General features: G+C 40.8%; 3 protein-coding genes and 2 non-coding genes across 5 annotated transcripts; 2 read left to right on the forward strand and 3 right to left on the reverse strand.

Annotated features, from left to right (window-relative positions):
* Nucleotides 1-16170: 16170 nt before the first annotated feature.
* Nucleotides 16171-27401, reverse strand: Ccdc32 (coiled-coil domain containing 32). Its single transcript, XM_041679024.1, has 4 exons — nucleotides 27334-27401; nucleotides 25209-25464; nucleotides 20252-20408; nucleotides 16171-17136 (listed from the first exon to the last, which is right to left on the reverse strand). Exons 2-4 carry the CDS (start codon nucleotides 25450-25452, stop codon nucleotides 16998-17000), a joined length of 540 nt encoding a protein of 179 aa, XP_041534958.1. The 5' UTR covers nucleotides 25453-25464; nucleotides 27334-27401; the 3' UTR covers nucleotides 16171-16997.
* An 8210-nt stretch (nucleotides 27402-35611) lies between these two features.
* Nucleotides 35612-39748, forward strand: Rpusd2 (RNA pseudouridine synthase domain containing 2). Its single transcript, XM_041679013.1, has 3 exons — nucleotides 35612-36267; nucleotides 37572-37868; nucleotides 38819-39748. Exons 1-3 carry the CDS (start codon nucleotides 35629-35631, stop codon nucleotides 39545-39547), a joined length of 1665 nt encoding a protein of 554 aa, XP_041534947.1. The 5' UTR covers nucleotides 35612-35628; the 3' UTR covers nucleotides 39548-39748.
* Nucleotides 39749-46590: 6842 nt separating this feature from the next.
* Nucleotides 46591-46672, reverse strand: Trnas-gcu. Its single transcript has one exon. It is a non-coding gene; the product is annotated as a tRNA-Ser (tRNA).
* A 341-nt stretch (nucleotides 46673-47013) lies between these two features.
* Knl1 (kinetochore scaffold 1) lies at nucleotides 47014-114876 on the forward strand. The gene is made up of 26 exons (XM_041678925.1): nucleotides 47014-47065; nucleotides 54367-54419; nucleotides 56359-56398; nucleotides 57501-57560; nucleotides 63520-63581; nucleotides 69695-69747; nucleotides 70655-70688; nucleotides 72780-72817; nucleotides 73940-73992; nucleotides 76126-79950; nucleotides 84391-84529; nucleotides 86159-86226; nucleotides 88526-88624; nucleotides 91323-91438; nucleotides 93266-93356; nucleotides 94751-94867; nucleotides 96761-96848; nucleotides 102638-102715; nucleotides 103003-103042; nucleotides 104734-104835; nucleotides 106576-106676; nucleotides 108571-108639; nucleotides 109391-109500; nucleotides 110591-110709; nucleotides 112911-113033; nucleotides 114740-114876. The coding sequence occupies exons 2-26, from the start codon at nucleotides 54385-54387 to the stop codon at nucleotides 114837-114839; spliced, it is 5760 nt and encodes a 1919-aa protein (XP_041534859.1). The 5' UTR covers nucleotides 47014-47065; nucleotides 54367-54384; the 3' UTR covers nucleotides 114840-114876.
* On the reverse strand, nucleotides 106195-106300 carry LOC121465903. The gene has a single exon (XR_005976695.1). It is a non-coding gene; the product is annotated as a U6 spliceosomal RNA (small nuclear RNA).
* Nucleotides 114877-118278: the final 3402 nt, after the last annotated feature.

The following is a 118278-nucleotide window of genomic DNA, read 5'->3' on the forward strand; positions in this document are numbered from 1 at the left end:
TCCGCCATTCAGAGCAGGTTGTAGCCAGTGACTGATGCTAAGATGCATCGGCCAGCCAAGTGGAGCCTACTGAGATGAGTTTAAACTAGGAACAGAAGTTAAAATTTAGAAAAAGAGCAGATAACAGATTGTCTGTAAAGAGGAGGTATAGACTCACACCTTTGAGTCCTAACAAAAACTACAGATTTTGGTTAGAAGTATGTGTATTTTTCTGCTGTCCAGTGAACCATGTATGGTAGCTGTGGAATGAGCTAACAAGTTGGCTATAGCTTTGTGGAAAAGTCTTGATACCTTTTGTTGTTAAACTGACATTATAATTGCCCTAGCCATTAATACTATCGGAGATCTCAGAAGGATAAATAAAGTGTATCTGAGTACAGACCAAATAGTTTCTGAATCTATCAAAAATGACAGGGACCAGAGAGTCCATATACAGTTAGTCATACCCAGGTCTCCATAGCATTGGAGGCAGAAATATCCAGAATAGCAGTCTTGCTGTCTAAGCCAGGCCCATAAGGTGAATTTTTTTCTTTTTCTGTGGAAGAGGAACATGGAAAAGACTAACCTTATTTTGTCTAGGCAAAAGTGGTGCAATCCATTCTCCAAGGTCCTGCTGTTTGTTCACAGTCTGGACCAGGTCCTGGCAGCAGGGGTTGCACTGGGGCATCTCGCCCAGGTGTCAGAATCATCATAATTCAGGTAGTGACATCATGGTGTCCCATAATTTTCTTTGGAGACCTTGGGTTACTGCTAGGATCTCGGAGTCTCTGTCTAAATAATAAGCTTTTAAATCATTATTTTAAATGCCACATTCTGCAGATCTCTGAAGTATGAGGGCTGCCTAGGTATGTCTGATTAGACAAACTTTGTTTCTCACTATTTGTTTTAAGTTTGGCTTTGAAAACATATACAGGAACTAAATAAGGCTTATTCCTGTAACTAATTATATCAGTACTTTAAGGATGACTGACTAACTTGTATTTCCTAACAGTCTATAATAAGTTAGCAGCTTTCACAAGACTAGAACTCCACACTCTGTAATAATTTTGAATTAAAGCGAATAAAGAAACTGAATTAATCATTCCGAGGGTAAACACAGAACAAGTTTTTTTTTAAATATTTATTTACTTATTATGTATGTATACAATATTCTGTCTGTGTGTATGCCTGCAGGCCAGAAGAGGGCACCAAACCCCATTACAGATGGTTGTAAGCCACCATGTGGTTGCTGGGAATTGAACTCAGGACCTCTGGAAGAGCAGGCAATGCTCTTAACCTCTGAGCCATCTCTCCAGCCCCAACACAGAACAAGTTTGTATCTAGCTGTTAATGCTGTCTCCTGCAAATGCAAGGAACAGATCCCAGGGTGAAATGGGAACGAGAAGGAGTCTAAGAGCTAGCATTGCCCTAGGGCAAACTGAGACTCAGGTCTATCTTCCTGCTGATCTATAGAACCCATCTTGGCAGGTGTGTACCAAGTTGCCCTGGGAAAGCTGCCCTGGGCCCTATATTTTTCCCCCTTCACAAGTACTGATGACAGGACTCAATCATGGGTCCTGCCTGTCCAGGGCTCAAGGGGGTGATAATGAAACCTCAAAACCATCAGTCAAACAGTATTGACCCATTCTCGAACAAAAGCTATCAAGTCTTTTAATACAGTTTTCCATGTTATAGTGATCCTCCCATTACAGAATTTTTCCCGTTGGTATTTTTTACAACTGCAGTTTTGCCTGTGTTGTGAATCTCAATTCAAGCATCTGCCATACAGGTGGTCCCAGATTGCCCCTGTACAACCTCCAAAAGACTGAGATTCAAAGGCTTGGACGCTGTTCCAAGTCCTCTATCAACCTGCTTAGGTCGTTGTCTTCTGCATCACAAGAAATAAACATTTCCGTTTTTGGTTAGCTTTTGGTGCTTATGGCTCTGATCCTAATTTTTAGTCTTTTAAGTTCAAATATTAACAATATAAAACATAAAACATTTTATAGCACAGATGTCTCACAGCCTTATAAATTTAATTTTTTTTCTAAAAAATTAAAATCTCTTAAAAATGTCTTCCTGCAATATCAAGAATATCAAAAATAAAGTACTTCTTTGGTCCCACCCTAGACAGCATATCCATAGCCTGTCTTTTAGATCTCAGCCTGCTCCATTTCACTGTAGCTGGTACTTCTGGTGACTATCACCTGGCACTGGCATTTCTAAAACTACTAAGGTCCATCCTTGCAACTGCACATTCTTTGGGACTCTAGTCCTGCCACACATTTGTAAACCTCAGCTGTTTCCTATGATCCCTTTATGTCTTTATAGCCATTATCCCCTGGGTGACTCTTAAATAAGTCTAGCTGGCAGAGCAAGGTATATTTGAGTATAAAAACATCGAGGTGCAGCTTTAATATTTAAATCTCACACACACACACACACACACATATATATATATATATATATATATATATATATATATATACACATTTTGGTTCCTTTAAAATTATCCATGCATAGATTTTAAGTAAATAAAACATGGGTCTAACAAAGGAAGAGCCATAATCCAGTTCTAGAGCCAGCTTTTTCTTTCTTTTTTTTCTTTTTTTTTGGTTTTTCGAGTCAGGGTTTCTCTGTAGCTTTGGAGCCTGTCCTGGAACTAACTCTTGTAGACCAGGCTGGCCTCGAACTCACAGAGATCCACCTGTCTCTGCCTCCCAAGTGCTGGGATTAAAGGCATGTGCCACCACTACCCTGCCTAGAGCCAGCTTTTCAATAAAAAAAAAAACAGCATATAGCAGTTTTAATATTATCTATACCAAAAAGTCATCTGAATTTAGTAATCAGAGCTCAGTGACAAATTTCTGAAGTCAGGCCCGTAAGTGAGGCCACAGCAGTGATGGGTGGCAGAGACAGCAAAAATAGTCAGACCGTTTCTGTTTCAGCTCCATGCTTGCAAGAAAACTTACATAGACAAACTTTTTAACAAAACATACAGTATCTGCATGTATGAGAAACCACAGCAAACATGGTTTACATCCCCTTTTGGCCTTTTATAACTTTTTATATGCCTTTAATCCATTTTCCTCTCTTCATTCTTTCAGTCTCCCGCTTTCTCCCTTGCTCTTCCAAAATCTCTCTTGCTTTTAAGACAACATAAAAACTTTTACCGAAGTCTTTCTGGTGGTTTCCCTCAGCGGTGTATGATATATTGTATGGCTACAATATTTTTTTTAAAGATTTATTTATTATGTATACAACATTCCTTCCATATATGCTTGCATGCCAGAAGAGGGCACTAGATCTCATTAAAGATGGCTGTGAGCCACCATGTGGTTGCTGGGAATTGAACTCAGGACCTCTGGAAAAACAGTCAGTGCTCTTAACCTCTGAGCCATCTCTCCAGCCCATGGCTACAATATTTTAAATAAGAACAGAAACATGTATATATTTTAACAAAAAAAATCTTTAAGTTTACATTACATAAAATCCTGTATCAGCGTGAAATATTTGAGACCAACAGTAGTTTTTTTTCATACATTAACCAATAATAATTTGTAAACAGCCCCTATAAATGATGACAGACACTTACAACACATTGGATCTTAATGAACAAAGCAGCTCTGGTGGGGGGAAGTTGTGCTATAGTGTCACAACATGGCCATTGCAGAAACACCTATAGCCAGAGTCCTTGACCCATGGAACCAAACCTCGGTCAGGTTTGACAAGAAGTTGAGGCACGCAGTTGCCAGGGCAGACGGAGAGAACTCATCCACCAGCACCAACCGGAGGGGGCAAGGAGGTATGCAGTATGGGGAAAAAGATTGTTAGCCTCTCCAAGCCATAGCAACTAACCCCAGATTCTCTGTTCAGTGTTTGAAATCTTATTGGGGTACATCCGCCCCGTACAACTGTGGCTGGCAGCCCTTGGTACATTGCAACAACAAGGCTGCATAGCCCAGCCACCATCCACCCAAGCATGCTGCCCCGCAGCCTCATACTTGGGGACAAGGCTGACTCCTTTTCATGAAATGTTTAAGACGGCGGGTAGAGGTTATTTGTCTCATCCCTTTTAGGGAAATATACCCTATGCTTATGGCCCTATCTCTAAAGTCCTGTAAGTGATCACAATATCAAAGTCAAAGAAGTCGTGATTTGAGTCTGTCTCCTATCATCAGCGTCAGTCTAAGTCAGGACAAAAACACAACACACAGACTCACAGGACATTGGCGCCAAACCAAATCAAAGACGGCAGCCTCAGGCTGTTTTGTGGGTGCGACCCGCCTGTCTATCAAACTGAGACCGCTACCCGCATGTCTCACCAGAGGGAACCACCCTCTGCAGAAGGACCCTAGGGACATCTCCTCCAGGCCCCCCGCCTGTGATCTTTGCGTGTCTGCCTAGATCGTAAACAGGCTCTTACGGTTCCTGGGCCCACTTACAGAAAGATATGAGACAGGAAACAAAACACAGAAAACTTACCGACCAGTTGAAGGCTCTATGGGGCGGTAGTCCCAGTGGACTTGGGGGTTCCTGGACAAGCCCCCAAACGTTATGCCCAGATCCATGAAGTCCCCCAAAAACCAACAAGGAGACCAAGTCCCATATGTAAAAACAAAGAGCCTTTATTTTATGCACACCCTTTGGAGACATTTTCCATTAGAACTGTAACAGGCTTTGGTATATTTCCATTATTGATTCCTAGAACCATAACCTATTAATTCATTTTATTATGGTTTTTCTTTTGTTTGTTTTTGGGATAGATTTTTCACTCTAGAGTCTTGCTGGACTGGAACTTGTTTGTACATCATCAGGCTGTGTGTGAACTCTCTCAGACTGCACCTGCCTTACAGCCTGTATGCTGGGACAAACAGATGCCACCACATCCACTTAGAACTGCCATTAAATTTTTTTTAGACTTATTTTATGTGTATAAGTGTTTTGCCTGCATGTATATAAGTGTACCCTGTGCAAACCTGGTGCCCTCAGAGGCCATAAGAGGGTGTTAGATCTCCTGGAACCAGACTTCAGATTGGTTATAAACTTTATGTTCTAGAAACCAAACCCAGGCCCCTTGCAAGAGCAGCAAGTACTCCTATCTGCTGTGCTGTCCCTCTAGCCCCAAAACTGTATTTTTTTTCTTTTTTCTTTTTTTTAAAGAAACGGTCTCACAGGGCTGGAGAGATGGCTCAGTGGTTAAGAATACATCCTCAAAGGAATAATAGCTGCTAAAAGACATTTGATTATAAATGCTGCTGGATCAATCCTACATATATATTTTGAAAATGCCTTGACTTCAAAATTTAAGTCAAAAGATATGTTACTTTGGAGAGGGGGTTTTGCTTTTGTTTCCACAGGAAACGAGAGGTTGTGGATTCATTCTGGGCTACGAAAAATCAGTTTTAATCCAGGAAGACGCCCCTGGGAAACCTTCGATGGGAGCAGATGATCCATATGCCTGAGTTCTACATCCAGAACAACCTCAAGACTGCTGGCTGAGATAAGCAAGCCTCACAGAATACTTCAGTCAGGACTTGATCATAATTCTCAATTTTCTTTAGGTCCCCATAAGATTATTAGCGCCCCCAATCAGCAAGAAGTAGCCTAGAAAACTGTGCCCACATTCCCAAAAAAATGGATTATGGGTGTTTGTCTTTGTTTAGAATGTTGGTTGCAAGTTGTTATGGATGATGGTCAGGAAAAAAGCTAAACAAAGGAGATTCGATTCAGAGTTCTTCTTTTGGAAAAAAAGAGCTGGGGGGGGGGTGCTGTGGGACAATGGTCTTATACCCTGTAAAGTTTTGTAGTTGTACTGGTTTAATAAAATGCTGATTGGCCAGTAGCCAGGCAGGAAGTATAGGCGGGGAAACCAGAACAGGAGAATTCTGGGAAGAGGAAAGGCTGAGTCTGCAGTTGTAACACAGAAGCAAGATGAGAGTGCCTCACTGATAAAAGGCACCAACCCACGTGGCTGACACAGACAAGAATATGGGTTAATGTAGGATGTAAGAGTTAATAAGAAGGGGCTGAAGAAGTGGCTCAGAGGTTAAGAGCACTGACTGTTCTTCCAGAGGTCCTGTGTTCAATTCCCAGGAACCACATGTAATGAAATCTGGTGCCCTCTACTGGCCTATAAGATATATGTAGGCAGAATACTGTATACATAATAAATAAATCTTTTTTTAAAAAGTTAATAAGAAGGTGCTAGAGAGATGGCTCAGCAGTTGGGAGCACTGGCTGTTCTTCCAGAGAACCCGGGTTCAATTCTCAGCATCCACTTGGCAGCTTACAGCTGTCTGTAACTCCAGTTTCAGGGGACCCCACACCCTTTCACAGATATAAATAAAGGCAAAACACCAATGTGCATAAATAAATAAATAAATAAATAAATAAATAAACAAAATAAATAAAAATAAATAAATAAAGAGTTAATAAGAAGCCTAAGCTAATAGGCCAACTAGTTTATGATTTAAAAAAAAAAAAAAGAGTACTTCCTCATAATCACCTGCAACTCCAGCTCAGGAGATCCCCCTCCCCCTTTCCCCTTTCTGGTCCCCATGGGCACCTGCACACACATGGCACATACTCACACAGGCACACACACACATACACATAATCTCAAACGAACCCAAAATACGAAGCTCTTCTTGGACCTCTGCATAGAGTTTTGATCCTAAATGAAGGTCTTTATGTTTATTTCTTTTAGGTTTCACCCTTGTCCTAGCACCCTGACTACAGCAAAAAAGTTACATTTCTGTTCTTAATCTAGTACCTAATCCTATGACTTTTGCTAGAGTGCTTTCAATTTACTTATCCAAATCATTCACCTCAATGTTGAGCTGCACAGAGGAAAGATATGAAGACTGTCGTTCTCATTTATAATCCCAGCACTTGAGAAGTGAGGCAGGAGGACTAGCAAGAGTTTAAGGCTAGTCTGGTTTATTTACAGAGTGAGTCTCAGGTCAGCCTGAATTAGAGTGAGAGCCTGCCTCAGTAAAGAGAAGAAAACGGCTGAATAATTGGCTCAGCAGTGAAGGGCACTTCCTGTTTATGCAGAAGACCTGGGTTTGATTCTCAGAACCACAGGGCAACTCACAACCACCTGTAACTCCAGTCCCAGATGATCTAATGCCATCTTCTGACCTCCGTGGACCCCAGGCACATATGGGGTACACAGACTCACATGCAAGCAACACACACACATAAAATACTAAGATAAACAAATATAAAAAAGAAAAGAAGAGGAAAAAGAAATGAGGGGTTGGAGAGATGACTCAGGGGCTAAAAGTACTTGTTCTTGCATTGGACTGGAGGTTGGTTTCCAGCACCCATGTCAGGTGGCTCACAAGCACTTGTTACTCCAGCCTCATGGGATCCTCTTTTGGCTTTTGAAGGCACCTGCAAGCCCATACACACACACACACACACACACACACACACACACACACACACACAAGTCTTTTTAAAGAAGAGAATAGCTGGTCTTTCTTCACCTTCTGGGGCTGACATTAAACAAATATTACCACTATTGTCCCTTGGAACAGCTCTTGGTACCTTGGTTGTTTGATTTTCATCCCAGTTTCTCTTCGTGTTCCAGTTCAGATGTGCCTGTTTGTTGTTGTTGTTGTTGTTGTTGTTTGAGACAGGGTTTCTCTCTGTATCCCTGAGTGTCCTGGAACTCGCTCTGTAGACCAGGCTGGCCTCTAACTCAGAGAGATCCGACTGTCTCTGCCTCCCGAGTGCTGGGATTAAAGACGTGCACCACCACCGTCTGGTCCAAATGTTTTTTAATTTACCTGTGTTCAAGATAAGCGGCTCTTTCCTCCACTCTGCCTGGCTACTAAGAACCCTGCTGGAGCACTGTGTCTTAGCATGCTTTTATTTGTAGCATTTCCATTTGACTGCACTCTCTATGTCTCTGCAGGATTCCCCATCTGCTCGTGTAAGTTGCTCACATTTTTCCACTAGACCTTTTAACAAATTAATCATAATTATTTGAAGCCCCTGTCTGGTAAGCCAACATCTGTGTTACCTGGGGGTCAGGGTCTATTGACTTATGTTTAAACAAATCCAAGTGGAGATTCTTTTCTTTCATGCCTTTTTGTGTTGTGGGTGGGTCTTTTGGGGGGAGTGTTTGTTTTTTGTTTTGCTTTTGTTTGTTTGTTTGTTTGTTTGTTTGTCTTTCAAGACAGTGTTTCTCAGTAGCTATGGAGCCATTCATGGAACTCATTCTGTAGTCCAGGCTGGCCTCGAACTCAGAGATCTTCCTGCCTCTGTCTCCCAAGTGCTGGGATTAAGGCGTGCACAACCACCACCCAGCTGTTTTGCCTTTTTTTTTTTTAACCGAATGTCCATAGTGTGTAGAATGGCAGAGATTGAGGTCAGTAGTAAATAGTGTGGATATGTCCCTGCCTGCAGACTGCGGGTAGAAGTCAGGCAGGTTTAGGCTTTACTGTTCTCATTAGCTCTCATGCACCCCAGGCTGTAAATTCCTCTCTGTGGGGCTGCTTAGACAGGCAGATGTCAGGGAATTTTGAGTCCTTGCACTAACCTCCAAGTACATTCAACTGTCCCCAGTCGCTGCCCTCCTGGCAGCCAGAGTCAGGTGTTACCTATTTGATGTTAGGTTCTTAGCCTCATGAAGGCAGGGTGGAGTCTGGGTCCCTGCTATGCTATCTTAGCTTCAGCCTTAACAATTAAAAAAAAAAGTGATTCAGTTTGTATGTATGTGTGTGCTTGAGTGTGTGTATGTGCATGCATGTGTGCAAGAGCTTGTGACTGTCAGAAAAGAGCATTGGGTACCCTGGAACTGTAGTTGTGAGTTGTCAGCTACCATGGAGGTGCTGGGAGTTGAACTCGGGTTTTCTGCAAGAGCAGTAAGTACTCTTGCCCACTGAGCCACCTCTCCAGCCCCAGCCTTCACAATTTTTAAAATCTCATTTGTGTGTGTTCTTCAACATATGTGCACCACAGAACACAAGTGGAGGTCTTTCACAGCACACAAAAGTGAATTTCAGCCTCGGCAGTAGGTGGCACAGGCCTTTAATCCCAGCACCAGGGAAGCAAAAACAGGTGGATCTCTAGAAGTTCAAGGCCAACCTGAACTACAAAGTGAGTTCCAGGACGCACACAAAGAAATCCTGTCTTGAAGAACAACAGCAACAGTAAAGACTTGCAAGAACTGGTTCTCTCCTACCATGTGGGTCCTGGTGATTGGACTCAGGTTATCAAATGTGGTGGCTATTCTTAGTTGTCAACTTGACTACCCCTGGGATTAATTAAAACTCAAGGGGTTGAGTACACTTGTGAGGGATTTTTTTCTTAATTAAATCATTCGAAGTGGGAAGTTCCACTTTATTTGAACCACACCTTCTGGTGACAGTCTATACAAAGGACATAGAAGGAAAAAAGCTCTCTCCTCTCTCCCTCCCTCCCCACTTATCTGTCCATCTGTCTGTCTGCCTGCTTACCCCTCCCCCCATGACAAGTGTAGTCCTTCACTGTCATGAGAGCCCACTTCTTCATGTCCTGGCATATACTGAAGAGCAGCTGAGACATTCAGCTTTGTGGACAGAGTAGCTACTGAATTATCGGACTTTCTGTTGGTAGAGAGTCATTGTTGGACTAGCTGGACCACAGCCTGTAAGGCACTCTCATAAATCCCCTTTCCATAGACAGATAGATTCATTCTATCAGCTCTGTTCCTCTAGAGAACCCTGACTAATAGATCAGGCACGGTGGCAATTGCCTTTCCCCATCTCACTTGCTCTCAGCTTCAGTCTTGAGCAGGTCCCATAAAGCTGAGCTTCAAGAGTTAGAGCCTAGGGCTGGAGAAATGGCTCAGTAGTTAAGAGCACTTTACTGCCCCAAGAGAGGACTTGGGTTCAGTTTCCCAAACGCACATCTGGCAGCTCTAACTCTCTGTCCCTGCCGTCCAAGGGATCCACTGCTGACTTCTTGGCATTAGCAGGATCCTGCACGCACGTGGTGCAGGTAAACTCAAGCAGGCACACACGCTTACACATAAATTTTTTTTTTAAAGATCTTAATATTAAACAGTAAGAGTTAGGGCTTTCTCAGTTTCTATTCCTCCTCCCCACGGCGACCAGACTCTGTCTTTTACCTGTACCTGATTATAGATGGCCAGGGCTGTTGTCCCCATTGCAACACAGTAGGCCTTTGCTGACTCTACAACCTACAATTTCTTGCTCCTGACCTTGGGCAGAGCTTTTCTTCCACTGCTTTTCCTCCTCCTCCTCCTCCTCCTCCTCCTCCTCCTCCTCCTCTACCTCCTCATTGTCTTCCTCCTCTCAGGGTCTGAGACCCAGAACTCACTCTTGTAGCTCAAACTCTATACCCTAGTCTTCTGGGTGCTGAGGTTACAGGCCTGAGCCACCATACCCAGCTCATCACTGGTGTGTGTGTGTGTGTGTGTGTGTGTGTGTGTGTGTGTGTGTGTGTGTTTGGTTTCTACTCTCTTCCTAAAAGCATTGAATCTTTGGCTATGTTTATTGAGTTTGTATTTGCTAAAAACAAATGGGTCTGTTTTTTTCCACTCCTGAAGCAAGAGGCTACTGTCTCTCTGCCTCTTTCCCCAATGACTTTTAAGGCTTTTACTTATAGAATATGATTGTGAAAACTGTTGAGGAATTTCTATTTTCCCTACAGCCACCACTTGGACAATTCCTGTGGACTGTACTTGCAAGGAGGAAGCTCTCTCCTGTCTCCTACTCCATTCCTACTTTCTCTCAGGATCCCAGGAGATGGGCCTCTTTTTTTTTTTTAAACCATTTCTTTTTTTCTTATTTTTTTTACTTATTTATTTATTATGTATATAACATTCCTTCCATGTATGCTTGTATGCCAGAAGAGGGAACCAGATCTCATGGTGGCTGTGAGCCACCATGTGGTTGCTGGGAATTGAACTCAGGACGTCTGGAAGAGCAGTCAGTGCTCTTAACCTCTGAGCCATCTCTCCAGCCTGAGATGTGCCTCTTGAAACAAGGCTGCTGGTGAGTGTGGATTTCCTGTGTCTGAAATGGTATCTCACAGCTTTCTTCTTTCCATTGAGGAGTATTCAACCCAGGGCCTCAGGTTCTCCACAACTGAGGTACATCCCTAGCCAATTTACACTGCTCCAAACGGATGTGATCATCCACCCACAGCCTTTACACATTGGTTAACATGTTTGCAGGCTTCTTCTTACCCACTGCATGACAACTACATCTTTGCCAGTTGCAGTAGTTCATGTAAGCAAACCTAGGGCTCCTGAGAGCAGCTTTACTTGACGGGCTTTGTGATCTCAGCTTTCTGATCAGTTTAAGAAAACCTAAGATTGAAGCTGGGGATATACCCTCCTTGGGAGAGACTTGTTTAATTCACAAGAGGAAGGCCCTTGGTTCAATCTCCAGCATCAAACACAAACACAAAAACCCATAAGCAACCTTTGCCGGCAAGGTAGTGCACACTTTTAATCCCAGCATTTGGAAGGTAGAGGCAGGCGGATCTCTGTGAGTTTGAGGCCAGCCTGATTTACATATTGAGTGTCTGAACAGCCAGAGCTACATAACAGAGAGTCCCTGTTGAGAGAGAGAGAGAGAGAGAGAGAGAGAGAGAGAGAAAGAGAGAGAGAGAGAGAAGAAAGGCTATAATTGAAGTGGCATACAAAAAAAAAAAGATCTAGTTACATAGGCTCTCTGGCTATTTCTCTTTCTTAGGCTACAGAAGACATTTTTCTTCCACTGTTCTACACCCTAAGTGGAAATAAAAGTCCTTAAGCCATTACCTTGTCTTTCTTAAACAAACGTGACTGTTTCAGACTGGACTCCCACCTCCATCCATCCTGTAGCCAGTGCATTAGAATTTTGTAATCATCAGAAACTAGAAAAGGGCCGGGCGATGGTGGCGCACGCCTTTAATCCCAGCACTCGGGAGGCAGAGGCAGGCGGATCTCTGTGAGTTTGAGACCAGCCTGGTCTACAGAGCTAGTTCCAGGATAGGCTCCAAAGCCACAGAGAAACCCTGTCTCGAAAAACCAAAAAAAAAAAAAAAAAAAAAAAAGAGAGAGACTAGAAAAGGTTATAGATAAAATAGTTGAAATTAGCTATCTGAAGCCTAAATCATGGCCATCCATCGACCATGGCCCAGTAACAAATCCATCCCCAGCTTGGTGATTTAAGCTGTAACATGTGGTCTGCCCATGAACTTCTTAGGGTTTGGCAGAGACCACGCATCTTAATTCCACTTAGTGTTAGGTGGGCCTGACTAAAGACTGGGAGTGGGGGAGGGAGTGAACAGTAATAGGGAGGGAGGGAGAAGCCGATGGAGAGCTTTGGTAACAGCCTCAGACTTCCATTACTCCATTATCGAGGCAGTGACATAAAGGTTAGCAAGTTCGAAGGGAGGCATACTGACCCGACATCTCAGTGGAGGAACGTACACATCACCCTGTACTGTGAGCATGCGAGATGAGATCTACTGAACCAGCCGTCACTGAAAAATACGATTCTACTTGTCGTGTAACAGAGGGAAGTAACTTAAAATAAATCCAATTAGAAAACAAAACAAAAGTCCTGCACTTGGTTCGTCTCATGGAGATACATTTCTCACTGCCAAAAGGGAACAACTTGTACACTTCCTATCAACTTAACTGGGTCATGGCCAGAGTAGCATAGCTATCTTTCTAGATGCAAAACTGATCTTGTCGCTGGCCCTCTTTAAGTGGTCCATCAGTGCCTCTTCCCCCACCATAAATTTCTGTTTCCTTGCCGCGGTTTTAAAGCCTTCACACATGGCCTTGCTCTGTTAACATTGCCTGTTATTGTTGCTTTCTTTGTTCTCTATGCTTCAGCCCCACTGAAGGACATTCTAACGGTCCTTCAAACACCTTGTGCCTTAGGTCTTTGCACACACTTAGGCCCCCATACTCTTGCCCTCAATTTCTCCATGCTCCCATTGGTCCTTCTGGACCAGCTACCCTAAGTGGCCTCTCTCACACCTGCCTCCAGCTGGCCTAGGGCTCTCATCTCTCCCTAGCAGGTGCTCCCAAAGTGCCCTAGATGAACACTTCCTTCTGTTGGGGTCTTATTTATCACCCCGGGACCCAGGGCTGGGAGCATAGCAGAGGCACGGCACACCTTGGCTAGATGAATGAATCTCTGCCTTAAATAGTTCACTGCTAGACTCAAGTAAACAGTGCTCTTATAAACTGTGATTATGATGACAGGGTCCTGTCTCGAACTTGTAGCTGAAGTAGAGCCAATACTAGACTGGACAGTCGCAAGAAAATGTTAGCAGTTTCATGTGGCTTGCGGAGGAAGGATCTAAGAAGTGGCTCAGGGCATCTTTTCTCACCCAGCTAGCAATCACCCAGTTAGGCAGGCTTGCCTAGAAGGGACACACCTTGGCAACAGTTGGTAGGGTACTTGTTTATGCTGTGCGAATGTGTCCAGAACCTATTTCTGGAGAAGGTACTGGATGCGAGCCTATGCCATTCCAGCACTGACCTTGCCAGGGCCTGGGTGATGAGTGCACGTGCCAGAACAAAACAGTGGTGGCAGTCACTTAGCTGACTTCCCCGGCTCCCACCCAACCTTCCCTGGCTATACCAGGTCATTACTGCCTTGTCCCTGACTGGTAATTACCATTGGCTGGCTGTGAGGGTGAGCACAGCCACTGCGTTTGTATTACCCTTTGATCTATTTCAGTAAGGACAGAGGCAAGGAAGGAAGTCGGGGTGATAAGGCTCACCCATTTGAGGAAGCTCTCCCTAGGGTTTCAGGGTGAGAGGAAACAGATCAGCATTTCAGGCCAATCTTATTTTTCCTATGGTTAGTCTAATCACTGAAAGGGAACTGGAACATAAAGAGGTCATTTGACTTATTCATGACCACACAGTAAGCCACAGGACAAAGATAGCACCCCAAACACTTGGTTTCAAATAGAGTGCCACTTTAAGAGCCTAGATAAATCTATATGAATATAGAGTTGCCTTTGGGAGCTCATATGAGATTTGGTATAGGTTAATGGGGCTTTGCCTTTTTAAAAGAATAATGACAGCTAAGAGCCCATGGCTAAAACTTACTGGAGTCCCTTTTATGGAGATTTGTCTCGGAATTAATTAAGGTGACTGGAGATCTGGAACCCTCCTCTCCTACTTCTGCCAGGGTTTCCTCCTTCTCATACCAAAATGTCTGGTGTGTGTGTGTGTGTGTGTGTGCGTATGTGTGTGTGTGCATATATGTGCATGCATGTGCACTTGTGTGTGCAGGTACCCTTAGACTCTAGGAGAGGATGTTGGATCCACTGGGGTTGAAATTATAGGCATGGTGAGCTATCTGGTGTGGGTGAATTGAGCAAGAGTAAGTGCTCTTAACTCGAGCCATTTCTCCAGCCCCCAAACTATCTATTTTTGAGGTAGAAAATAGGAGGTAGAGGTAAGAAAAGGCTAAGATTTTGCCTTTATTATAGAACGACTGCTTTCTGCTATAAAAGAACACTGTCTTCTATCCTAGGACCTCCTAGGACCAGCTGCTCTGCAGCACAGTTTCCCTGGGCCTTGCCACTTTTCTTCCTTGTTATTACTGAGGAGGAATGATTTTCTTTTATAATACAGGATGAAGAAAAATCTTAGCCTTTTTTTTTTTTTTAAATCCTCTCCCTCTAGCTGAAGCCATTAGCTGGCCCTGGAGGAATAGTGAGGTCTGCAATGTGACCCACAGACAGAGACAGCAGCTGACAGCTTGGTTCAATGCCGGATTCCATCATTGTTCAGGTGTTCCCCAGGTGCCACCGAAGGCCATCTTACATGTCGAATATATCCTACTGACCAATAGCAGTCGGAATAAAGCTAAAACCGGTAGCTGATGAAGAAAAGAGGCGCGAAGAGTATATCTGGAAATGATAAGGTATTTCTAGCATTAAGGAAGTATATGGGATAACCTATTTGGCACCTATCCTTTTCCTTTTCCACAAGGCAAATATTTGATTTAAAAATGAGTGAATGTGGCTGGGTGGTGGTGGCACGCGTCTTTACCATTCCCAGTACTCGGGAGGCAGAGGTAGGTAGATTTTTCCGAGTTTAAGGCCAGCCTGGTCTACAGAGAGAGTTCCAGGTCAGTCAGGGCTGTTATACAAAGAAACCCTGTCTCGATAAACAAAAAACAAAACAAAGAAACCAACAAAAAGAGTGTTCTCTGAGCGTTTTTAGTCACAGCCTCATTGTTAATGGGTTCCTGTTCCCCAGAAGCCACAACCCAGAACCGTCCCACAGAACCTTTCTGTTCAGACTGTCGGAGGCATGCACTAAAAACAAGAGAGCGGGGCTGGAGAGATGGACCAGCAGTTCAGAGCATTTATGACTCTTAAAGAGGACCTGGGTCCAGTTCCCAGCACCTACATGGCATCCTACAGCCACTTGTGACATTGGTTGCCAAGGATCTGACATCCTCTTCTGGTCACCAAGGGCTCTTGCTCATATGTGATGCATATAAGCTCACACAAGCAAACACACACAAACATAAATAAAACAAACAAGTAAAACAGTCTTGTAGGGCAGTGATGGTGTATGTCTTTTATCCCAGTCTTTTATCTCAGGAGGCAGAGGCAGGAGGATCTCTGTGAGTTGAGGCCAGCCTGGTCTACAGAGCGAGTTCCAGGACAGGCTCCAAAGCTACACAGAGAAACACTGTCTTGAAAAACTGGGGAAAAAAAAGAAAAGAAAAATATTTTCTTCTTCTTTTTTGAGATAGGATCTCACTATGTAGCCCTGGCCAGTCTCGAACTCACCCTGTAGACAGGCTGGCCTCACACTCACAGATTTTGAGTTAATGAACTGCCTCTGCCTTTCTAAATCCTGAGATTAAAAGCCTGTGCCACCATGCCTGGCCAAATAAGTAAGTCTTTTTGTTTTGTTTTTTGTTTGTTTTGTGAGACAGAGTTTCTCTGTATAGCCTTAGAGCCTGTCCTGGAACTCACTCTGTAGACCAGGCTGGCCTCGAACTCACTGAGATCTTCCTGCCTCTGCCTCTTGAGGACTGGGATTAAAGACTTACACCACCACAGCCCGGCGGTAAATCTTAGCAAACACACAAAAACAAGAGACTAGCAAAGGTTGCTAGTCCCCTTGTCATATCTGTCTTTACTTCCCTTCTTCTGGGAGTCCATATGACAGGGAATGGGTCAAAGCACCACCCACAGGACACAGTTTTGCTCCAAAGAGACAGTTTTATACGTTTTATACGGACAACTCGAACTTCACAGGAACAACAATACAAGAAACGAAGAGCAAATGCAAGCTCAGTCAGGAAAGTTGCCGCAGGGAGCAAGTTTGGAACTAATCAAGGGTTGTGTCAAACACGAAACCATATTTACAAGTCTAATTTGAAACTTGGTACAAAAAGAAGTTGGGGGAGAAGCCATGAAAAAGAAAATATATCGACACCTATATAAACACCCACGTTTTCACACTTCCTCCCCCTCCCCATTTTTGACACAAGGAACAAATCAAAAGGAAAAGCCTGTTTCTCTTGAGTCCTTCTGTTTACGATGAGTATGTGAGAAAGTCCCACAAGGGCTTGGACTCAAGGAGGCTGACTTCACTCTCCTTGGCTACACTTGCTCCTGACTACTTTGCTATGGAATGCTTGAGACACAGACGTGAAGACCTAGAAGTGGGGGAAAAAAATATGGCTCACTTAACTGATACGTTCTATACAAGAGCGCCAGTGTCTCCAAGAACTGCCCCGCCCTGCTCCTCACTGGATCCTTGCAAACCTCTAACCTGCAGCAACAGAGTTCAGTCAAGATTTCTGATCCAGCACACTCAGGGTCAGTTACTTCATCCAAGACAGTCACACAAGCCAGCCCCAAGCAGGTCCTGGGGGCCAGCAGCTGTTTGCTTTGTGAACTGGAAGCCTGGGCATTATCTCTCCCTATGTTTCTCCTTGCTGCCGCCGTCAAGCTCTCCACCGTTCCCTCCGGGCCCCACACAGCTGCCTGGCGTAGATGTGTGTAATTTATTGTTCTCCTGCCGCTGGCTTGAACTCGGCCTCTGGCTTCTCAGCCTGCGACTCTGGAGGGATGAGAAACTGGACCTCCTCTGTGCTGACGGCGACTTTATCCGGCTGAAGCCACCTTTTGAAATGTTCCAAGGTGCTGCAACAGAGCAGAAGGCAGGAGCGGCTAGGTCAGACCTCACTGGTTAATTACTTAATGATTAGCTCAGTTACTCAAATACTGCCTTCCCGCCCCGCCCACCACCAATTTCTTCCCTCCGCTTCCCCCAGCTAAAGCGAGGGGAGGACGGAGCTCCGGCTCTGACAGCTGCACGTCCTGGCGCTCAGCGGCGACATTTACCCCCTAGTGGGCACTTTGGCTCTCAGCAGCACCAGAGACCTCAAGGCAGGGCCTCCGAAGGCTTGATGAGAATAACTGGAGAGCTCGTGCCTCAGTTTTATCATTTTTTCCCCTCAAACTGAAAAGGAGAGAAATTGCAGAGGGCTTGAAACAAATAAATACCAAATCGTGGGTGAGACAGAAAAACTGAGATTCTTTCCTACCTAAGACAGTATGAGGCTCAATTACACTAATAAAGCTTATTTGTAAGAGCTGTAATTTGGGGGAGGGAGGATTAAGACCCCTGGATAAAGTTTTCTGAGCATCCAATGTTCCCGCCAAGGAATGGCCTCTATGCCGGAGGACTTCTTTCATTTGTCTGTGTGGGGGAGTAGTGCAGTTAATTGTCAGCTTTATGTCTCCCTCCCACCTCCCTTAAGGACCCAGGACCCTATATCTTATAGTTATTACACATTCACAGTAAACTATAAATAGATATAAAATGAGCGCCATGCTAGGCTCTTTAATGACAGGCAGCATCTAGGTATTCGTGGCTCACACCCACTGTTCTCAGCACTCAGGAGGCTGAGGCAGGAGGACTGTCACAAGTTCAAGGCCAGCCTGGATAAAGAATAAGACCAAGGTCGCTAACTAACCAACAAAAAGCACAAAGTCATAGGACTACGCGGGGGACAGCAGCAGCTCTCCCATGAGACTCTCCTACCTGGCCCGCATGGAACACAAAATCACCTGTTTAAAAAGCAAACGCTGAGTTTGAAAACAAATGTATAACTGCTGTTTCGCAGTAGTTTCCTATAACTACTGTTTTCCATTTTGTTCTGCAAAAGGACAGAAGCTCTCCCACGAATGTAGGTAAGAGGAACACAGCCCAGTGCCTGAGGTCAGAATAAGCAGAAGGTTGACCTCATGCCTACAGCTCAAGAGAACCAGGTGAAAGGGACCTTGACTCTTCATCTATCCCCACTTTCATATAAAAATATAATATAGGAAAGGAAAAGTCAAAACAAAAGTGGGAGCTCACTGAGTTCTGTGTGTGATTACATGGGCAGAGTAGTCTGACTTCAGAAAGAGGGAATTCTTTCTTGACTACACAAGAGAAAGTTTCGGCTTCTTGTTTTGTGTGTTTGGTTTTGGTTTTTCAAGACAGGGTTTCTGTGTAGCCCTGGCTTCCCTGGATCTTGCTCTGTAGTCCAGGCTGCCCCCCTCACCCCAAGTGCTGGGATTAAAGGCATGTGCCACCACTGCCCAGTTTCATGTTCTTAGAGTTGGAGTAGAGGGAGGTGTTTGGAAAGATAGGACAGTATGCCAAGTTATGAATGGGTCAGGAATCTATGTAGCTCTCCAAATTGCCTGTTTAGGGAAGTTTAAGACTCACATATATTAAGCCTTTATAGACAGAAAACAAATATTATCTTTTAATCCATCTGAGGGTAGGGGTTGACCTCAAAGATGATTAGACTGATTTCTGAAGGACCTGAGGGTACGCTGACTCAAACGGGAGAGAACGCAAGTGAAAGTGCTTTGTAAACTACCCGAAGTGTGACTGTGAGGTTTGATTCCAGCAGTAGCATCAGCACGTGACACAATGGGACTCTCAGAATCAACATTAACTGTGAGCTAAAGTCATACTCCCCTAATTTACTGAAAATTATAGTTGTTGTTCCTCCCACCAATTTTTTAAATTGTGTGTATGTGTGTATGCACGTGTGTAGGATATGTGTGTGCCGGTGCACAGGCCCTTGGGCGCACACGCAGAGGTGAAGAGAAGACATCTAATGTCTTACCCATCATTCCCTTTGAGACAGGGTCTCCCACTGGTCCTGGAGAAGGCCAGTGATTACAGAGGGTTGCAGTTAAGAGACTACCTTGGGTTTCAGAGACTTTAGTTTTTAAAACAGTGTTTAGATTAGAAGACCACAGGGACTTTAAAAGATGGACTAAAGGGATTTTGCATTATGATAGAGTCATGAGGGCCAGGGAGTGAAATGTGGTTTGAATGAAACATCTCTCATATATTCAGGCATTTGAACACCAGCTGCTGGCGCTATTTGGGGAAGATTAGGAGGCGTGGTCTTGACAGAGAACATAAACCACCGAGGGAGAACTTTGAGGTTCCTGTTTACTGTCTCTGCTTCCTGTTTATGGCTCAGTTTGTGAATCCTCAGCTTTCTGCTTCCATCTCCAGTTACCACGCCTGCCTGCTGCCACGCTTCCCCACAACGATGGACCTTCTCCTTCTGGAGCCGTGAGTCCCAAATAAACTCTTCCTCTAGAAGTGGCCTTGGTCACTGTGTCTTATCACAGCAATAGAAAAGTGACTAACCCACCATCCTCCAAATACCAAGCAGTGTCATCAAATAAAAGATGCTTAAAATATATACTTGTTGGATCCACACACTTTTTTTTTTTTCCAAGATAAATTTTCTTTGTGCGGCTCTGGTTATTCTGGAACTCGCTGTGTAAACCAGGCTGACCTCGAACTCAGAGATTCACTTGCTTCTGCTTCCCAAGTGCTGGGATTAAAATTGTGCACCACCACTGCCCGGTTGGTCCACACACATTTGTTGAGTGGCTCTAATAGGACAGAAGCTCTATGGCAACAAAGATTAGACAAAGACGAAAACGTGGTTCTACCTGTTGGTCCATTGCTTCCTTTTCCAGTGCACCACATACTTAATGAAGATAACGGTTCAACCTCAGCTCTACTAAATCTGTAGCCAAGATGCAGCTGTGAGTATTTGTTATTCTGAAAAATCTACTGTTGACCCAAGGGCAAACTGGACAGCCTTCCGAGGACTGACTGCAGCTCAAAGAGATATGAGTCTCAGTTGATACCAATCCTCTGATGTCACTGCACCCGAGTTCTTTACTGAATGAAATGTACCCCCAGCGTAACCCGCTGTCAATCAGTTACCTCTCATCAGAATCAAGTCCATCGACAAAAAACTCTGATGCTAACTTCTCTTGGAGGAATCGATCCCAGCACTCCTTCTTAGCTTGGGCCAGAGTCCGAAGCATGTCCTTGGAAGTCACTTCCTCGTTTAAACCCTTGATCCGTCTTAGTTTCTTCTCTGAAGAGGAAAAAAAAATGGAGCTTACCATAGAGAGTGTGAGCCAGCATCAGCTATATAGAAGTTCACGGCTTGTCCAGGCTACTGGAGACCTGATCTCAAATACCAACCAAATGGACTGAACAAAACCAAACAAACAAAACAAAAAGCGCTTTTACTGATGAACACAACCACAGTCCCTGTAAACAAGCAAACAAACAAAACCTCGCTTTTAGAGAAAAACTGACAGTTGACTGAATACGCTTCTTTTCTAATCCTGCACTGTATCGAGTAAATGTTTAACCCTGGAAGAAGGAAGTGTCATAGGCTCTCAGAAATGAACCAAATGAACCAACGCCATGTTGTTTTGAAGTCACAAAAGACCCATAAGGTGTCTCCCTAAGGAATGCTTGCTTTCCCTGGCTTGGCTCGTGTATTCCATCTCCTGCTTCCAACTCCTTGGAAGGAACGTCTCTGCGGAGTAAACAGCTTTTCTTCTAGTTACAAGGACATGAAGTGGTTTCCAACCCTCATGAGAAAGAATTAGAGAAAATGATGAGAGACCCGGCGCTTCACTAGATGCTAACATTGACTTGATGGGAATGCAATAATAGGAGACCTTTAGGATCTCTATGCGGGATTAAATTCTTGATTAAAAAAAATATCTTCCAACACTTTAAAAAGTTCCTCAATTTGTGGCCTGGACGCTGGAGCCTAAGAAAAGCAAATATCTTGTAATCCCTCGAGAGGCTCACAGGGCTTCCTGACGATGGATGGTTAATTACTCTTCTTGCATTTGAATTGCTGAGGAGACCTCTTTTGAAGCATACAAGAAATGACGTCATCATTACTTTCTGCTTTAATTTAGTCTGCAGCTATATAATTCAGCCACGTACAATGTAATGTTTGGATCGAGGACAAGCCCCATATGTCACAGTGACTTCATCACATGAGTGATGTCACACAAGTCTTGCTTTGAGGAAGCATACTCTACCATGTTCACTGATAAGAGCACCTGACATTCCATTTCTCAGACAATATCCCGATTGCTAGGCAGTGTGTGAGTCTGCCCAGATGTCACAGCAATAGAGCTGCCATCCTCAACCCAGTGTCTGCTTACAGGGAACCTCACTGCCCGCTGTCGGCATCCCTTAACCCAGCAGTCCTCAACCTTCCCAACGCCAAGCCCCTTTAACACAGTTCCTCATGTTGTGCTGACCCCCAACCATAAAATCATTTTTGTTGTTACTTCATAGCTGCAATTTTGCTACTGTTATGAATCATAATGTAAACATTTTTGGAGCTAGAGGCTTGCCAAAGGGGTCACAACTGACAGGTTGAGACCACTGCCTTAGAAGGAGGAGGTTATTGGGTCTTCACCTTCCTGTACTTCCCGCTATTCTGCCCTGCTTGCATGTGGGTAGCCTCCATCGGCGGGGAAGGTAGGCTGAGGGAACTCCATCTGTGTAGCTATTGGGAAGCCGTCATCCATGTTAGGTAATGTCTTTCAGGTTTCACTGCTTTGAGTCATCCATGCTGCTGTAAGGAGCCCTCACCTATGCTTTGTAAACAAGCCCGATAAACCATTTGGTTTCCCAGGGTGAACTTCGGCATTATAGTACTTAGTTTTGTGGTTGGGACCCCATAAGAAGGGGTAGACATTGTCTCCCCAGGAAAGGAATATTCAAAACAGAAAGTAGTTGATTGCTGTTTGAGGGCTGGGCAGTCATCTTAGAACCAATGGAAATTTTATAATATGCAGTTTGGTTTCCATTTCTAAAAACGTTCTATCAGCTCCCAGCCTCTGACCAAAACAGTAAACACCTTGTATATCTGTAAGTCACCAGCAAGGGCTCACCCATACAAAACACCTAAAGTTGATAAACGTTAATGTTTAAGGTTTTTTTCCCTTAAAGATATAAAAAGGATCATGTATATTTAACATTTATTTGACTGAATTTTTTATTGTTGCTCTTATCAATGGATTCTTTTTGACACAAGTTTATTTGGCAATAAAAACAATCTTCAAATTGTCTGGCCTTAGTTGTCATGGAGATAGGTACTCTTTGGGGCTAGAATAAGCTTCTGGTGTGCTAGGTTCGTAAGCAGGTGTGATTTTAACAGGCAGGCAGACCCAGGGACTGTGGTACACTCCAAACCTTCCTGCCATTACTACCTAGTCCTTCCTGGGCTGCTATCCTCGAGATAGGAAATTTTAACAACCAGTTAGTTTCTTACTGATTTTAGGAAAGCCCAGCAGGGTTTTAACTTTGCAGCCAATATTCACCAATCACATCATCATCATCATCATCATCATCATCATCATCATCATTATTTCTTCTTCTTCTTCTTCTTCTTCTTCTTCTTCTTCTTCTTCTTCTTCTTCTTCTTTTTGTTTGTTTTTCGAAACAGGGTTTCTATGTGTAGCCCTGGCTTTCCTGGAACTTGCTCTGTAGACCATATTAGCCTTGACCATATTGCCTCCAGAGTGCTGGGATCAAAAGCCCTGGTTGCATGATCCCTACCAGTCAAAGGATCTGGTTCTTTCCCAGCTGTGACCTCTGCGCACTGTGAAGCAGTTCTGTCTGCCACAAACAGGACTCTTAGGCCCTTTGCCATGACAACAGGCACTTCTTTTCTCTGCTGGCTCCCTGACGAATTTCACACAGACCCCACACCATGTCTTCCATCTTCCCAACTACATTTTTCTCATAACTTTTCCTCTAGTCATCACTAATGGAACTCCCTTTGTTCTCCCAAGATATTTGTTAGCAAACACCTAAGTTCTCAGCTGGCTCTTCTCTGTGTCCCTCTACATAGGGTGTCCTCCCTGTGTTCAGTAGCAAACTGATTGCTTAACAGAGGGCTTAGATTTGACTCATGCCACTGTAAAAATATTTATACTATTAATTTAATTTTTTTTTTTTTTTGGTTTTTCGAGACAGGGTTTCTCTGTGGCTTTGGAGCCTGTCCTGGAACTAGCTCTGTAGACCAGGCTGGTCTCGAACTCACAGAGATCCGCCTACCTCTGCCTCCCGAGTGCTGGGATTAAAGGCGTGCGCCACCATCGCCCGGCTTTATTAATTTAATATTTAAATTATTAACTTAATTTAAAAAGTTGGGGCTCGAGAGATGGCTCAACAGTTAAGAGTACTGGCTGCTCTTCCAGTGGTCCTGAGTTCAATTCCCAGCAACTACATGGTTTTTGAAACAGGGTTTCTATGTGTAGAAACCTATAATAGGATCTGATGCCCTCTTCTGGCCTGCAGGTGTACATGCATGCAGAGCACTCATGCATAAAATATAAATTAAAAACAAAACAAAACAAAATTTAATATTAAAAATATTTTAAAACTGCATGGATTTGAACTTCTTCAAATAGTAATTTCCAGATTTGGTTTTGGGACACATGGATCTTTACCATAATGAAAAACATTTAGGGAGATGTATTTGTCCTGATTTAAACAGTACACAACATATAGATGAACTGAAACATCATATGTCATTGATCAAAGCAATGAATACCTTGTGGTCCTTTAAGTTACCAGCAAACGCTCACCCATAAAACAAAACAAAAACCACTCTGCAGGTGATACAGGTTAATAGCTCAGGGATTTTCATTTTTCCTGAAGGAAGTAGAAGGAGTGATGAATAGCTAACATTTAACTAATTTCTGTCTTTTAGGAAAAAAAAGGTGCCGGGAAGTGGTGGCACACAGTTAATCCCATCATTCAGGAGGCAGAGGCAGGGGGATCTCTGTGAGTTCAAGGCCAGCCTACAAAGTGAATTCAGGGACAGCCTGAGCTGTTACACAGAGAAAGCTTGTCTGGAGGGTGAGGGTGCGGGGTGGGGGGGGGGTGGGGAGAGGGGCAAGATTGCTTAATACACAGCAAAAAGAGTAGTGGTCATGGCAGTAACTGTCAATCCTACTTTTCTGGTCAGTGGCACGGCAATAGGAAAGTAACTAAGACACTGCCCTTGCATGAAACAATTTTAATTTCTCATGCAAGGGAAAACTATTTTTAACTTTAAAATAAAACAATTCTAATTTTATTAACTCTCTCTCTATATATATATATGTATACACACATGCACACACACACACATACACACACACACACACATATATATATATATTTCAGCCACAATACAGGGCACTAGACATATATTCAGGAAATATTTTTAAAATGTCCAGCAGGGGCCGGGAGAGATGGCTATCAGTTAAAAACCCATACTGCTCTTTCAGAGAACTGGAGTTAGGTTCCCAGCACGGAAACTAGCTCAAAACTACCTGTAACTCATGATTTGACATCCTCTTCTGGCCTCTGAGGGCCATGTCTGCATATACACACATAAACATACAAATAAATAATATTTTTTTTAAATCACTAACAGAGACAGAATGACTCTTCTGGCAAGACACTCCCATTCCCACAATCAGTGAATTAATAAAATAATTTTTTAGCCAGGCAATGAAGGTGCACTTTAATCCCAGCATTCAGGAGGCAGAGGCAAGTGGATCTCTAAGAGTTTGAGGTCAGCTTGATGTACAGAGTGAGTTTCAGGACAGCCAGGGCTACATAATGAAACCCTGTCTGGAAAAAACAAACAAGAAAGAAAGAAAGAAAGAAAGAAAGAGAGAAAGGGCGGACGCCTCCTTTCCAGGAAAGAACCTGAGACATCCCCTAGAATTACATCTGGCCCACATGTGGCAAGGACAAAAAAATAGAAAATTAAAGATAATGTAACAGAACTTGCTGGGGTGAGGGGAGAAGAGAAGGAAGGGAGGGAGAGAGACACACAGACAGACAGAAAACTTACCTAGAGACGCTAAATACACTTCTGAATCATGCAAGGGAGCCCAGGGTTTTCCAGCTGGCTGGACAGCAGAGTCTGCTGCCTCCGTGTGGCCTTCACCTGCAGGCTGTGAATCCATAAAGGAATCCGAGAAGGCATTGTTGGCAACATCCTCTTGGGCAGGACTTGGCAGACAAGAGCAGATCTCAGCCCAGAGATCCCGGCCAGACTTTGTAGCTGAAGAGTCGAAGCTCTCAAACATTTTCATTTGGAGTCGGAGCTGAAAAACAGAAGCTCAAGTGAGTAAAGACTAGCTCCAAGACAGTAGGATGCTGGGGTTGGCACAGGTCTTTAGACTTGGGACTTGGGAGGCAGAGGCAGGCAGATCTCCGTGGGTTCCAGGACAGCCAGAAACATGAAGTGAGACTTTGTTTCAAAAGAAAGAAAGGGGGAGGGAGGGAGGGAGGGAGAGAGAGAGAGAGAGAGAGAGAGAGAGAGAGAGAATACAGTATAGGAGTCAGAGATGACTCAGTGATTCAGAGCACTTGCTCCTGCAGACAATGGAGTTTGGTCTTCAGCATCCATAGCAGCTCACAACCATCTTTAACTTCAGTTTCAGGGCATCCAATGCCCTCTTCTGGCTCTGTGGGTACCAGGCACGCATGTGGTGCACATACATACATGCAGGAGAAACACACATACAATAAAAATAAATAACTAAAAAAATACAGTATAACCAGGAGTGGTGGTACAAACACCTTTAATCCCAGCACTCCAGAAGCAGAGGTAATTGGATCTCTGTGAGTCTGAGGCTAGGCTGTCCTACATGGCAAGTGCCAGGTCAGGACTTCATAGTGAGACCCTGTGTCAAAAAAATTAAAACACACACACACACATACACACACACACATTCTCAGAGTCTGAGAAATGCATTAAAGAAGCCCAGGGCTGGACAGAAGAGTCTGCTCCTCCAGACGGCCTTCATCTACAGGATGAGAACCTGCATTTCATATAGTCAGTATACACAAGACTCTCTGCGATGTTGCCACTGCGCACAATGTCTGCTACAGATCCTCAACTACAGCTGTTCTAGCATCGGTCAGTTAAAAAGCCTGTCCTCTGTGGGGTACAGACTGACAGCCATACATAAGAAAACAGCAAAAGGGTCGCTTGGTGAAAAGCTGTCTGTCAGAGTCCTACCATAACGCAAGGGCATTCACCCACCACAGCAGCAGCTGGGCTCTAGACTTCAAGTTCCTCCACGCCCCCATTCGTTCTTTTTACCACTTAATGTTTTATTACTATTTTAGTTGCTCATATTTATGCGGTAAAGTGCTATAACTCAAGGCATGTATGCAAGGTGTCATCACCCTGATAATTAGCGCTGAATACAGACACCGAAGGAGAGGCATTTCCCTCGTTTACCAGACACCCTTAGCTGTGATGGCACACATCTGGGGCGTCTGCACTCAGAAGTCTGAGGCAGAGAGATTGTGAATTCCAGGAACTGCTGAGGAAGAAGGAAGAGGAGCAAGGAAAAGACAAGGAAGAAGCGGGAAGAAGAACTAACGAGATCAAATGAGTGGTTTGTTCAAAGCTGCATAGCTGGTATATAATGTTTTGCTTCTAAAATCCTTTTTTTTTTTTAAACCACTCCACCTGCTTGGGAAACACACTGAAAACCGCCCACGCTGAGATCGGTGAGAAGGGCTGTGCGCAGAGCCGAGGGATTTCCATTAACCATCTAAGTTTATAGAATAGGTCGACATCTTCCTGTAAGAGGGCTTTTAAAGATCAGGAAAGCTGACAAGGGCAAAGTCTGAAAAATTTCAGCGGACAGTCCAGACAGCGCGAGGGCCCAAATTAAGAGGAACAGATATGTCATGCAGTCCTTAGACTCTCCATCGACGTCCTTGGAACACACCCAAACCCCTGGTCTGCTCTCACTCGGGAGCCCGCGTGTCCCTGACCCCCGAATGTCAAGAATCCCAGAGGAAACCGTAGGTCCAGAGATCCCAGGCCTCGGTCATCCCGGCCTCAAGAACTGACTGGCCTTGATGGTCTGGTCCCTGATGCCCCCCAGTTGTGTTCCGGAGTCAGGCCATAGTAGGGGGATGCTAAACACTGGACACCGTGGCCCTCCACCTACCGCAATCACCTGCCCAGCAGTCTCCAAACGCTCTGGTCTGTCGCTGGCAGTCAGGAAGAAGCAGTGAGGGGCGGCGTCTCTGAATGACGGAACTCAGGAGTTGTCCAATTGACGCCTGGCTTTCTGGCATCCTGTGAGTTGATTGGTAGAATAGAGTTAGTGACGCCCAGAGGGCAGGCAGTCGGTGGGCGGAACTAGTAGTTGCCAGGGAACGGTGGAATCACTTCTCCAGAGTTCCAACTTTCCACCCAGCCATCCCCGACTCGGATAGGGAAACCAGTTTTCTAGATTTTTTTTTCTCGGTCCTCAGAGGTCTTAATTTCTAAAGCCCCACTGAAAGAAGGTACCTACCTGTCTTAAATACGTAGATGGTTCTTGAAGCCCCGAGACTCTGGGTGCAGTCCTTTATGCCTGTTCTTGTCTGGACTGTTTTCAATGTATTTCCCAACTTGGGTAAAAAAACAGATTTGGGGCGGTAAATAGTGTATCAATTATCTCCCAGACAATTCTGGGAGAATATTTGTGCTGCCTTTACTCTTTGGCTACCCTATGTTAGAGCATGTCAGTGACTCAAACATCAGGGCCTCATTGCCGATTTCTGAGACTTTCCTTTATTCATTTAACTGAAAAAATATCAAGCTCCTTCTCTGCTATAGGTATTGTGTGAATTCAGAACACACAAGACTGGCTATGGGCCCCAGAGATCCTTACAGCTTAGTGTGGGAGGTGATGCACCAGCGAGACAGGCAAATTCACAAATGGCATGAAAGAGTTATGGAAGATAAGGTAGGGTGGGGAAGGAGAGAGGAAGTGAGGAAGGGAGAGGGAGAGGGAGAAGGGGGAGAGGGAGAGAGGGGGAGGGGGGAAGAGAGAGAGGGAGAGAGAAACAACTTTTATAACACCTGCAATAGCCAGGTGTGTTGGCGCATGCCTGTAACCCCAGCATTCTAGAACTGAGGCAGGAGGCTGTGGAGTTCAAGGCCAGCAAAAGGTATGTAGTTAGTTCCAGGTTCAACCTGAACTACAAGAAAAGATCCTATTTAAAAATAAAAGTATCTTGGGGCTGGAGAGATGGCTCAGAGGTTAAGAGCATTGCCTGCTCTACCAAAGGTCCTGAGTTCAATTCCCAGCAACCACATGGTGGCTCACAACCATCTGTAATGGGGTCTGGTGTCCTCTTCTGGCCTGCAGGCATACACACAGACAGAATATTGTATACATAATAAATAAATAAATATTTAAAAAAAAATAAATAAAAGTATCTTACACAATCTCCAAAAGTTAATAACGTGTTCCTTTAGTTACTTCTTATTCCCAACAATTTTTTAAAAATTATTTATGTGGGGGGCTGGAGAGATGGCTCAGAGGTTAAGAGCACTAGCTGCTCTTCCAGAGGTCCTGAGTTCAAGTCCCAGCAACCACATGGTGGCTCACAACCATCTGTACTGAGATCTGGCCTCCTCTGGCATGCGGGCATACATCGAGGCAGAATGTTGTATACATAATAAATAAATAAAATCTTTAAAAAAAAGATCTTGCAAAAAAATTATTTATGTGTCTATCTTCCATTTGGTGTCTAAAGAAGTCAAAAAAGGGTGTCGGATGCCCCAGACCTGAAGTTACAAGTGGTTGTGAGACTTCTAATGGGGATGCTGGGAATTGAACCTGGTCCTTGGAAGAGCAGCAAGCACGCCTCACAGCTGAGCCCACTATTCCCAGTTTAAAGCGGGTAGCTGATCACAAAGAAAGATGTGATGAAGCACATCGACCAGTCATCAGCACAATAGCATGGCTGAAGATACTGTCTTGAGATGAGTCCAAATCCCATCACTATGGCAAAGGTAACAGCAAACTATTGTCATGTGCACGGGCCTCCACAGACCGTTCTGCCGCTCACATCTGTAAGCATCTGCACGGGCTTCCACAGACTGCTCCGCTGCTCACATCTGTAAGCATGCACGTGCCTCCATAGACTGCTGTGCTGCTCACAACTGTAAGCGTGCCCATGCATCCACAGACTGCTCCGCTGTTCACATCTGTAAAGATGCACGTGCCTCCACAGACTGCTGTGCTGCTCACATCTGTAAGCATTCTTAGACTATGAACTGAAGGAAGGGAAAATCCAAGAGACAAGAGAACAATAGAATAAGTAATAGGGAAAATTGTGGTAATGTTTACTTACAGAATAAAAGAAAGAAATCTGCAGTGCTAGTTCCAGGACAGGCCCAAAGCTACAGAAAAAGGAAAGAAAGAAAGAAGGAAGGAAATCTGGTGTTATCTGGTTCACAGAAAGGAATAGCGTTCACAGCGCACTAAGATACTCCAAGGCTTCATGAGCTACACACACTCTTTACACTGATCAAATGCTCACCAAGCACACTCTTTTTTATTTTTTCAAGACAGAGCTTCTCTGTGTAGCCCTGGGTGTCCTGTAACTCCCTCGGTAGACCAGGCTAGTCTTGAATTCAAAGGTCCATCTGCCTGGGCTTCCCAAGTGCTGGAATTAAAGGTGTATTCCCGGCTTCCAAACATTCTTGCTTACTAATTTGGTCTCTCAGATATCTGGATGCCAGGATGAGATACCTTTAAATAGTAGCTGTGAACAACCCAGTTTCTGGAAAAGTACACTTTCTTTATTATATATACAATATTCTGTCTGTGTGTATGTCTGCAGGCCAGAAGAGGGCACCAGACCTCATTACAGATCTTTGTGAGGCACCATGTGGTTGCCAGGAATTGAACTTAAAAAGTACACTTTCTGGGCTGGAGAGATGGCTCAGAGGTTGGGAGCGCTGGCTGATCTTCTGGGAGTCCTGAGTTCAGTTCCCAGCAATCACATGGTGGCTCACAACCATCTGTAATGAGATCTGGTGCCCTCTTCTGACCTGCAGGCATACAAGGGCGCTGAACACTGTGTACACAATAAATAAATAAATCTCTAAAAAAAAAAAGTAAATGGTTTATAAAAATATATAAAAAGCCTTTAAAGAGACAGAGTGCAGTCATAGATTAAAGGAGTAAAGATAATAAAATAAATATTTTAAAAAGTACACTTTCTTAAATTTACAATCAGACATTAGTAACTCTGAACGCTACCAACTCATTCAAGTCCTCCAAATGTGATGGAGGAAGGTCATTGGCTAATAAAGGCACTGCCCTGGCCCATTTTATTGGTTAGAGGATAGGTGGGAGGAGTAAACAGAACAGAATGCTGGCAGGAAGAGGAAGTGAGGTCAGAGACTCCACAGCTCTCTCGGGAGCAGACGCCTCAGAGAGAGACGCCATGCCCCGCTCCCGTGATGAAGCTCCGACCCAGGATGGACTAGGCTAGAATCTCCCCGGTAAGCGCACCTTGGGGTGCTACACACAGATGATTAGAAATGGGCTAAATTAATATGTGAGAATTAGCCTAGAAGAGAATGGGCCAAGCAGTGCTTGAATGAATACAGTTTGTGTGTTGTTATTTCGGAGCATAAGCTAGCCAAGCAGGCGGCCAGGGTGCTGGGAACGCAGCCCCGCCGCCCCTATTATTACACAAATGTGATTCAAGTGCTGGACCCTAGTGTCCATCGCTGATGATTCAGACTTCCTTCTTTTTCTATTTTTATTCCAGCCTGAGCAGGTGTGTCTTTCCCTCTGTTTCTGCACCACATATCACCTCCCCCCTAAATGCCCTCACTGACATACTCGAAAGTCTGCTAGACTAGTACAGCAGATTATTTCACAAGACGCCGGTTAGTAAAGACGAATCCCGGGCGTGTCTCCATTCAGTAAGGTCGGCAGTTGTAAGGAACCATCATCACCAGTTTGTGGCTTCTCCCTCTTGGAAGCAATAATGTAATGTCACAAATTTCTCTCCTCAAAAGAAGAGGACAGGCTGGGCCGTGGTGGCGCACGCCTTTAATCCCAGCACTAGGGACACAGAAGCAGGTGGGTCTCTGTGAATTCGAGGCCAGCCTGCTCTATGGAGTTCCAGGATAGCCAAAGAGAAACCCTGTCATGAAAAACCAAAAAAGTAGAGAGGGTCTGGGGGTATAGTGTAGTGGTAGAGCATTTGTTCAGTATGTGCAAGACCCTGGTTTGATCTCCAATACACAAAAAGTCAATTATATTTAAAATTTTAAATGTATTCAGCAGATGCTAGATATCCACAAAGTACAAAGAATGTTGGCATGTTCTGTATGAGTCCTTTTCAAGCCTTCCAGATAAACATGTGACGATCAGGCTGAAGGGCAGATTTCTGTTCAAAAGTCAAGAAGAGTGGGAGAATGAGATTTTGATCTTTTTTTTTAATCCAACAATTTTGCTAAGCACTATACTACGTGTTTTAATTGGATACATAACTGCTTTATCTAACCCAATATCAAGGGCATCAGGCATTGATTGTACTAGAGTTATAAAACTCCACGTATGATATAGTTTACTTACAATGTACTGGGAAACTATGCTGGGAAAGCCAAATGAAGCTGCTCAGAGACAATCGTGGTTATGACTCAAGATGACTGTGATCAGGTCAAGCTGAGTTTGGACAAACTCTACGAAACAGGAAGCTTGTTTATGTATAATTTTCTTTGGCTAAAATGTTACCCTCATTGTAAGTTTCTTTTCCTTTCCTCTTACTGTCTCGCTCTGTTTCTCTTCATCTGTGTGCCTGGCTTGTCTGGAACTCTCTATGTAGATGAAGGTGAACTCAAACAGATCCACCTGCCTCCTTAGTGCTGGGCTGAAAGGCGTGCACCACTATGCCCAGCTCTCATTGTAAATTTGTTTTTTTGTCTTTTCCATTTTCTTCTTTCTTTCTTTCTTTCTTTCTTTCTTTCTTTCTTTCTTTCTTTCTGTTTAATGTATGAGTGCTCTGCATGTTTGCCTGCATGCCAGAAGAGGGCATCAGATCCCATGTGAGCTACTGTTGTGAGCTACTGTGTGGTTGCTGGGAATCGAACTCAGGACTTCTAGGAGCAGCCAGTGCTTTTAACTGCTGAGCCTTCTCTCCAGCCTGTAAATTTCTTTCTAAGACCACTCATTCAATAGATAGTGTTTTCCTTTTGAAACAATTCTATTCTAAAGTACCCACACCTGGTGGAAAATTCAACCTCTTTTTTATTTTTTTTAACTTATTTATTTATTATGTATACAGCATTCTGTCTGCATGTATCTCTGCAGGCCAGAAGAGGACACCAGCTCTCATTACAGATGGTTGTGAGCCACCATGTGGTTGCCGGGAATCGAACTCAGGACCTTTGGAAGAGCAGGCAGTGCTCTTAACCTCTGAGCCATCTCTCCAGCCCTCAACCTCTTTTTTAAAAGCAGGTGATTAGAAATCTGGCATTTCAGCATAAGGATTTCCGTAGCTTCAGGTACTTCGGTCTGTTCTGGAGTAAGACTAACATTTTCAACCCTTTACTTGGATTAAAGAGACCTTTGTTTTGGTTAATTTTGAACTCACTATGTAGTCAAAGATGATTTAAAACTTCTGATCCTCCCTCGTTCACCTCCCAAGTGCTCGGGCTACAGACATTCACTGCAATGCTTGGCTTTGTGGAACTTTTGATATAAAGAAGAATTTACCTAAAAACCTTCTCTTGATCCTCTCCAGAATGCTAATACATAAGATAAGTATAGCCTAAGCCAACATTAATGAAAAAAAGTTCATGCTCACATTCTTGAATTGGACTAGACAGTTGTCCAACTTGTAGATGCTGGCATCCAAATGTCTACCTATTTGGAGGTATCTCACTATGAAAACTAAACAGGGTTATAGTCTATTTACAGGCACTCTGTAAATAAAGACAAACCTAGTCTCTTTTTGGCAGAAGGAAGGCTCCCTTGTAGGATTCTGGATCTTGAGATTGGAACATAAGGAGGCTGAGATACTTAGAGATTTTTCAAGAGACAATAGGGCCATGGGGCAGAAAGTCCTTCGGCACAACTGCACATTTCACAGCGACAGCATCCCAACTGGGTTTCTTCCCAGAGGCCTCTGCTTCCCTTGATTTGGTCTCTTTGCTGAATCTGAACTTTAGCTCTGGTATGAATCCTAAGAGGCATCAATATCCTTTCCGTTATTCCCTCTCTGATGAAGGTAGCCAACACAGATTTCAGCATTTTGCATTTAAGAACTGTAGCGGTCTGGGGAGATAGCTTAGTTGGTAGAGTACTTGCCATGCAATACAGACCTGAACTTGATTTCCAGAACTGACGTAAAAAAACTGGGCATTGAGCCGGGCGGTGGTGGCACACGCCTTTAATCCCAGCACTCGGGAGGCAGAGGCAGGCGGATCTCTGTGAGTTCGAGGCCAGCCTGGTCTACAAGAGCTAGTTCCAGGACAGGCTCCAAAACCACAGAGAAACCCTGTCTCAAAAAAACCAAAAAAAAAAAAAAAAAAAAAAACCACAAACTGGGCATTGGAATGCATGTTTGTAATTTCAGTGAGACATTGTGGTGGTTTGAAAGAAAATGGTCCCCAAAGGGAGTGCCACCATTAGGAGGTATGGCCTTGGTAGAGGAAGTATGTCACTGTGGGAGTAAGCTTTGAGGTCTCTTTTGCTCAAGCTTCCTTTAGTTGACAGTCAACTTCCTGAAACCTGCAAGATGTAGCACTCTCAGCTCCAGCACCACATCTGCCTGCACACCACCATGCTTCCTGTCCTGATAACAGACTGAACCTCTGACACTGTAAGTGAGCCACCCCAGTTAAATGTTTTCTTTGTAAGAGTTGTTGTGGTCATGGTGTCTCTTCACAGCAATAGAAAACCCTAACCAAGACACTGTCTCAAAAACAAAATGGGTAGAACCAGAGGAAGGACACCTGAAGTTCACCTCTTACCCTCAAACATACTCACATGTACAACTGCACGTACCCAGTACACACACATATACACACAGAATACCCTAACAATGCATTTTTAATCTATTTGCAGTTTTGTTTTGTTTTGTTTGTTTTGTTTGTTTTTGTTTTTTGGAGACAGGGTTTCTCTGTGGTTTTGGAGCCTGTCCTGGAACTAGCTCTTGTAGACCAGGCTGGTCTCGAACTCACAGAGATCCGCCTGCCTCTGCCTCCCGAGTGCTGGGATTAAAGGCGTGCGCCACCACTGCCCGGCTTCTATTTGCAGTTTTAATGTGCAAGTGGTTCTGGATAAGAGTGTCTGGAAGCCAAATGGGAAATCTCTAATTCTCTTGGTGCTGTTAGAAGGAAGGACAGATGTGAAAAGTATTGCACACACACATATATAATAGGTTTATATTATATATATATACACACACACACATAGCATGTATGTATTTAACATACTATAATGTGCATTCTTCTAAATTATTGTAGTAGTGACTTTAGCTAAATTGTAGAGTGCTTGAGACTCTAGGATTCCCCAACACTGCCACTTAAAAGAGTATAGTAGACAAAATAGTTCTTGGTACAGTCACAGTTGTAGCAACTTTCATTCTGTTTGGTCCTTTTTCCCTACTTGTTTGCTTTTTGTTTGTTTGTTTGTTTTTTTAAATCTTTTTTTTTTTTGAGACAGGGTTTCTTTATGTAGCCTGGCTGTTCTAGAACTCACTTTGTAGACCAGGTTGGCCTCCAACTCAAAGCGATTTACCTGCTTCTGACTCTCGAGTGCTGGGATTGAAGGTATGGACCACCACCACCCGACTTGTTTTTATTATTTTTTTTTTAATCTTTTAATTTGTTTTTTCAAGACAGGCTTTCTCTGTATAACAGCTCTCATTGCCCTGGAACCCGGCTGGCCTCAAACTCACAGAGATCCGGCTGCCTATACCTCCCAAGTGCTGAAATTAAAGTTGTGTCACCACTGCCCGGCTTGATTGTTTTAAAAATAATTTAATTATTATTATTTAGCTTGTTTGTTTTTATTTTGAGACACGCTCTTGGGTGACCCTAGAACTGAAACTAATGCTTCTGCCTCTAGATCTTGACGCCGAGAATGGAGGCGCGCGCTGCCTTGCCCGCTCCGCCTGCTCTAAGTAAACTTTTAACTGTTTTACAGACCCGGGGAAGGAGAGCTTATCTGTATGGAATGTGCACCGTCGTCTTCGTGGAGCACTCCCGAAGATTTCCTTTAGGAAATAATCTCTCTCTGATCTCTTCGATGAAGGAGTCTGTATACAGCCACTTTCTGCTTAAGGCACTAGAAAGGGAGGGGGCGGATAGAAAGACGCCCCCAGACCCCTAACTCTGCAAACTCCCTTCTTCGCCGCTTCTGTACTGTGTCTCTCTGATTGGTTGCTTCCCGATGACGCCATCAGATTGCGACCCCGGAGCTGTTGGCCGCGCTGTCATGCGGCGTGGTGTCCACGGCTGCCTACAGATCCTTGTGCAGTGGCGGGCGGCGTTCTGGTCTCACAGCTTTGCCAGGACTTGGGGTGGCTGTAAGGAGGCGATGGCTGAGGCACTGTCTACCCAGGCCGAGGCAGCGCGCGGTTTGAAGTTTCAGCAAAATGGAGACTCTGGTAGCAACGGCAGCGGAGAGCCGCTCCAGGAGGGCCTGGGGCCCGCGGCGGCGGGGGAGCAGGTCCCGGGGAGCGGGGAGCGGGCCCAGGGAGGCGAAGCGCAGGTCTCGGGGAACGGGGAGCAGGCTCCGGCTCCAGTCGCCGACTCAGGCAAGAGGAAGAAGCGGCGAGGCGCCACCGGGGAACGGGTCGTACCGCCCCCGAAGAAACGTCGGACCGGGGTCAGCTTCGGCGACGAGCACTTTGCAGAGACCACCTACTACTTCGAGGGCGGCCTGCGCAAGGTGCGCCCCTATTACTTCGACTTCCAGACCTACTGTAAAGGTCGCTGGGTGGGCCGCAGCTTGTTGCACGTCTTCAGCTCCGAGTTCCGATCCCAGCCACTGGAGTACTACGAGGCTGCAATCCGGGCGGGACGCCTGCATCTCAACGAGGAACCTGTTCAGGACCTCAGCATCGTGCTCAAGGTGGTGTCTGATGGGGCTGGCCAGAATCAGGCTTTGAGGAAAAGAGGAAAGGTTTTGTTTTGTTGTTGTTGTTTTCCAGATTCAGCCTATAAAAGTGCCGGAGTAAAATGATGGTAATTCAGAAACAATCTCGTTTTCCCGTGGGACTCGTTTAGTTCCCACCTCCTACATCAAGCAGACAGCCTTTCTATGCTCTAGAACTCAACCTGTTCGTCCTCCCCAGCAAGGCGGTTTTTTATTTTATTTTTTTAAAGAAACAGGAAAGGAAATTCTCATTTTCCTTTTTATATCTGCCTTGTGGCAAGGGGACTGCCCACTTTCTACCCTGCATGATAAATCTCGGTACAAATAATAATAGTAGGTACCTCACTCGTGTGTTCTTAACTGTATCAGGCACAAAGTTAAGCATTTTGTGTGCTCTGTCATGGAGTACGTATAAGCGACTCCATCTTGTGATGAAACTGAACCTCAAAGTAAGACAACGATGCAATTTACAAAGTGTGTGCTTATATTAATGCTTAAAGTAGTTGTCATGGATCCTGATGTTATAGAAGTAGGAATTCGGGAATAGATACTAGCCAGGTGGTCTGTCCAGTCGTCCCGGTCCCCCCCCCGCCCCCAGACCCCTGTCATTAACACTGACTCACTGTGATAATGAAAAAAGGGTAATTTCAGTATTTGGCATTAATCTCTCCCATACTGATTTTGAGAACCGCAGGTCTGTCATAACCTTCATACTCACAGGTAAGAAAACTGAGGCCCAGAGAGGTTAAAATGACTTGCCCAAGAACATGTAGTAAGCTTGTGTCAAATCTGACGTAGAGCCTAGAGCTGTGGCTTACAGCTTGGTGTTGTTTGTTGAAGGTTATACCGGTTCCCCCCACCTCCATTTAAAAGACATTTGCTTTCAAAATGCATTTGTGTCAAGGTGGTTAGGTGGCTCAGCAGGTTAAGGACCCTGCCACTAACCTCACAACCTCTTGCCTCTGCATGCGCCTTTATACATGCACGCACATAAATAAGTGTAATAAAGACTTTTTAAAATACAACTTTATTGTAAGGATTATACAAAAGCAAAACTAGAAAACACCCATAATCTCACCAAGTGATTTAACCAGTTGTGTATGTTTCAACAGTAGGTGTTTACCTCTGTGTATTTTTACAAAATGAGATCATGCTACAACCAATTCTTTTTCTACTTAAGACTTTTTTCTGTGACCATTCCTCCATGTCAGTAAGGAACGGAGGAAGCTCACTGTCTGTAGGCTGCTGTCCCAGGCTGACTGCTTACCTGTGTTTGACAGGACAATGACTTCTTGCGGAACACAGTGCACAGACATGAGCCACCAGTCACAGCAGAGCCCATCCGCCTTCTAGCTGAGAATGAAGATGTGGTCGTTATAGACAAGCCGTCCTCCATTCCTGTCCACCCCTGTGGCCGTTTCCGACACAACACAGTCATCTTCATCCTAGGCAAGGAGCATCACCTGAAGGAGCTCCACCCTCTTCACCGGCTTGATCGCCTCACCTCCGGAGTCCTCATGTTTGCCAAGACAGCCGCCTTCTCTGAGAAGATCCATGAGCAAGTTCGGGAGCGGCAGGTGAGCCAGGCTTCGTCTGCCGGAGACTGCTTCCTGGGCTCCCGTGTGCTTTGTGTTGGAAAGGGGTCATGGAGTTCTAGATTGAGGTTATCTACAGCCAGGCTATCCTGTACATTTCAGGTCTCTGGAGATGGCAGGTACTGCTTCTTGGTAGTTTGCTGTTCTGAAATCATAAAACATTTTTAAGATTTTGAGGAGAGCTCACGTAGTAGGAAGACTGGATAAAGTTGGAAGAGGTGTAAGTAAGATCATTGGCTGGTAGTTATGATCTTGAGACTTGAAATTCTACATCTGGATCATAATGCATTTATTGAACACATACCAGACTTAATCCCCAACACATCAGAGCCTAATTTACTAAATTCTTATAGCAGCCCTGTGAGGTAAATATTTTTCTCTCTTTCTTTCTTTCTTCTTTCTTTCTTTCTTTTTTTCTTAAATTTGTTTTTTCAAGGCAGGGTGGCCTCAAACTCACAGAGATCCACCTGCCTCCACCTCCCAAGTGCTGGGATTAAAGGTGTGCACCACCACCGCCTGGTGGTAAATGTTTTCTGATTTTATATTTTCCTTTTTTTAATTCATGTATTCATTTTATTTTATGTGGGTATTTTGCCTGCATGCATACATGTGCACCATGTTCATGCATGGTGCCTGCAGAGGTCAGAAGGGGAACAGATCTCCTGGAACTGGAGTTAGGGATGGTGGTGAACAACCATATGGGTGCTGGGAACTGAACCCAGGTCCTTCGCAAGAGCAGCAGGTGATCTTAACTGCAGAGCTATCTCCCCTGATTTCATATTTCCTAGATGAGGTGTGGGGATGCACAGAGTTTAGCTCACTCAGAATGGTGAAGCTGACAACACTGGCATTAGGGTTTGAATTACACTGCACTCTGTAGAGGCTTGGTGGTTTTGCTTTGGATTAACTTTTCCCGTCTTCCTCCTTTGTAGTTGGAGAAGGAGTATGTATGCCGGGTTGAAGGGGAGTTCCCTGACCAGGAGGTAATTTGCAAGGAACCCATCTTAGTGGTGTCTTACAAGGTAGGAGTGTGCCGTGTGGATCCCCAGGGCAAGCCCTGTGAGACTGTGTTCCAGAGGCTGAGCTACAATGGCCACTCCAGTGTGGTACGGTGCCGCCCGCTTACAGGCCGTACTCATCAGATCCGAGTCCACCTTCAGTTTCTGGGCCACCCCATTCTCAATGACCCCATCTACAATTCGCCTGCCTGGGGTCCTTCTCGAGGCCAGGGGGGCCACATTCCAAAGACAGATGAGGAACTTCTCCGGGACCTGGTTGCAGAGCATCAGGCCAAAGAAAGCCTGAATGTGCTAGATATCTGTGAGGGTGACCTGGTCCCAGGACTCATGGACTCTGCAGCCCCCTCTTCAGAGCTGGCCAAGAACAGCCTGCAGGAGTTGACCAGAGTAGCCCAGAAGACAGATGGAATAGCTGAGGCAGCCTCTCAGGGTCTGGACACACCAGAGAAGGCTAACGCAGCGAAAGCAGATGTTATGAATCAAGAGACAGACCCACTTTGTGCAGAGTGCCGGCTCTTGCGACAGGATCCCTTGCCCCAGGATCTTGTGATGTTCCTGCATGCCCTCCGCTATAAAGGTCCAGACTTTGAATATGTCTCACCCATGCCAGCCTGGGCACAAGATGACTGGCAGGAAGACTGAAGGATGTGGCCAATGGAAGAAAGACTTCTTGGGTTGGAACAAGGATGGGCCTTGGGGCAGGGACTGATCCCATTGGTTAGTACTCAGGGTTTGGGGAAGAGTGAAGGTTCAACTGTAAAGGAACCTGCTTGTTCTTGCTACCTCTTTCCTTCTAGCTCATCTGGAGACTTTCAGGTCTGTAAATATATTATTTTTTCCTAACACCTTGTGTATCTGTTTTTACTAGTTATCTTACAGCTCCTCCCGCCTCCCCCAATGCTAGGTCCATCACCAGGAAGGCAAGTGCTCTACAGCTAAACTCCATTCCTAGCCCCTTAGTCCTTCTGAGTTTCTCTTTTGTAGCTCAGGCTACCTACCTCTGCCTCCCGAGTCATGAAAGCACCGTGCCTTGCTTTTTTTTTTTTTTTTTTAATTGTGATAAAATTCACATAGCATAAGAGTAAGCAGTTTAAGATACACACTTCATTGGCATTTACTGTATCCTCAAACTTGAGCAACCTTAATCTCATGACTTCAAAACCTGTTCTCACCCCTAAAGCAAATCTGTTAAGCACTCATTCCCTTTTCTCTTCCTCAGCTTCTGGTAAGCTTAGTCTCTTCTTTATGAATTGTGTGTTTTAGGCATTTCATATAAATGACTATAACCTCTGTGTCTTTTTTTTTTTTTTTAAGATTTATTTATTTGGAACTGGAGAGATGGCTCAGAGGTTAAGAGCACTGACTGCTCTTCCAGAGATCCTGAGTTCAATTCTCAGGAACCACATGGTGGCTCACAGCCATCTATAATGAGATCTGGCGCCCTCTTCTGGCATGCAAGCATACATGGAAGGAATGTTGTATACATAATAAATAAATAAATCTTTTAAAAAAAAGATTTATTTATTTAATGTGCACTGGTGCTTTGCCATTTCAGATACCCTGGAACTGGAGTTAGTGTATTAACTTAGCATAATATTTCTAAGATTCAACTAATTATCGTATGCATATGTAGTTCATTCTTTTTTGTGAACAGTATCCCATTGCACAGGTATGCTACATTCTGCATAGTCACTCATCAGTTGCTACTTACAGTGCTGCCGTGAGCATCTGTGCAGTGCAAGATGTTTAAGTACCTGTTTATAGTCAGTTGAATGAATGGCAATTGCTTTTAACTTTTTAGTTAAAACACAAACCTTTTCCATGGAAACTGAACTGTTGTTGCCAGCACTGTACCGAGGGTCCCAGTTTCCTCACATTCTTGCCAACACTTATTTTTGTTTTCGAGACAGGGTTTCTCTGTAGCTTTGGAGCCTGTCCTGGAACTAGCTCTTGTAGACCAGGCTGGTCTCAAACTCACAGAGATCCACCCGCCTCTGCCTTCCGAGTGCTGAGATTAAAGGCGTGCGCCACCACCGCCCAGCCCCAACACTTATTCTTTTCTTTCTTTTTTTGTTTGTTTTGTTTTTGAGACAGGGATTTCCCTATGTAACTCTGACTTTCCCAGAACTCACTCTAGTCCAAGCTGGCTTCAAACTCACAAAGATCTGCCTGCCTCTGCCTCCTGGGTGCTGGGATTAAAGGTGTGTGCCACCACTTCCCGGGTACTTTATTCTTTTCTACATGTTCTATTGATCGTATCTCTCCTAGTGAGTGTGATGTAATAGCTCACAGTGAAAGTTAGGTTTTGACATGAATCTTTCTCAACAACAAAAGAATTAATAGCCTAATTCCAAAAATGAAAAGGCAAACATTCACTGCTCTGAGAGTGGCTCACAACCTGGACCTCCAGCATCAGGGGGTCTGATCCCCTCTTCTGGCCTCTGCCAGGGCTACATAGTGAGATTGTGTCTCAAAATAGCAACAAAGACATCAGCAGTGCAGCTTGAGGAAACTGACCAGGGTTTAGAATGGCATGTTCACTGGAGTCAGGACTGTTTCCCTATGTCGCTCACTCTGCTCAGAACCCCTTCCTTCCACAAAGTAAGCATTACACATGATTTTGACAATGCCCTTCCACTCCAAAATCATTAGTTCTCGTTTCACGGGAAGTTTGTTCATGTCTTCAAAACCACATTTTATCAGCTATTAGTCACAGCAAAAGAATTGGGTAATGTCTTTCTATTTTTTCATTCATTCATTCATTCATTCATTCTGTATACAGTGTTTGTCTCTATGTGTGCCTGCACTGCAAGCCAGAAGAGGGCAACAGATCTCATTATTGTGAGACACCATGTGGTTGCTGGGAATTGTACTCAGGACCTCAGGAAGCACAGCCAATCTCTAAACTGCTGAGCCGTTTCTCCAGCTCATCTTTCTATTTCTTGAGCTGTGTGAGAGTGTGTGTGTGTGTGTGTGTGTGTGTGTGTGTGTGTGTGTTTACAAACTGCCATACACATATATAAGCCTGAAACTCAAGTTTTCAGGCTCAGTGGCAGGCACCTTTAACTGATGAGACATCTTGAGTCATAAGATTCTTCAGTTTTTGTTTTTGTTTTTTGTTTTTTCGAGACAGGGTTTCTCTGTAGTTTTGGTGCCTGTCCCGGAACTAGCTCTTGTAGACCAGGCTGGCCTCGAACTCCCAGAGATCCGCCTGCCTCTGCCTCCCAAGTGCTAGGATTAAAGGCGTGCGCTACCACCGCCCGGCTGAGTCATAAGATTCTTAAAAACACTACAGTAATTCGATTAAAATATAAATGATATATCTGGTTAAATTTTTCTTCTTTTTCTTTTTTTTTTTTTGTTTAGTTTTTTTTTTGTTTGTTTTTGTTTTTTCGAGACAGGGTTTCTCTGTAGCTTTGGAGCCTGTTCTGGAACTAGCTCTTATAGGCCAGGCTGGCCTCAAACTCACAGAGATCTGCCTACCCCTGCCTCCCGAGTGCTAGGATTAAATTTTTCTTGCAAACATTCCATCATTTGACCAAGAAAAATGACTTTCAAGTGTTATGGTTCTAGAGAATGCCTGAATTTACCACTGATGGTAAGGAAGAGACCAAGCCCACGCCTATCTACCTACCTCTCAAACCAATCTTTACTGTATATAGTGAAGAACACTTTTGGACCCAGCACTTGGAATTAAAGGGTCTCTGAGATGTAGTCAAGCCTGGTCTACATACTGAGACAGTGTCTCAAACAAACAAACAAACAAAATAACAAACACACACGAAACCAATTTTTACACCCCCCGCCCCCCAGGGTTTCTCTGCAGCTTTGGAGCCTGTCCTGGAACTAGCTTTTATAAACCAGGCTAGCCTTGAACTCACAGAAATCTGCCGGCCTGTGCCTTCTGAGTGCTGGGATTGAAGTTGTGTGCCACCACTGTCCGGCTCAAAGCCAATTTTTTTTTTTTTAATGTCTTGAAGTCTGGGTTTTTCTCTCTCTCCCTTCCCTCTCTCTCCTCTTTCTTTCCTCCATCCTTCCTTTCCTAATCTCTCTCTCTTCTTCCTCTTTATTTTTCTTGAGTTTCTTGTTACATAGCCCCAGGATAACCCCTAAATTACTCATATTCCAGTTGGCCTCACACCCAGAACCTTCCTCCTTAGCTTTTCTACTGCTTGAGTTACAGACAACAATCTACAAGTTTAGTCCCAAATGCTGGAATTAAACTCATGCACCACCACTCCAGAAGATTTCTTATGTATTGTAAGACATAGTCTTTAGCAAGTGCACGCGCGCGCGCGCACACACACACACACACACACACTCAATTATCTACTGCATGTTCTTCAGAACTGAGTCATATAAGAGCTGTTGCTGTGTAATCACCCAGCACTGGGGAGCATCGCCAGCTAAACATAGTGCTTCCCTGGTAACTTCATGGTCAACAGAGGCAGGAGCCTCCCTGGAGCTGGATCCAGAGGATGACCCACGTCTTGGCACTCAGTAAGTGCTGTTATGCCTTAAGGATCAGTGCATCAGTCTTTCCTCATAGTTTTTCAGAGACTGGGGGTTGGAGTGTCCTGTAATAGTTCAGGACGGCAAGGAGTAACCCCAGTGTTGAGAAGAGGCCTGCTCATGGGATTTAAAAAGTAAAAAGTTGCCATCATTTTGTCGCCCAAATCTGGAAGTTGCAATTGATCCAGTAGATGGCGCCTCACACTCGCTTATCACTCCAATTTCTTTTGTTACTAACTCAAGCAATTTTTCCCTCGCAGGCTTTAAAATAATGTGGCATCGTTAATTGTTCTCACTCCCTTAGGAAAAAGGAGCCGAAGTACTGGTAGTTGTTGACCAGGAAGTCGACAGGCTAGGAAACCCTGGTGTTCTCATGGCGAGCCTTACTGTCGTTTCACATGAGAATAAGAACTAAACAGCCGGGCAAGGAACGAAGCAAGAAGCAAGGTAGTAAGGAGCTGGAGAGTGAGCCTCCTGGTAGGGGATGAGCGCATCACACCCGCCAGGCTCAGAGAACTTCTGGAGCAAAGGGGAAGAATTTTAGAGCGGAAAAGGAAGGTGCTTTAAAAAGTCTTCCAGGAATGCATGGCCATTGTTCTCAGGGCAGCTGTGGTACTGAGTCCATCAACATTTCAACGTGGCTGAAGGAGGGCCTCATGAAGGGCCATCCCTCCCTGCGGGCTACCGACAGTTAATGGTTGCTGGGGGAGGGAATGTTATTTGCTTCAGTGGTCTAACCACTGAAAAGTTGCTCCAGAAAATAACCTTACCCCCATGACCATTATAAGCAATCCTAATTTAACCCAGTGCATCAGTCATCAAAAAACACACATGACAGTAGGAAGGGACTTCTCGGAAAGAAAGAAGGGTTTTGGTAGAAGAGGAAGTGGGGATGAGAGAGGGTAATGAGGGAGACAATGGCTAAAATTTATTTAATACATGTAAGAAACTATCCAAGGATAAATATTATTATTATTATTATCATTATTATGTTTTTCAAGACAGGGTTTCTCTGTGTTGCTTGGAGTTTGTCTTGGAACCAGTTCTTGTAGACCAGGCTGGCCTTTTTTTTTTTTTTTTTTAATTTTTCGAGACAGGGTTTCTCTGTAGCTTTTGGTTCCTGTCCTGGCACTAGCTCTTTCTAGACCAGGCTGGCCTCGAACTCACAGAGATCCGACTGCCTCTGCCTCCCAAGTGCTGGGATTAAAGGTGTGCGCCACCACCGCCCGGCCCAGGCTGGCCTCGAACTCACAGAGATCCGACTGCCTCTGCCTCCTGAGTTCTGGGATTAAAGGTGTGTACCACCACCGCCTGGCCAATAAATATTTTTATAAAATGAGCTTCCGATTTATTTTTTCCATTCTTGATTTTAAAACCAATTAATCATTTATATTTTATATATGAGTGTTTGGCCTGAATTTATGAATGTGCACTGCATGAATGCCTGGTACCCGGGGAGTCCAGATCCCCTGGAACTGGAGGTACAGCCACCTGGTGTAAGCTGCCTTCTGGGTGCTGAGAACTGAACCCTGCTTCTCTGCTGAGAAAGTACGTGTTCTTAACTGCTGGGCCATCTCTCCAGTCCTAGATTTTTCCATTGTATTATAGTTTTCAAAACACCTGAAGCTTTTCCTTTATTGGAAATAACTCACCTGGAGCTGAGAGATGACTCAACAGCTAAGAATCCAGGCTGCTCTTCCAGAGGACCCAGGTTAGATTTCAGCACCTATATGATTTATCCCAACCATCTGTAACTTCAATTGGAGGGGATTCAGTACCATCTTCTGGCCTCAGTAGGTACCGAACACATGTTGTGCACAGGCAAAACACCCCTACATATAAAATACAAATAAAAAGCTTTTTATTTATGTGCTTTTGTTTTTGAGACAGGGCTGACTATGTAGCCCAGGCTAGCCTTAAGCTCACAACCTTCTGTTGGGATTGATTACAGATGTCTTCCCATAGCGAATTCCCTCATGGCCCCAACCTTTGGTGTGACTCCGATGCCTTTGACAGCCTGGTGAAGTTTAGGAGCTCTTCCAAATATCACTAAATTTATTTATTTTATGGGTCTGAGTGTTTTGCCTGTGTGTATGTAAATGTGCCCTGTGCACACCTGATGCTGAAGGAGTTCAGAAGATTGTACTGCATCCCCTGGAACTGGAACTGGAGTTATAGACAAAGCAGGGCCGACAAGTGGATGCTAGGAACCATTTCTCTAGCCCAGAAAACTGCTCTTCTCTCTCTGTCTCTCTGTCTCTCTCTCTGTCTCTCTCTCTGTCTCTCTCCCTCTCTCTGTCTCTCTCTCTCTCCTTTCTTTTTTCAGTGAGAGTCTCTCCCTTAAAACATAAGGTTGAGATTAATTAATCAAGAAAAATATCTCGGGGCTGGAGAGATGGCTCAGCGGTTAAGAGCATTGCCTGCTCTTCCAGAGGTCCTGAGTTCGATTCCCAGCAACCACATGGTGGCTCACAACCATCTGTAATGAGATCTGGTGCCCTCTTCTGGCCTGCAGACATACACACAGACAGAATATTGTATACATAATAAATAAATAAATATTTCTAAAAGAATTATTAAAAAAAAAAGAAAGAAAGAAAAATATCTCCGGGTCTTTCAGGATGAGGCACCTCAACATTATCGCAGATTCAGACGGGATTTCGTGACGGAACAACACCTAAACCCAAGAGGGCAGCTGCTACCGCATCCAGTTCATTTTGAGGATTTCAAGCAGTCGTAAAATAAATGTTCTGGTTTCAAAAACTTAAAACAACAGCAACAATCCCCGAATGAGAGCTTTTTAAATAACCGAAACTTACCTCAGATCTAGGTCACTTCATGTTTCAGACCACCCCGAACATGTGAGCTGTAGTTATAGTCTCTGTGCTGTTTTTTACTTTGTAAGAAATCCACTACATTTTCTGAGTCCTAGAAAACTCTTTTTTCTGCCTTTTCTTCATCTGTGATTCGAAAGTGCTTTTCAAATATTTCCTTTCATTCCCAGTACCATAAAGAAACACCCTTCCATGATGAGACTAATAGTGCTAGATAAAATCAGTAAATCCATCGAAATCAGATGAAATATTCAATCGTTTCCGTCCTGTAAATTATATCTTCACGTTACGTTAATTAGTGGAAACCCTACAGGGGGGATTAAAAAAATAAAAAGCTGCCGACGAGGATGGGATTCGAACCCACGCGTGCAGAGCACAATGGATTAGCAGTCCATCGCCTTAACCACTCGGCCACCTCGTCCCAGAAGCTTAGGTCTTCCTGGCAGCTATAGGGAGTAGTATCAGCGGGCTGTGACGCAATATCATGGAAGCCGCCGTTTTGTACGGAAGCCAACGGTCCGACTGTTTGCAGAGCAGACAATCGAAAGAAGGTGCCGTTTTCAGAATAAGAGGTCTATATTTGATAGAGGCGAAGAAAATTCTGTAGGAAGCGAGAAAAACTTGAGGAAACTTAAGTCGGCGCTGAGGATGACAGAAACATTTCGAGACGTCTTAGGGGCGGGGCCGTCCTGGTGTGCGGCAGTGCGCCTGCGCGTCGCTCTGGCGGTTAGATTTGAATACTTCCTGGAGCGGTGACGTCTGGTCCTGAAGGAACGCGCGGAGCTGGTCGAGGCGAGCAGACGGACTGCGGCGGGTAAGAAAGCTCCGTGGCTGTGTCCCGGGCTCCTTCCTGAGCGGGCTTGGGTTGTGTCTGAGCGCTGAGGGTCGCTCCGTCAGCCCGTGCCCCGCGGGGAACGCGCGAGCCCCAACGGCCGGCCCCTCCATCGCCGGGACCGCCCCGCCGCGTTCCCGGTCCCCCGCCCTAACGCCGCAGCCTCCCGCGGGTTCCTAGTCCGGGCCCGCCCCACCCGCCATGTTCGTCAGGGTTCCTTCTTCTCCTACCCCTGCCTCTCCTCCTCCGCGGTCTTCTTGTGCTGTGTGTTTCTGACCGAAATTCCCCACGTTCCCGGCTGCAGTGCTTTGAAGGCAGTGAGTGAATTTTAAGTTGTAAGCTTGTCTGAGCCCAATAGTAGAGTTCCGGGTTTCTGCGGGTCCAACATTAAAAAAGTCAATATTCGTGTGGCACAAATTAGATTATAACACTACCTTTCCATCCTCAGGCTCTGGATTTAAGCCCCTTGGGTGTGGAAAATTGCCGACTGGACTTTTAAAAATGTATTGACGAGTTCGAGTCCAGCCTGGTCTACAAGAGCTAGTTCCAGGACAGACTCCAAAGCTACGGAGAAACCCTGTCTCGAAAAACAACAAAACAAAAAAAACAAAAGTATTAACATTGTGTTTTCTTTTTTTGTTTTTTTTTTGTTTTTTTTTTTAAATTTATTTATTATATTATGTGTATAGCATTCCTTCCACGTGTGCCTGCAAGCCAGAAGGGGGCACCAGGTCTCATTATAGATGGTTGTAAGCCACCATGTGGTTGCTGGGAATTGAACTCAGGACCTCTGGAAAAGCAGTCAGTGCTCTTAACCTCTGAGCCATCTCTCCAGCCCCCCTAACATTGTGTTTTCAATAAGGATGGCCACCATAGGATCATATATTCAAATGTCTAGTCACTAGAGAGTGGCACTAATGGAAAGGATTGGGGAAAATGAGGACATGTGGCTGACTTGGAGGAGGTGTGCCATTGGCTTTGAGCTTTCAAAAGCTCATGCCAAGCCTACGCTCTCAGCTCCTTTTCCAGCACCGTGTGTCTGCTGTCATGTTCCACTATGTAAGTCTATGAAACGGTAAGCCAGCCCTCTATTAAATGCCTCTTTTTAAAAGAGTTGCTGTGGTCATGGTGTCTTCACAGCACTAGAACAGTGGCCAAGACAGAAGTTAACAGAAGTAAAGGGTAAAGGTTGTGGCTAAAAACCCGAAGCAGCGTTTATTTTAGACACTAAAGGTTGAAGTTAGTTTTCACTTCCGTTGAATGGTTTAGTTCAGTTTCTTCTGTGTTCAATGACTAAAGTAGACTTCATGGAGATGGCATTTCATTGTTTGGTCATATTGTTGGAATGGATGTTAGAGATATGAAAGGGAAATAGGTTGTAAGATTTTGGTCATTAAGGGTTAGGTTCAAGCAATGTACTTCTTGCCTATGTGAATGGCCGGAAAGCTTTATAAGACGATAAAGACGTGTAAAAGGAGTAAAAATGTAGCTGTGGAGATAGACATGATGTGTTTGATGCCGAGAGAACAAGAAAAGGCACTCTAGATACTGGATGGGATGAGCCTTTCCAGTAGAATTTTCTGTGATGATGGTGATGTTTTATATATGCACTGTCCAGCATGCTACCCATTAGCAACCATTTTTTGAACACTTAAAGTGTAGTTATGGTTACAAAGAAATGTAGCTGTGGTTACCAAAAATGCTTCTTTTTAATTTCAGTATAGATAACTATTTGACAGCATAGATCTAGGATCCATCAATGAAGATTGTGGAAAATATTTACTGTAGATTTTGGTTGTATCAATTTAGGAGTGAACAAGGAGCCAGATAGTATTTTAGGCTTTGCTGGCTGTGGGTCACTGTGATATTCTCTGCCACATAATGTTTTGTTGTTGTTTATTTTCTTCAATTAAAAAAATTCCTTCAAGACTGTTTTGAGGGGGCTGGAGAGATGGCTCAGAGGTTAAGAGCATTGCCTGCTCTTCCAAAGGTCCTGAGTTCAATTCCCAGCAACCACATGGTGGCTCACAACCATCTTTAATGAGGTCTGGTGCCCTCTTCTGGCCTTCAGGCATACACACAGACAGAATATTGTATACATAATAAATAAATATTTAAAAAAAAAAAGACTGTTTTGAATGTGTTTGCAGATTCCTGAATTATTTAGACTAGTGATTCTCAAACATTTTGGTTCAAACAGTCCAAAAGAAATACCAAACAGTTCCATTTATTATATAGCTGGGTTCAATAAACTTAATGAGTATATCTTAACAACTTAGTAGCCATTTGATAAATATAAATTGAAGTTAAAGAATTATAAATTGAAGTTAAATAATTTTTTCTTAATTAGTCAAATTGCTAATTATATAAGTTTGCCTCTTGAACATGTACCACTTTGATTAAAACAAAAAACCCTAGCTTTTATTCATACCAGTTGCTGAAACTTCACAATGATGTGTTATTATAATTGACAGTAATGTAGCTAGGTCCTTGTAGGAGCCTGCTCCTGCGATCAGCTAGGGTTCCTGGAGAGGGGATCCTCAAGGCCAAAGGAAGGTCAGATGAAAGAAGCACAGGATAGATTCGGGAGGTCTGGCAGCCGGTTGGTCAAACCAAACAGCCCAGAGTTTATTTCAGAACTTGCTTATATACAAAAGCAGAACAAAGCACAGCACAGTTGGTCAGTCTCTAACCACAAGACCATTCCTGTCCTTGAGTGAGCAGCCTCCTCTCCAACAGGCACTTGCTGATCGAAGCAGCCTTGCTTTCTATCTTGATGTTCCTGGGGTTTGGCATCAGCAGTATACTGTCTACTAGATAGAGTGTTCTTTTCTCGTGGGCTTAAATCAGAAGGCTCTCACAGTCCTCAAAGTTATTGGAAAAAGCAGAGCAAGCAAACTTGAACTCAAATGACTTATAAAGTCAGAATGGACTCCACATGGAAACTGAATCACACATGGGCTCCCACAGGTACTATTTTGAATGAGTAGTTCACACAGTGCCTGATAGATTTCAAGAACGGCTGTCTAAAAAACAAATAATATCCAAACCCCTCTGTAAGTAAACCCCTAAATGCCAAATGCAGTTTTGGAACCAATCACCAATCGGTATGAATGTGATCAAAAAGCATTTTATATGTGAACCTTATTGCAATAGGCTTGGCCTATTTCTGTTAAGGGTGTAGCATATGGGTTATATCATATACACATTTAATAGAATTAGAGACATCCAGTATCCCCCACACACACCTGTAATAATAAGAGTGGGGGTTGCGTCCCCAGCACCCCGGCTACCTGCTCGGCTAGCTTATGCCCTGAAATAACAACACACAAACTGTATTCATTTAAACACTGCTTGGCCCATTCTCTTCTAGGCTAATTCTCACATATTAATTTAGCCCATTTCTAATCATCTGTGTGTAGCACCCCAAGGTGCGCTTACCGGGGAGATTCTAGCCTAGTCCATCCTGGGTCGGAGCTTCATCCCAGGAGCGGGGCATGGTGTCTCTCTCTGAGGCGTCTGCTCCAGGGAGGAGAGCTGTCGAGACTGAGCTCACTTCCTCTTCCTCCCAGCGTTCTGTTCTGTTTACTCCTCCCACCTATCCTCTAACCAATAAAATGGGCCAAGGCAGTTCCTTTATTAGCCAATGACCTTCCTCCATCATTTCCCCTTTTTCGGTTTAAACAAAAAAAAAAAAGGCTTTAACTTTAACATAGCAAAATTACATATAACAAAAAGTTACAATAATCTTTATCATAACTAAGGAAAACTATAACTATAACTAACTATTCTTAACTCCATCAAAGACTCCAGAAAGATACAATACTACCTAAGCAAACAAGAAAAAAGCAACTTTTAAAACTCTAGAAATGACAGAGACATCTCGCTGCCTGGACAGTCACCCAAAGTTCCTCTGTACCGTTGGGGCATCCATCTTCAGCCTTCAGGCCCATGGTATCCAGCAGACATTTCCATAAAGCAGGAAAATTCAAAGTCAGTTCAGTCACTATCTGTTGTGTCCTGCAGAATGGTCTCTCAGACTCTTTCATGAATCAGGAACCCCGAAAGATTATCTCACCTTAGGCAAGTTCAGTAGTCCTCTCTCTGTGGGTTCTCTGTGTCCAGTTTATGCAATAGTCCAGGCAAGAGCAGTTTCTTGCCCAAATGGCTATCAAACTCCATAAGGATCCTCTTCGATGCCCATCTTCCTCTTGAAGTAGATTGGTGCTGCCAGGAGCAGAGTGTCTCATTGTCATGAAAAGTCCTAAGTTATTAAAATATTAAATGTCCTATTCTGTAATCTTTGAAAGACATGAAGAATGTCTATCTAAAATATATCTCTATATATCTAGAAAATCTAACTAACATGACTACAAGCTTTACTATTATCGATGATTATCCATTAACAACCTATATTTCTTAATTATACAGTACATATTTAAATGAACTACACAATCACAATACCTTAATCAAAATCAGAAACACTTATACATATAACAAAATTGACCTTAAATCTCTATCAATAAAGCAAAATCTATACTAATGTAAATTATTCATATCTATATCATATCCCCCTTCAAATGTAAAAGAACATTTATAAACATTTTTTGGGAATATGGGCACAGTTATTTCTCTCCAAACTGCTTCCTGCTGAATGGGGGCGTCGTTAATTAGGTCTTTCATGGTATAAGCTGTGTGCTAGTTTCATCTCAGTTGGCAGTTGAGCGAAGCAATTTTCTGAAGATGTGAAGATGTTCACACCAACCCTTCAGGAGGACGTGGTCCATCATACCAAATCGGAATAGAAGAAATGAACAGAGTCTCATCCTCTGTGAAAAGAAAATAAGAAACTCCTTTCCAAAGTATCATATCCTTAGATCCAAATTCAAAATATCTATGTTGGATTAGTTCAGCAGCATTTATAAACAAATATCTTTTAGTAGCTTTTGCTCTTTCCTCAGCATTCAAACAATTCAAAGAGAGCATAATAGCATACAGTATCAAAATTCTCTGTGTATTTTCCATCTTTGTGCAGCTTTGTTTTAACCTCTATTTAGTTTATTTTTACTTTTAACTCTTTGCTTTTTGAGACAGGTTCTCTGTATCTTTGACCTGAAGTAACTCTGTAGACCAGGCTGTCTTTGAACTCTCAGAGATCCGCCTGTCTCTGCCTCCCAGGCATTGGGATTAAAGGTGTAAGCTACTACACCTTGAACTCACAGAGATCTGTTTGTCTCTGCCTTCTAGGCACTGGGATTAAAGGCGTGTGCTACCACACACAACAAGTCTCTTCCTTTTTTTTTTTTTGTTACTTTAAGAACTTTAAATTTTAGTCTGCATATATTTTTAACACACTGTAAACCATTTAAAAATTTTCTTTGTCTTTGAATCTCTCTTTACTGTATATCTCTCTTTTTCTGACCACATGAGTCTTTAATTTACCAAGCAATCTCAGTAGGACTAAAGGCGTGACTTTGCCAGCTAGATCCAGTCCATTTCTTAGCTTTCCAGCCTCATGGCGGATATACAGGCTGCAGCCATGTTTACTGCCACAACTGTATGGCATTTCAAGGTCCCTGCCAGCAAGTGAGCTACAACGGACAACACTCAAGTCCTCTCTCGGTAGCCGGCCCTCCTGCCTCAAACAGTCAGAGTTTGCCCTGGCAGGTTTGCCCAGAAAGCTGGCATTTTTAAACGGTGCAGCTTTTTTCCTGCTACGGCTGAAAACCCGAAAAGCATGCGTTCAGCTTTTCGTCAACACCATTTAAGTGTTTCATGGCAGGACTTCTTAATGAGCTGCAGGGTTCTGCAGCTAAAGCTGAGTCAGGAAGCCTCTCTTAGATGAGGCGCTTGCTTGCCTCTAGCAAGCAGAGTAGAACCGAGAAATTGCTGCTACCAAGAAACCAGGCACAATGCTTTCATTTTCTTCTAGAATTACTTCCCAAGCTGTCTCAGGCTTTATGTGGGAGCAGTTGTCCACGTGGGCGCCATATGAAGTAATAAGGGCAGTGGCGGGGCTGCGTCCCCAACACCCCAGCCGCCTGCCCGGCTAGCTTATGCCCCGAAATAATTACACGGACACTGTATTCTTTTAAACACTGCTTGGCCCATTTCTATCTAACCTCTTCTAGGCTAATTTTCACATATTAATTTAGCCCATTTCTAATCATCTGTGTTGCGCCCCTAGGTGCCCTTACCGGGAAGATTCTAGCCTATGTCCATCCTGGGTCGGAGCTTCTTAGCGTGCATCTGCCCAGGAGCCAGGAGCATGGCGTCTCTCTCAGGCGTCTGCTCCCGAGAGGAAAGCGGTCGAGTCTCTGAGCTCACTTCCTCTTCCTCCCAGCATTTTGTTCTGTTTACTCCTCCCACCTATCCTCTAACCAATAAAACGGGCCAGGGCAGTGCCTTTATTAGCCAATGACCTTCCTCCATCACACACCTTTGGTTTTTCAAGTTCTGCTAAGTTTTGACTCTCATCAGTTAAATGCCAATTAGTCCACACGTTGGAGAAGAATGAGTCTCAAAGACTTTCAAACAACAGTGTTCAGGTTACCTTAGGTTAATATTGCCAAGTATTTTTATCTGTTTTGAGTACAGAACTTGAAACTATTCCTATAGAACAATGGGTCTCAACCTTTCTAATGCTGTGACCTTTTAATACAGTTCCTCATGTTGTGGTGACTCCCAACCATAAAATTATTTTTGTTGCAACTGAGCAAGGTGGCATATATCTTTAATTCCAGCAGAGGCAGGTTTGGGCCAGCCTGGACTACAGAGCTAATTCTAGGACAGCCGGGTTACATAGGGAAATGCTGTCTCAAAAATCAAAAAATTGTTTTCATTGCTTATAACTGTAATTTTGCTACTGTTATGAATCATAATGTAAAAAATCATAGTGTAAATCATAGAATAAATACCTGGTATGCCACCCCTGCGAAAGAGTGATGACCCACAGTTTTAGTTAGTAGTCCCATGTTTCTTCCAGAGCGCCAGAAAGTCATGCTAGGTCAGAGTCAACAAATGCAAGTTGGAGGGAGAGTCCCTGCTTTCTCCGCTATGCCACAGACACAAATTTAAAAAAAAAAAGAGGAGAGAAAAAAGTATAACATGGTACTTAAACTAGCCTAAAAATCCCTTGTGTTTTAGAACTCACAATGTGGTTTTTGCTTCTTATTTTTGGTATTTACAAAATAACTCTAAAGTCTCACCCATGTTCTCAATCTTCCATAGATTTTAATTTTTCTTATCTTTCTTACTTGTTAATACTATCTATTTTCTTACAGAAAAAAAAGTTTTCAAAAATGGATGGGATGTCTTCAGAGGCTAACAAAGAGAAGTAAGTTCATTTGGTACTGCTAAAATGTTTTCTATTGCAGAAAGGTTCTTTTCAGACTAGTTAAGCACTATCGGTGACATTTGAAATTGTTTTCTATTTTGTTTCAAGTAAAAGTCAGTGTTAAAAAGTAATAGCCCTTCTGCCATATCTTTGTAAAAGTTCACTTAGAGGCGCTGGAGAGATGGCTCAGTGGTTAAGAGCATTGCCTGCTCTTCCTAAGGTCCTGAGTTCAATTCCCAGCAACCACATGGGTGGCTCACAACCATCTGTAGAGAGGTCTGGCGCCCTCTTCTGGCCTTCAGGCATACAGACAGAATATTGTATACATAATAAATAAATAAATATTTTAAAAAAAAAGTTCACTTAGAGTTAGAACTGAGGACTTGAAGGACTTTAATAGATACCACCTTTCGTCTCATTAAGGCCTTAGGAGATGAAATGATTTCTCTAAAATTAGCATCATAGCTAGGCAGTGGTGGCGCACACCTTTCCCAGCTCTTGGGAGGCAGAGTCAGGTGGGTCTCTGTGAGTTCAGCCTGGTCTACAAAAGCTAGTTTCAGGTCAGTTAGGACTGTTATGCAGAGAAACCCTGTCTCAAGAAACAAAGCAAAAAAATAGAATCATAAACTAGTGATCTGTTTGCAGCTTAAAAATAATGTTTTTTGAGACAGTTTCACTATGAAGTTCCTGACTGGCCTGAAACTCAGAGATTCATCTGCCTCTGCCTCCAGAGTATTGATATTAAAGGCATGTGCCACAGCCACCTGGCTCTAATTTTTAACTTATAACATGATACTTAATTTTTCAATTAATTGACCAAATTGCAAAAAAAAATATCATGATTTCATACAGTAATTAGATTTTCAGTTTTTCTTTAAAAATCAAGTATGGGGGCTGGAGAGATGGTTCAGTGGTTAAGAGCATTGCCTGCTCTTCCAAAGGTCCTGAGATCAATTCCCAGCAACCACATGGTGGCTCACAACCATCTGTAATGGGGTCTAGTGCCCTCTTCTGGCCTTCAGGCATACACGCAGAAAGAATATTGTATACATAATAAATAAATAAATATTTAAAAATCAAGTATGGTAACAAAACTCACTTTCTTCCTTGGAACAGCTAGTTAGTAGAACATAATGCCTATGATCATTTGAGTCTCTATACTGTCTTTATTTTTCTTACACCTCACAATTATCTATTTGGCCAAGAGGCATTTGAGAGTTTCAAAACCCAGTCAAAAAAATCACACCATAGTAACCACAGTTAATATCTGGTGACTTAGAGATTGTTTATTTAATAATTTCGCCTCTGTAGATATGGTAAATTATGTGGTACTGATTATTATTTTCGGGAACTTTGTTTGTTTGCTTGTTTTATTTTTCAAGACAGAGTTTTTCTGTGTAGCCCTTACACACACACACACTGGTCGTCTGACAACAGTATGCCTTTAAAACATTGAATTTTTTTCTTTTCCTTTCTCCTTTCCTTTCCTTTTTCCTTTCCTCTCCTCTCCTCTTTCCTCTCCTCTTTCCCTTTCCTTTCCTTTCCTATCCTATCCTTCCCTTTTCCTTTCCCTTTCCTTTCTCTTTCCTTTCCTTTCTATCTCAACAAGGTTTTTCTATGTAGCCCTGGCTATCCGGAATTCCCTTTATAGACCAGGTTGGCTTCAAACTCACAGAGATCTGCCTGCCTCTGTTGCTGGGATTAAAGGCATATGCCATCACCCAGCCAAAGAAGCTCTCCACTCCCCCCATCTTCCACCCCTCACAGGATTTCTCAGTGTACTAGCACTGGATCTCCTTGGTAGACTAGGCTGGCTTCAAACTCACAGAACTAAAACATTGAAGTATTATACTATAACACATGAGGGATGAGGTAATGATAGCTTTTAGAAATTAAGTTATTAATCTATGTACACATAATTTTTCCTTTTCTTTTTTAGTGATAATATACAGAAGCCTGTTAGAAGACGGCGTTCCTCAGTAAGAAATACTTTTATTTAAATTAATAACTGTTACTTTTTACTGAACACAACTATACTTATTTTGATTTTGGCTTTACCTTGGCATCTCAACTAGCTTCTTATTGCTTTCTAGATAAAGACTCAAATAGTTAGTCTGGTTATACAACTATTCAGCAAATATGCCAAAATTCACATTTTTTGTACTGTTTAAATAATTTAATAAACTTTTACTAGCATATTTCTACATCATTATATTTTCAAATGTGTTTATTTAATAAACTTTTCCTATATAAATTATACTTCATTATTATAAATGTTTAAAATATATTTTTTCTCTCTAAAATATATTTAACCTGGCATTCAAACTATTGTAAGCCACAAATTTATCCAAGTTGATTTACATATTAAATTTATATTATAAAACTGAAAAAGTGCAACAATATAGGGTACCTATATGCAAAACTTATCCATAAGAAATTTTAGCATAAAAAAAGAAGTTTTAGCATAATCCTGCTAGGATTTACTTTCTTTTTTTTTTTTTTAATTATCTTTTGATTGCTATGATATACCTAGCTCTCTTTATTTTCATGTTTAAGTTCTGTGTGAAGGGGGCTGGAGAGATGGCTCAATGGTTAAGAGCATTGCCTGCTCTTCCAAAGGTCCTGAGTTCAATTCTCAGCAACCACATGGTGGCTCACAACCATCTGTAATGAGAACTGGTGCCCTCTTCTGGTGTATAGGCACACATGCAGGCAGAACTCTGTATACATAATAAATAAATATATATTTAAAAAAAAAAAGTTCTGTGTGAAGAGTTTTATGTGTTTCCTCGAGATAGGAGAATAAGACTTAGAACTGATTTGTGTTAGCATGATTATCCTATTAGGGCATGCCCTCATTCCTAAGCTCAACATTATGAACAATTTCAGACTGTTAGATGGTCTCAGTACCTTTGTGCAAAAGAATTTGGGAGAGTGGGCCAGGAGAAGACATATTAAATCTGCCACATAACACTGAACAATATAACTTTGAGGAATTTCAGGGATTTTAGTGGAAAATTTAGCTTTCTATTCATATAACTTTGTTAGATTTTCTTGACTAATTCTAATTATTGTGTCTAGATTTTGAAACCCCCAAGGAGTCCTCTTCAGGACCTCAAATGTGGAAATGAAACAGTTCAGGTAAGTCTCTAGTGCAGACGCTTTGCAATTTTAGTGATTTTGTTTTGTTGAGGGACTTGGTTTGTTGAGATTAAGTTTTACTTACATAGCTCAGAGTGACGCTGAACTTGTGGCAATTCTTCTTGAGCTTTCCATGTGTTAGGATTATAATCTATCATCCTGTCTGGCTTCAATGATTATCATGAATTTTATTAGCTATGTGAAGAGATGATACCATAAATGATTCCCATTTAAATGTGTACAAGTATCTCATTGCTTCCGTGTTATTGTTCAAACACTTTTGTGATGTTTTTCTGTTGGTTTAGCAGCTCCACATGAATCTGCTGATATTTTAATTATTATCTACCATCCCACAGCCCCTCAGTCAGTGACCACCTGGCCACTCAGGTTGCGATATATAGGTTTTATTAAGACTTTTATCATTCTACTTATCAATTAGATTCAGAAGTCAAAGGATGAGGTGAAAGCCTGCTAGCTCAAAGAGACTGCGTAGCTACTAGCCAACTTGCTTTTTGACTAGAGACACCACAAGAGACATGCCTCTTCCCTTGTCCCAGAGCCAAGAGAGTTCAAACTCTAGTCCCCACCCCTTTCTTCCTATGTGTCTTCTCTATCAAACTGCTGACTTATCAATGGCCAATTCCAAACTGGCCCTACCCCCAATTCAAGGTATAGCTATATTGGTCAGTCTTGGGGAATGTCAGAGTGTGATCAAAATATTCCACAGCACTTTTGGGCTAGAGCCATAACTCAGTGGTGGAATGTTTACATACTGTGTATAAGACCCTGTGACACCGTGTTTAAAAAAAAAATCAAATTCTGGGGTTTTTTTTTGTTTGTTTGTTTGTTTTTGTTTTTTCAAGACAGGGTTTCTCTTGGTGCCTGTCCTGGAACTAGCTCTTGTAGACCATACTGGCCTCGAACTCACAGAGATCCGCCTGCCTCTGCCTCCTGGAATTAAAGGTGTGCACCATCGCCCGGCCAAAATCCAAATTCTTGAATAATCTGGTATTCATATTTTTAAAACTCTATTTGTTGCTAATAATTTAACCTCTGCTGGGATTAAAGTAGGGAATGGTATTTTGATTCCTTACCCTGACACAAACTAGTATATGCCTTTGCATGTTGAGACATCTCTCTAGCCTATCTGTCTAGCTTTTTACATGGAGTTAGGGATTGGAAATCCAGTCTTCTCACTTATCTGGCATATCAAGGTTTATTGGGGAACAGCCTTCTAAACCTCTCAGGATCCAGAAGGAATGCTGCAGCAAGCACTGGAACTGGGTAAAGGAAATAAGTCAGCTCACTCAAGTCTTCTCATCATGTCCCATTTATTCTTCTGCCCTGCTGCAAAAGTTTCTAGCTTATATAGACACTACTAGCAATTCTCTGACAATACATGGTACAGGGCTGGAAATCCTTCAGGGTCATAAAAGGCAGATAAGGATTTTCACAAAACCTGTAACTGTTAGCTTTCTTCATGACTCAAAGTGGGGGCGGTTTGTGAACTAATAGGAGGGAAGGAGGTTAATTAAGAGAGAGAGATTAAGCCATTTAGGGGGGTTTAAAGGAGAATTCGTGCACTTGGTATATTCTTAAATGGCTAAGTGGAGAGCAAAAAGTTTATAATCAGTAGAAACTATGAGAAGGCAAGAATTGTTTTGTACTTAGTACATCACTTTTTTCCAGTGGGCAGAGGCCATGTCAAGTAGCTAGACAACTTAAGTAAACAAGCAGGGGAATCCTGTGGCATTTGGTCTGAGTTAGCATACTCACCACATGTTAGCTGATTCAAGGACATCTCTCAGCTCTAAAGATTACATCTACAGTGACTAAATCAAAGGGGGAAAACTATGGCTCTGTAGTGACACTCTCAGCCTCCCACTGACAGCCAAGTGTGAAGGAATTTCTTTCTCCAGGGCTGCTTAAGTGATCCATAGCTTTTTCTTGTATCTCCAGAGGTCAATAGTAGAACAGGGGTAAACTGAGGTTGCCCTCTTTCAAGTCTGCTGTGGAAGAATTCAAGACACCCAGTATATATTCTATATGTCAAAATTATATGGCAAAATGAAAATCCTCTTCCAGACTACCCACAGATATGTGTGTCCAGTAGATGACATAAACACACAAGCAGTGGGAAACACCTAAAGCTATTCTTAGGGAAGAGATGAAGTGACTTTATTAGACATCCCAGAGGGGAGCAACTGATTTCTACTGCCAGTAACTCCATGGCCTTGGGCTCCCTATCACTCATCTGGTAGGTGGGCCTGTTGAATACTAGTAATCCTGCTGTACCTCTCATGGCCCTTGACAATTGGCAACACTTTGTCTTCTGTCTGTCATGTGTGCTATGTCTGGTCTGACCTTTAACCATATAGACTGCTTAGTATAGGTGGCATACTATTTTTGGTTGTTTTTTAAGATTTGTTCTTAATTTATGTTTATATGTGTAGGTAGAGACTGCTTGTTTGTTCCTGGCCGCTCAGACCCAAATAATCACATAGAAACCATATTAATTACAACACTGCTTGGCCAATATCTTAAGCATATTTCTGGCTAACTCTTACATCTTAAATTAACCTATTTCTATTAATCACCACAAGGCTGTGGCCTACTGGTAAGGTTCTGGCTAGTGGCTGGCCTCGTTCTTCTCTGGCAACTACATGGCATCTCCTTGACTCTTCCTACTTCCTATATCTCTGTTCGAATTTCCCACCTGGTTTTACTCTACTAAGCCATTGGCCAAAACAACTTCTTTAATAACCAGTGGTAATAAAACATATTCATAGCATATAGAGGGGAATCCCACATCATATATGTGAATGCCTGTAGATCAGTATGTATTCCTTGTGAGTGTCTGGAGCCCACAGACGCCTGAAGAGACAGTTAGATCTCCTAGAGCCAAATTTCAGGTAGTTGTAAACTGCCCAGTTTGGGTGCTGGGAACAAACTTGAATTCTGTGCAAGAGCTGTACATATTCTTAACTACTGAGCCATCTCTCCAGCTCCCTTAAAGAAATAGGTAGTCAGCTGGGTGGCACAAGCCTTTAATTCCAGCACTCCAGAAGCAGAGGCAGGTGGATATCTGACTTTGAGACCAACCTGATCTACAGAGCAAGTTCCATTCAGGACATCCAGGACTACACAAAGAAACATAAAGAAAAAGAAAAAAGGAAAGAGAGATAATACATAGTCATGGCAACATTATTCACAGTAGTCAAGAAGTAAGGATAGGCTCCAAAGCTACAGAGAAACCCTGTCTTAATAAACCAAAAAAAAAAAAAAAGACAAATTCTACTTGTTACCACTTATATGAAGTATAGTCAAATTGATATAGAAATAGAATGCTGGGGGCTGGAGAGATGGCTCAGAGGTTAAGAGCACTGACTGTTCTTCCAAAGGTCCTGAGTTCAATTCCTAGCAACCATATGGTGGCTCACAACCATCTGTAATGGGGTCTGGTGCCCTCTTCTGGCCTGCAGACATACATGGAAGGAATGCTGTATACATAATAAATAAATAAATAAATAAATAAATAAATAAATAAATAAATAGAAATAGAATGCTGGTTGCCAAGGATTTGGAGGGAGGATCTAAATGTGTATTTTTGTTTGTTTGTTTGTTTGTTTTGATTTTGTGTGTGTACCTGTATGTCTTAAGTTCCCATGAATGTGTCTGTTTCCCTGTGTGTGTGTGTGTCTTAGTCTTATGCACCCATGAATGTAAGTGACCATATGTTGTAAGAGCCTGATTGTTTATTCCCGACTGCTCAGCCCCGAAATAATCACACAGAGATCATATTATTTGCAATACTGTTTGGCCAATAGCTTAAGTGTATTTCTGGCTAACTCATATCTTAAATTAACCCATCTCCATTAATCTATGTATCGTTTCATGGCTGTGGCTAACCTGGTAAAAAGTTCCAGCGTCTGTCTCTAGCAGGGCTACATGTCTTCTCACTGACTCTGCCTTCTTTCTCCCAGCATTCAGTTTAGTTTTCCCTGCCTAGCTCTATTCTGCTAAGTCACTGGCCAAAACAGCTTCTTTATTAACCAGTGGTATTCACAGCATACAGAGGGAAATCCCACATTATCTATGGAGGTCACAGAGGCATCAGATCCCCCCCAAACCTCAGCTAGAGTTGCTAACCTCCTAAAATAGAAAATGAACTTCAGTTCTCTGCAAGAGCTATATGTTCTCTTTAACCACTAAGCCATCTCTCCAGTCCCAATAAGTACAGCTTTAATTTTGTAAGATGAAGACGTAGAGAGTGGTTACACAGCAAGATGTTTTTAACACTATTGAACTGTAAACTTAAAAAGTATTAAGATGAGAGTGGTGAGATGACTCAGTGGTTAAGAGCACTTTCTGCTCTTGCAGAGGACCCAAATTCAGTTCCTGTTGGGTGACTGATACTACCTATAACTTTAGTTCCAGAGGATCTGACACCTTCTGTCTTCCATGGCACCTGTATGTATATGGCACATGGGCATAAATATACTCATCAATTTTTTGAAAAATGGTAAAGGGCCAGGTGATGATACATGCCTTTATCCTAGCACTCAAGAAGCAGAGACAGGTGAATCTCTGAGTTCAAGGTCAGCCTGGTCTACAGAACGAGTTCCAGGACACCCAAGACTACTCTGTCTCGATAAAACAAAACAAAAATTTAATTTGGTTTTTATCACTAGCAAAAACAATGTAAGTACTTGTCAAGGCAGAATGTTTAAGATGATACATTATGTTGTAGCTTGGAATGATGACACAGGTCTGTAATTTTAGCACTGGGAAAATAAAATTTTGGTTTCATTCTTGGATGGGCTACATAGCAAATTTGAATGTAATCTGCTCTTCGGGAGACCTTGTCTAAAATACTATAACAATCACAAAAGATAGTAACTTATGTGTATTTTTACTACAATGAAAATGGATTTTTAGATGGGCATGGTTCTTCATGCCTTTAATCCCAGAACTCTGGCAGCAGAGGCAGACTGATTTCTGAGTTCTAGGGCAACCTGGTCTATATATAGAGTTCCAGACTGGTCATAGCTACATAATAAAACCTTGTGTGAAAAACAAAGAAAAAGCTGGTTGTTTGTTTTCAGTTTTTGTTTTTTTTTTTTTTAAGATTTATTTATTTATTATGTATACAACATTCTGCCCGCACGCCAGAGGAGGGTGCCAGATCTCAGTACAGATGGTTGTGAGCCACCATGTGGTTGCTGGGAAGAGCAGCCAGTGCTCTTATCCTCTGAGCCATCTCTCCAGCCCCCTGTTTTAAAGAACATTGTAATAAGGGTTGGCCCCATAGCTTCTGTTTTGTGCCTAGTCTTTCTTGTTATATGTTGTTTGTGTCAGTATGCTAATTTTTACTTGATTTAAGCCAAAAGGCCAAAAAGCAATAATAATATGCTCATTTTTACTCTTACTGAAAATCATACTCAAGCTAGGAGTAGTGGTAAACACCTATAATCCTAGCAGTTAGAACGTTGAAGCTCAAGGGTCATAAATTTGAGATCAACATGGATTTTATATATTGAGACCTTGTCTCAAAGCAAGCAAAGCAACAACAAAAGAAGATATTTAGCTAGGCGGTGGTGGCAGATGCCTTTAGTTCCAGCACTCGGAAGCAAAGATAGACAAATCTCAGTGAGTTCAAGACTAGCCTGGTCTACAGAGTGAGTTCCAGGACAGGCTCCAAAGCTACAGAGAAACCTTGTCTTAAAAACTAAAACAAACAAAAATTTACATGAGTCCACAGGTTTAATCCTTAGAACTGCCCTCCCTCAAAAAAGTATATGGAAAATTTATGTTCGTTTAGTGCTTCTATGTTGGGCTGTTTGGAGGAATTTTATATCATTAATTCAAAATAAGACTTGAGTCCAGCTTCTAATAGCATGGAGACTTAATTCACAGTGATTTTTTATTAAGAATTATATCCTATATTCTTTTCTCCTAGGAATTTAATGCTCCAAGAACTAGGAAAAGCTCTCGTCGAGTCAGCTTTGCAGATACCATAAAGTAAGTTGAAAGGAAAATTAAGTAAAATGTTATAGGTAATACTTTTTTTGTGTCCGATCAAATATGTTGGTGATAATTTATTTGGGTAATCTTTTGCTTAAATAAACTTTAAAGAATCGTTATTTTGTGTGCATACATGCATGTGTGTGTGTGCGCGTGCGTGCAAGCACTTTGGGGAGCCAGAAGTGAAGGTATCTTCCTCTTCACCTTGCCTTTTGAGACAGTTTCTCTCTCTAAACATAAAACTCTTTAATAGACTGAATAGTGAGTCCCAGAGGTCCTTATCTCTCTAGCTCAAGAGCAATAGGAAATTTATCATGTGTATGCTGGGAATCCAAATGTAGGTCCTTATGTTTGCACAGCAAACACTTTACTGACTGAGTTATCTTCTCAACACAAGAGAATTATTTTATTTTGAAAAATACCTTTTACTTAAAAACTTTTATTAGTGTGTACATATATCATATGTATGTGTGAGTGCAAATGAGTGTGCATGCCTTGGCTTGTGTACAGATGTCAGGATAACTTTTGGCAGTCAGTTCTCTCCTTCTGCTATGGGTTCTAGGGGTTGAACTCAGGTTGTTAGCTTGCATCTCAAGTACTTTTATCTACTGAGACATCTTGCTGCCACATTTTTTTTTATTCTTTAAAAAAATGGGAATGGAAGGATGGCCCAGTGGTTAAGAGCACAATGAGTACTTTTCTAGAGAACCAGGGTTCAATTCCCAGTATCCACATGGCAGCTAACAGCTGTCTGTAACTCCAAGATCTGACACCCTCATACAAACATACATGCAGGCAAAACATCAATGCAAATAAAAAATGTATTTATGTGACTGGAGAAGTGGTTCAACAGTTAAGAGCACTGACTGCTCTTCCAGAGGACCTATGTTTGATTCCTAGTACCCACGTGGCCGGTCACAACTTTCTGTATCTCCAGTTCCAGGGGACTGAGCTCTCTTTCCTTGTCTTTGTGTCATGGCATTTATATGTTGCACAAATACCCAAACATAAAATAAAAATTTTAAAATGTATTTCTTGTTATTAGTGGGGGTATTGTGTACATATGATGAGAGTGAATGTGTGGATACAATTTTTTTTTCTCTGTGTAGCCCTGGCTGTCTTGGAAGTCACTCTGTAGAACAGGCTCACTCTGTACACCGCCCAGCCAAAATTGCTATATTAAGGGTTTTATTCAGCATTATTTTTATAAGAGAAGCAGAATAATTCCTTAAAATCAAGAACAAAACAATGATAACTACGACTGTTGCTATTTAACATTGTGTAAGAGGTTCCAGCCAACGAAAGTAGAGGAAGAAATTTGGCTTTTAAAAATTAGGGATATTGGGACTGGAGAGATGGCTCAGTGGTTAACAACACTCATTGCTTTTATAGAGGACCTGGGTTTAATTCCCAGCACCCACGTGGCAGCTCACAACTGTCTGCAACTTCAGTTCCAGAGGATCTATACCCTCACACAGACATACGTGCAGGCAAAACACCAATGCACACACACACGCACACACAAAGGCTGTGGTAGCACATGCCTTTAATCCCAGTACTCGGGAGGCAGAGGCAGCTAGATCTCTGTGAGTTTAAAGCCAGCCTGGTCTACAGATTTCTAGGACAGCTAGGACCGTTACACAGAGAAACCTTGTCTCTAAAAACAGAAAACAAACAACAAAAAAATTAGAAATAGCAAAGTTGGAGTGATAGCTTTAGATTTAAGAGCAATAGCTAGCTGATTGTCTTTCCAGAGGATTCAGATCCCATGTCTGGCACTCATATGGCTGCTCCCAATTGTCCAGTTCCCACAACTGCTCTAGGTGCTCTGATTTTCTTTTTGCCTCCATGGGTATCAGGCACACATGTGGTAGATGAACATACCTGCAGGAACAACATTCATATAACATAAAAAAAAGTAAGTTTAAAAATTAGAAATATAGGATAAACTTATTATTACCTTTGAAGATTAATTACACTATTTCCCAGTTGTGTCTTAATTGTGTGATTTTATTTTTTCTTTTGTTTCATGAGTTTTATTTTTGCTATCTTAACTCTTTGTTTCTAGTATATTTCTCCTTTGTATTCTTTCATAGAAGTAATTGCTTTATGTTTTGAAATCTATAAATAATACAATTTTCAACACCTTTGGTACATAGTTTTGGGTAATATATTCCTTTTTAAATAATTTATTTATTTATTATGTATACAACATTCTGCTTCCATGTATGCCCACATGCCAGAGGAGGGCGCCAGATCTCATTACAGATGGTTGTGAGCCCACCATGTGGTTGTTGGGAATTAAACTCAAGACCTCTGGAAGAGCAGCCAGTGCTCTTAACCACTGAGCCATCTCTCCAGCCCCTATTCTTTTTTTTTTTTTTCCTGTTTGTTTTTTCAGGGCATGGTTTCTCTGTGTAGCTTTGGATCCTGTCTCTGGAACTCTTTCTCTAGACCAGGCTGACCTCAACTCACAAACATCCCCCTACCGCTGCCACCAGAGTGCTGGGATTAAAGGCTGCCCATTGGGAATATTTATCTTTTTGTTAATGAATTATGCTTCTTTCAATCTTAAGGTTCCTTTTGTAGACTGTGGTTCTGCTTTGTTGATGTTGTTTTTTGAGGTAGGTAGACTAAACTGACCTTGAACTCCTATACTCCATCTTTGTGTAGCCCTGTCTGTCCTGGAACTCACTCTTTAGACCAGACCATGCTAACCTTGAACTCAAAGAGATCTGCCTGCCTCTGACTCCGAGTACTGGGATCAAAGGCATGCTCCACCACTACCTTGTAACGAGAATCCACAGTAGTCTGGGGGAGGTTCAGAAGAATTGATTTAGATGTATATAATAGGGGTGAATACTCACTGATACAGGACAGGTTGGACACCACAGCAGTTGTTCTGCCCAAGGGGAAAGAGCACAAACAGCAAGGCACCCGCTTCACTCCTACCAAATACAAACCAGCACAAGATGAGAGAGAGTGACTGCCTGCCTCTTTCCTTTAAAGGAGTCTGTTGGCAGAGCAGAAGCACTACTCAAGATCCTGGGCAGTGCGAATACCCACTACACTACCTGGCCCTAAGTCCACCTTTCTAGTGTGAGATATGATACATAACTAGATTCTGTTTGTTTTTTTTCTTCAACATTGAATGGATTGAAATGTTATGAATCTAGTTATTTCTGAGATATTCCTGTGGAGTAGAGGTCATTTAATGATAGCTCTTTTCTGTAAATGCTGAATTGTCAAAATTTTATTTTCTGTTTACTTTAGACTACCTCACTTACCTTTTGTGTGAGGTAACCAGATTACACATTTTAGGAAGAGGCCGTATTGTTTTATGTTTAGAACTCTTAGCAAAGCTCTGGAGTTTGATATGCTTTCTTTTCTCATTCCTCATTTATATTTCTCCAAACTTTTTAATGTCCATATTTTTTGTTATTATTCATGGGTTTTTTATTGGTTTTTGTTGTTGTTGTTGTTGTTTTTGTTTTGTGTTTCAAGATGGAGTCTTACTAAGTTGCCCTGGCTTATTTTGAACTTACTTTATATCCTTAGCAGACCTTGAATACCTGCTATCTATATGACTTTCCCATGGACGCTATGGCATATGCTTACTAACATTTGTGCATGTACACATGTTACATACACATAAAATAAGTAAATGTGAAAAACATAATTAAAAGAAGTGAGTTTAGATATATCATTTGATTTATTATCAATTGTCACTACTAAGTCAGGTATGGTGGCATATATCTGTTATTCCAGCCCTTAGGAGACTGAAACCAGGGTCACTCCAACTTTAGGGCCAGTCTTGGCTGCATAGTGAGTTCAAGGACTACATAGTGAGGCCCTGCCTCAGATAAATAAATAAATAAATAAATAAATAAATAAGGCACCACTAAATATTTATAGTGTGACAGATATTATGTAAATTATATGCATCATTTTATTGGATATGTAACAGATATAAATAACCTAGTTATCAAATGGAGATTTTCAAATGATTAAGATTGTTAATATTTTTTAAAAAGATTATTTATATTGCCTTTAATCCCAGCACCCAGGAAGAAGAGACAGGCAGATCTCTGTGACTTCAAGGCCAGCATGGTCTACAAAGTGAGTTCTAAGACAGCCAGAGCTATTACACAGAGAAACCCTGTCTTGAAAAAACCTCTTTTCCATCACTCCCGAAGAGGTCTCTTCTCCTCTCCTCTCCCCCCTCTTCTCTCTCTTTTTTTTCTCTCTCTCTCTCTCTGCTCTTCCCCCTTTTTTCCTTCCCCCCTTTGCCTTTCCCCTCCATAACCCACTAAATAAATATTCACTTTCTCAGGAACCCACTAGATAAATACCTACTTTCTCAGGAGGTGGAGACAGTAGGATCAGGAGTTCAAAGCTAGCTAAGATTCTGTCTTTAAGAAAAAAAATGAAGTGAAACAAACATTTATTGGGGAATAGCAGCAGCCATAAAAGACTGTATTCCCTCAAACCATAGCCAAAACAAACTCTAGAATGCAGCTGTTCAAACTCTTTATTTAAATGATACTCCATCATTATAGTACCTTCACCAATGAGCTGACACCAACTCTTTGGTCTCTACTAACAATGAAAGTTTGTATCTAAGTAGACTTTTGTGAATTTCCCACAGCCACCCCGACCGACTCTATCCCCATTTTCAAAACTTCTAACTAACATTTCAAAACTTCTGGGGGTTTAGTTTTTGCTTTTTTGGAATGGGATCTTGTTGTGTTGTCTATATTAATCTTAAACGCCTAGTCACAAGTAAGTCTTTTTATCTCTGTGTGCCAAATAGCTGGAATTGTTCCGTTTTTACTAATTAAAAAACATTCTCAATGCCTCAACTTCCTTTAAACACATTTGCTTCACTTTGGCTTGCATGTTCCCATTATAAAACTCTGCTATTCCCCAATAAATGTTTGTTTCACTTCCAGAGGCCAGAAGAGGGTGCTGGATCCCCTGAATCTGGAGTACATTATTTATTGTTTGTAGAATTACAGATTACTTTTAGATCTATCCAGTTGGTATTATAATGTTTTTATTCTTTGATTTTCAGATTTGGTAGACATATGCCTTTTTTAAATTTTGGGATTTTTTGGGACAGGGTCTCACCATGTAATTTCTCATCCTGGAACTCATTATGTAGATCAGGCTGGCCTTAAACTAATAGAGAGCCACCTGCTTGAGAACCACTCCACCAAGTCTGGAATGAAAGGTGTGCTTTACTACATCTGGTCAGTAGTTTGGAGGCAGAGGGAGGTAAATCTCCTTATGTTCAAAGCTAGCCTGTTTTTATTTGTGTTTGTTTGTTTTTTGTTTTGCATTTTTCAAGACAAGGTTTCTCTGTGTAGTTCTGGCTATTTTAGAACTCTGTAGATCAGCCTGCCTTGAACTCAGAGATCCCCTGCCTCAGTCTCCTTAGGCCTGAAATTAAAGGTATGCGCCTCCACACCTCAACTTGGCCTGTTCTATATAGGGAGTTATAAGTTAGGCTAGTTAGAGTGTAAGCCTATCTCCAAAAACAAACAAACAATAAAAAAACCCCATAAAAATAATGAATAAGGGCCCGACGGTGGTGGCACACGCCTTTGATCCCAGCACTCGGAGGTAGTGGCAGGCAGATCTCTGTGAGTTTGAGGTTAGCATGGTCTACAAGAGCTAGTTCCAGGACAGGCTCCAAAGCTATAGGGAAACCATGTCTCGAAGAAACAAACAAACAAAAATAATGAATAAATAAACGAAGCAATTCTTTGGCACATGTGTGTGTGTGTATAGAATTTTACCATTTCTTAAAGTGAAAAGCAAATTTGCACACTATCAAAAAAGTACTTCATAGCCGGGCGGTGGTTGCGCACGCCTTTAATCCCAGCACTCGGGAGGCAGAGGCAGGTGGATCTCTGTGAGTTCGAGACCAGCCTGGTCTACAGAGCTAGTTCCAGGACAGGCTCCAAAGCCACAGAGAAACCCTGTCTCAAAAAAACCAAAAAAAAAAAAAAAAAAAAAAAAAAAGTACTTCACAGGTCAATAATAAATCTATAGTAAAATTTAAAAAAGAAGTTTTTCAGTATTCTTTATTTTTTTTTCTCTTCTAGAGTATTCCAGACAGAGTCTCAAATGAAAACAGAGAGAAATTCAGAAATTACAGGTAAATATGTAATTGCAGTCTTTGGTAATCTGTTTTCTTTACAATTTTTCTGTGGTTATGTACTCATAGTTTCTCTTCTATCTGTGCGCACACACTCGTGTGTGTGTGTGTGTGTGACATGCATGCATCATAAGATGGGTGGAGGTCAAAAACAAGTCAAGAGTCTGTTCTTTTTCTACCACGTGGTCTCCTGGGGTTGAATTTGGGTCTTACTTGGCAGCAAATGACTTCACCTACTGAGTCATTTTGCTAGCCTTATGTTACTATTTAAATAATGTATCCCTAGGTATAGGGGAATAGCTTTGTTGGTAAAGATGATTGCCATACCTGCATAAGGACTTCTGGCTTAGACTTAGATGCTCACACATGTGCATGTATATTTGTACACACCCAAATGAACATATATATAAACACGTAGACAAAGTATATTCTCAACCAAATGTGGGGACTCATATCTGTAATCCCAGCATTCTTAAGCTGAGGCAGGATAACAAGTTCAATACCATCCTGAGCTATGTAGCAAGTTGACCCCTCATTGAATGACCCCTCACTAAAACAAAAAAAGAGGAAAAAAAAAAAAAGAAATGAAGTATACCTTTATTCAGGGAGACAGAAAGGTTAAATAGTACTTTCTTTCTTTTTTTCGTCCCTTTTTTTTTTTCCCTTGAGACATGATTTCTCTGTGTTTCCCTGGATGTTCTGAAACTCATTCTGTAGACTAGGCTGGCCTCAAACTCACAAGAGATCCACCTTCCTCTGCCTTCCAAATGCTGGGATTAAAGACATGTGCCACCACCGCCTGGCTAGTAAGTCCTTTTTAAAATTTTGCTGTTAACATCTCTATATAACTTTTCTAATACTTAATCAAGCATTTCTGAACAACTTTACATTTTTTATTTATTTTTAGAGACAGAAACCAAAAAAATTGTCCTGAATCTACAGTAAGTAAAGGGGCATACACTAATTATGTTTAAGTGGTTGTTTATTTCTATTAAATGAAAAACATTAAATACTTTTATTTTAGCATCCTGCCACTTAGCTTTAATTCAAAATACAAACTAGAATTTAGTATATGTACTGCTATATGTGAAAAATAAGTGTACAGTATAGTTTTAGTGATGACAAATTCCATTTTTATATATAAATTCTTGAATTCATCACTTAGTATAACTTTCATGTGTGGGAGCTTATTTCATCAATCTACTTGTAAATGTTTTAAATTATGACTATGTAAAATTATTCACCAAAACTTTTATTATAATAGCAAAAGATGTGAAAGACCATGAAGATGGCATAAAGATCCTTTATGATGGCAAAAAGGATATGATTAAATAAATTACACATTTTACATGTAATTGCTCAGCTAGAACAGGTACATATGTGTTTGTATTTACTTGTGTGTGTATACATTCAATGCACATGTTTATACATACATCATGAAGTACCTCTGAAAATAACTTTCTGAACAAAGATGAGATCCTTCACAGAAGATGCATATTTGTATTTATTTTATTATCTTTGATTTTTCTTGTTTGTTTCTTTGTTTTTATTTTATGTATATGAGAGTTTTGCCTGCATGTCTGTGTACCATGTGGATGCAGTGCTCACAGAGGCCAGAAGAGGACATCAGATTCCCTGGAACTGGAGTTGTAGACAATTGTAATCTGCCATGTGGGTGCTGGGAATCACACTCAGGTCCTCTGGAAGGTCCTCTTACTACTAAGCTGTCTCTCTACCCCACCTATTAAGATTCTAAAATTAAAATTGTTTGAAGTAAATTGAATTAGTAATAGCTATGGTTTTGAAATAGTGAAGAAGAAAAAAGTGAAAAGCAATTTTTTTCCCCCTTTGGATAATTTTTTTTCTCCTTTGGATGATTCCACAGTGAGTTATTTTGAGTGTTCTTGCAGAAGTGAATTTTACCTGCTGATTTTTAGCTTTTATGAAAAGCAACATAAATTAGATTATTTAATAGTATATAGTCAGCTTTTTATTGTAGATACTTGTGTTCTTTTTTCTTTAATTTTTTTTAAGTGTAAAGGTTTTAGAAAATGAATTGATTTATGGGTCTTTCAAATAAAGAAAAGAAAACATGCTTTTGGGGGCTGGAGAGATGGCTTAGCTATTAAGAGCACTGGCTGCTCTTCCAGAGGACCTGAGTTCAATTCCCAGCAACAACATGGGGCTGACAACCACCTATAATAGGATCTGATGCCCTCTTCTGGTATGCAGGTGTACATGCATGCAGAGCATTCATACCTAAAATATAAATAAACAAAATTAAAAATGTATAAAGAAAAGAAAGCATGCCTTTACTCTTAGCACCCAAGAGGCAGAGCAGGTGGATGTCTGAGTTTAAGGCCAACATGGTCTACATTGTAAGTTCCAGGACAACCACGACTATATAGACCCTGTCTTAAAAGACAGAGAGAGAGAGAGAGAGAGAGAGAGAGAGAGAGAGAGAGAGAGAGCGCAGCATGGATCAAAGCATGTTTTTACGGTGTTCTCTTAGTTTAACACATTATTAAGACCATTCAAGTAAGGGTGTGTAATTTTCTGCTAGTTAGCTGATGAAAACCTTTTTATCTTCCTTAATCTTTTTGTTTTGTTTTGTTTGGTTTTTGTTTTTGTTTTAAGAGAGGATCTCGGGCTGGAGAGATGGCTCAGTGGTTAAGAGCACTGCCTGCTCTTCCAAAGGTCCTGAGTTCAATTCCCAGCAACCACATGGTGGCTCACAACCATCTGTAATGAGGTCTGGTGTCTTCTTCTGGCCTGCAGACATACACACAGACAGAATATTGTATACATAATAAATAAATAAATATTAAAAAAAAAAGAGAGAGGATCTCACTGTGTATAGCTCTGTCCTTGAACTCACTACATAGACTAGTCTGGGCCTTGAACCTGCTTGCGTCTTACTCCCACATGCTGTGATTAAACGCATACGCCACTATTCCTAGCTATTTTCCTTACTCCTTCAACTGTGTGATTCTTCATAATTTCTTTGGATATAATTCATAATTTTTTTTTAGGAATAAGAATTCAGATGATAATTATTGTGCAATTACTGGTGAGTATAACCAAAATACTTCTCTTAATCATATACCTTTTGTTTCATTTAGATTCTTTGATGTGAGTAAAACATCCATACACATAAATTAATCTTAAAAGAATTAATAAGTAGATATGGTATACACTTGTAATCCTAGCACCCTGGAGGTGGAGGCTGGAGGGTCAGAACTTCAAGGTCATCCATGGTTACCTAGCAAATTCAAGTCCAGCTTGGGATAGATGAGCCAAAATAGAAAAAAAAAAATGCCAGGTGTGGTGGCACACACCTTTAATTCTAGAATTTGAGAGGCAGAGGTAGTTGGATCTCTATGAGTTTGAAGCCAATCTGGTCTACAGAGTGAGTTGCAGGCCAGTCAAGGGTACAAAGATGCTCTTAAAAAACCAAAATGGTATAAAAAATAAAATTATTAGCACAGGTAAAATATTTTATTTCCAAAATGAATATAATAATCACTGTTTTCTGTCATTAGAAAAAGGCCTTTTAAGACTACAGTGTAACTCAGGGATGGATTGCTTGCTTGCCGTGAGTGTGTTCCTGGGTTTGATATCCCGCATTGGAAAAGGAGGATTTGGGGAAGAAAATATGAGTTCAAAATCTTAAAGATGTTTAATTCATAGGTCCTTATGAAGAACTTAGTAACTAGTTTTCTTAGTAAGATCTCTATTGCTGTTTTAAGCACCATGACCAAAACCAATTTGGCAAGGAATGGGTTTATTTTTGTTTACAGTTGTAGTCCATTATGATAGGAAGTCAGGGCAGGAATTCAAGACAGGAAGAATAGGGACACAGGAACTGAAGCAGAGATCATGGAGGACTGTTGCTTACTTGTTTGCTCTTGGCTTGCTCAGCCTGCTTTCTTATACAAAGCAGGAGCACCTGGTCAGGAATGCTACCTCTTATAGTGAGCTGGGCCTTCCCACAGGAATTATTAGTAAGAGAATGCCTTGCATTTTCTCAAATGAGATTCCTTTTTACAGATAACTCTAACTTGTGTCAAGTTGACAACCAAGCAACCAGGCCACTAATAAATACATCTAACTGATGAAGGTCCTACAAAAGAAAACCAGACTCCTGGCATTATGTTTTTCTTGCTATAATTTTTTTCTGTTTGCTCCATAGGTATGAACACATTACTTTGTGCTCCTATTCAGACCCAGGTGCAACAAAAGGAGGTATGAGATCATGCAAATGTCTTCATAATTTAATCTCCCAAAGTTAAATAACAGAAAATTTTATGGTAATCTCTAATTTTGAGATAATTTACTAAAGTAAGTTATTGCCTATCAAAACTTTCTGTATTTTCAACTATAATACAGAAATATAATTTTGAGATAATTTACTAAAGTAAAATCATGGCCTATCAAAACTTTCTATATTTTCAACTAATTGATAAAATTAGATTCAATTTGAATAATACCAAGTCTTCTCAAACTTTAATGAGCACATAAAATATCTCAGAATTCTATTAAAATATATATTTTTTTAAATTGAAGTTGTAGCTCAGTGGTAACTTGTCTAGCATCATACACATAGAAAATGTGTGCATGGGGCTGGAGAGATGGCTCAGTGGTTAAGAGCAGTGTCTGCTCTTCCAAAAGTCCTGAGTTCGATTCCTGGCAACCACATGGTGGCTCACAGCCATCTGTAATGAGGTCTGGTGCCCTCTTCTGGCCTGCAGGCATACACGCAGACAGAATATTGTATACTTAATAAATAAATAAATATTAAAAAAAAGAGAGAAGCCGGGCGGTGGTGGCGCATGCCTTTAATCCCAGCACTCGGGAGGCAGAGGCAGGTGGATCTCTGTGAGTTCGAGGCCAGCCTGGTCTAGAAAAGCTAGTTCCAGGACAGGAACCAAAAGGTATGGAGAAACCCTGTCTCTAAAATCAAAAAAAAAAAAAAAAAAAAAAATAGAGAGAGAGAGAGAAAATGTGTGTGTGTATTGTGAGCAAGTAGACAGGCGAATTTGTTTAAGGTTGAAAAGAGTAAACTCTTCAGAGATTTTATTTCTCCTTTCTTAAATATTTATTTTGTTACAATGTCTGTGAATGTTTTGTTCCACGTATGTTTGTGCACCATGTGCACACCTGATGCCCAGAGAAGCCAGAAGAGGGCACCAGGTCCTCTGGAACTGGAATTAGAGACAGTTGCTAGCTACTGTTGCAGGTGCTGGTGTTATGCCCAAATCTGTGGTGCTGGCCATATCCTGGCATAGCTGGTCTCTTTGCTCCTGTTCGGTGTTTGTGGCATGGAAATGTCTGGTATCTCTTACACCTGGTTAAGGTATTTGCAGAACAGAGGACAAAGTTAAATTAAGGGAAAAAAAAAATTTAGGACCAGGGAATTGAGGCGGATGTATCTGACCTGTTTAAGGTGGATCCTTCAATTCGGCTCCTTGGAACTCACAAAAATTCTTTGGGTTTGTGAAAACAGAAGTTTTAGACATATGTCAGAATGACTGTGACAGCTGTTTTTGCATAATGAAAAAGTATTTTTTTTATTTATTTATTATGCATACAATATTCTGTCTGTGTATATGTCTGCAGGCCAGAAGAGGGCGCCAGACCTCATTACAGATGGTTGTGAGCCACCATGTGGTTGCCTGGAATTGAACTCAGGACCTCTGGAAGAGCAGGCAATGCTCTTAACTACTGAGCCATCTCTCCAGCCCCTGAAAAAGTATTTTTTTTTTTTTTTTTTTTTTTTTGGTTTTTCGAGACAGGGTTTCTCTGTGGTTTTGGAGCCTGTCCTGGAACTAGCTCTTGTAGACCAGGCTGGTCTCGAACTCACAGAGATCCGCCTGCCTTTGCCTCCCGAGTGCTGGGATTAAAGGCGTGCGCCACCATCGCCCGGCCTGAAAAAGTATTTTTAAGACTATGAAAGGCATCATGAGAGAGAAATTTGATCTGAAATTTGTTTGGTGAGGTTGTCCTTTTAAATTGACAAAACCGGGCTGGAGAGAGGGCTCAGTGGTTAAGAGCATTACCTGCTCTTCCAAGGGTCCTGAGTTCAATTCCCGGCAACCACATGGTGGCTCACAACCATCTGTAATTAGGTCTGGTGCCCTCTTCTGGCCTGCAGAGATACACGCAGACAGAATATGTATACATAATAAATAAATTTAAAAAAAAAATAAATAAATTGACAAAACCTCTCAGCTGTCAAAGTGCATCAGAGATCTTTGAGAAGGATAAATTTAATTTGTTTGGTGAGGTTGTCCCTTTAAACTGACAAAACTGAAAGTAATAATAAATTACAAAAGACCTTATATTTCATCTCATTTTTCTATTTTTCTTTTATTATAGCTTTCAGTTATAGACTACAACCATGAAAAGAAACATGCAAATGACCAGACAGTCATTTTTTCAGATGAAAACCAAATGGACCTGACAGCAAGTCACACTGTGATGATTACCAAAGGCCTTTCAAATAATACCAAAAGTGGCAACTCCACAAAGATAGATACCACATCCTTTCTGGAGAATTTAAAGAATCATGCTGAGGAATCAAGAATTAAAAAGAAATTAGAATGCCCCATAATTTCCATAAGTCAAAATACTTTCCCAGAAAAAATAAATTATGACAACTTCATAAAAAGATTAAAAACAGGAAAATATAGTACCTCTCTTGATAAGGAAAATTCTGAGATACCTATTTATTCCAAAGAATCAAACAGTGTCTCTTCTACACATCAAATGCATGTATCTCTTAATGTTGATAAAAACAGTAGTAATAGGACTAGAATCTTTAGCGAACAAGATGATGGGATGGATTTGACCCAGTGTCATACAGCCTGTATTCAGACTTCGATTCCTCCATCCGGGCAGGACAACTTAGGAGGATTTAAACATGATACTGTAATTTATGGCAATGAGTGTATGGAGTTGACAGCTAACTATACAACATGGATTTTGCCATCAGAAAATAATTTATCTGAAACAGAAATGAAAACTCAAAATGTCATGATGAATTTTACAACAGTTGATGAAACTAAAGCTTCAGAGAAGAAAACAGTTCTTAAGGATAAGCTAAATGCTGCTTTTCAAGTCTCTTTTCTAAACCCTGAAAATAAAATTCATATTACCAAAAGTCATAATATGGAGCCAGAAACTCATACAGTCTCACAGACCAATCAAGGTGCCAGCACATTCGATAAAACTTCAAAATCTATATGTTCTAGTCCAACTATTCAAGGTTATAAGACAATTTTTTATTCTAGTAGCAATGATGTAATGGAACTGACAAAGTGTCTATCAAGTACGAAGGAGGAAAATAGTTTGCTGAAGCCTGATGGTAATTATTCTAAAGTATGTGCCAGTCCAGTTGCTGGCCCACTCATAGAGAAAACTACTTATTCAGAAGAGGATAACATGGAAATTACCAAGAGTCACACAATTGTAATAGATAATGAGATGTTCACACAAGGTCAAGAAAACATTAAAAAAGAAATTACAAATATACCAGTATTTGAAAAAGAAATGATTCCCCAAAATCATATAACTACATCAGAAGATGAGAAAATGAATGTAAATTATATTACAGTTCCTCAAGTATTTAAGAAAGGATTACAAGAGAGCCTAACAAATAGACTATCTGACAGAAGGATTGAACTCTTAGCAGGTGAAGATATGGATTTGTCTGAAAGTTATACAAGTCAGTTAAGAAGTCAAGTTATTCCTACAACTTTTGACTTAGCCTCAAAGAATTTCACTGAGTCTTATTCTCAGAGCAAAAACTCTTCAGATGACAGGGGAAAAGTGACTAAAAGTCTTATCCAACCATTCCAGAAAGCAAGCATTATACTCAAAAACATCCTAACTGACTTCGAAAGCAAAGAAAAACATCCAGTTTTGAAGATTTCATCTTGTCTTGGTAAAAAGTCTCCTCTGTCAGTTGATTATAATCAGGACATAGTAAGAAGCCATAACATATCCTCTTCTGGTACAGTTTTGGATGAACAAGTAACAGTAGGACATACAATACAGGACCAGAATTCTAAACTTCTTGATCCACAGAGGAAAAACTTAGATGATCCCACACCTGACTGTTCTCATAAGATGATAATTTCTTCAGAGGAGGAACAAACTATGGAGCTAACCAAGAGCCACACTATTGTAATCGGGTTTGGGCCTTCTGAAATACAAGAACAAAGTAAGACTAACTTAGAACATAGAAACAGCCATCTTACAACAGTAAACAGACAAATAGATGTGAGCATTCCTATAGAAAAAACTGTAGTAACAACTAATGAGATGGACATGTTAAAGGACAGAAGTATACAGAAGCCTGAATTTCTGAAGGAAAAGCAAAATGTCGAAATTTGTGAAAGAAAAAGTACTCATGGACTACAAATTGATAAAACCATTTTATTTTCAGAGGGTAATGAGAATGATATGGATGTCACCAAGAGTTACACGGTGAAAATAAACCATAGATCTTTATTAGATAAACATGATTCTCCTTTACCTATGGCAGGAACTTCTAAAACCATTTTGTATGCATGTGGACAGGATGAAATGGAAATCACTAGGAGTCACACAACTGCTTTAGAATGTAAAATTATTTCACCAGATGAAATAACTCCTAGCCACCCAGATAATACTGTGATGTCTATTGAAGGTCACGAGGAACTAGAAATGACAAAGTCCCATACTGTTTTCATTGACTATCAATCAGAGGCGAACAGTGCCCTTCCAGACAGATTTGACTTTGAGTTATCCAAGAAAAAATGCCTACAGAAGCCAAAAGGGATGTATTCTACTGCTGAAGAGACTGTGTCCATTTCAAAAAATAGTGAAAGCAACCATCTAGCATCAAAAGGTAGCCAACTAATAATACTGGAGGAAGGGTCTAATAGTGGGCCTAGAAAAGATACTAATGATGATTCTGAGACATCTAAATTAGCCACTTGGAAAAATACCAAAGATATACAAAAACCTGGATTTCTGAATGAACTTCTGCCAAACAAAACTCAGAGAAGAAAAAGCCTTAGGCTCCAAAACAACAAGACGTTTCCAGAGAATGCTAAAAATAATAGAGATACCACTCAGAGTTCTGTGGTTGAAATAAGTAATAAAATTAACCTGGAAGATGGAGAGGACTTCAGTTTTGTGCCATTAACAGGAACTTTTAAACCAGTTTTGTCTGCACACATGCCAAAGGACATGGAACTCTCTAGAAGTCAAACCACTGCTTTAGAAAATAAAACTGACCCAGCAGATGAAATAACTACCTTACCTGTGGATAACACTGTAATGTTTCTAGATAATTTTGGTGATCTGGATGTCACCAAGTCCCATACTGTTTTCATCGATTGTCAAGTCAAAGAGAAAGTACTTCATGAATATACTAAGCTTGGAATGGCAAGAACAGAAAACTGTAGTGATCCTGAAAGTGATACCTGTATTCAAGAAGCATCAAACTCTATAGTTTCATCTAATGTTTCATGCTTTAGTAGTGTTAAGCCAAGTCTGAGTAATTTGAATGGAAAAACTGAGGATGTTTTAGACTTTCAGACTGTTCATATATTACCTCCTACAGAACAATCACTTGAAATAGGAAACCAGGCACATAATATGAGTATAGCACAAACTACAGAAATGTATAATCAAGGTTCCAGTGGTGGTAGAGATGAAGAAAATGAAGATCTTCATATTGGAGCTGAAACTACCTCTCTACCACTAACGGCTGTTGTCAAAGACAAAACAAGAAGATGTTCATTGGGAATCTTTTTGCCCAAATTTCCAAACAAGAAAAATTGTAGTATCACTGTTGTTGATGACCTGGAGCAGATTCCAGCAGGTGGAACTGACTTAAATCACTTAGAAACTCAGCTAGTCTCTAGTAAAGATTCAGACATTGGAGCTGATGCAGTCAAACTGAACTTGAGTCCATCTCAGTATATAAATGAGGAAAATCTCCCTATATATCCTGATGAGATTCTTTCCTCAGACTCTATCAGCACAGACACCGAAGAAAAGACTCTGATTGACACATACTATAAAGAGATTTTACCATCTGAATGCAAAATAGAAATTTGCAATGCCCCAAAAAGAACCCGGGTACAAGAAGATGATAATATTATAAATGAGAAAAAAATCAAAACACATGATAGTATACAAAATCAGGAGGTAAGTTGTCCGAAATCAAAAGTGTTTTTGAATCTTGTATTTTTGCTTTTGAGATAGATGTTCTAGAACCCTGCTGCTGTAACTTTCTAAGTGTCAGGATTACAGGTATATACTACTATACTCAGCTGTATTTGTATTTTAAAACTTTTTTTTTTTGGTTTGGTTTTTCGAGACAGGATTTCTCTGTGGTTTTGGAGCCTGTCCTGGAACTAGCTCTTGTAGACCAGGCTGGTCTCGAACTCACAGAGATCCGCCTGCCTCTGCCTCCCGAGTGCTGGGATTAAAGGCTTAAGATGCTCTTGAATTTTAAATTTCTAAGCAAGTGGAAACTATTTCTACTTACTATAGATTAGAGAAATATTTCTGTATAGAATTTTCAGGGGTCAATTGGTAAGAGGACTTCTAAGATAATGAAGTAGTAGCCTATCTCTGTAATCCCATCACTCTGAAGGCTGAGGCAGAGAATTGCTGTGGCAAATACCCACAAAAATGCAATTAAAAATTTTATAAATAAACCCAGCATGGTAGTGCATGCCTTTAATCACAGTGTTCATGGGGCAGAGGCAGGTGGATCCAGAACACAGAGAAACACTGTCTCAAAAAGAAAAAAAAAGTTGTACAAATATTATCCAGGGTTAGAACTGTGTCTTAACTTTTTGAGACATCTTACGTTCCCTAGAATAGCCTCAGAGTCCCGGTCCTCTTGCTTCTACCTCCCAAGTCCTGAAATTATAGATGTTCAAGTTTGTGCTCTATAATACTGCATCGAACTTGTACAACTCTAATTATTCAGTCACTTTTGCTGGTGATTCCTCAGTTTTGTTTTGTGTATAAGAATCTCTTCAGGGGTTATATATAATTGGAAAATTCTGTGTGTGTGTGTGTGTGTGTGTGTCTGTTTACATATGTACCCAATGCGATGGGGCACAGTTAGTTCTCTCCTACCTTGGGATCAAGTTCTAGGGATCAAGTTCAAGTCATCCGACTTGCATGGTAAGTGCTTTCATTACTTACTAAGTTATCTAACACATTTTCCCTCCCTCCCATTTTGGTTTTTCAAGACAGGGTTTCTCTGTGTTAACAGCACTGGCAGACTTGGAACTCAGTTACGCTGTAGATCAGGCTGGCCTTGAACTCACAGAGATCCACCTGCACCTCCCTCCCAAGTGCTGGAATCAAATGTGTGCATCATCACTAATCTCTCTTTCTTGATGTTTTTCTTTTAATTCTTTCTAACTCAGACTTGATATTTTCCTTCTAACTAATTTTAACTATTTTTGTTCTGTCCTTTTCAGCTTATATACCCCAGCAAAATCTTTCAGGCAGTATAAGAATTACAATGTGATTACATTCTGATTTTCAGATGGTGGCGCACACCTTTACTCCTCCAAAAGACCTGGGTTCCGTTCCAACACCCACGTGGCAGCTCACAGGTGTCTGTGACTCTTATTCCAGGGCATCTGATGCCCTCAAGACAAGTGTGTAGGCAAGATACCAATGCACATAAAAAAAAAAAAAAAAAAAAAAAAAAACCCTAGGAAAACAACAGCAAAAAAAAAAAAAAAAAAAAACCACATAAGGGGACTAGAGAATTGGCTTAGTGGTTAGGAGCCCGTACTCAGGTTCAATTTTTAGCACCCACATCCGGTGCTTTTCATAACTGCTTGTTATGCCAGAGGCTCTAACACCCTCTTCTGGACTCCCCAGGTACCTGTATTTGTAAGTGTATATGCCTACACAGACATAAACACATACATAATTAAAAATGAAAATAAATCTTTAGGAAAGGAACCATATAAGTAGCTAGGTGCGATAGTACTTACCTAATATTCCAGCACTCAGGAGACTGAAGTGGAAGGGTCATGAGTTTAAAGCCAGCCTAGGCTGAGTTCAAGTAAAACTTTTTGGGAGATACATGGTCTAAACAAAACCAGTATTAGGAGCCCGGCAGTGGTGGCACATGCCTTTAATCCCAGCACTCCCATCATACACATGATGATGATTGATGATAATTTTTAGAAAGTTAAGCCTGGTCGTGGTGGTGCACACCTTTAATCCCAGCACTTGGGAAGCAGAGGCAGGTGGATCTCTGAGTTCGAGGCCAGCCTGGTCTACAAGAGCTGGTTCCAGGACAGGCTCCAAAGCTACAAGAAACCCTGTCTCAAAAAACAAACAAACAAAAAAGAAATTAATAAGCTAGTAAGCATAGAAGATAATTTCAGTGACTCTGAGGTTAGGTAATGAGAAATAGCCAAAGGTATAAGAAACGAATAATATAACACTTAAGTCTGACTAGATTTTATGAAAATTGGTATTTTGTTCAAATGTTGAATATCTGCTATACAGTACTAATTGCTTTGTTTGGTTTTTGAGACAGGGTTTCTCTGTGTAGCCTTGACTGTCCTTGAACTCAGATCCACCTACCTCTGCATCCTGAGTGCTGGGATTAAAGGCTTATATCACCACCACCCAGCAGTTACTTCTTTTTTAAAGATCTGTTTATTTTATGTTTTTGCCTGTATGCATATATGTATATCACATGTATGCCTGATATTTGCAGAAGCCAGAAGAAGGCATCAGATCCTGGAACTAGAGTTACAGATGGTTGTGAACCTCCAAGTAGGTGCTGCTAACTGAACTCAGGTCCTCAGCAAGAGCAGTGAGAACTTTAAACCTCTGAGCCTCTAAATACTTTGATTTTAAGAGAGACTCTCATATATCCCATACTGGCCTGGAACTCAACTTACTAAAGATGGTCTTGAACTTTTGATCTTCTGACCTTACCTCTGGAATGATGGGATTATATATGTGCACCACCACGCCCAGTTTATGCGGTGCTGGGGCTTAACGCAATCTTAAAGCCTAAACTACATTCCTAACCCTGCTTTAGACACTGTTGGAAATGCTAGGATTACATCTGAGAGCATGTACCAACAGAAATCTTTAAAACTAAAACTTTTATTCTAGCATTTAGGCAAGTATTTTTTCCATCAGAAAACATGTATTGATGGAGACAGTGATCGTGCCTGTAATCTCAGCCCCTGGAGAGACTAAGTATTACAAATTTGAGGATAGGCTAGGTAACACAGCAAGATCCTACATTAAAAAGAAAAAAGGGAGGGCGTATAAAAATGATGTTTGAAGTTAAATCAAATATTTTGGGTTTTTGTTTTGTTTTGGGGGTTTTTTGTTTGTTCTTTTTTTTATAAAACAGTCTCATTATATAGTACTGGCTGGCCTAAACTTGCTATATAGAATAGACTCGCTTTGAAATCAAAATTAGACCTATCTGCATTTTGAGTGCTGGGATTAAAACAACCATGCTTAAATGATCTAAATAATAAAAGCAGGGCTACATGGCTTGATTTTAACCAAATGAATTTTCACTGGCTGGGCTATAGACCAGACATGCATTTCTTTTCTTTTCTTTCTTTTTTTCTTTTCTATTTTTGATTTTTCAAGACAGGTTTTCTCTGTGTTAGTGCCCTAATTGTCCTAGAACTATAAGAACAGACCAGACTGGCCTCAAATTCATAAGAGATCCGCCTGCCTCTGCCTCCAGAGTGCTGGGATTAGAGGTATGTACCACCACCACCCGGTCAGAAATGCATTTCTTCTGTTTACTCTCAGGGGTAACATATACACTAAATACTGCATTTTTTTGTATATTGGGGGATACAATTTTTATGGTTGTCTGTACCTGTGAGTGTGTATGCATGTGTGTATAGGCAAGAAGTTGATATCTAGTGTTTTCCTCTAACATTCTCCATCTTATTCTGAGACCAAGTCTCACACTGAACCTGGAGCTTACCACAATCAGTTGTGTTGGCCAGTGAGCCCCAGGGTTCTGCTGTTCTTTACCTCCCTCCCTTCTTTGCTCTCTCGTCGTGGGGGAACAGGTGCATGCATGCCTATGTCCAGCTTTTTATTGGGCACTGGGGATCTGAACTCCAAACCTCATGCTTGCACAACAAGCACCTTTATCCAGGTTCTAATTTCCTTTTCTGATGTAGCTTACATATTGGTGGCTAGCAGCTAAATAATTGAAAATTTTAACATTAAAGACCTAAATTGTCTGATAACTTTAATAAGTTATTATATATGAATTATATAGAAAATTTTTTTATAAATAGTATTTTTGTTGGTGTTCAACATTTAGTCTCTGTAAATACCAAGCTCATAACATTATGCTGATGTTTTGAAGTATGTAATTACAATGTAGTGTACACATGAACATACACTTGTGCAAATGCATAATGTAGAAGGAGAAACCTGCAACAACATGCATATGGCTATCATGGGACAATTTATGGAATCAGTTATCTTCTTTTACATTGTTTCTCGGAGTAGAACTAGGGTTACTAGGCTTATATAGCAAGTGCCTTTACTGACTAAGCTATTTTACTTGCCCCTATGCTGATGTTTCTTTGATAATTTCAGATTTTTGATCATCATACTGAAGGGGATATCAATAAAAATGTCAACAGTGTATTGATAAAAAGCCTGAGCAGGACCCCGTCTAGTTGCAGCAGTGATCAGGATTCAATCAAGGCTGACGGAATCTCTCTGGACATCAGTAGTAAGACCTCTATTTATTTATTTAAATATTTATTCATTATGTATACAGTGTTCTGTCTGTATGTCTGCCTGCAGGCCAGAAGAGGGCACCAGATGGATGGTTGTGAGCCACCATATGGTTACTGGAAATTGAACTCAGGACCTCTGGAAGAGCATCCGCTGCTCTTAACCACTGAGCCAATCTCTCTAGCCCCAATTTTTTTTTTTTTCAAGAAAGGTTTTCCACGTGTAACTCTGGCTGTTCTGGTTCTCAATGGCTGTTCTGGTTCTCACTATGTAGACCAGGATGGCCTTGAACTTAGATCCTTCTGCCTTTCTCTTCTGCGTGCTGGGATTAAAGGCATTTGCCACCAGCACCAGGCTAGCAGTAAAATCTTTATGAAGGCTAAATAATAACAGTTTGTTGAATCCTTGATTGATAAGTACATTTCAGTATAGGAAATATTTTAATGCTATATAAAACCCTCTCAGGTATAGAGTTGATAAGTAAAGTAATATTTCACTTACATTTGATTTTTAAAAATTTAATGAAATGACAAGTGTTATACTACAGAGGAATAGTTCATTTCCTCCAAAAGCTTCTTATTAGTGGAGAAACACTGAAGGAAGCTGTAAAACTATTACAGATACTTTGTCTTACTAAGTGATAGCTTCCTAGAAACATCCTAGTAGATAGAAGCATCAGGATCATGAACAGCACATAAATCTGAAATCTTAGTTAGGGTTTCTATTGCTGTGAAAAGAGTTCATGACCATTCTTATAAAGGTTAATATTAAATTGGGGTGGCTTACAGTTTCAGCGGTTTAGTCCATTATCATCATGGCAGGACATGGTGGTATTGTAGGCCAACTTAGTGCTGGAGAAGGAGCTAAGAGTCCCACATCACTGGATGGTGGTGGTGTACGTCAGTACTTGGGAGGCAAAGGGAGGCATATCTGTGTGAGTTCGAGGTCAGCCTGATCTACAAGAGCTAGTTCCAGGACAGCTAGTTCTCCAAAGCTACACAGAGAAACCCTGTCTCAAAAAAAATTAAAAAAAGGGGGGGAGGGGTGCTGGAGAGATGGCTCAGAGGTTAAGAGCACTGGCTGCACTTACATACAGAGGTCCTGAGTTCAATTCTCAGCAAACACATGGTAGCTCATAACCATCTATAATGAGATCTGGTGCCCTCTTCTGGTGCGTGTGCAGGCATGCAGGCTAAATAAATTTTTTTTTTTTTTTTAAAGTCCTACATCTTGGTCCGCAGGCAACAGAAAGTGAGTTGTCATGATGGATGTGGTTATAGGAGACCTTAAAGCCCACTCCACAATGACACAGTTCCTGCTAATAGTGCCACTTCCTATGGGCCAAGCATTCAAACACATGAGTCTATGGGAGCCATACCTGTTCAATCTACCACAATAACTAAAATTAACTTTACATTTTAGTTTTGGTTTGTTTTTGGAATAAGGTCTCACTATGTAGCTTTGACTGCCTACCATTGGCTATGTAGACCAGGCTGGTCTTAAACTCACAGAGATCTACCTGCTTCTGCCTATCTAGTGTTGGGATTGAAGATGTATACCACTATTATAAGCCTTATAGTTTCATTTTGACTTGTTTATTAAGTAAATTTTGCTTTGCTTCTAGCACAACGCAATAGCCAAATGGAATCACAGTTCCTTGGTGACAGTATCTGTGAAGATAGTTTGAGAGAGGTATGTCAAAGCATTTTTCACTTTAATTATTTTAATTAAGTGTATGTGTATGAGTTTATGTATGCACAGTATACATGCCACAGCCTGAGGACAACTTGCAGAAATTTCTTTCTCTATCATGTGGATCTTAGGCATTGAACTCAAGTTGTTAGGCTTAGTGCTGAGTAGTACCCTTATCTACTGAGCTATCCCATAGGCCACTGCTTCTCACTGTGGTTTTTGTTTTGTTTGTTTCTTTATGTTTAAACAGGGTCTTATTATATAGCCCTTGCTGACTTGGAACTTACTATATAGACCAGGCTGGCACCAAACTCCCTGAGATCGGTGTCTGCCTCCAAAGAGCTGGGATTAAAGGCATGAGCCACTACACATGGCTCATTTTTCACATTTTGCTTTTTTGTTTGTTTTGTTTTTTAAAGTAGGGTTTCTCTGCTTGGCCTTGGCTGTCTGAGAATTAGCTTTGTAGACCAGAGATCTCTTAACTCTCAGAGATCTGCCTGAAAGACATGCGCCACCTCCCAGCTATTTCTCACTTTTAATACTTTTTTTAAAAGAGTTTATTGATGTTTTCTGGTTATTTGGGTTTTTTGTTTGTTTTGTTTTTTGAGACAGGGTTTCTCTGTACCTTTAGAGCCTGTCCTTGAACTCACCAGTCTCTGGTGAATCCAGTGCTGGTATTAAAGGTGTTTGTGACCACTGCCTGATTAAGTTTATTGTTTTTTTTGAGATAGAATGTGAGGCATTCAAGGCTACCCTTAAACTCTCTAGGTAACCAGTGCTGGCCTTGAACTCCTGATCTTCACCACGTTCGCACCAGCTCAAGTGCTAGAATTACAAATGAGTGCCACCACACCTGGCCTAGTTGGGTTTTTTTTTTTAAAGATTTTATTTATTCATTATGTATACAATATTCTGTCTGCATGTCTGCCTGCATGCCAGAAGAGGGCACCAAATCTTAGTAAAGATGGTTGTGAGCCACCATATAGTTGCTGGGAATTGAATGCAGGACCTCTAGAAAAGCAGCCAGTGCTCTTAACCACTGAGCCGTCTCTCCAGCCCCCTTGTTTTGTTTTTGAGGTAGCGCTTATGCATCTTAGCTGGGCTCAAACTTGATAGGTATCCAAAAGTGACCTTAAATTTTTGATACTCTTGTCTCTACCTCCAGAGTGTTAGTAAGTATTACAGATATGGGCCACATGCTCAATTTTATGTGGTACTGGGAATCCGGTTCAGAGTGCTAGGCAAATAAATGTTCTACTAACTTTGTTCATCCCCAGTCCTAGAATTTGTTTTTTGTAATTTTATGTATTTCAAATATAGAAAACGCTAGTTTTCTTTCTTATTTTAAAAAATAATTTGTTTATTTGTATTTTATATGCTTTGTTGTTTTGCCAGCATGTATTTCTGTGTGAGGTTGTCGGATCCCCTGGAATAGGATTTACAGTCATGAGCTGCCGTGTGATTACTGGGAATTTAACTCTGGCCCTCTAGAATAGCAGCCAGTGCTCTTAACCTTGAGCCATATCTCCAGCCCCAAGGCTGGTTTTCCTTGTTAAGGATTCAGCATAGTAATTATATGAAGTATTATCTTAGCCTGTTCTCTTTTGCTAAGATTGAAAGCCGCAAATTGGGTTGGTTATACAGACCAGATTGCAGTTCTTTATGCTTTGCCAAGCATTGCACTGCCACAAGCTCAGTATGTGATGATGCTTCCAGGCTGGAGGAATTTTGCAGAATCTCCAGTTGACTCAGTGTCTCATGGCAATAGAGCAAGCTTACCAAGTTGAGTCCATTTTCCTCTTATGAAGCCATTTATGTAATCCTTCTGGCCCTAACATTATGACCCCATCCAATTATCTACCACCACATACTATTAACATATGACCTTGGGAATTAATGTGAGTTTTAGAGGCATCATTCACCTTAACCTTAGTAAGTAGAAATTAATATTAAGAGACAAATTGAGTTTTGAAAATTACGTAACCTTAAAAATGTTAGATTGGCTATGGTGGTCCGCATTCCACATGTTTTATTCTAGCACTAGAGAGACTAGGATTCTATGCCATACTGGGCTGCATAGCAAACTTGAGCTACAGTGGGACACCTTGTTTAATAATAATAGCAGTAGTAATCTTATATAAAAATTAAGAAAAGTTTGCTAATGTTTATGTTTGGCTAGTTCCTTAACTTAGTAGATTAAGCTCTTTAGAAATGAGTGGTATAGTTAGAGTCAAAGTGAGCTTACTTTGAGTATTCATATATCATATAAAGGTTTTTTTTTGTTTTTTGTTTTTTTAAGAAACTCAAGAATGGACAAATTACAATAAAGGAGTTCTTCGTACTTCTTCAGGTCCACATCTTAATACAGAAACCCAGGCAGAGCCATCTTCCAGCCAAAGTAAGTGCATTTCTTGGCAAAATATTCATCTCAGTTAAAATATATCCTACTTAAAAAAATTTAAATTACACAAGAGAAAGCATTTATTAGAACACAAAACTATGAGTTGGGGATGTAGTTCATTTGTTAGAGGCTTGCCTACCTGCTTGACTCCCTGACTGCCAAGTATAACAACTTGACTTTGTATACCCTGGTGATGCTTCCTTTCCTCACATTGAGGAACCTGTTCTAATACCAGATGTAGCTGTTCTAAACTATAAATCTAACTGGTCTTCACCTCCATCAAAGAGCTCAAAAGGATGTAATATTACCTAACAACAGACACATCTAGCTGCCTAGACAATTCTCTGCAATGTTGGGCCATCCATCTTTCGCTTATAGGCCTAGAATATCTGGAAGACTCTTCTGTGAAGCAGAATCTTAAAGGATTGTCTTGATTTGTTTTGGCAATGTTCAACAGTCTTTTTCCTGTGTCTCACTTGTTCAGTTTGTTCAGCATACTGTCAGCAGTGAAGGAAGAGCAGTTTCTTGTCCAGATGCCTACCCTTGCAACATTGAAAGCAAATTCTATATGGAGTTTCTTTTTTTAAGATTTATTTATTTATTATACATGCAGTGTTATTTATGCCTACATGCCAGAAGATGGTCCCAGATCTTATTATAGATGGTTGTGGGCCACCATGTGGTTGTTAGAAATGAACTCAAGCCCTCTGGAAGAGCAGCCAAAGCCATCTCTCCAACCCCCAACCTCATTTCTTTTTTTTCTTTTTTTTAAAAATAATTTAATTTATTATTTTGTATATGGTGTTCTGCCTGCATGTATCCCTGAAGGCCAGAAGAGGGCACCAAATCTTATTACAAATGGTTGTGAGCACATGTGGTTGCTGGGAATTGAACTCAGGACCTTTGGAAGAACAAGCAAAGCTCTTAACCACTGAGCCATCTCTCCAGACCCTAACCTTATTTCTTAATTATTCATTGGATTTTTAAATGAGCTTCATAAGCACAATTTCCCAAACAAGAGTAGAAACATATATACACGCTTTAAAAAAAAAAACTTTTAAATTTGTATCAATATACCAAAATTCATGCCAGTACAAAATATCTGAGATCAGTAGTTTTCTTTTTATCCTGTACTCCTATATTCCCCTAAATGATAACATCCATAACCCCCAAATCACCAACAACCATCCCCACCACCTTTGGGAATGTAGGCATTACCTTCTCTGGATTGCTTCCTGTTTTCTGTGGGTGAATATATCTTTAGGGCTACCTGAGAAAACGGAAATAATTGCCAAATCCTATAACCTTGTTGATATATATCACCTGTCAAGATTCAGGAGGTTTGCCCCAATCAAACCTGATCATATTAACTTGGAATGAGTCCACGGCCCTTTTCTTCCTGGGAAAACAAAAGCATAACCTCTTTTCCAATGTGATATATATATATTTTTTTTACTTCTCTTTTAAAATTAAGATCTCCCTAAAGTACCCAGGTTGGCTCAACTTAGCAGTCCTGTTCACAATCCCAAGTCTATCAACAGCTGTCAGCTCATCAGCATTTTAAAAATTCAAAATTAGCACAACATACAGGATCCAGACTCTGTGTTTATTTTCCCTCGTTATGTGGCTTATTCTTTTTATATTGCTTCTTTCTTTAAAGACTTTATTATTTTTAAACTATTTACTTTTTTATGTATATGTCTTTTCTCTTTTTCTTCTTAAGCCTACACATATTTTTAATTTTAAGTACACTGTAACCTGTTTTTTTCCCATCTAGATCTGTCTTTACTGCATATTTCTTAGCCTCTTTATCATGACCCTTTAAACTAAGTGGTGTGGCTAGGTCCTCTGTCTAGGCTTTGCTGGCTGGCTCCACCCACTTCCCCAATCTTTGATAGCCAAGTCTAAAGCTTGGGGCACCATGCCATCACGTGACAGTAAGTAATGAGGACAGCTTTCCCATGCTCACAACTTTGGGGCTGGCTCACCTACACTTCCACCAACAGGATTGGGTATTTGTGGTAAGCTCAATTTTTACATATTGATTTTCTTTCTTTTTTTAAATTATGTTGATTTACTCTGTGTGTGTGTGTTTGTGTGTGTGTGTGTGTGTGTGTGCATACATGTGAATCTGTAGAGGTCAGAGGACAATTTATTGAAGCCACTATGTCACCTCAACTTTCTGAAAATAATTCATAATTATTTTTAAAACACTTTCAGTCCTATAAGTCAGTATCCTTAGCTCACCTGAACATCTAGGAAAGAGTGGACTTTGAAGTTAGAGACTTGAATTCATGTTTGAACTTGTAACTTACTGTGTCATTCTCAAACTTGAATTTGTTTCTTATGTGGTTTTGTCCTCAAAATGGTAAAATTTGGGAGGATCAGGAGTTCAGTGTAATCCTCAGCTACATAATGAGTTCTAGTCCAGCCTAGGTGACATGAGACCCTTCCCCTCATCTCTCCCCCGACCCCCGGCAAAAAAAAAAAAAAATGGAAAAGAATAAAAAACAACATCTGGTTCTGCCGGACATGGTATCATAAGCAAGTAATCCAGATTCAAGAGACAAAGGCCAGAGAATTACAACTTCAGGCCGCCCTAAACTACACTGTAAGGCTCTAAAGTCTATTTTCAAAGAAAAATGAACCAGTTCTTATTGATGGAACACTTTCTTTTCTTTTTTTTTCCCCAAAGTTTGCTATAAACTCATCACCTACCCCTGAAGATCTGATGTTGAGACAGTATGTTTATGGACCCAAGATACAGATTTACAGAGAAGATTGTGAGCTTCTTCGCCAAAAGATTGAAGAGTAAGAACGTTTTAATTTTTTTCCTGTGATTGGTTTTCGAGGGTTATAATAATCAAATGGTCTGTGTGGTATTTTAATCATTTTAATTAGAATAACATGAGCATGGGAAAAGTAGATGGAATTAATTGGCAGTATGACATGAATGAAAACCCAGTTCAGCCTACAATATTATGTAGCATTGCATAAGTCGTTTACCACCTTATAAAGTGGTAGTAACATCTATACACTGCAAATACAATGAACAGTAGAAATTATTTATATAAAATGTTTCAGATTGCCGGGTGGTGGCAGCACAAACCTTTAATCCCAGCACTCAGGAGTCTGAGACAGGGGCATCTCTGTGAGTTCCGGGCCACATCCTGGTCTACAGAATGAGTTCCAGGAACAGCTCCAAAACTACAGGGAAACCCTGTCTTAAAAATCAAACAAAAAATAGTTTCATATCATGATGAACAAAAAGATAAACAGAATTTATTTTTTCAAGACAGGGGTTTTCTGTTTATCTGTGGCTGTCCTGGAACTCACTCCTAGGCTGGTCATGAACACAGATTTGCCTACCTCTGCCTCCCTAGTGCTAGGATTAAAGATGTGTGCCACCTTAGAATTATTAAATTATGATATAATTTATATATTATGTATCTTAGAAATTATTAAATTATGATATAAATTGTTTAAAACAATATTTAAAAAGTATATAGTGTACTATTTTTTTAAAGTACAGGGTTTCTCTGTAAAGCCCTACTTATGCTAGAACTCGCTATGTAGACCAGGCTGGCCTGTAACTTGGAGATCTCCATCTCTGCCTCCCAAGTGCTGGGTTTAAAGGCGTGAACTCGCAAACCCTGATGTACTTACTCTTTTGGGTTTTCTAAATTGGGTGTTGTTGTACATGACAGTAATGGGAGGCTTTTTTGTCCTGCCTGGTTCCGCAGCCGCTCTTAAAATAATCACTCAGAGGGTTTTATTAATTATAAATGTTTGACCAATGGCTCAGGCTTATTACTAAACTAGTTCTTACATTTAAATTAATCCATTTTTTAACATAGGGGTAGGGCCGGGGCAAGCTTACGAAGCTTTAATTTTCAGAGAGGACAGGAGGCTCTAGGCAGGGATATGAGTCGTGATGCTAGTTGGCAAGGTCTCTCTCTAAAGGATCCCGGCTAGCTGCTTCCTGAAAGAAAATTGATGCTGGGGGTTGAAGTGAGCCTGAGCCACTTTAGGAAGCTGCTGCACTCTCTCTGAGATGCTGAACTGTGAGTTTAGAACTTAAGCTTTAGTAGTCATGAAAAGAAGTGGTAGATCCAGAAGCTGTAAAGATAGCAGACAGAGGGAAACCCTGTTGGGGTTTCAAGTCAGCGGTTGATGAAAGTTTGGAAACTGATACTTTTTCCCTTGGTGGGAGGTCTAGCGTTTGGAACCCCTGGCCTGATCTATCAGACTCAGGAATGCTGCACGTCTCTTGTCCTAGGGACTGCCTAATCCTGACCTAATACTCAAAATCAAGTCTTTGCCCATTTAAGAATTCAGTACCTCCCCCAACACTGCCTCCTCGATCCCCTAAAGGTACCATGGCTTCTGGAGTCTTTCTTCCTGCCTGTCCATCTCCCCCACCCACCCTCACCCCTTCTTGACCTTTCTGCTTCTTTCCACACCCCAGGTTCATTGTGACACTCTTACCTGCTGTTCTTTAAATGTTGAATAATGTTTCCTGAGAGAATTCTCCTGTTTATGTAGGAAAAAATGAGAAGAATTAAATTTGGCTGTATGTTAAGTCAGCTGGTTAAAGCAGAATTCTACATCCTATATTCACATTTTTCTTTATTTTAGATTACAGGTATCTGCATTGACCCAAGATAAACTGTTGACTGATGTAAACAGGACCTTGTGGGAAAAAATGAAAGACTGCTCTAATGAAGAGGTATTTTTATGTCATTTTCTGATTAAGAATTGACACACATCAAGATAAGAAACTGTTATTTTCTTTTCTTTTTTTCTTTTTTTTTTTTTTGTTTTGGAGCCTGTCCTGGAACTAGCTCTTGTAGACCAGACTGGTCTCGAACTCACAGAGATCCACCTGCCTCTGCCTCCCAAGTGCTGGGATTAAAGGAGTGCGCCACCACCGCCCGGCCTAAACTGTTACTTTTCTTGAGACACCTTTAATCCCAGTAGTTGGGAGGCAGAGGCGGGTGGATCTGAGTTCAAGGCCAGTTACAGAGAAACCCTGTCTTTTTTTTTTTTTTTTTTTTTTTTTTTTTTTTTTTTGAGAAACCCTGTCTTTAAAAGGAAGAAAGAAAAGAAGAAGAACCGTTATTTGATGGGATGGAGTTCTTTCATTTAGTGTCAGATGTGATGTGCTGCTGTAGTCTTATCTAATTATTGCTAAGTAACTGTTAGATACAACCTTTCCTATGTGTAATGACTAATTTAATATTTAAAATATATATGATGCTCCCTCCTTTTTATTGGCATTTCCCATAGATTTAAGATATTCTTAATTGGGGCTGGAGAGATGGCTCAGTGGTTAAGAGCATTGCCTGCTCTTCCAAAGGTCCTGAGTTCAATTCCCAGCAACCACATGGTGGCTCACAACCATCTGTAATAAGGTCTGGTGCCCTCTTCTGGCCTGCAGGCATACACACAGATAGACTATTGTATACATAACAAATAAATAAATAAATATTAAAAAAAGATATTCTTAATTGATTAGGTATTTATTAGTCTATTTTACATGTACACTAATATATAATACTGTTTTAATTAAGAGCCGGTCACCAGGTTGTGGTGCACGCCTTTATTCCCAGCACTAGGGAGGCATTGGCCGCTGGATCTCTGTGAGTTCGAGATCAGCCTGATATACAGAACGAGTTACAGGACAGGCTCCAAAGCTACACAGAGAAACCCTGTGTTGAAAAGCAAACAACCAAAAAATTAAGAAGTGAATTAAAGGCAACAATCAAAACTGAAGTCTTTAATTATATTCTTAAATAGATATGCAGAAGTTACCTGTGGTGGCCTAACCTGTAATCCCAGCACAATAGAGGCAAAGGCTGGAAGAACACATATTTAAGACCAACCTGGTCTTTACAGTGAGTTTCAGATCAGCCAGGGAATCAATTTGCAAATGAAAAGTTTTTGCTTTAGGAATCAGAACCTAGGACGGGCAATCTAATGTACCTTCCCAGACCTTACTTACCTTATCTGACTTGTGGGTTTTTTTTTCTTTCTTTCTTTCTTTTTTTTTTTTTTTTTTTTTTTTTTTTTTTTTTTTTTTTTTTTTTTTAGTATAATGTGCTCTTTACCTCTCTCCTACAGCTGAAAACCTATGGGATTTACCTTAACAAAATAAAGTCATGTTATACCAAGATGACAAAAGTCTTCACTCACCAAGGAAAAGTGGCTCTGTATAACAAATTGGTGCATTCAGCTGAGGTAATTTGTGATAGTTAATATATAACAATTTATTAGTAGCTGTAAAATATGAAGAATGAGCTGGGCGGTGGTGGTGCATGCCTTTAATCGCAGCACATGGGAGGCAGAGGCAGGCGGATCTCTGTGAGTTTGAGTCTTGCCTGGTCTATAAGAGCTAGTTCCAGGACAGGCTCTAAAGCTACAGAGAAACCCTGTATCGGTAAAAAAGAAATAAAAATGTGAAGAATGCTTATTAGGAGACATATAAATGAAAGTTGGATAAAATCTTGTTTATAAAAAGTGAAATTCTATTAATCAAAACCTTCAACCTTGGCATTGTAAGTCATATGAAATATAGTTACTAATATGGGCTATGTCTCATATTGTTGCCTTCCATATTACATTTTGAAATAAACTATTTGTCATTCTGTCTCTCCTCTAATACATACAACAGTATTGTCTTCCTATACTCTAGTCAGTTGCATGTGTATGTACACGTGTTCATTTTTTTCCTTTTAAAAAGGCTCTTTATAGGACTGAGAATATAATTCAGAACGTTTGCTTAGCATTTGTTCAATTTCCTGTTTGAGAAACAGAAGCAGTGTATTTAAGCATGTACACAAGAGCAAGCCAGCAAGGTAGCTCTACTTAATAAAATACCTCATTAGCAAATAAGTGTAGAAATGTCGCATACAGTATTTTCTTTTTTATTTTTATGTAAATAGGAGTTTTGCCGTGGGTGTTGGGTCCCCTGGAACTGTAATTATAGACATTTGTGAACTGCCATGTGGTTTTGGGAATTGAACCTGGGTCCTGTGGAGAGCAGTCAGTGCCCTTAACCACTGAGCCATGTCTCCAGCCCCCACTATCTTCTTTTACAGAAATAAAGATTTAAAGATAGTTGTCCCTGGTGCACATACATACAGGAAGTTGAGACAGGAATATTGCCATAATTTCAGTACCACATAGCAAGAACCTGTCTCAGCAATGGTAAAACAAACAAACAACAAAAAAAGCACACTAAAAAGACAATAATTGTATTTGACCAATGTTTTCCATATTTATTTAATCTATTTAAAACCTTTTTAAACAATAAATATTAATAAAGTCATGAGACACATATAAAAAATGCTACAATGAAGAGAAATACAGAATTAATTTATTTATCTATTAAAATTAAACTGAAAAAATTTAAGTCCAGACTAAATGTCTTAACTTTAATTTTAAGATATGCCTGTTGATGGTAGTGTGAAAAACAGACCTGTAATCCCATCTGCTTGAAAGTCTAAGGCAGAGATATCCCAAGTCCAAGGCCAGCCTGGGCAATTTAGCAAGACCCTGTATATATGTAAAAAGTGAAAAAAATGTATAGGAATAAAGAACAGCAGTAGGATCATGTGACCAGCATGTTCTGTTCCTGTATTGCCAAAAAAATAAAAATAAACTTTGGGCCGGGCGGTGGTGGCGCACGCCTTTAATCCCAGCACTCGGGAGGCAGAGGCAGGCGGATCTCTGGGAGTTCGAGGCCAGCCTGGTCTACAAAAGCTAGTTCCAGGACAGGCAACAAAGCTACAGAGAAACCCTGTCTCGAAAAACCAAAAAAAACAAAACAAAAAAAAAAAAAAAAAAACTTTGCCGGGCGGGAGAGATGGCTCAGCGGTTAAAAGCACTGACTCTTCTTCCAGAGGTCCTGAGTTCAATTCCCAGCAACCACATGGTGGCTCACTACCATCTATGATGAGATCTGATGCCCTCTTCTGAGGTGCAGGTATGCATGCAGGTGGAACACTGTACATAATAAATAAATCTTTTAAAAAAATAAAAATAAACTTTGCCATCCATAATCATGACATTAATTGAACTATTATAAAGTTTGGAAGTTAAACTTTATAATCTTTAATGTTTTGTATTTAGGATGAAAAGAATAAACTTCAGATAAAAATGAATGAGATTGACAACATACTTAAGAAGCTCAATAACTGTCTTACTGAAGTAGAAATAGGTAAGTATTTAATGTTTTCCTAGGCCTGGGGATAGAACTTAGTGGTACAATACTTGCCTATCATACAGAAGGCCCTAGGTGTAACCCCTGAAACTACATAAAGTTAAAGGATAATTTTCTGTAAATGCTTCTATAAGGTATAAAATTTGGTATTACTGCCGGGCGGTGGTGGCGCACGCCTTTAATCCCAGCACTCGGGAGGCAGAGGCAGGCGGATCTCTGTGAGTTCGAGACCAGCCTGGTCTACAAGAGCTAGTTCCAGGACAGGCTCCAAAACCACAGAGAAACCCTGTCTCGAAAAACCAAAAACCAAAAACCAAAAAAAAAAATTTGGTATTACTATGATAGTTTAGCAGCTTTAGTTCTTTTTTTTAAAAAAAATATTTATTTAGTATACAGTATTCTGTCTGCTTGTATGCCTCCAGGCCAGAAGAGGACACCAGACCTCATTACAGATGGTTGTGAGCCACCATGTGGTTGCTGGGAATTGAACTCAGGACCTTTGGAAGAGCAGGCAATGCTCTTAACTACTGAGCCATCTCTCCAGCCCGGCAGCTTTAGTTCTTAAATAGAAGCAAATTAAAACCCATTTTTGGGCTAATGAGATGGCTCGGTGCATAAATGTGCTTACCACCAAGCCTGTTGACCTGAGTTTGGTCTCCGGGGACCCACGTGGTAGAAGAAGAGAACCGATTCTCACAAGTTTTCCTCTGACCTCCAAAGGCATGCTGTAGTGCACTCCCACACACACGCAAAATAAAAGTGATACAAAATAATAATAAAACCTCACTTAGGCCGGGCGGTGGTGGTGCACACCTTTAATCTCAGCACTCGGGAGGCAGAGGCAGGCGGATCTCTGTGAGTTCGAGGCCAGCCTGGTCTACAAGAGCTAGTTCCAGGACAGGCTCCAAAGCTACAGAGAAATCCTGTCTCGAAAAACCAAAAAAAGAAAAAAAACTCACTTAGTATAATTAATCATCTGTAACACAGTAAAGAAGAGATGCCCAAGAAATTAAGTCGTTTTTCAAAGCTCTTCATAACATACGATAATCTTGTCTGTTTTGGCTTATTTTTGAGACAGAGTCTTTCTGTGTTGCCCAGGCTGGCCTAGAATTTGCCTAAGCTACTCTTAACTTGTGATCCTCCTTTCTTGCCTCCTGAGTGCTGGTGTTACAAGTGAGTGCCTCTGTGCCCAGTATTCAGGGGGTTTTGTTTTCTAATCACACTTGTTTGTTTGTTTCTTAGTGTGTATAATTTTGAGATTCTTAATTTTTTTGAGATTTATATATTATTTTATTTTAAGTGTATGGGTGTTTTGCCTGCTTATGTACGGTGTGCATACAGTGCCCATGGAGGCCAGAAGAGGGTGTTAGATCCTCTGGGACTGGAGTTGCAGGTGGTTGTGAGCTGTAGTGTTGGTATTAGGAATCACAAGTCCTACCACCCCCCTGGTCCTCTGGAAGAGAGGTCATTGTTCTTAACTGCTGAGCCACTTTCCCAGCCCTCATCACACTTTGGTGTGTGTTAGCTGGTGTATGTGCCGTAGAAGACATGTGGAGGTCTGAAGGATGTGTGTACCATGGAAGACATGTGATGCCATGAAAGGGTGTTAGATTCCTTGAACTAGAGCTATAGGCACTCATGAACCAGCTGCCCCAGGTGCCAATGGGTTAGTTTGACTAAGAGAGGACAACACAGGAGCTAAAAGGAAAACCTGGGAATGAAGAATAGAATTAGAGTTAGGTGGTGTAATGTCTCCGAGGTTAAGTAAGATAAATGTTCTTTGTTCGTTTGTTTTTTGATTTTTTTGAGGCAGGATTTCTCTGTAGCCTTGGAGCCCGTCCTGGAACTAGCTCTTGTAGACCAGTCTAGCCTCGAATTCACAGAGATCCGCCTGCCTCTGCCTCCCGAGTGCTGGGATTAAAGGCATGCACCACTACTAGTTGAGTAAGATAAATGTTTTAGGGAAAAAAAAAATTTGCAATGTCAAACAAAGAAACTGGAATTAAAGCTATGTATGGCATCCACAGGCACATGCATATCCACATAGGCAATTGCACAAATGTGCACACCTGTTTCTACACACACATACACAGACATACACACAAAATATGAATAAATCTTAAAAAAAAAACCCCGTAAGTTCCATAGAGACAAAATTAGCATGTTTTTCTCAATCTACTTTAAGTCCCTAGCTTATGGATTGCACAGTAAAAGTTTCTAATACATGTGACCTGTATTTAGGTGAAAATGAGTATATGAGTATCATAGTTTTAAAATAACTTACCTCTGTTTAGTTACTTTACTCTCTACTTCACAATAAAAGATAGAGGCCTTCAGACTAGAACTTCCAAACTTTCTAATATCAAAGAAAAAGACCTTTAGTCTGTTTATTCATTCATTCGTTCTTTCATCCTTCTTTTCCCTAAGGCCAATCTTTCCATCTAAACTGATTTTGCCAGGTGTGATAGTGCATACCCTGTAATGCCAGCACTCAAGAGACTGAGGCAGAAGAATTACTAATGAGGTCAGCCTGAGCTACATAGTTTGTACTAGGCTAGCCAGCAATAGATAGCAAGATTCTGTCTCTTAAAAAAAACTTCAAATAGGGGCTGGAGAGATGGCTCAGTGGTTAAGAGCATCGCCTGCTCTTCCAAAGGTCCTGAGTTCAATTCCCAGCAACCACATGGTGGCTCACAACGATCTGTAATGAGGTCTGGTGCCCTCTTCTGGCCTGGAGACATACACGCAAACAGAATATTGTATACATAATAAATAAATAATATTTAAAAAAAAAACTTCAAATAGCCGGGCGGGGGTGGTGCACTCCTTTAATCCCAGCACTCGGGAGGCAGAGGCAGGCGGATCTCTGTGAGTTCGAGACCAGCCTGGTCTACAGAGCTAGTTCCAGGACAGGAACCAAAGCCACGGAGAAATCCTGTCTCGAAAAACCAAAAAAAAAAAAAAAACTTCAAATAAACTTGATTTCTATTATGTCTTTTCGGGAATCATATGTTATTACTGCTTTCTTTATCATATATTTAATGTCTCGATTTCCCTTAAATTTGTTTACATAACTGTCATCCTGTATTAACAGGGCTATGAATATAGTTTAGTTGGTACACAGAACCCTGTGTTCTATCCTCAGTACCATCCCATGTATTCAGGTATAAATGTACATGCATGCCTATGATCCCAGCACTCTGAAGATTGAGGCAGAAATAACAGAAGTTCAAGGTCATTCTCAGTTATATACTAAGTTCAAGGCCACCCTGAGGTATTTGAGACCCTGTCTCAAAAGAAAAGGAAAGAAAAGGAAAAAAAGTGATTGGGTATGGGTGACTCGATACCTGTAATCCCAGCATATGAGAGGTCAAGGCAGGAGGAAGATTATCTTGACTGATTCAAGGCTGGCATGGTTTACATTGTTGAGTTCCATGCTAGCCCCAATAGTATGAGATCCTTCAAAAAAGGGGAGAGGGAGGGCTAGAGAGATAACTCAAGAGTTAGGAGCCCTGGCAGTGAAGCCTTTAATCCCAGCGCTTGAGAGGCAGATGGATTTCTATGAGTTCAAGGCCAGCCTGATCTAGAGTTCCAAGACAGCCACAGCTACACAGAGAAACCTCTGTCTTGAAAATCACAAAAACAAACAAATAGAAGATAAAGCCAACAGTGTGGTTGTTAGGTAGCACTAAATGTCTTCTCTTTTCTGCTTTCCTTACTCTTTAGCAAATTTGCTTAATTGTACCTTTTATGTTCTGATTGTGTGGCATGCAGTAATAGAAACATGATTTGTGTCCTTGTGGAATTATTATTTATTTATTTATTTATTTTTTACTCAGACAGGGTATCATGGAGTACAGAATAACTTCTAAATAAGTAGTTGAGTATGGCCTTAAACTCCTGATCCTCTTTCACCTCTCCAGTACAGGGACTGGGTACATGTACTACCATGCTCAACTCCTTATGGAATTTTTTTTTTTTAATTTAGAAGCAATTAGCCGGGCGATGGTGGCGCACGCCTTTAATCCCAGCACTTGGGAGGCAGAGGCAGGCGGATCTCTGTGAATTCGAGACCAGCCTGGTCTATAGAACTAGTTCCAGGACAGGCTCCAAAGCCACAGAGAAACCCTGTCTCAAAAAGAAAAAAAAAATTTAGAAGCAATTATAGACACTAAACAAATGAACTGGGTGTTGTATTACATACTTGGCATCTCAGCCTGTAGGCGATGGAGTCAGGAGGGTTAGGAGTCTGAGGCTAACTATGTTAAATAAGACCTTTGCTTAAGAAAATAAAACCTCCAAAACCACAGAGAAACCCTGTCTCGAAAAACTTAAAAAAAAAAAAAAAAAAGAAAATAAAACACTCCCCCAAAATTAATTTTATAGTAAATAAAGGTGTTGTGATACTTCAATAAAAATCTGACCTAAGATTAAGAGGTCAAAGCAGCCTTCCCTGTAAAGAATTAACTTTTCAGTTAAAATCTGAAAAATGAATAGTAATATAAAAAGTAAAAAAGAAGAGGAGCCAGGCATGGATCACACCTCTAATCCCTTACTTGAAAACACAGAAGGATTGCTGTGAGTCCAGCCTAAGCTACAGAGTGAAACCCTTTCTTTAAAACACATACTCATGCATGGTGCGTGCCTGTAATCCCAGTACTAAGGAGTCAAACAGACTGTGAGTTATAGATCTCTGTGAGTTATAGGTCAGCCTGGTCTACAGAGCAAGGACAGCCAGAGCTACAGAGAGACCCTACCTCAAAAAACCAAAAAGACTAAAACTAAGCAGAAAGAAGGAGAGAACACAGCAGACTATTCAGAATTAATATATGCAGAAAACTCTTTATGTGAAAAATAAACCAACTACATGGGTTTGAAGATAGAGCCAGATTAGAATAGAGAATAAAAGGGAATGTGATCTAAAACAAAGCTAGATTTGTTATTAGGGCTAGACATAGGACAGCCACATAAGGAGTTCTAAATATTTTCATGAACAGTCAATCAGCCTTGTGTATATTAAGCACTTAAGGTGGTATAGGGGTTTGAATAAATGAAAAATAAATGCAGGCTGGTTGTCTGTAATCTCAGGCACTAATAATGATGTCCAAGCCAGTCTGAGCTAAATAGTGAAACCCTATCTCAAGAAAAAACGGGGAGGAGGGTAATTGTTAGAGGAGGAGGTAGAATTTAAGCTTGGAATAGGCACAGACACATGCATTTAATCCCAGGATTTAGATAGGATCATCATCATCTTACTCAGTGAGACCACCCTGGAAACAGGAAACCTGTTTAAAAAAATTTTTTTTTAAATGCTACTTCAGACAAACTAAGCATGGTAACACACCTGATTTCCTAGCTACTTGGGAGACTTTGGCAGGAAGATTACAAATTTATGGCTGGCCTAAGAAATATCTGCAAAACCATTCTCAAAAGTATTAAAGAAGAGCCAGAAATATCTGCTGCATAAGCTTTATGGAACTCATGATGGGAGAAAAGAACTGACTCCCAAAGTTGTCTTCTGACCTCCGAGTGCTTGTGCTTACACACACACACACACACACACACTTAATAATTTTTTGATACAAATCACTGTCATTAGCTCAGAGTTCACTCATCTGCTCCCAGAAGTCTACAAAAGTATAATTCACGGCTTTATTGGCAGAGGATGATGAGTATTTGTAAATATTTTCAATACTTCATTTTGAGCAAGCTGTTCTTTTTTTTTCTCCAATATTTAATGAATTACTTTTGACTTGAATTTCTCTAATGTTTGATGTTTACCTTAGAAACTAGGAAATTGGAGAACGAAGAGAAAGATGACCCTATGAAAGAATGGGATTCTGAAATGAAATATGCAGAAAAAGGTAACTGACTTAGATAAGGAGATCAGTCCAGCAGGGTTTGCTTGTGCATACTTTTTTTTTTTTTTTTTTTTTTTTTTTTTTTTTTATTTTAATTTAGCTTGTGCATACTTTTATCCCAGCAGTCCAAGAGACTGTCTCAACAAAGAAAGATAAATCAAACAAGGAAAACAATTTTGTGTTCATTTATATGTAAATGAGATTAGGTCAGAATTTCCTGTAAACTAAATGGTTTTTGTGCCAAGTTTCTTTTGGTGTCCTTTTTATGCTTGTTTTGTTTTGTTTCACAGAACTGGAACAGTTGAAAACTGAAGAGGAGGAGCTCCAAAGGTCAGCTGACAATTCAATGTTAAAAAATTATGTAATTCCCAGATGTGGTGAATCATGATTTAATCTCTGTGCATTTTAGGCCTGCCTGGTCTACATGAGGAGCTTCAGGCTAGCCCTAGCCAAGGCTACATAGTGATCCTCTCTCTCTCTCTCTCTCTTTTTTTTTTTTGGTTTTTCGAGACAGGGTTTCTCTGTGGTTTTGGAGCCTTTCCTGGAACTAGCTTTTGTAGACCAGGCTGGTCTCGAACTCACAGAGATCCGCCTGCCTCTGCCTCCCGAGTGCTGGGATTAAAGGCGTGCGCCACCACCGCCCGGCTTCTCTCTCTCTCTTACACACACACACACACACACACACACACACACACACAAAAGTGTAATGAAAGTAAATTAAAAATACATTCTAAGAGGATGGAAAGATGACTGCTCTTCCAGAGGACCCTGGTTGGATTCTCATCACTTACATGGCACCTGACAACTGTAACTCCAGTTCCAGGGGTTCTGATGTCTTCTTCTGGTCTCCTTGGGCTCCTGCACACATGTAATGGTACATATAAACTCACGCAGGTACATACATGTACACTTAAAAAATAATAACTCTTTTAAAAATGTTGAAGAAAAAGGCTTTCCACTGGAGAGATGTCTCAACAGCTAAGAGCTCTGCCTGCCCTTCTACAGGACCTGGATTCAGTTCTCAGGATTCACATGGCAGTTCACAACTACAGGCAAAACCCCAAAGTACATAAAAAATTAAATAAAAATCTTTTTTAAAAAATATGAAAAGACTTTCAAAATTGTCAAATACATTTAGTTCTAACAAAATCAAATACTTGCAGAATAGTTTCCTGTGTTTTAAGATGAACATTCTTATCTACACATCGCATTTATTTTTATAATAAAAGTAAAATTTTAGAGTTTGAGGCCAACCTGGTCTACAAGAGCTAGTTCCAGGACAGGCTCCAAAGCTACAGAGAAATCCTGTCTCAAAAAAACAAAAATCAAATAAAATTCTAATAATTATGTTTTAAGAACATAGAATTCCAAAGATACCTTCTTGCATTTAAAATCTAGAAATAATGATATATACTTTTTCTGAAAAGACCTATATTTTTTAAAAAATTCTTTTTGACAACTACCTAACTTATAACCTCTCTTCATAAATTATATAGTATATAGTTTATGTATATGTATTGTGTGTGTGCATGTATACCTACATGTATGTGGAAGTCAAAAGATAACGTCAGATATCTCTCTATCTCTCTCCACCTTAATTTTGTTTTTTAAGACTGGGTCTCACTATGTAGCCCCTGGCCGACTTGGAACTTACTAGATGAGACAGCTTTCAACTGATAAAAATTTGCCTGCCTCTGATCAAAGGTGTGCACCACCTTAACCAGCCTCTCTCTACCTAAGCCTTTAAGACAAAGTCTCTCATTGGGCCCAGAACTCAGCAATTGGTTATAGCTAGCAAGCACCAGGATCGGCCATTCTCTGAGCCCCCAACACTAAGAATACAGACATGCACAATCTTGCTTGGCCTTCATTGGGTGCCAGGGGTCCAAACTTGGGTCTTTATGCTTACACAAGGAAACTTTTATGATTGAGTCATCTCCCATCCCCATAATGTTTTGTTACTATTTTAAACTCACTAACAAATACTTTGTTTTTCTGTGAACACCTGATTTTATTTGCAGAAAGTTCTTAGAAGTAGAGACACAAAAAACGCAGACTCTTGCTCAGATAGAGTTTATAAAAGAACAAACAAAGAAAACTGAAGAATTACTAGATCAACCGAGGTAAGAAAAACCAGGTGTCATTCAATTTCTGTTCTATTCTGTGCTTTATATGCTGCTACAGATTTTTGGAGGGTTTTTCATGTTTTGAGTTGGGTTTTCCCTATGTTGTCCAGGCTGGCCTAGAATTTCTGGGTCTGAGCAATCATTGTGCCTCAGCTTCTCAAGAACACACACACTCCAACATAACAACACCCAAAAATTGCTGTGGACTTTAAAAACCTATTACAGTGGTTCTCAAACCTTCCTAATGCTGTGACCCTTTAATGCAGTTCCTCATGTTGTGGTGACCCCCAACCATAAAATTATTTTATTGTTACTTACTTTATAACTATAATTTTGCTACTGTTATGAATCAAAATGTAAATATCTGTGTTTTCTGATGGTCTTAGGTAACCCCTGTGTATGGGTTGTTAACCTCAAAGGGGTTGAGACCCATAGGTTGAGAACCATGGACCTAAAGTATGGCGCAGCCTTTAAAAAAAAAAAAATCAGTATACTTCAGAACTGGAGTAAAAACATTTAGGGCCATGTGTTGAGTTTAAAATATCTTGCCAGGCGGTGGTGGCTCACGCCTTTAATCCCAGCACTGGCAGACAGAGGTAGGCAAATCCATAGAGTTGTCTATGAATTCAAAGCTAACCTGGTTTACAAAGTTAGTTTCAGGACAGCCAAGGCTGTTATATAGAGAAACCCTGTGTCAAAAAAATCAGAAAAAAAAAAAAACCTTTAATTCATTTATCAAATAGATCTTCCCCAATATATGACTCAAGACTGAGTTCTGATTTCTTTCAAATACATCAGATTGAGTCAAGTATGATTGAATATACCTGTAATCCCAGCTCTTGGAAAGCAAAGGCAGGAATATTGCTAGATGTTCTTGATCAGCCACATGTACATAGCATGTACTAGACCAACAAAGTATAAGATTATACAATCAGCCACGTGGTGATGACACACACCTTTAATCTCAGCACTCCGGAGGCAGAGGCAGGTCTCTATGAGCTCCAGGCCAGCCTTGTCTACAGTGCAAATTCCAGAACTGGCTCCATAGCTACTGAGAAACCCTGTCTTGAAAAGACCAAAACCAACCAACCAAAAAGATTGTATAATCATATTTCTTTCTTTTCCTTCTTTCTTTTTTTTCCAAGGCAGGGTTTCTTTGTAGCTTTGGGGCCTGTCTTTGATCTAGCTCTTGTAGACCAGGCTGGCCTCAAACTCACAGAATCTGTGTGCCTCTGCCTCCCGAGTGCTTGGATTAAAGGTGTGTACCATCCACCGCCCAGCAATCATATTTTTTTGAGGATTTTGTTTTATGTTATTTTTCCTCAAAAGTTCTTTATTGGTGATCAGTCTCCATATGTATATATGGAATGTTACACAAATTTTTGTATTATCTTTGCACAAGGGTCACACCAATCTTCTCTATATTCTTCTTGTTTTAGTATGTGTGTTCCAAAGTAATTACTTCTTTTGTATCTTGAGACATCTCATTGTATCAGTCTCCCTAGGGCTGGAATTGAAAATGTGCAAACCACCCCCACCTGGCCATTCAGATTATTTAAATTGAAATATTATTTCCCAATCCAGTGAGGAACAAAAACAGTAGCTGCCATCGGTACTATTTGAATTGTATCAGAAATTCTTCATCTGGGCTAGTAATTTCCTGGATTGATATCCAGCACTGGAAAGGAAAAAGGAAAGGATACACTCACTTGTTTTATCTTGTTTAACCTTCTTTAGTTTGTCTGAGTGGGATGTCATTGAGTGGAGTGATGATCAAGCTGTATTTACCTTTGTTTATGACACAATAGAACTTACCATCACCTTTGGAGAACCAGTAGGTAAGTAGCAAAACTAAAATAATCCTCTTCAGAGAAATGAATGGCTGTACCACTAAAGATAAAAATGTGTATTTGGGGCTGGAAAGAAGGTTCAGTGGTTAAGAGCACTGACTGCTCTTCCAGAGGTCCTAAGTTCAATTCTCAGCAACGACATGGTGGCTCACAAGCATATACAGTGAGATCTGGTGCCATATTCTAGCTTTCTGGGACACGCAGGCAGAATACTTTATACATAATAAATTTAAAAAAAAACTTGTATTTAATTATAATGATAACTAACAAAATGGTGATACTGCTGAGAATCTTACTCAGTTACTTTAGTGATAATAGTTTGGGGAAGTTTGCTAGACAGGGACTACTTGCCAAATTTATGCTCTACTGCTATCCCAGGACAAAAGAGCTGAACATGGTGGAATGACTGAGGCAGGATCATCTGCTATGTGGGAAGAACCTATCTCAGAAGGCCAAAAAAAAAAAAAACAAAAAAAAACAATAAGAATAAAAATACAACTGGTGTTGAGTTCTTTTAGATGATAAAATTCTCCCTATCCAACTCATGTTCTTCCTCTCCCTACTTTGTGCGTGTGTGTTAAAAATGACTGTTGTTCTTAAATGATTTGATATTTGTGTTTAATAGTGAAGTCCTTGCCTAGGAATATAGCTCAGTGGTAAAGCACTGGCCCTGGTATACTGAAGGCCTTGGTTTACATATTGAGCATTGTAGGGAGGAGGAGTTAAAAAAGTAATCCTCTTAAAAGTTCTCTATATAAGCAAGGCAGCAGTGGCACTTGGTTTCAGTCCCAGTACTTGAGAGGCAGAGACAGGTAGATTTTTGTGAGTTTGAGGCCAGCCTGGTCAGACAGCCAAGGCTACAACATGGTCTCAAAAAAAAAAAAAAAAACAGAAAGAAAGAAAAAGAAAAGAATGAAAAGTTCTCTGTAGACAGATAAACCAATAAGAGTACCTAGAAATCTCTAGGGGTTGTGGTTTTTTTGTCTGTTTGTTTTGAAAATGTTGAGACAGACTCTCTGTGTAGCCCTGGCTGTCCTGGAACTCACCATGTAGACCAGGCCACCTTAAACTCAGAAATTCACTTGACTCTGCCTCCTGAGTGCTGGGATTAAAGACATGTGGCACCATGCCTAGCTTATAAATTGATTTTGATATACCCAAGTTTGAAGGCATTTCCAGGAGAGCCAGAGGTACATAGAGAGAACCTGTCCCCAAAAATGAGGAAACAAACAAACAAAAGTTTCTTTATAAAAGTTTCTTGCCGGGCAGTGGTGGTGCACGCCTTTAATCCCAGCACTTGGGAGGCAGAGACAGGCGGATCTCTGTGAGTTCGAGACCAGCCTGGTATACAAGAGCTAGTTCCAGGACAGGCTCCAAAAACCACAGAGAAACCCTGTCTCGAAAAACCAAAAAATAAATAAATAAATAAATAAATAAATGTTTCTTTATAAAGGAAAAAATCTTTTAAAATATAAATATAGCTAAGTTCTGCAGTTTAATTTCTTTCAAAGACCTACTAATTGATGTCATTGAACAGGGGAGCCTTTACCATATAGAAAATAATATGACTGAAGGATAAGCTTTCAACTGCCTATAAGAATCCTGCTACCTCAGAAGAATCGATTTCTAAAGTAGAAAAAAGAAATATTTGTAATTGGGGACATAGCTCAGTGCCTAGCATTCATGTAAACCTTGGGTTCAGTCTCCAGCACTGCATATAAGGAATGATACTAAGTGCCTATAGTTAAAAATGAAGAAAGAAAAAGAAAATCGATAATCCAGGGCTAGCCTCAACTTACATAGGCTTTGAAGACAACATAGGCTATGTAAGATCCCTATGAAATTATAGAGGAAAGAAAAATCTTTTTCTGATTCTCCTTAGTTGGTCTCCCTTTCTTGGACAAGCCTTACAGGAAGATTGATGAGCTCAATTTTCAGTCTATGTTAGATGGTAAGTTCAAAACATTTAAGCCTCCAAAATTTGTTAGTAACTCATAGGTATAATAATTTGTTCTTAAAGTGTGTTTTAGACATAAAACTGCTTGTATAGTATGCTAAATATTCAGTATATTTTAAAAGAAATCATTATATTACTACTAGATATTGAATAATAGGTATTTCTACATTTGAAATTAGCACTATGAGTATTTAATCTATACCAAGCACATGTATTACTTGTATCAGAGCTATAAGTAGGTATTATTTTCTGTTTACCAATTAGGAAACTACAGATCAGACAATTTAGTGTTGTGCTTACAATTACTTAGATAGTAAAGAAAACCTAGATTTGAACACAGAAATATGTTCCATTTAAATTCATGTTTTTCACCAAGCACTGGTCTATAAGTTTAAGCTTAAAGCTTTATAAACTCTCTTATGTACTGAGTATTTTATTCACTTGTTTGAAAATAAAAAATAACTGGGTGGTGGCGGCTCATTCCTTTAATCCCAGCACATGGAAGGCACAGATAGGCAGATCTCTGAGTTTAAGGACAGCCTGACCTACAAAGCAAACTTCAGGATAACCAGTGCTACACAGAGAGACCCTGTCTTGATTTTTAAAAAGAAAAGAAAAAGAAGGAAGGAAAAAGAAAAAAAAATACTTGTGTACTTAGTAGTTTGAAAATATTTCTAGTTTATATAATATACCTTATTAAAATGCTTAAATAATACCCTCGTTTTTTATTCTTTTCCTTCTTCAGAACATAAAGCTCCTCCTTCCTCCCTTTTAGTTCATAAGCTAATTTTTCAGTACATCGAGGAACAGGAGTCCTGGAGGAAGAAATGCACCACACAGCACCAGGTCCCCCAGGTGAGTCTGACGAAGAATCTTACACTGTTTGTCCACACAGCAGAACTGAAGTTATTATAGCTTCCTGAAATTATATTTGGTTGTTCAATATTTGGGGGATTATTAAACACTGAAAAGTTGTTTTCTTTTTTATTTTTGTTTGTTTGTTTGAGGTAGGGTTTTACTGTGTGTCCTAGAACTTGTTGTGTAGACCAGGCTGGCCTCAAATTCAAAGATCTGTCTGCCTCTACTGGAATTAAAGTCATGTGCCATCATGCCCTGGCAGTTTTCTTTTTGTAATTAAGACTTTTAGTTCACATTCAAAATAGTGTGGGTGGTGGTGTTAGTTGGTTTTGTTTTGAGACAGGCTCTTAGTCGCTTATTCTGGCGTATATAGCCAAGGATGACCATGATTTGTTTTTTTCGAGACAGGGTTTCTCTGTAGCTTTGGAGCCTGTCCTGGAACTAGCTCTTGTAGACCAGGCTGGTCTCGAGACCATGAACTTTTGATCTACATACCTACCTACCTGTCTTCACTGCCCAGAGTGCTGGGATTATGGACATGACTACCATGCATCATTTCATTTATAGAGTTCTGGGAATCAAACCCAAGGCATTGTGCATGCTAGCCCAGATTCTCTCTTCCTATTTATTTTTTATTCATTCATTCATTCCAGACAGGGTTTCTTTTTGTAGACTTGCCTATCTTGGAACTCACTCTGTAGCCCAGGTTAGCCTCACACTCAGAGATTCGCCTGCCTCTGTCTCCCCAGTGCTGGGATTAAAGGCATGTGCCACCACCACCTGGTTTGATTTATTTTATATTTCAGTTACATAGATATTTTGCCTACATATATATATCTGTGAGTGCATGTGTGCATTGCATGACGAGGCCAGAAGAAGGCATCAGATTCTCTTCAAACTGGAGTTACAGACGATTGTTAGCCATCTTGTGCATGCTAGGTCCTCTAAAAATCTTAGCTACTGAGCCACCTTTCCAGCTGCTAGGCCTTAACTCCTAACTGAGCTGTATCTCTAAGCCTCAAAATAATGTGTTCAATATATTTGCATGCACACTCACACAAAGTCATTTTTTTTGTTTTTTTCCTAGATGCTTCAAGAACTCTCACTAGTAGTAAACCATTGCAGACTTCTTGGAGAAGAGATTGAATTTTTAAAGAGATGGGGGCCAAATTATAGCCTAATGGATATAAATGTGAATAATATTGAGTGAGTATATTCAGTTCCCTGTAGCTGTTATAATAATGTATTATAAGTTGAGTGGTTTATATAGTAGAAAGTTAACTGATTTAATGTTCTGGAGGCTAGAAGTTTGGGGTCATTGTTGATAGGGATGGTAGTCTAAGGGCTGTGAACAACTCTTCCATGCCTTTTTCCTAACTTCTGATAGTTTACTGGCAGTTTGGGGAATCTAAATGTATAACTTTGATATCTATCTTCATTCTCACATGGTATTCTTTGATTATGTCTATATCTAAATTTTTTTTTCTTTTTTGGGGGTTTTTTTGGTTTTTTTTTTTTTTTTTCAAGACAGGGTTTCTCTGTGGTTTTGGAGCTTGTCCTGGCACTAGCTCTTGTAGACCAGGCTGGCCTCGAACTCACAGAGATCCACCTGCCTCTGCCTCCCGAGTGCTGGGATTAAAGGCGTGCGCCACCACCGCCCGGCTATGAAGTACTTTTTTGATAGTGTGCAAATTTGCTTTTCACTTTAAGAAATGGTAAAATTCTATACACACACACACACACATGCACCAAAGAATTGCTTCCTCTGCCTCCCGAGTGCTGGGATTAAAGGCGTGTGCCACCACCGCCCGGCTTTTTTTTTCTTTTTTGTATATAGTATATATACATGTCTGCCTGCAGGCCAGAAGCGTGCACCAGATCTCATTATGGATGGTTGTGAGCCACCATATGGTTGCTGGGAATTGAACTCAGGACCTCTGGAAGAACAGCCAGTGTTCTTACCTGCTGAGCCATCTCTCCAGCCCTATATCTAAATTTTCTTTTTAATAAGGGTATCAGTCATACCAGACAAAGGACCTCATCTTATCTAATTAAATTAATAGTGACCCTATTTCTTTCTTTTAAACAATTTATTTATCTGCGTTGGTGTTTGCCTACATGTGTATTTATATAAGGGTGTTAGATTCCCTAGAACTGGAATTACAGACAGTTGAGAATTGTCACATGGGTGCTGGTTTTCTGGAAGAGCAGCCAGCGTTCTTAACTGCTCAGCCCTCTCGACAGCACCATGACCTGATTTCTAAGTAAGGTCACATCTGAGATGAAGTTAGGATTTAGATAACTGTCAAGAACATAATTTTTTGAGATGTTGTCCACATTGTCCAGCAATTGTCCAGTCTACCTCTGCCTTTCAAGTGCTGGAATTATAGTGGGATTATGTACCATTCCACCTGGCTTTTTTGTTTTCCTATTTTAAGTCTCTGTGTGTGTGTAAGTGTATGTCACATGTATGAGAGGCTAGCAGAAGGCATTGAATCCACTGGAGCTGGAGTTAAAATAAAGACAGTTGTGAGCCACCTGATACAAATGCTGAGAACTTAACTCCATTCTTTTGGAAGAGCAGAAAACTTAATCACTGAGCCATCACTCTGTTCTCCCTGGAACAACTCACATTGTAACCCAAACTGACCTCAAAATATTGTCATCTTCCTGCCTTAAGAAGTGTGCCAAGAATTACCAAAACAACGAACTCTGAGTTCAGTCAGCAATGCACTTGACTTGCAAGTGTGAAGACCTGAGTTCAGATTCTCTGAACCCTTGCTTTAAAAAGTCCACTGTGAACCAGGCATAGTGGTGTGTGTCTATAATCCCAGAATTATGGAGACAGAATCAGGAGGATCTCTGAATTGAAGCTAGGCTTGTCTATATAGCAAGTTCCAGGACTGCTAGGGTTATATAAAGAGATCCTTTCTCAGGGGGAAAAAAGGAAAGGAGAAAGGCCTAGTGTCATAGCCTGCACTTGTAATCCTAGCAGTGGCAAGAGTGTAAGCATAGAGAAATGGGCCCTTGGAATTGAGAGTCAGCTGTCCTAGACTTTGTGATGACATTCCAGACCATTGAGAGACCCTAGCTCACACAAAGGTGGAAGGTGCTTGAGGGTCAGTACCCAAGATGCTGACGTCCACACATACTGTGCATGTGCATAATTGTACAATCACCCCTCACTCATACTCTTAATGTGTTATATTGCTGTCGATTAGGAAGTAATTATTATAATATATCTTTTTTTATAATATCTTGCTCCAGATGTTTTACGTTCTTTTCTATTTGATAAGACAAGGAGTAACAGCCACCTGTTTCATATGCAAGTATAAAAGAAAAATGTGTTCATGTTTTAACCTATTTTAGTTTTATATTTTTTTAATTGTGTATCTTGTCTTTTATAGATTAAGACTTTTATTCTCCAGCACTGCAGCATTTGCAAAATTTGAGATAACTTTGTCTCTCTCAGCCCAGTATCCCTTCGTCCCACTGCCATTCACCATTCAAAATCACCTTGGGAACACGAGGTAAGTAAATATCCATGCCGACAGAAGTTCCAGCTTGTTTTTGTACACCTCTTATCTCATCCCAAAGGTCCTTGAAAGTGTCAGTAAGTATACTGAGAGATAAGTGCTGCTTCTTTCTGGCTTCCTTTTCTAGTATTTGTTCTTCTAAAGTCAGTGATCTTATCATTGTTACAGGTGGATGCTGGAGTCCTGTCCAGTCTTTTTTTTTTTTTTTTTTTGGTTTTTCGAGACAGGGTTTCTCTGTGGTTTTGGAGCCTGTCCTGGAACTAGCTCTTGTAGACCAGGCTGGTCTCGAACTCACAGAGATCCTCCCCCTACCTCTGCCTCCCAAGTGCTGGGATTAAAGGTGTGTGCCACCACCGCCCGACTTCAGTCCAGTCTTTTATGATGGCTTCTCCTTAAGACACAAATCAAAAAGTTAAAATTTTGGAAATCAGTTTAGTAGCATGCACAGAGGTCTGGCTTACATTCTCAGCACCATATAAATTGAACATAGTGGTGCTGCATACCTGTAATCCCACCCTCCTTAGAGGAAGAGGTAGCAGGATCAGGAGTTTAAGAGCATCTCCATTAGACCATGATCTACTGTATAACTTTTTCAACAACACTATGGCATATTAGAATCTGTGCTCCTTAAATTCATCAGCAAATAACAACAGTTTAGAGTTTATAGCTAAAGAAATTCACTTGGGGGCTGGAGAGATAACTCAGTGGTTAAGAGCACTGGCTGCTCTTCTAGAGGTCTTGAGTTCAATTCCCAGCAACCACATGGTGACTCACAACCATCTGTAATGAGATCTGGTGGCATGTGGGCATACATGGAGGCAAAATGTTGTACACATAATAAATAAATAAATCTTAAAAAAAAAAAAAAAAACAAGGAAAGAATTTCACCTGGAGACCAGGGAGATAGCTCAGTTGGTAAATAGCCTGCCACACACGTCAAAGCCTGGTGCAGTGGCACGTATCCATATATCCAGTTTTTGGAAGGGTAGAAGCAACATGAACCCAAGAGTAACTAGCCAGTCAGTCTAGCCAATCAGTGAAAGACCTGTCTCAAAAAATAAGTTGAAGAGCAACTAAGGAAGGCACATTGTGTCTACCTCTGGTCTATACCCCCCACATCTCCAGGAACACTTTGTGCATGCATGCACAAACACAAAATCATGGTGGGGGTAGGGGAAACAGGAGCTAGAGAGATGGCTCAGTAGTTATGAATGCTTGCTGTTCTTCCAGAAGTCCTGGGTTTAGTTTCCAGCACCCACAGAGAACAGCATACAATCACCTGTAACTCTAACTCCCAGTGCCCTTCTGGCCTGCTCTAGCACCTCCCCTCACCTGTGCCCTCACATATTCCTACACACATAGATACACATAATTAAAAATAAATCCTATTTTAAAAGCAATGGGGAGTTTGGAGACAAACCTAGTGGTAGAGTACTTGCTTCACGTGTGCAAGGGCCTTGTTTGATCTCTACACTATCAGTAAACAGCAACCAGGTCAGATTCTGTATAATTATACTCACAATTGGTTATTCAGCCTAATTTTAGAATACAGTTTCTATTAAAGTTCTGCTTGTTTCCAGAAATGTCCCTTTGTGTTTCCTAGGAACTTAAGAGGTAATATTCAAGGAAATGAATAGCTCTGAAGTGGAGACAGGTGCAAGTTTTCAGGAAAAGTAATCAATACTTTTTGTTTTTTGTAGCCACGATGAAATTGCTGCAATTATATCCAAAGTGCCTTTAGAGGACAACTATCTGAAGAATGTGGTCAAGCAAATTTACCAGCATCTACTTAAGGACTGAAATTTTTACCATAAGACCCACGGGATCACAGCTATAACAACTAAGGACAAATGCATTTACCCAGGCCTAGAGGTGCATTCTCGTAATTGCAGGATTCGAGTGAGATAAAATCACAAGGTCAGGGTAGCATGGGCTATCTATGAGACGTGGTCTAAATAGACAAACAGAAAACTTAACGAATACATCAGGGTCATCGTTGCTGTTTATCCTAACATCATATAAAACTAGCAAAGTGCCTCTTGATGATGTCATAGTTAATTTGCATCATTAGTTGTGAAATACCTAGTCAAAAATGGTGATGTCTCAAATAGCATATATCAACTTTCTTATCCTTATACCCAAGGTTGAGTAACTAGCAGGTATGTCTAGGGTAGAAACATCTCTCAGCTTGGTACAGAACACAGTAACAGGAGGACAACTAATCTCATGACTTCCAGACTAGTATGGTCAACAGAGTGAAATTTTCTCAATAAGAACTAAAAAATGTCTTTATCCACAAACTACTCAGCCTCTTTCCCCATTTCAGAAATGCTATTAAGAGAAAGCAGAAGCACTCAGCTTTTGAAATGGTTGCCATCTTCTCTTGACAGTCTTGGTATTTTTTTCTACAGTGTCTATTAATGTATTCTTAAGTGTACTTTTTCTAGGAAAAATTCATTCATCTTGCTATATTATGTAAATATTTGAATGTTTTTGTATTTGTGATATATGATCTATGTAGTAAACAGATAATATGCCTTTGGTGTATGCTAGTTTCTTCTTTATAAAGAATGCTTTATAACTAGAATTTTAATCATTTTTTATTGGTGACATTTGAAGCAGTATCATTGCAATACTGGCTTCTCACAATCATAAAAACTATTGCTTCCTGAAGCTACATTTTTTTCATGTACAAAAGCAATATACCAGTTGTTTAGTAAATGCATAGTATTATTTCTTTTTTTTAATTTATTTATTTTATTTATTTATTATGTATACAATATTCTGTCTGTGTGTATGTCTGCAGGCCGGAAGAGGGCACCAGACCTCTTTACAGATGGTTGTGAGCCACCATGTGGTTGCCGGGAATTGAACTCAGGACCTTTGGAAGAGCAGGCAATGCTCTTAACCACTGAGCCATCTCTCCAGCCCCCATAGTATTATTTCTGAGGTGGACAAATGTGAAAGGACTTTTCCCCAAGAACTAGTCAAATCCTAATCATGCTAACTTTTGTTTCTTTTATATTTAATTCTAAACTATGTTTACATTTTAAAGTTAATTTGTCTTAAATTTTATCTTTTTATTTTTTTATTTTTTTTTTAAATCTAATTTTATTATTTCTTAAGGTTATTTATTTATTTATTTATTTATTTGTTATGTATTCAGTGTTCTGCCTGCATGTATGCCTGCAGGCCATTACAGATGGTTATGAGCCACCATGTGGTTGCTGGGAATTGAACTCAGGACCTTTGGAAGAGCAGGCAAAGCTCTTAACCACTGAGCCATCTCTCCAGCCCTTAAATTTTATCTTTTTATATCAGGGTAAAGTCCTTTTAGTTTCTCAAATGTTATCTTACTTTTTTTGTTTTTATTTCTTAGCTATATATACATCAATAGATGACAGTCTTTTAAGTTTCAAAAGTCAACACAAAACTCTTTTGACTATAAAATTAAGTGTTAGAGATCCATAATAAAACTTGTAAAGTTATCAGTATTACTTGCTTCCTATAAAATTTAATTTATCCTTCTGAATTGGAATTATTTTTTCCCTATATGTTTGGCAGGTTTTCTTACATATTTTCTAAACTTGAAAACTCTCTGCAAGAATGGAGAGATGGCTCAGAGGTTAAGAGCACTGACTGCTCTTCCAGGGGTCCTGAGTTCAATTCCCAGCAACCACATGGTTGCTCACAACCATCTGTAATGAGGTCTGGGGCCCTCTTCTGGCATACAAGCATACATGGAAGGGATGTTGTATACATAATAAATAAATAAATCATTCAAAAAAAAAAAGAATGGTGGTATCTAGCTTTGGAGTATGTAATTGTATTTATATAGTTATTTGTGTTTTCCTCTACTTAGAATTTTGACAATTTTTGTATTTTCTAAGTTTCTTTTATTCATTTTAGAGGATTTCCTTTCATTATTAAAGTACATTGATTACTTGAACTCCTTTATAATTAGTATATCTATTAAGAGTATTTTTGTGGTGGGGCTTGAGAGGTGGCTCAAGAGTAAGAATGCTTGCTGTTTTGCAGAGTTAGTTCCCAGCACCCACTTGTGGCTCACAACTGTTCGTTACTCCAGTTCTAGGACATCCAATGCCCTCTTCCGGCCTCCATGAGCACTGGGCATGCAGAAGGCACATATACTCATACACGTAAAGTAAAAATAAGTATTTTAAAAAAGGATTTTTTAGGACTGGAGAGATGGCTCAGAGGTTAAAACCACTGGCTACTCTTCTAGAGGACCTGAGTTCAATTCCCAGCAACCACATGGTGGCTCACAACCATCTGTAATGAGATCTGATGCCCTCTTCCGACATGTAGGCATACATGCAACAGCACGTTGTATGAATAATAAATAAATAAATCTTTTTGAAAAAGGATATTTTTACTGGGTATAGTGGTACACTCCTTTAATTCTTAGCACTCAGTGGGCCAAGGTAGATGAATCTCTGAATTTGAGAGGCCAGCCTTCTCTACAGAGCCAAGTTTCAGGATAGCCAGGGAGCCAGGGATACACACACAGAGAAACCCTGTCTCCAGAAACAAATAAATGAAAAGTAGTTTGGGTTTTTGGGCCTCTTTTTTTTTTTTTCTTTCATTTTTCGAGACAGGGTTTCTCTAGCTTTGGAGCCTGTCCTGGAAACTAGCTCTTGTAGACCAGGCTGGCCTTGAACTCACAAAGATCCGCCTACCTCTGCCTCCCGAGTGCTGGGATTAAAGGCATATACCACCTAGCTGGAAAATTTTCTTATAATTTTCATTACCTGGAGGGCCAGCCACCAGGCAGCATAGGGCTCGAGGGGAAATCCACAGTGTCAGTGAGAACTGGACTTTTATATCTGAGGGGATTAGAGAAAAAGATACATACTCCCTTGATGGTTTCCTTTTTTATTCTCTATTCCTTTGTGTTCTTTCCATGTTCTTTCATTGTCGATTCAATAAATAAAGGCACTCCAAGATGAAATTTTAAGGCCTAGGTGACAGCAGAAAGGTTCAGGCTCTCCTGATGGACTGACCTGGAACAGTCTGGGCTTGGATTGGACCCCAAATAGCTGTACAAAGGCGTATTTATTGTTACACAGAATATTTCCTCATACCCAGGTCCCTAACCTTAATTTACACGTCTTACTGAAGGTGACCATCACATCACATGCCTCCGTGATTCTAGTCTTTTATTATGCATTGTCTGCAATACACAATAATACAAGAACCTGAAGTGTACCTGAGATGT

The sequence above is a fragment of the Microtus oregoni genome, unplaced genomic scaffold, assembly GCF_018167655.1.
Source record: "Microtus oregoni isolate MIOR12 unplaced genomic scaffold, Mior012 000031F_ref0000149, whole genome shotgun sequence".
Taxonomy (NCBI): Eukaryota; Metazoa; Chordata; class Mammalia; order Rodentia; family Cricetidae; genus Microtus; species Microtus oregoni.

Bases quoted from the DNA above. Each gene is read 5' to 3' on its own strand.
- Ccdc32 (XM_041679024.1), bottom strand. From the start codon at position 25,452: ATGAAAATGTTTGAGAGCTTCGACTCTTCAGCTACAAAGTCTGGCCGG. The intron at 20,409-25,208 runs GTAAGTTTTCTG...TTTCCTCTTCAG, and splicing joins AGTGTATTTAGCGTCTCTAG to AGAAGAAACTAAGACGGATC. The intron at 17,137-20,251 runs GTAACTGATTGA...GCTCTGTTGCAG, and splicing joins GGACTTGATTCTGATGAGAG to CACCTTGGAACATTTCAAAA.
- Rpusd2 (XM_041679013.1), top strand. From the start codon at position 35,629: ATGCGGCGTGGTGTCCACGGCTGCCTACAGATCCTTGTGCAGTGGCGG. The intron at 36,268-37,571 runs GTGGTGTCTGAT...TGTGTTTGACAG, and splicing joins ACCTCAGCATCGTGCTCAAG to GACAATGACTTCTTGCGGAA. The intron at 37,869-38,818 runs GTGAGCCAGGCT...CCTCCTTTGTAG, and splicing joins AGCAAGTTCGGGAGCGGCAG to TTGGAGAAGGAGTATGTATG.
- Knl1 (XM_041678925.1), top strand. From the start codon at position 54,385: ATGGATGGGATGTCTTCAGAGGCTAACAAAGAGAA. The intron at 54,420-56,358 runs GTAAGTTCATTT...TTTCTTTTTTAG, and splicing joins TCAGAGGCTAACAAAGAGAA to TGATAATATACAGAAGCCTG. The intron at 63,582-69,694 runs GTAAGTTGAAAG...TTTCTCTTCTAG, and splicing joins AGCTTTGCAGATACCATAAA to AGTATTCCAGACAGAGTCTC.